The sequence below is a fragment of the Ceratotherium simum genome, chromosome 24 (assembly GCF_057802395.1).
Source record: "Ceratotherium simum simum isolate JZ-2026a chromosome 24, ASM5780239v1, whole genome shotgun sequence".
NCBI lineage: Eukaryota > Metazoa > Chordata > Mammalia > Perissodactyla > Rhinocerotidae > Ceratotherium > Ceratotherium simum.
This window is the reverse complement of record NC_141923.1, coordinates 46,525,346-46,647,398: the sequence shown is the minus strand read 5'-3', so window position 1 is coordinate 46,647,398 and position 122,053 is coordinate 46,525,346. Positions and strand designations below refer to the sequence as shown.

The 122,053-nt window shown below is 38.4% G+C and overlaps 3 protein-coding genes across 7 annotated transcripts in view; 2 read left to right on the top strand and 1 right to left on the bottom strand.

The window, feature by feature from the left end:
- Window positions 1-25,020: 25,020 nt before the first annotated feature.
- Window positions 25,021-89,412, bottom strand: WDHD1 (WD repeat and HMG-box DNA binding protein 1). Its single transcript, XM_004426175.3, has 25 exons — window positions 89,037-89,412; window positions 82,298-82,409; window positions 77,107-77,258; window positions 76,328-76,439; window positions 76,104-76,154; window positions 75,064-75,159; window positions 72,077-72,169; window positions 71,133-71,239; window positions 70,764-70,905; window positions 67,605-67,815; window positions 64,710-64,897; window positions 61,957-62,141; window positions 59,191-59,432; window positions 56,876-57,013; window positions 54,684-54,840; window positions 37,054-37,168; window positions 36,268-36,399; window positions 33,763-33,986; window positions 33,548-33,666; window positions 33,298-33,354; window positions 31,064-31,107; window positions 30,492-30,659; window positions 29,766-29,896; window positions 27,879-28,017; window positions 25,021-25,848 (listed from the first exon to the last, which is right to left on the bottom strand). The coding sequence occupies exons 1-25, from the start codon at window positions 89,111-89,113 to the stop codon at window positions 25,651-25,653; spliced, it is 3,390 nt and encodes a 1,129-aa protein (XP_004426232.1). The 5' UTR covers window positions 89,114-89,412; the 3' UTR covers window positions 25,021-25,650.
- Window positions 89,413-89,527: 115 nt separating this feature from the next.
- Window positions 89,528-108,729, top strand: SOCS4 (suppressor of cytokine signaling 4). Of its 2 annotated transcripts, XM_087448500.1 has the most exons (3): window positions 89,528-89,790; window positions 90,268-90,370; window positions 105,061-108,729. In XM_087448500.1, exon 3 carries the CDS (start codon window positions 105,153-105,155, stop codon window positions 106,476-106,478), a length of 1,326 nt encoding a protein of 441 aa, XP_087304626.1. In that variant the 5' UTR covers window positions 89,528-89,790; window positions 90,268-90,370; window positions 105,061-105,152; the 3' UTR covers window positions 106,479-108,729. The 2 variants fall into 2 exon arrangements, with proteins under 2 accessions (XP_087304626.1, XP_004426233.1); XM_004426176.3 differs by lacking the exon at window positions 90,268-90,370 and having other exon boundaries at window positions 89,529-89,790.
- Window positions 108,730-112,880: 4,151 nt separating this feature from the next.
- MAPK1IP1L (mitogen-activated protein kinase 1 interacting protein 1 like) overlaps window positions 112,881-122,053 on the top strand; it is a 14,100-nt gene continuing 4,927 nt past the window's right edge. The window contains exons 1-5 of one of the 4 annotated variants that reach the window (XM_087448498.1): window positions 112,898-113,008; window positions 114,258-114,285; window positions 114,809-114,958; window positions 120,218-120,239; window positions 120,942-121,649. In XM_087448498.1, coding sequence (XP_087304624.1) covers window positions 120,222-120,239; window positions 120,942-121,649 — 726 coding nt within the window. In that variant the 5' untranslated portion in view covers window positions 112,898-113,008; window positions 114,258-114,285; window positions 114,809-114,958; window positions 120,218-120,221. Of the gene's footprint in view, window positions 113,009-114,257; window positions 114,286-114,808; window positions 114,959-120,217; window positions 120,240-120,941; window positions 121,650-122,053 lie in introns of all 4 variants that reach the window. The other 3 variants (XM_087448497.1, XM_087448499.1, XM_004426177.3) reach the window with 3 other exon arrangements.

Sequence of the window (122,053 nt, the reverse complement as noted above, 5' to 3'; positions counted from 1 at the left end):
TATGTCAATTATATCTCAATTAAAACAAAGAAAGAAACAACCTGCAGTGTCACACTCTCTGAGTTCATGCCCTGGCTCCATCAGTTACCAGCTTGGTGACCATGAGCAGGTTTCCTAACTTCTCTAAGCCTCAGTTTCCTCATCTGTAAAATGAAGATTATAATAATAGGATCTTCCTCTAGGCTTGTTGTGAGGGTTTGAGATAATCTAGGTGGAGAGCTTAGCAACAGTACTAGACACATAACAACTGAGCAGTAAATGTTAGCCATTATTAATAGAAAAGATGTTTATAATACAAAAAGAATATTTTAATCATAGAATGATCCCTTGAAAAGATGAGTATTTAAGTGCTGATTTACTCAAGGGAGTTTAAGTACAGACCAGAGAAACTTAAAGTGTTCTCTCTTATCATTAACTGAAAATTAATCTGATGTTGAAATAAAATATTTCTGGAATTATAATGTAAGTCAATAAGGATATGTTTTGTTTCAAGTTTTTCAGTAATAGATTGTGTTAAGTGAGGTAAAACTGTATTGTAAATACTGTGAGTTTGGTGTTCTTTTGTTTTCCTGAGGAAGATTCGCCCTAAGCTAACATCTGTTGCCAATCTTCCTCATTTTTTTGTATGTGACCCACCGCCACGGCATGGCCACTGACAGACAAGTGGTGTAGGTCATCGCCTGGGAACCAAACCTGGGCTGCCAAAGCAGAGCACGCCGAACTTAACCACTAGGCCACCAGGGCTGTCCTGGTATTTCTTTTATATACTTTGTGCAACCTCTGATTGTGGAAGTACCTCTGATTGTGGAATTATACCTCAGATGATGCATTTTGCTAAATAACATTTCCTATTAAATGCCTATATGTTGAGTTCCCAACCAGGCTTTGTGAAATGGCACAATTCAACAAGAGAGGTTGTCAAACTCATGTATGATCAGAACACGGGGGTGGCGCTCTGTCATCTGAGACGAAGAGGATCTGAACACTGACCAACGAGAATCTGCAAAGAGCCCAATCTCCAACACAGCCATGTCTGGGGCAAGGCTGTCCCTCCCGGCTGCACATTTCATGGCTCATGCCTTCTCCCAGATCTCCCCCCTCAACTAGTGTGATAGTTATTTCTGGAGGATGCCTCGTTTATCCAGAGCCGAGGATTTGTTTTCTAGTCAGCAGATGCTTTCAAGTGGTAATTTAACTGTCAATGAAAAATAAATAAAAGGTGTTGCAAATTCTGAAAAAAATCTTAGCGATTCATGGCAGCTCTGTTGTTATTGAATGTGTCTCCCTCTCAGTTGCCTGGGGAATTGCATTTTAATGTCACACATCAAGCAGTTCTTTCCCGAATGTAACTGCAGTTTTTCTGATGCCATGGCTAAAGCTGTTCAAATGTTTGGCTTCTGGCAAATATTTCCCAACGTCGTTCATGACAGTGATGGATCCGAAGCAATTTTCATACATTTTTAAATCCCACTAATGTGTTAAATAACCAGGGAAGAATTCTATATAAATTGGAAATATCTTTATTACCAGAAGAGGTGTCTAGGAAGATACACGTGAATCTGTAATGATCTAATGTTTTCAATACCATGGTTGGTCCTTTGCAGGGTGACACATTAGAGGCCAGCCATGATCTCCCATCAGAGAGGGGCTGTATAGGGTGATGAAGCCCTATACTGGATGGATTGTTGGTTTCTGGCAGTCACTGCTGGATGCCTACCCAATATTCTTTCTCCCTTTCTTTTTTTACTGAAAGATCTCCTACTTAGTTCAGAGAGTCAGTGTGCCTAGACTGGCAAAAAATACACATCTGCCAAGATCCCTATGGCTACAATGGTCATGTGACATAGTTCCGTCCAATGAGTTATCAGTTGCAGGGTGGTACTTCTGGGAAAGGCCTTTAAAGGGGGGCAGAGCTGATAGGTGCCGTATTCCCTTCACATTCTTTCTCTTTCCCAGGAAGCAGAGGCCATACTAGAAGTGGCATAGCCATCCTGAGCCAGGAGACCACAGCATGTGCTCAGGATAACTGAGCAGAAAGATAAGAAGCTCTTGAGTCCCTGATGACATAGCAAAGCCTCCATCCCTGGACCACCTCTCTCCAGGCTTCCCAGTACTTGAGAAAAATGAAACACTGTATTGAGCCACCAGTGTTTGACTCCTTGTCATTAGCAGCCAAACAGAATTCCTATATATAAAATTTGGTACCTGTAAGTGGAATGCTGCAAGAAAAATGGGAAACGAAGTATTTGGCCAGAAGGATTTAAAGATCCACCTGTTGGAGCCTGCAAAGCTAGTGGCCCCCATTCGGGCCCAGTGTTGTTTGCTGTACCTCAGTCATCGCTATGATGGCAGAGCAGGGAGAGAGATGGAACCTGGTTGGTTGATAGTATTTTAGAGCAGCTCTGCCACCTCCAGACTTCTTATTGGGTAAGAAAAATGATCCTTATATTTTCTTTGCGTGTTACATTATAGAATGCATTCTATTTAAGGCACATAAGTGAGAGGAATACTTCCAAGCACCTTGCATGATGCCCAGCATATGGGAACTATTTAATAGGAATTTGTTGAATAACTAAACAGGAAAATCTTATCCTATCCTTGTCTCACTTCAGAATGTACATAGATAAGAACTTTGCTTTTGTTCATTTTACTGTTACTTATCTGCCCATTTATTAACTTTGCTACAGGAAAGTAAATAATTTACATATTGATAAAATAATTACTTTGGGGGGCCAGCTCAGTGGCGTAGTGGTTAAGTTCACGCGCTCCGCTTCGGCAGCCTGGGGTTCACAGGTCCGGATCCCAGGTGAGGACCTACACACCGCTTATCAAGCTATGCTGTGGCAGGCATCCCACATAAGATAGAGGAAGATGGGCACGGGTGTGAGCCCAGGGCCAATCTTCCTCAGCAAAAAGAGGAGGATTGGCAACAGATGTTAGCTCAGGGCTAGTCTTCCTCACCAAAAAATAAAAATAAAAAAATAATTACATTGGACTTTCTGATAGCTGGCCGTAGACAAAACCATAAGACAGTAATGGTAGCTAACATGTTTTAATGCCTTCCATGTGCCAGGCACTGTTCTAAGAACTTTATTAACTGATTGATTCCTCACCACAACCCTATAACACAGGGTTATTATTATGAGAGTTCTGTAGGTGGGAAACTATCATTATAATGGTTTTGTAGGTGCAGAGGCTGTGGATAAGCTAGGTCCAAGATCACACAATTAGAATTAGTGAGGGCAGAACCAGGATGAATGCAGGTGTTCTAGCTCTTAACTGCCACACTTCAATGTTGCTTTAGTATATTCGTCTCTGTTCTTCATCATCCTCCTCACCCCATCTTTGGGTTCTGTGATAGTTGCTGTTGGCTTATGAGTTTGCGTTTTCACAATATTTGCTTTGGCGTGCTGCACTTCTTCTTCTTCCCAGCTGTGAAAAGGTGGTTCCTGGCTTCAGGCCTCAGGGTCCCGTGGAGGCAGGCGCTCTATAGGAATGATTAATTTATATTTGATGCTTTTTAAAAAACAAAATTATAACTTTTTTATTATAACAGTGAGGCATAAACATTTGCTGATTACTGTATTGACTAGTGTGGCAGAGAATTCTAGATGTTTCTATATCCATTTTCCCCTTCGTCTTAAGTAATAGAATCCTAATATTAAGCTGGGCACATGGTCACCCTGAATAAAGACACTTTTCAGCCACCCTCACACTTAGATGAGGCCACTGAGCTCTGGTCAGTGGGATGTGAACAGAAGGGATGTATGCAACTTTCAGGTTGCGTCTCACTTCTGTGGCCGGGAATGGGAACACAGGGGCTGAATGGATCGCATGGACAAAGCACTCTCCTAGAGATGGTGGGAACTGGACTGATGGAGCCTGGAGCCTTAGTGATTTTATAGAGCAGAGCCGCCACGTCAGTCTGGTCTTATACTTGAGAGAGAAGTAAACACCTCTGTCGTTTAAGCCACTGGTATCTTGGACCTCTGTTATTGGCAGCAGAGCTTATATCCTAATCAATTCAACTGAGGTATACAATTTAGACTTCAGGGACAGACCTAAAGAAATGCAAACGTCGCTTGTATCATCACGTGAGTATCCTGCCTGATTTGCCTGACTCGCCAACCTCTAGCTGACATCAGTCACTGTTGTCTAACACTGGACTGAATAGGGGAAATCCCACGTTTGAATAAAAACGGCTCTGCATGTTTCCTGGAGTCAGACCACTCCCTGATGACTTCTAGTCTCAAAGCCTCCAGAGTCCTTCCTGCAGCCGTCAAGGACTCCATTTACCACTGGTAGAGAAATGATCTTGCCATTCCCTCTGAGTCTCTAGTTTTTTCTTGTTTGATTCAGTGTTCAAGTCTCCAGACTTGACAACCAGGGTTTAGTGTAGGGTGACAACCATTTCAGTCTGCCTGGGACCTCCCCAGTTTTAGCAGTGAAGGCCCAAGTCACAGAAAACCCCTCAGTCCTGAGCAAGCTGGGATGGCTGACCATGCTAGCTATATTTAAAACATGTCATCCTGTTCCTGTTCTCAGAGCTTTTGAGTTTCTATCTACAACTGCCTTTCCACTTTCCTTCTTACTTTCATTCTTAATTGACGTGTGCTGACTGCCCATTATGTGCCAAGTATAATGCTAGGTGTTGGAGAAGTACAAAGAATAATAGGATCAGACCTTCTCATCCACTCAAAGAGACAGATGTGCCATCTAAGTGCAATACTGTGTAATAAACACAATTAAAGAGGCAGGTGTGAATTATTTGGGAGTACAGAGGAGGAGGTAGTTGAAGTGCTGGAGGAGTTAGGAAAGGGCTTCCGAGGAAGGGACGTTCGATCTGCATCTTGAAGATGATTAGGTATTCACCAAGCAGAGAAGTTGCTAAGTAGTTGATTCTTACCCTTCCTTTTATACCCTTCTGATACCAGACCTCTTCATCTCAAGTTCGTGTGCCCAGTGCGCAGTGAGCCAATTACCGAGACATCGTGCTTGGAGATGGAGAAAGGTTTGTTCGAATTGGCCAAAACAAGAAGGCAGGAGGGTAGGTTCTCTCAAATCCGCCTTGAGAAGAGAGGAAAGCAGGGGGTTTTATAGAGCTAAGGGGCTTGGAAGGAGGAGTTCCAGAGAAAGAAAGGGGAAATCCGTGTTCCTTTCACTCCAGGTAAGCCCTTGGGCAGTCAGACTTCTGGGCGACAACAGCACCTGGCCGCTCGTTATCTGGTGATTGAACCTTCCTTAAAGGCATTCTCTTTCTTCTGTAAAACAAGCTCATAAATCCTTGTGACCCTTGAGTCACCCCTGAGGTTAAAGAAGAAAACAGCAAATTGACACGGTTGACTTCTTTTCATCTGTGTCTGTGTTGGGAACAAGGCTGAAGGGTAATCCTGTTCTCACTGAATATTTACAGTAACCCTCAGGTGCCCAGCTTCACTCCCTCTCAGTCTTTCCTTTATAATGGGGCTTATATCTGAACAGAGGTTTAGTACAAAACAAATCCAGGAAATGGATGCTAATTATTCAAGATTTCCTATATTTTTGTGAAATTTTTATGTGAATCTTTCTCCCACCCAGAAACATGTTGCAGTAGTTCTGGCTAAAGCAATGCAAACAGAATTTGTTAGATGGATGGGAAGACTAAAAAGGGACAGGCAGCTGGGGCAAGCCCTTTTGCCATTTCCTATTTCTTTTCCTGGAATTCAGAGGTGATGACTGGCACTCCTACAGCCATCTTGGACCATGAGGCAACTTTGAGATTGTGTGCATTAATGATGGCAGATCAGAAAGATAGGAGGAACCCGGCCCCTGATAACTATAGAGCAACCACAGGAGTCCTGGACTGTCTACCTCAGGACTTTTACAAGGGAGGAAACTAATCTTTTGTATATTTATACCATGGCTATTTAGGGGTTTGGGTTATATGAAGTTCAACCTAACCACAATGGATATAATTAACATGTCAAATTTTTAGTGATAATGCTACTGTATTAGCAGTCATACACCCACAACTACAATGATAGGTTGAGTAAGAATTCCCTAACATAGTACAAAATATACAGACATCATTGTAGATAATTGAAAATTAAATATCAGACAACCTTTGGCAATATTCCACTTCACCCCAACATGGGCTCCTGTCTCCTACCAGATGCTGAGTCCCTCAACAACTTCCTCTCTTCTCAAGGCGAGCTCTTCGTCCACCACCTCCACCGCCATGTTCCTGTCCATTCCTCATGTGAATCCGTTCATCTACCGCTCCAGGCCTCAGCCCAGCTCAGCCCTGATGATCATGTAATTTCTACTCCCAAAAGATAGTTTGCTTATCATAGTCAATATTCTCCCCCAAAAGAATTCGGTATTAATTCAAACTAACGTTTTCCCTCTACTACATATATTATCTCAAAATCCCGAAGCTTCCACAGCAAACTTTTAGCTATTTGTTGAAGTTCTATATCATTTACTATCCATGGAAAAGCTTGGTCCACAAAGGAAACTCCTGACCAAAAGTGTATGAATTGAGTTTATTCTGTTAAAAGATAAACTGAGGCATATTAAATTTTTAAGAGTTTATTTGAGCAAAACCCAATTGCAATGAGACAGCACGACAGGGGAAGTGGTTAGGAGTGCTCCACTGAAAGGAGCCAGGGGAAGACAGGAGGCGGAAGGTAAGCAGGCAAGTGATCTGAGTGGCTACAGTGTGAGCAGTTGCCGTATTTGGGAGAGACTGGTTGGCTGTCTATGTTGGTCGTGCTTAGGTTTTGATTTCTTAACCTGGAGGCATTTCAGGCTTAGGATTTGGTCTGCTTACTTAGGCTGCTAAGGCTTTAAAACCACTTGGTCTAAGGGCCTCCTGGTTTAATTAATTTAACGATCCAAAGCCCTAACAATTTCTCTACACTCCATCTGCATAATATAAATTGCTTTTCTAAATCTAAGGAATATGATAGTTAATACTAATGTCATATGTGTTTGTTTACACCTACCATGTCCCAGAAAAAACTCTGAGTCAATGTGCAGTCCTGCTCAGGTATCACACTTAACATATTCGTGAGGAAACCTAGAGACAAAAATGCTTGATTTTTAGGCTGGTAGGGAGGCATATTTGAGCAGGAAAGCCTCAGTGCCCCTCTGTTTCCAACGGAGAAGCAGCCCCAGCTTCAGCCTCTGGACGGAGCTGTCTGCAGTTTCCGCGCCTGCATGTGAGGCGGCTTCCCCGAGGCTGGAGAGGGGGGCGCATCCTAGCAGAAGCAGTAAGTCCTGGTCTCACAGCATCAGGTGCGCCAGTCTATTTGCAACGTTGTGGAGACTCTAAAAGGAACATGGTGTCAACTTTCCTCTCCAAGGAGCCTCATCCTCATTCTCTTAACTCCCTGGCTTTTCTCGACCTGTTGCTTTTCTTCTGACTTCTTCCACCTGCCAAAATCTGCTCTTCTCACTTTTATTATATACACAATATTAATTACTATTTAGACAAATGAAACATATTTCCAAACTGTGACTGTGTATGTGTGTGTGTGTATATATACATTCCTACTGAAATCTGCACAGAATTATATAAGCGTAGGAAGTTGTAAAATTTGTGAATGGATGGGCTTGGGAGACATAGTTTAATTGAAAGATCAGTCAGAGGGCCGGCTCCGTGGCTTAGCAGTTAAGTGCGCGCGCTCTGATGCTGGCGGCCCGGGTTCGGATCCCGGGAGCACCCCGAGGCACCACTTCTCCGTCCAACGCGAGGCCGAGTCCCACGTACAGCAACTAGAAGGATGTGAACCTATGACGTACAACTATCTACTGGGGCTTTGGGGGGAAAAAACTGAATAAATAAAATCTTTAAAAAAAAAAAAAAGAGGGCCGGCCCTGTGGCTTGGTGGTTAAGTGCGCGCGCTGCGATGCTGGCGGCCCGGGTTCGGATCCCGGGTGTGCATCGAGGCACCACTTCTCCGTTCATCCTGAGGCCGAGTCCCGCATACAGCAACTAGAAGGATGTACAGCTACGACATACAACTATCCACTGGGGCTTTGGGGGGAAAAAATAAAATAAATAAAATCTTTAAAAAAAAAAAAAAAAGAAAGATCAGTCAGACTTTCCAGAACGTTAACATGATAGGCGCATGTGTTTAAACAGTATATTCGAAGCGTCAATCATTCAAGTACCATCTACTTCTCATGAGTCTCCCTATTTCTGAGGCTATTTTAAAAGCTCCAGGCTCTACCTCATACAACCAAAAACTCTGAGGGGAGTATAAAAATGTTCTCAGCCTTTGTTATAATCACCAACCTTAAATAGATTCATACCATGAACGAGAACAGGCCCTTTTGTGACCAGGCTGGGGAATGGTATCCACCTGAATAAGAATCAGACACGAGTCAAGAAATGACCAGAAGGCAGAGAAACTGGATGCTCACCCCATGTCCCCTCACCACACTCCTTCAACCAAGGGAGAAGGCCCCACCTGAGCCCAGGCTAATCCTGTCTTCACAGGAAGTCTGTGAGCAGTGGCAGAGACTGAAAGGACAGGGGTCCTTTGTGAAGAGCCTCTGAAAGGCACCAGTTCTGATTTTGGCAATGGTGTGAAGAAAGAACACAGTCTGGCATTTAGACAGGCCTACGCGGAATCCAGTTTAGCCACTTTATTAGAAGCTATGTAACCTTGGGCAGGTCCCTAACCACTCTGTACTTCATTTTCATCTTCTGGAAATGAGACTAACGATATCCTCCTTGCAAAGTTGCTGAAATTATTTTTAAAAATATAACATATATAGAGGCCGGCCGGGTGGTGTAGCAGTGAAGTTCACACGCTCCACTTCAGCCACCCGGGGTTCGCAGGTTCGGATCCCGGGCATGGACTTACGCACCACTCATCAAGCCATGTTGTGGCGGCGTCCCACATGAAGTAGAGGAAGATGGGCACGGATGTTAGCCCAGGGCCAGTCTTCCTCAGCAAAAAAAGGAGAATTGGCATTGGATGTTAGCTCAGGGCTGATCTTCCTCACACACACAAAAATAAAAAATAACATATATTATCATATATGATTCCATTGATATACGTTCCACAAACAGGGAAAACTAATCTGAGATGTTAGAAATTAGGATATTGGCTATCTTTGAGGAGAGGAGAGGGTCTTGATTGGGAGAAGGCATGGTGCAGCCTCCTGGGGTGTGGGCACGACTCAGGAGGTGGTGAAACAGGTATTCACTTTGTAATAGTCCAGTGAGCTTTACATTGATGTTTCGGGCACATTTCTGTATATAAGTATTTTCGAATTTTGCTAAAGTTGAGAGAAATAACACACGTAAGGGCCTAGTACTGTGCCTGAAAGATTCTAGGTGCTCTAGGTGAATGAGCTATTTGTTGTCTATTGTAGATGTTAAAACCTGTTGAAAGACGTGTAATTGAGACGTCAGTAAGAATGAAGCCCAACCTGAAAAGCTCCAACAGTTTGTGCTTCTACAACATGTCATTCACAGCCCACGTGGGAATGTGAGACACACTGCTCTTGGCTCAGATCCATCACAGCAGTCACTATCTATGGCAGCTATAGCGTTAAGAAATCTCTTAAGGGCCGGCCCCGTGGCGTAGCAGTTAAGTGCGCACACTCCACTGCCGGCGGCCCGGGTTCGGATCCCGGGCGCACACCGACGCACCTCTTGTCAGGCCATGCTGAGGCAGCGTCCCACAAAAAGTGGAGGAAGATGGGCATGGATATTAGCTCAGGGCCAATCTTCCTCACAAAAAAAAAAGAAAGAAAGAAAGAAAGAAATGTATCTCTTAAATAACAAGACTTGAAAGTCAAAATTACTCCTTGATCCATGTGCTACAGAATGGATGTTGTGTCAGCAGGCATGAAAACAATACTAATCTCAGTGCACATCTCCATCAGAGATCACCCTTGGGTGACCAGATGCATTGTCAATGAGCAGTAATATTTTGAAAGGAATCTTTTTTCTGAGCGGTAGGTTTCAACAGCAGGCTTAAAATATTCAGTAAACCATGTTGTAAACAGATGTGCTGTCATCCAGCCTTTGTTTTTCCATTTATAGAGCAAAAGCAGAGTAGATTTAGCGTAACTCTTAAGGGTCCTAGGATTTTCGGAATGGTAAATGAACATTGGCTTCAACTTAAAGTCACCAGCTGTGTTAGCCCATAATAAGAGAGTCAGCCTGTCCTTTGAAGCTCTGAAGCCAGGCATTGACTTCTCTCTAGCTACGAAAGTCCTAGATGGCATCTTCTTTTAATAGAAGGCTGTTTCACCTACATTGAACATCTTTTGTTTAGTGTAGCACCTTCATTAATTACCCTCGCTAGATCTCCTGGGTAGCTTGCTGCAGCTTCCACATCAGCACTTGCTGCTTCACCTTGCACTTTTATGTTACAGAGACGGCTTCTTTCCTTAAACCTCATGAACCAACCTCTGCTAGCTTCAAACCTTTCTTCTGCAGCTTCCTCTCCTCTCTCAGCCGTCACAGAGTTGAAGAGAGCTAGGGCCTTGCTCTAGATTAGGCCTTGGCTTAAGGGAATGTTGTGGCTGGTTTGATCTTCTTTCCAGACCGCTAAAACTTTCTCCATATCAGCAATAAGCCTGTTGCACTTTCTTATCATTTGTGTGTTCACTGGAGTAGCACTTTTCATTTCCTTCAAGAAATTTTCCTTTGCACTCACAACTTGGCTAACTGTTTGGTGTAAGAGACTTAGCTTTCAGCCTATCTCAGCTTTCGATAAGCCTTCCTCACTAAGCTTAATCATTTCTAGCTGTTGATTTAAAGTGAGAGATGTGTGACTCTTCCTTTCACTTGAACACGTAGAGGCCATTGTAGGGTTATTAATTGGCCTAATTTCAATGTTGTTGTGTCTCAGGGACTAGGGAGGCCCTAGGTGAGGGACAGAGATACACACATTTATCAGTTAAGTTTGCTGTCTTATATGAGCGTGGTTTTTGGAGCCCCAAAACAATTACAATAGTAACATCCAAGATCACTGATCACAGATCACCACACAAATATAATAATATGGGGCCGGCCCTGTGGCATAGTGGTTAAGTGCGCGCACTCCGCTGCTGGTGGCCCCGGTTCGGATCCCGGGTGCGCACCAACTCACTGCTTGTCAGGCCATGCTGTGGCGGTGTCCCATGTAAAGTGGAGGAAGATGGGCACGGATGTTAGCCCAGGGCCAGTCTTCCTCAGCAAAAAGAGGAGGATTGGCAGATGTTAGCTCAGGGCTGATCTTCCTCACAAAAAACAAACAAACAACGACAACAAAAAATATAGTAATAAAGTTTGAAATATTGCAAGAATTACCAAAATGTGACACAGAGACATGAAGTGAGCAAATGCTGTTGGAAAAATGGCGCCAATAGACCTGCTTGACACAGGTTTGCCACAAACCTTCAATTTGTAAAAAACACAGAAGCTGTGAAGCACAATAAAGCAAAGTGCAATAGAGCGGGGTATGCCTGTGCATAGGCGGCTTGCATTTGTGGCTCACATGATACGTCTATCGGACAGCTCTGCGCCTAGACAAATGTTTCCCAAACCTGAAGCATCCCTGCAGCCCTTCAAGATTTTTGCCATTACTGGTGGTATTACTATTGTTCACTTAATATTGACTCACATTTTTACTTAAAGTTCTTTTATTTTATTTTTATAATTTTATTTATTTATTTATTCCCCCCCAAAGCCCCAGTAGATAGTTGTATGTCATAGCTGCACATCCTTCTAGTTGCTGTATGTGGGACGTGGCCTCAGCATGGCCGGAGAAGCGGTACGTCAGTGTGCGCCCGGGATGCGAACCCGGGCTGCCAGCAGCGGAGCGCACGCACTTAACTGCTAAGCCACGGGGCCGGCCCTAAAGTTCTTTTAAAAGAAAGCTATATATCATGGGCTTAATATATTAGCTCAAATTATTAACACACATTAAATATATAATTCTTAAAATAAAAAATGCTTGTCTCCGTGCGCCTCTGAAATCATGTCATGCTGCAGTATTACAGGCCCACCATGCACTGGGAAACCCTGCCCTGGAGGGTAGAAGAGGAATTTGGGGACAGTTTCCCTGGGCGGTAGAACCATTCCTGAGCAGTGCTATTTCTGGCCACCTCAAGACTGGCCGCCAAGAGCTGTGGCCCTGGAAATGGCAGTGAGGCAGAGTGTGATCTGAGCTGCAGAGGAGGAATGGAGCTGCCTGCCGTAGGGGACCCACCAGGCGTGGACAATGAGCATCTCAGTTGCAATGAGCTGGACTGAATAATAAAGACCTTTCTCTGTGTTCCATACTCCCCAGAAGCAGCCCCCTAACTGCCTGTTATGGTGTAGTTCTCCAAGAAAAGGGTACCCCACCTTGAGAAATAGGGGATAAAGTTAGGTTAAATTTGATGTAGAAAAATAATGTGACTCTTACCTCCAGGATTGTGGAATAAAATTCAGACCCCTTAAACACCTCTGCTGCATGGCACCACGATCCCCACATATGAGGATGAGGCTCAGATTGCCCAGGGGCCCCCCAAGGTTACAGAACTAGCATGTGATGCCCAGCTGGCTCCAGCTCTGGAGGCCTCGTTACTCTCATTCGCTCCCGTTTTACAATATCATGGACACAACAGAGATGTAGTCCTGTCCTCTACACACTTGAAATCTAATTGAGACCCAAAATGTTTCCCCCTGGTATACATTAGGAAAACATCAGAAAAAAATGTTCGCTGGGAAACATACATCCAATTCCCACAAACAGAATCTAAAGCCAAGTCCAACATCCTTCTAGGCCCACAAAGAAATTTCTTGTTGCTGTTTATTTTATTTTAATATTTTCCTCTGACCACAAGGAAATGATCTTCTGGCAGCTATGGTGAAAATAGTCCAGGCTGAAGTCTGACAGACCTGGATTCCAAATCCTAACTCTGCCCTTTACTGTGTGACATATGGGAAATACTCGACCTCTCTGGGCTGCAATTTCTTTACTTGCAAAAAGGGAAAAGTTGCTTTGAAAATTAGAAATAATGTATGCAAAGGACATTGTGAATGTACCATAAGTAATAATTATTATGATGATTATAGCAAATAATTGTTCCTTATTCTTCTTTTTCCTCCAAATCTTTCATCAGCTTTAAAACAAAATAAAACCATGTTTTTCATCTTTCTAAGGGAAAAAGAAAAGCCTAAATGGTGTTTGTGTGGCTGCACCTGTCTGTTCACTTAGTGTCACCATTTCCCGGGAATCAATACAATTATTTGCCCCTGGACATAGTTTCCCGGCAACACACGTCTTGAACCAATTCAGGTGAATTTCCTCTGTCATTTATGGTCACCTGGCTCCTGCATCAAGTGGCTCTTTGCAATCTTCCATAAATATTAGGATCATGCTTGCTCAAGGGAAATGGGAAAATGTTATGTTGATACTGTCTTTCTCTCGGGATTTTACAACACTGAGCAAAGAGCCGTCAGCTGAGGCCACCTCTGTCTCTCTGAAGGCAGTTGGGTGGGTACTTTGTGCCATGTAAACAGCAGAACAGATGTATTCCCAGGGTTTTCTGACCTGAAGGAAAGGGAGCAATCCCTCAGTGAATCCTCAACAACTACTGTTGATGATTAGGAGAGACCTAGGGGGCCGGCCCCGTGGCTTAGCGGTTAAGTGCGCGCGCTCCACTTCTGGCGGCCCGGGTTCGGTCCAGGGGGCGCACCGAGCACCGCTTCTCCGGCCATGCTGAGGCCACGTCCCACATACAGCAACTGGAGGGATGTGCAGCTATGACGTACAACTATCTACTGGGGCTTTGGGGGAAAAATAAATAAATAAATAAATTTAAATTAAAAAAAAAAAAAAGGAGAGACCTAGGAAATAATGTGATTTTCCTGAACAACGGTGTACCCTGACATTTTCTCTTTCTTTCCACCAAGAGCAGGCTGGCAGGTACCTTTAAGGCAAAACAACAGTCAAGTTATTGCCAAACCATTTAGCAAATAGCATATGAATGTTCCATGTTTTAACTGTAAATATTCTTCACTTTAAATTCCCTTTATCCTTCCACATCCGATTTTTTTAAAAAAATTATGTTGTTTGAATCCCTGCATGCAAATCATTTACTTTGATATTCATTAAGTAGATTTTTGTGATTGCTAAACAAGTATATCATATTTTTAAAAAGGATTTACAGGTTTTTATTTGAAAACAATTGTTTTTGATAAAATTAAAATCTCTCATAATCTCACCACAATGTTATCAATTTGCTGTATTTCTTTTTAACAGTTTTCCTATGTACAAATGGTTGTTTTTATTTTACATTGTTCTTCATTGGCAACCTGCTTTTTTCTTTTTACCATTGTATTATATGAATTTTTCCATGTTACAACAACATTTTCATAGGTACTTTTTAAAAAACGGCTTATTCCACAGTTAATCTGATAAAATCTCATTAACAATAGAGCCCTTCATCATTGCCAATCACCCAGGGCCAATCACTTTAACATGACCTTCTCCAGGGTCTCCAGTTTGTACCAGGGATAGATAAGTAAATTACTCTGCTTTTAAGGTACTTTTCCTAATTCTGTACTTGGATAAAAATCTAAAGTACAAGGATATTATAAGTGATGTGACCTTGCATAAGTTATTTAGCCTCTAAACTCAGCCTCTTTATCTGAAAAATGGGGATAATAGAACCCAGTTCAAGAAGATGTGAGATCAGTGCCTCTCACACGCTACGCAGTCGATAAATGCTGTCGATAAATGAAGCGTATGTTTGAAACAAGATTCAATTCCAGTCAAAGTAAACGGAAAAGGAAGTACCTACCGGGCTTTTCCTAACCGGTATCAAATTAGGTTATGATCTTGTCCAGTGTGTAGGGGCAGCCTAAAGAAATAGGTCATGTAAAATCAACAGCAAATGTTATCTCCCGACCCAGCAGGGCCAGCTTGCCTTTGTCGGGCACTGCCAGCTTTCTCTCTGGCAGAGTCAGACCACAACACAGTGATGCAGTGGCTGCACTGGTCAGCTCAGCGCCTCCAGGCACGCCTCGCTGGCCTGCTCTCTCAGTCGTCAAGCAAATCTTGAACCTCTACCCAGACTACACAAGATGCTTTCCTGCAAAGAGCGGGACATGTTATTTTTCTTTAGCCTTCACATGTCTAGATGTTATTCCAAACAAAATTATGCAATGGAGCCCACGTTTGGAATTTACTGTAAGCTATTTTTCGAAGATTCTGAAATGCCTTGTATGGAGAAGAGGAAGAAAAACTACTAGATTTTTCAGTGTTCTCTGTTTTTTAACATTTTCTTTTGAAATAATTTCAGATTTAAAGAAAATTTACCAAGTAGTACGAAGAATTCCCATATACCCTTCAATGAGATCCCCTAAACGTTAAGGCTTTACCACGCTGGCTTCCTCATTCTCTCGCACTGTTTTCAGTCACTCAGTACAGTACGTTTTCTTCACAACCACTTCCTTCAAGTGAAACGGGATGCCCTCTATGGTATGTACTTGTCTCCTGTAATCTACAACTGAGCATGTGTTTTAAAACACATTAATATATATACACACACACATTTCTAATTAATCAAAGTGATACACACAGTCAAAAAATCAAATAGAGAAGATGAGCTGATAATGGAGAGCAAGAGCCCCACCCCCAGCTCTGCTCCTCAGTGGCAATATCTCTCAACTGCCCTTTTTGCTTTGGCTTCTTCCAGTGGCAACCTATACGTCTCTAAATAATATGTTTCTACTGCTATTTCTTATGAATCATCTTGGGACATTTAGTTTTAACTTCCTACTATGAAAGATAAGAATTTAGCCCATTTACTCCCTCTGTCCCACAGTGATATCACTATTCTTAGTTCTTGCCCTGTCACTTCAGTATCTTCAGTCAACATACTTAAGTCTCAACTTTTGTTCCAGCCACCGTAGAAAGCGAGCTGGCCTCCCACTGTGTAAGCAGAGGATACTAGCATTCTAATTCCTTACCCCATTCCCTTCTTCTCAAGGCCGTCAATTTACAACATTTTCATTCTGTTCTATAACCACCATTCAGATGTCTACAATTTTTCTATGAGTTCATCTTACAAAATGGAAAACTAGTCAGAATTTACATTTCCATGATGATGTGACCACGGGTCACTGCAGAGAAGCAGCATGCTAGGAGCCCTTCTCCACAGGGCCAAGGTCATGACCACTTGTCACTTAGTGCAGAATGTTCCCCATGTCAAATCGAAATGGGAATTCTACCTCTTACCTCCACCAATCCCTTAACCAAATCTTCGTGTTTTTCCAAGTTCTCGATACTGCTTAATCATTGTCCTGCCATCCATGTTTTGTCTCTGTGGTTTAATCCTTCCTTCTCAGGCTTTGTGAGCATGCAGGAACCCCTGAAATGCCAGAATGTGCTGCTCTGGTTCTCCCTAGAAGATGTGCTCACTTTCCTTAGAGCAGCCTTCCATTTTAATTAGTTACCAAGAATGAAACAAACTCAGGAGATTTCAGATAAATTCTAGATTTCTGTCTTCTATTGAAAAATTACAAGATTGGGTAACTCTGGATTCGAATTCTACAGCAGTGCGCTGTGGTGCAACAATACTAGCTCTCTTCCCTTTACCTGTCTGGACCCTGTGGTAATGGGTTTTCAACCCTTGAAATACAGATCTGCGCTTAATCTCCTTGGCTCCTGCCCAGTCTGAAGTCTGTCTCAGGTTCCACAGGGCAGACCATGCCTCCCCTGGGTAATAGCACCTCCTCATGTGTTCTATCTTGCTACTTACTCAACACGTGGTCCACGGACCAGAACAGCCTCAGTGGCATCACCTGGAAGCTTGTTAGAGCTGTTGAACCTCATGTCCCACCCTAGACCTACTGAATCATAATCTGCAATTTAACCAGATTCCTTGGTGCTTTGTAGGCCAACTAAGAAAATAATTGTTCTAAACTGTAGTTTCCTGCCTTGCTTCACTGGGCATCCCCCCTCTTTTTTTTTTTTGGTCTTCCTAAACTCATTGAATTCTCTCATGCACGGGTGTCCCTCACCCCTTTCACTTCATCATCAATTTTGTGGATTTACTTACTTTTCATTTTTCATCTCTTTTCCATTACTTTTATTTCCATTATTTAATGGGATCTCTAGAGGTAAAAGAAAAAAATTTTGTGTGGTCACTAATTCAGCAAGCAATCTGATAGTTTTCAGACATGGGTCTTAAAACACTAGAGAAACAGAAAATTTTGCCATGCCTTGTCTTCGTTTTGTTTTCTTGTTTGTGTTTTACAGCTCTCCTCTCAAGAGCACAGAGGTGAGAGGGGATGACAGATGTGTATGACTTTGATGGAACAGTTCCTCATGAGGGAGTCTCCTTATGCCCTTTGGTTGATTACACCTGGAAAACTCAGAGAAGCTGCTGCTCTAAGACTGGAGGCCACCATTCTGCCAGAAATACCAGCATTTTTAGCAAATTGGAAATTACAATAAAGACAAAGGGAGTGGAACAGTTTAGCAGAGACGTGCGAAACCATGTTTTTTTGTTGTTCTGGGTGTATTTTTATTTTTAGCATCACAACTGCTACTGTACATTTGTCCTTGCCAGTCATCCAAGTATTTGTGGAAATTAACTGCAATGTTATGAATGTTTCACAGATGGATGAACCAAAGCTGATGAGAAAACAAACTGTTCTGATCTTCTCACCATTTTGGAAATCTGAGTTTTATCTGGCTGAAAATAAATATGTTTTCAATAAAAACTGTACCATGTAGATTTTTTTTTTTCTGCCAGAAACTGAATACCCAACTAAAAGTGGCTTAAACTGGTGGTTCTCAAAATCAGCTGCACATTGGAATCCCCTGGGAAACCTGGCTCCCACCTGGTGAGATCTGGCTTCATTGGTCTGGAGTGTGGCCTAGGCATTGAGAGGGATTCCCGTGTGCCGCCAAGGTTGAGAACCACTGGCTTAAACAATGCAGACATTTGCTGTTTCATATAACCAGAAGTCTGAAGGTGGCACTGCAGGCATGGCCCAGGGACTTGGTAATGTCATCAAGGACCCAGGCTCTTCCTAACTTTCTCCTTAGTCATTCTCGGGACGTTGTCAGTGTCTCCATTCTCAGGCATAGAGAGCTGCCGCAGCTTTGAGCATAACGTGTGTTTTTTGTGTGTGAGGAGATCAGCCCTGTGCTAACATCTGCCAATCCTCCTCCTCTTTTACTGAGGAAGACTGGCCGTGGGCTAACATCCGTGCCCATCTTCCTCCACTTTATATGGGACGCTGCCACAGCATGGCTTGCCAAGCAGTGCGTCTGTGCACGCACGGGATCCGCACTGGTGAACCCCGGGCCGCCACAGCGGAGCTCGCACACTTAACCGCTTGCGCCACCGGGTCGGCAAGCATAACGTGTTTAAACACAGCCAGGAAGATGAGGTCAAGACCACCTCCTCCTCTCACTTGTCTTTCTTTGTCAGCAAGGAAAACTTTCTTGGAATCCCTCCTGGAAATTTCTTCTTATTTTACTGGGTAGAACATGGCCACCCATAGACCAATTGCGGCAAAGAGAAATGGCTTAAATCAATTACCTTGTTGCTGTTAAAAAACAAAAGGAGGGGGGCCGGCCTTGTGGTACAGCGGTTAAGTTTCATGTGCTCCACTTCAGTGGCCCAGGTTTGTGGGTTTGGATCTGGGCTGGGACCTACACCACTTGTGAGCCACGCTGTGGTGGTAACCCACATACAAAGTAGAGCATGAGTGGCGCAGATGTTAGCTCAGGGCAAATCTTCCTCACCAAATAAAGAAAGACAAAATGAGGGCTCCATTAAACTAAATAAAAAGAGGGGAATGGGTGTTAAATGGGCAACCAACAATGTCTGTCTCTGTAACCTTGTTATCCAAAACAAATTAGCAATAACTCCTCATTCACCTGCAGTATGCCATCAGGCTCCATTGGATCAGTTTTTCATTTTCTTTTTTGGAGCAGTTCTATTTGTAAGAAGTATTATTTTGTGACTTTAGTTCTTTCTTAGAAGTCTTCCAAAGAACAAACAGAAAATTTACTTTAAAAAAAAAATTGAATAAAATTCATTCTATCTTGGTGATTACCATATGGGTCCATTGACACTTTTATAAATCTAAAATACGTCAAGAGATCTTACTGATTTTATTTTTCTTGCTTCAGGTTTTGCTATTTCATCATTTAAGGAATTCTTTTATCATACTCTTCAATTTTTCCCAGCTATATTTGAAAAAAGAATTAAATTACAAGAAAATGGAAAAATAATGTAATCAACTAAAAGGATGATGCAATGGTTAAAAAAATTTTTTAGGGCCGGCCCCGTGGCTTAGTGGTTAAGTGAGCGCGCTCCACTGCTGGCGACCTGGGTTCGGATCCTGGGCTCGCACCGACGCACTGCTTCTCCAGCCATGCTGAGGCCGCGTCCCACATGCAGCAACTAGAAGGATGTGCAGCTATGACACACAACTATCTACTGGGGCTTTGGGGGGAAAAATAAATAAATAAAATCTTTAAAAAAAAAAAAATTTTTTTATCCTTCAGTTTTCTTATTGCATCATTTTTCAAGAAGGTATAAAGGAAGACTGGAGGAACTATTATAGTTTGCTTTAAGATTTCATAGAACAAATTGAGAATTCATAATTTTTCATTTTCCAAGTGGCAAAGAGAACTGACAGAGGAAGTTGTTTCAAAATTATTAGATGAATCAGAAGATAAATGCAAAGAGACATATAGCAGCACTCTAGACTCTAAAAATGATGGTGGAATTGATCATATAAATGAAATCTGAAATTATGAGTTTTCAGATGGTGACACTGTAGATGAATTTTCTCAAACTCAGGAATCAATAAGTGACCTGTATATTTCTAAGGACAAAAAGGAAATGTGGTATTTTCATCCAGTTAGTCGTTCATTCAACAGGAGCATCTTATCACGCAATATTTTGTGACAAGAACCTGGACTATCTTGTTTTGCTAAAAGGATGTATGATGGTATTCTTTAATCTTTTTTTATTGTTTGTGCACCAATATTTATTTGAAACGAAGAGGTTTGCTAAGTTTAAATTCTTTTTAACATTTCTAATAAAGTTTTTTTCAAACTACCCCTTTATTCTTCTGTGAATTAACCATAAAATGACTTCAAAATGACTTCAATATTCAAAATGAATATTTTTCTTGGTATCTTGACAAAGATCACTCAGATTATCCAGCTGTGGGCTCACAATCCTTTATCAGTGTCAACAAGAGAGACATATTGATTACCTTGTTTAGGAGAGGCACTGTGCCAGGCTCTAAAGATACAGAAACACAGATACAGATATGTCTGCTCTTGAAGAGCTTATAAACCTGTTGGGAGTCAAGAATATAAATGTTTTCCCATTAGCTACAAATATACACATTAGGGTTTTTCATCGCCAGTTGTAGGACATCCTCAGCTATTTTCCCTCTACCTTCCCCTAATGTGAACATCTTACATAACTATAGTAGAGTACCAAAACCAAGAAATTGACATTGGAACAATCCATACAATTCCTTCAGATTTTACCAGTACAGACTTACTTGTGTGTATAACTTGATGCAATTTTATCACATGTAAAGCCTTGTAAAACCATCACCCTGATCAAGACGCTCACTTGTACCATCACCACAAGACTTGCTCTCGTCACCCCTGTACAGCCATACTCCTCCCCTCTCCATCTTTAACCCTGGCAACCACTAGTCTCTTCTCCATCTCCATAATTACATTATTTCATGAATGTTATATAAATGAAATCATGCAGTGGAATGGAATCAAAATATCCTTTTGAGATTGGCTTCTTTTCATTCAGCATAAGTTCCTTGAGGTTAATCCAAATTCTTGCATGTATCAATAGCTTGTTCCTTTTTATTGCTGAGTAGTATTCCATGGTATGAATGTGCCATAGTTTGTTTAACCATTTAGCCACTGAGGGATACTGGGTAGTTTCCAGTTTGGGGCTATTAATAAAGCTGCTGTGAACAGTCATGTACAAGTTCCTGTGTGAAAATAAGTTTTCATTTGTCTGGGATATGTGCCTAAGAGGGCAACTTGCTGGTCATATAGTAAGTCCATTTTAGTTTTGAAAGAAACTGCTCAACTATCTAGAGTGGCTGTACCATCTTACATTCCCACCAGCAATATATGAGTGATCCAGTTTCTCTGCATCCTCACTTGTCTTTGGTGTTGTCACTATTTTCTATTTTAGCTGTTCTGATAGGTGTATAGTGATATCTCATTGCAGTTTTTTTTTTTTTAAAGATTTTATTTATCACCCCCCCCAAAGCCCCAGTAGATAGTTGCAGGTCATAGCTGCACATCCTTCTAGTTGCTGTTTGTGGGATGCGGCCTCAGCATGGCTGGAGAAGCGGTGCGTCAGTGCGCGCCCAGGATCCGAACCCAGGCCGCCAGTAGCGGAGCGCGAGCACTCAACCGCTAAGCCACGGGGCCGGCCCTATCTCATTGTAGTTTTAATTTGCATTTCTCTAATGGCTAATGATATTGAACACCTTTTCAGGTGTTTATTTGCCATCTGTATATCCTCTTAGGGAAATGTCTGTTTATGTCTTTTGCTCATTTTCTAATTGGATTATATGCTTTGTTTTGTTTTTAATGCTAAGTTTAAGAGTTCTTTATATATTCTCGATATGCCCAACTACTATTTTTAATCAGCTGCTACAACATTTAATTTGAGGGACAAATGATGTCATGAAGTGTCTCTATCTCATTGAACCACATTAATACTCCTCCCTCTTTAGAAGAACCATCTGTATCAATTCCAATCCAGCTGTCCTGGAGAGGAACACTATGGGGAGGCCAGGTTCCAACCCCGGGCAAAACATATTATGTCATTCATCTGCTCCACACTATTCTTTAACAATTAAAGTGCCAGCTCCCCATCCTTCTTTCTCTAGGGTTTTTGTTATCAGAGCCACAAAAGCAGCTGAGATAATGGTGACGTGATAATTTTTCTCTGTTTTTAATTTTTCCCCCACTTTTCCACTTTCACTAGATGGGTTTCTTCTGCTCCTTCATTTCTCCGCTTCCCCACAACTTGAACATTCCCCATCTATGGCTATGGCACTCGCTTCCACATGCCTATGTAGCTCAGTTCCTTGAACTAACTGATTCTGCTTCTGTGCCCAAATTCCAAATTTCTGGGAGAGAGACTGGACCCCTGAATATTGGGGTCAGTTATGCACTTCTAGTGCAGCTATGGACTGGGGAAGTGATGGCAAGTGATATGTGACTATCCTTCTGGGGATGTGGCCTATAAAGTTCTCTGAGGAGATCTGGGCAGAAAATTACTAGCATCTTTATTACAAGGACCACAGGGAACAGGTCAGAGAGGTTGAGTTGTTCCCAGAGCCACAAAGCTCCAGTGGTACAGGTAGGATATAAACCCTAAGGCTATCAAGCCCCCAAGTTTGTACTGTATTGACTATGCCAGTCATCCCACCAACATGGTTTCTGCCCTCAAAAACCTGGGTCTCTGGTGAGATCAACAAGTATCCACAATTACAGTAGAGACACAAAAATTCCAACAGAGAAATATAGCAGGAGAAAACAGAAGACAGAGATCTAGTAAATGAAATACAATTTATGATTAAAAGAACAATAGCATTATTCCCTTTTTTTGTTTTTGAGGAGGACTAGCCCTGAGCTAACATCTGATGCCAATCCTCCTCTTTTTGCTGATACAGTTTCAGAGTAGGTAGAAGTTGGTATCAACCATAGGACCACTACCAGCAAAAGGCCACACTTTAAATTTCAGGTTTGAGTTGACTTTTCTTTTTTTATACCTCTATGGAGCACAAATTTGGATTGCACACCTATGTGGGAAAAAAACACATGCACAGAAAACAGCCTAATGACACACACAAAATATTAATAGTGGTTACCTCTGGGTATTCAAGTTAGGGTGATGTTCTTCCTCATTCTTTCCTGTATTAAAAGTGTGTACTTCTAATAGTTAAATGCAATGCAAGATTCTTGACTGATCCTAGATGAGGGGGGAAGGGTGAGGGAGAGTAGGCTAAATGGCACTTAGGGGAAATTTTAATATGAATACATGTTAGGCAATAAAATTCTTCTGTTAAATTTCTTTGGTATAATGATATTGTGGTTATGTAGAAGAATGTCTTTGTTCTTAGGGGACACATGTTGAAGTACTGATGGGTGAAGTGTCATGATGCATATTTCAAATAGTTCAGGAAATACCCTGTCTATAAAGCATACAAGGCAAAATGTCAACAGCAAGTCAATCTAGATAAAGGGTATCAATATGTTCACGGTATTATTTGAAATTTTCTGTAAGTTTGAAAATTTTCAAAATAAAAACCTGGGGAAAAATTATATACTTCTTATAATAAAACAATTGGAAAACCAAAAAAGGCCCATAAAATAACCAGTCACTGATCAAGATGCTTTCTATGTGGATGGGCCTCATCCTTTTGTCTAAAGGGATCTGTTCCATGTTAGTGACGGGGGCTCACCACAGGCTGCTGCACTGATAGGAAAGGCTATAGATGACCACAGTCCCTGGAGTTGGCAGGTATAACCCCGCACTCACTCACTAGCTCTCCGGAATAATTAGATGATGCCCTTTCGATGAGTGTAAAGCCATAAAATAATCTTTTTGAGAAGTTTTTGCTGTCGGAGAACAAAATTAGGCATACGACAACTTTCTAGAGAACATAAGCTCAGAATAGGCAATATTATTGATATCATGATGGTGGTTAATATGTTAATTTATTCCCAATTCCATTTTCCTACCATTAAGTCCCAATTTTCTGAAAAAAAGTTTTAAAAAAGAGATTTAATCTTATATAGCAAAGGAATAATGATAATCTTTCTTGGTTTCAAAGTTCTCATTTGTAAGTTAAATCAGGTCACTAAAAAACCTTCCCTCAACCAAATAAAAGCAGGGGATTAAAAAAGCCTTTTGCAAATCCTTGGTAGTATCAGATTCCTATGGATCTGAAATACAACACTCAAAGATTATATACTTAAGTATTATACACTATGTACAAAAAGCAAGTTGAGGAAATAAAAACAAAGTATATGTCTACAAACATGCATTCCAAGGTATAAATAAACATGTCAGGATCTTAAAATCAAAATTAATTCATACAGTACAAAGCAAGATAAAATAGCCAATAGCACAATGATAATAAGAGCTGACATTTATATAAAACATTACTATGTGCTAGGAACTAAGTGCTTTTATCTCATTTAATTCTCATATAACAACCCTAAGAAGTAGGTACTATTGTTATACTCATTTTACAGATGAGTGAACAAAGGCTAGAACTTCCCCAGGGTTATTCAGCTGGTAGGTACTGCAGCGGGTCTTCAAGCCAGGTAGTCCGGCTTTCAAATCTGCGCTCCTAACCACTGTGCTATAATGTCTCTCAATACCAACTACCAATTAAAAAATCAGAAATGTATTCCCTCCTAACCTTAATCATCATGAGATAAGGAGTATCCTTTGGCTCCTATACATCAAAATTTTCAACATATTCTGTTTCTTCCAACCTATAAAACCATCCTCAACTTCGAGCCATCTGATTTTATTTTACTACTATGTCCCCAGCCCCTGTACTTTTAAGTATTATATACTATATACAATAAGCAAGTTGAGGAAATAAAAACAAAATATATGTCTACAAACATGCATTCCAAGGTATCAGATACCTCATTAAGTGGCTGCATTTGTATTAAGCTCTGCTTAGAATAATAACCAAAATGCATGAAATGCTTAATTAAATCTTGTTTGTCCAAAATAAAGGAGTTAAACATTTTCCCTAACTCTTGACTACTCTCTTATCAAGGCTTCAGAGACTTGCTCAGAAAAGTACTGCCGATGCTGATAACCAGAGTATCTGACCAGGAGCACATTATGCCTTGGGCTGCAATACTGTTAAAATAATATCTTCAATTCTTCTCCTCTGTGTGCATAATGTGTAGCAGGATGAAGGCGGTGGTGGAAATTATGGTGATAAGTACTATAAAATAATACAATGTTAAGACCATATCAAGCCAAACATGGAAATGTTAAAGTTTCATTTATTTAAAAAAAAAAACAGGCCATAGACAATCGAAAGCCATATATGAAGACATTTCCAAAACACACAAAAGAAAAAGTCTCATCTACAAAATTATTTACATGTTCAGGGCCCATATTAAAAAACATGGTCCCCTAGGTCCAGTCTAGACATAGAGAGCAGCCTATGGTAGCACACTGGGGAAGAGGACCACTACGGTACTTCCCAGTACAGGACATAAACCAAACAAGGAAACTCCTAGAAGGTACTTCAATGCTCAGAGGTTTTAAGACCTTGGCTTTGATGACTTTGAAGGTAAGAAACAAAATCAAACTGACTTCCACTGGGACATGCTGGTGGCCTCAAGTCAGTGACCACAATCACAATGCTTCTGAATGGCCCTCCATTTGGGGGCAGAGCAATCTGCAGAGATGATAGTTTTTACACCTGCCCTGTTACTTACACCAATATAATTAATACATTATCTGATAAAGACAAACAGTTGTCTTTAAATTCTTTTAAAAATATATAATGAGTTTCCCAAAGATTAAAAAAAAACAGTCCAGATTTATCAAAGATGAGTAAAAACTCCATTGCTTTCCTAAGGTCACTTCCTTACTCTATTCCTGCTTAAATGCAAAGGCTGACAGTCTCTGATTCGTAGCAAGACCTAAAGGTCTTTGCTCTTTGGGCGACTTCAGACTCTCCTTGCTTTTCCTTTCTGGTTCAGTTCCATTACCCTCCTCAACCGCACACTTCCGCTTCTTTGCTCCGGCTCCATCACCTGCAGTTTCTCCTCTGCCCTTGGTAGCCCACGCCTTTGTAAAAACATTGGAGGAGAAACGATTTTTAGGCAATAATAAAAAATAGGAAAGAAATGACTTCTTTACTTTTCCAGGTGACATTCTAGCATACAAAGCAGCGTAACTAGCACTTCAAGTGTTAAGCTAACCATTAATGGTTCTCACTGTCAACAATCTCTTACTCTTAATTGCAGAGCATGTTAAAAAATTTACACTTTACTACATTTCAATCTAAACTCTGCTTGTATTTAACTATATTAAGTGCAAAATACTAAAACTGCAGGCACTTTTTTAAAAATAAAAGTCGTTGTTTTCTTTTTTTGGGTGAACAAGAGTGTCCCTGAGCTAACATCCATGCCCATCTTCCTCTATTTTGTATGTGGGATGCTACCACAGCATGGCTTGATGAGCGGTGCACAGGTCTGCGCCCAGGACCCGAACGTGTGAACCCCAGGCTGCCGAAGCAGAGCTTGCGAACTTAACCACTACGCCACCAGGTCGGCCCCTAAATAAAACTTTTTACTTTGACATTATTGTAGATCCACGTGCCGTTGTAGGAAATAACACAGAAAGATCCCGTGCACCCTTTTCCTAGTGTCTCCCAATGGTAGCACCTTGCAAAACAGAAGTGCAATATCACAACCAGGATATTGACATCGATACAATCTCCCTTTTTACTTCTACTCATTTGTGTGTGTGTGTGTGTGTGTGTGTGTGTGTGTGTGTGTATTTAATTCTACTGTAGGTTTGTGTATTTACCACCACATTCAAGATACAGAACAGTTCCATCACCACAAGGACGCTCACGTTGCCCACCCTCCCATACACATACTCCTCACCCAGGCCCCAACTGCTGGCAATCAGTACTCTGTTCTGCATCCCTATCACTCTATTATTTCAGGAACGTTACGTTCAGTACATATTCTTTTGGGATTGGCTTCTATTCACTATGCAGGAACCTAACAAAATTCACTCTTTTCAGCTGTCTCTTAAATTTCTTTTAATCTATAATAGTTCCTCCTCCTCCTGCTTTATTTCCCCACCCATTTATTTATTGTAGAAAAAGGATCTTTGAGCTGTAGAATTTCTCAAATTAACAGACTGGATTTAAGTAAATGTTTAAGGTTTACCTTAAAAATACTGATTACATTTTTAAGCACTCAAAAACACAATCATAACTTTTGCCAAGTCGCTTCCTCTTTTGCTGCATAAGGTCTTATTCACTCAGATGCCATTTTATCTAATTCTTTAGAATTTTTATCTTTCTATAAATACTCATAAAAAATGAGAAACACAAAGTTCCTGATGAGATTCTAAATGAAGCTATAGGTGGTAAGAGCAATTTCTAGCTTCCTCATTTTGCAACACCTTTATACATAAAACCCAGTTCATTAAAGTGAGTATCTGTCACTAGGTGCCCACGCTGCACACTGCCATCCCTGGGGAAATGAAGTATAAGACTTTAACTGATATACCACACACGTTCCTTCGCCTTGCAACAGAAAGCTGCTCCTAGCCTTCCTTCACGTGGCAGAAATTTACATGAGGAACAATAGGCACGAGCCACCTGTCCTAATTTTCACGTGAAAGGCTGGAACAGAACAACCAGCTTTTTTCCCCCAAAGCAATAGTCTCATTTAGTATTTAATGTATAAGTAAATAGCATTTTTAAAAATTCTGCTTACAAGGACCCTAAAGTAGTAGTCCAAAAACGTGAACTAATTTTATTTTTACTTATTAACTTTATTTGCTTTTGATTTATAAGTAATGCACTTTTTCTTGGAGTATTCCCCTAACTTACAAAATGCAGGAACTTATAAAGATGTAAACAGTATATCTGACAAAAAAAATTAATCATCAGCACTAAATAATAATTATTATATATCCATATGTTCAAAGCTGACATTTCAATTATTTAATTTTCTCTCCACCAAGAGTTTACTGAAATGTATTCAATTTTCAAAATCAGAAAAAGGCATTTTCTACAAGAATTTTTAGTACCTGGGAATTCACTAAGATCTCAATCTCAACATAATTATCCGTACCTTCCTTTCTTCAGTTGACAATGCTCTAAATCGAATCATTCCTTCTTTTATTATGTCTGCTTCATCCGAAAAGCCAGGATTGTCAGACAAAATATTACTTCTGTTTTCTTCCAGCCACATCAGGAACCCAGTCTTTGGCCTAAAACAGCAATTATGTGAAAAAATTTCATACTTAAGACGGTTTAAAGTGCTTTATGATTCTTTTGGTTAGTAATTAACCATTAGGTTTTGCATACCTACACAAAGTAAGAGAGACAATTAATTACACTTGTTAATAATCATATTACATATTGCTTAAAACTGCCTGGAGACTGCAGAAATAATGACCTGAAAAATCCTTTGTAAGGTCAATTCAAAGGGTTTACTGACATTTGTATTCTCCAAGTGCAGCAATTGTGAACTCTGCACTTTCAACTCTTTTGTGAATGGCGACAGGCTCAAGGTTTCCAATGTCACTTAGCCCCCTGGCCCATGAAAATTCTTCCACGTATCTTGTAGGCTCTTTCTCCGCTTCCCAAACCAGCTATTTGAAATCTCACAACTTCTCTCAAGCTCCTTACCCATCCCCTCACCCCTGCTCTCACAGCTGACCTGGGAGTGTGGGTCCTTTCTTGTATCATCATTACGTAAAGCATGGACACAGCACACTTGTCAATTTTATTAGATTTCACTTCTGACACAAATTGTCTTTAGGTCACAAGTAAAGGTTTAATGCAAACATTTTTAATGCAAACATATTTACTGAGCACTTTTTTTCTGTAGAGCAAGTGGATAGTAGAAAAAATTGAATCAAATAAAACTTTCACTTTTTAAATATCTAAATTAAAATCAGAACAAAACAGAAAAAATAAAAACCATACCTACACCCTCAAAATAAACTGGTTAACATGAGATACTGGTTAAACGAGATACATAATGCTAAAAATGACACGGTGACTTTTTCAATTTCACTAATGCATTTTAAATAAATCCAGCATAACAGAGATCAAGAAATTTGGTGACATATTACATTGGTGGACAAACAGGATATGGACAAACAGAAACTCTCATATCGCTGGAGGTGTACAAAATGAGACATCAATGCAGAAAAGTTTGGCAATATCTATTGGAATTACAAGTGCACATTAACTTGAACCATACAGGAATCATCTTATAGCTATATGTATATGTGAGAAATGACATTCATATAAAGTTATTCATTGCAGTCCTATTTGTAGCAAATAGGACTAGCAAGCTAGCAAAAGACCAGCAACCACTTTTTGTCCACCAGTAGAGAGTTAAATAAATTATGGTATATCCACTCAATGGATGTAAAAAGATTAAAGAAACTCTTTATATAGTAATATGAAACGATCTGCAAGAACTAAGTGAAAAAAAGCAAGGTACAGAACAATGTGTATACTCCCATTTCTGTAAAACTAAAGAAATAGACAAATATAAGTGTTTGTATATGAATAGAGTAATTCTGGAAGGCTAGTAAGAATCCTACTGCAGTGACTATTTGTGGGGAGGGGAACTGGGTGGACAGGAAAGATTTACTCTTCATCACATCGTTTTGTATCCTTTGACTGTGTGTCACCCATGTAACTCTATTATCTATTTAAAGACAAACAAAAAATGAACTATAAAATATAATGCTCCAATAAATCTATCTATAATTTAAAACACATACACAATTTATCAAAGCACACTTTAATAAGTAATATAAATAGACCTTAATCAATATTTGTGGCTTCCTCAAAGTTACAAGTGTTCAGAATGCCCACTAACAGTGCCAATGCATTACTTATAACAATAACTAACAGAATTGCAGACTGTACTGCTGCTCTGCGTGCCTTTTACTGGGACGCCGAACCTTGAGAACACTAAATGTCTCCATGTACTGACCTTGGGTTTTCAGTGTTCTGAGGACACATCGCTGGGGTTTCAGATGATGGATTTTTAGGATTTTCTTCTTTCACTTCCTCAGTCTTATCAGCTTGGGAAGTTCTTTTCTGGAAATAGGATGCTGCAGATGCCTATAAAAACAAACATAATGAATACCGCAATAAAATCTAGTATGATTCTATATGTTCAAGGAAGTTTTGAAAAATGAAAAATATTTATAGTTATTTAGAATTCTTATACCAACATGTGAAGTCCTAAGGTTCTCAGTTGAAAACAGACATGCATATACACACAAAACTCAAAAAAACTATACTTCAAATTCCACGTTTTCTAAATAAATAAAGTTACATGAAATGGAAAAGATAAACAATAGATCTATCTTACTGATGACAAACCTGGGATGAAAGCTGGGAGGCAAAATCAGAATACAGAACAAGGACAGACTAGAACCAGGTAGTATACTCGGTGTCATTAAACAGGGACACGCATCAGAACCATCTGGGAAATTAAAAAAAAACAGACAGATGCCTGAGTCCCTGGGGTCTGGGTATATATATTTTTTATAAGTGGTTCTGAAGCAAAACCAGAATTAGGCACCAATGCCCTCGCAGACAATCAGTTACCAACAACTGGAGCCTCCTGCCCCACACCTGGAAAGTGAACAAAACCAAAATAAGACAGACAGACCGCATGCTGCTTAGCGCAGATGTGGGCAGTGAACGGTACCTGCTTAGACTTTGCCTTTGGAACCAGAGGCTTTATAACTGGAGACTTTTCATTATTGGTAGCTCGATTAAGTACAGATTTCCTGGATGATTTGTTTATATTGTCTAAAATATGAGTTGAACGTGATGAATTCACTGAAATGGCTGGCTCTTTGGAATTGGCTGACACCTAAAGAGCAAACCTGCATTAGCATTTTACGTTGAAAGAAGGAAAAAAACCCCAATAGATTTATTTTTCCTTTAAATTTCTGTTAAGCTTGTATTGCAGTCTCATCTTTAGAACTGAATACATTTGGTACGATCCAAATTAAGATTGATGCACATGTTCTCAAACACACATCCCCAAGAAAAAAAGGGAATATCTTTCAAAACGATAGGTACTTAGAAGATAAGGAGAAAACACAACTCTTAGCCTAAGCGTGAACCAGTGCTGCTTTCGTCTTTGTTTTCACCAAGACCTGCTTCAGTCTTTAATGCCTCCAAGTCTGAGGAGGGTCATTCGGTGGTTTGGAAATATTTTCTCTGTACGGAAATGTATTTAAGTAATAGAAAATATCACTGAAAAGAGTTTACCTTAAAGGGGTTTACTCGTCCTTGGCTGTTAGAGGTAACTGCACCTTTCATAAGAAAGAAACCCTCACTTAGTGGTAAAGCGTGGAAGACTTCTGACTTTTATAATAATAGATGAAATATTTTATCTATATTATATGAAAATAAATGTACTTTGCAACTTTAAAACTATTAACAACTATATATGACCTCCTTCCTATTTCCAAGACAAAATAAAAGCTATTCAATGAACACTATCCCAACCTGCCACTATGAAATACACAAACCCAACATGTATAGATCTGTCCTTTCTCCTGTTACCATGGAGGAACGGTGTCTTCTTTTAGCTAAGGTTAATAATTCCTCTACTTGTGCTGTAGATCCCACCCCCTCCTGCTTTGTCAAGAAACTTGTCCTATCAATGGCTACACCATCTTTGACTTTTCCCTCTTTATTGGCTGCTCAAGTTTCCCACTTAAACAAACAAAAAAAACAAACCCTCTCTACCCCACATTCCCTCCAGTCACCATTTTCTCTCACCTCCCCTATAGCCAAATTTCTCAAAAGCTGTCTATACAGCTATTCCCATTTCCTCACTGCTCATACATTCCAACATCCAATATAATATGGCTTCTAGCCCTACTACCCTACAGAATCTGTTCTTGCTAAGGACTAAATAAACTCTGTGTGGCCAAACCTGGTGGATACTTTTCAGTCATCATCTTACTGTACCTCTCAACAGCATGCCACATAGCTGAGTGTTCCTTTCTTCTCGATGCTGTCTCCTTCCTCGACTTCTGGGATACCACATTGTCTGGCTTACCTCCTTCCTCTCTGGTCTCATTCTCTTTCAATGGCTCCTCCTCCTCTACCCAATGTTTAAATGTTGGGGATTCCCTAGGCCTAAGCTCATTGTTCTTCTCACTTTACATCCTCCCCTAATGTTCACTCACCCATGCCCATGGTTTAAATTGCTATACTTACGCCAACGATTTTCACTTTATATCTCTATCCCAGAGATACTACTTTCCTGAGCTCCTGACCCAAATATCCAATAGAAGTCCATCATCCTCCTATCCAAATCTGTATTTCTAGTGTTTTCTCAGTAAATGGCACTATCATTCACTCAAGTACTCAAGCCAGAAACTGAGTCATTTTCCACACCCTGAACTTGCACACTCTCCACATCATCTTCTGAAACACCTCTTCAATTCCTCCCATTCTTTCTACCATCACCACCACCCTAGTCCAATCCACTATTCACTCTCATTTGGACTGCCTCAGTAGTCTCCTTATATGCATTCCTCCTTTGCACAGTGTGCCATGCTATGCCCCCGCCTAAAAACCTACAACAGCTTCCCAGAGACCTTAGAATAAAGATCAAAATCCTTACTATGGCCCACATGGATCTGCCCACCACTCCAGAACTATTCAGTACCACTTTTTCTTTGCTCTCTGTGCTCTTCACACCACACTCATACTCTGCATACATGCTGTTCCTTAAGCCCACATACTTTTCCTCTGCTTCTGCCCCCCCCACCTTTGCCTAGCTGACTCTTATTCATCCTTCAGGTCTTTGTTTTAAACACTCCATGAGACCTCCTTGGGGTCCCAACCCATCCCCCTCACTGACTAGATTACAGCCACCTGTTATATGCTCTTTTAATATTCTGTACATGGTTTTCTGTTTTTGGGGGGGTTTTTTGTGAGGAAGATTAGCCCTGAGCTAACATCTGTTGCCAATCCTCCTCTTTTTGCTGAGGAAGATTGGCCCTGGGCTAACATCCATGCCCATCTTCCTCTACTTTATATGGGACGCCACCATAGCACAGCTTGATAAGTGGTGTGTCAGTCTGTGCCCAGGATCTGAACCCATGAACCCCTGGGCCGCTGAAGCGGATCATGCAAACTTAACTTCTATGCACTCGGCCCACCCCTCTGTATATGTTTTTAAAGGTAATGTTTTTAATCAAAGTAATATATGTACATAGTTTAAAAAGTCAACTGGTATTATAAGGTTTATGCAGGGATTAACCATGCATGTCTGCTTGACTTCTGTATTCCCCATCTAGTCAAATACCTGACACTCAATAGGCATTTAATAAATATTTGTTAAATGCCACAGTTTCACAAACAACATCTCTGATAAAAACAAAAAACCAAAAGCTCTAAAGGGTAAAGTGTATTGAGTAGATGTATCATTTTAAAGTCTACTTGCAAAATTTCCTTGATATTACAGAATCACAAACATTTCTTACCTGACTTAACAGCTGGAACATCAGAGGAATTTGCACTTTTGGAAAATGGGTTCTGTCCTATAGAATAATTAAGATAAAACAATATAAGGTAAGTGGGAATATAATGTCATCTTCTATAATCAACAATCAGATAGCAAAGATGTCTTGAAAAAGTATGGGTATTCAATTTTCCTCAGCCAAGTAAAATGGGGAAAAACACACAAATGACATTTCTCAACTTTAAATTGCCTTAAAGATTCATGCCTCTTACCATGCTTATGTATTTCTGGTTTTTCTTCTATATCATCAGCTTCTCCAGTGTCCTCTGCATCTTCTTCAACTTGATTTCTGAGCCTTGGCTGGCTCCACTCTGTAGCAGTATTACTATAACTAAAATGCAGTAATATTATTCAATAAAGAGCTAGGCAAAGATCAACTTAATATTCAAGATGATAAGAAAAACTCAAACAACTGAATATTTCTTACCCAGCATTCAGCTTTTTTCTGAAATCCTCTTCTTCCTCTTCTTCCTGTTCTACCTGGGTGGCTGCCAATTCTGCTGCCTTCTCTGCAGCCAGTTCACTAAGTCGTTGGGCCAATATTAATCTCCGAGAACGAGAAGCATATTTAATGGCTAAATTCACAGCATTTTGAGTCATTAGATCAGCAAGTTCCACACAACGAAATTCCCGCTCCAGTTTACAAGAAAGCTAACTCAAGAAGAAAGAAAAATGTATCAAACCACGTTAAGCAAAACTTTTTAAAAATAAAAGAATGATACAGTAGTAAATACAGTAAAACTGAGAAAACAGTTTTCTAGATATTGGATCTCATTGATTCTAAGATGCACATTTTTACACATTTTATCATCTCTGAAATTGGGGAGTGTCTTACAATTAATCATGGGTCAGAGTTTAATTGGCAGCATTTTTTTCTGTCTCAGTGGCTTAAATAAATAAATGGTGCATTTTACAATCAATAGCAGCATAGAGTCAATGAAATATGGCATATCATTTCAAGTCGTTAACTGCAAGGAGAGTAAAAGATTCATTTAAAATTCAAATGTGGTTCTCTTAAATTTGTTTTCCTGCCCTCGCCAAGTAGGGTAGCAAATTTAAAGAAGGAATAAATTGTAAATGATTTATTTGTTATTACTTTGCCCAGAATTGGCACACAAATGCTACTACGTGAATTTCAGTGGTGGCAAGTAGATTTATCCATTAATTTTTAAGAGTGATCGTCTATGATCTCCAACTACTAGAAACAGTTATACAACTTCCAAAAAAACAACTTCCTTTTTCTTGCTCTATTTTTTATACTTAACAATATAAAACAAATGGCATTCAGTTAACATCTCTTAGAAAACACTGTTTTTCTTCTAATATGAATTTTGATAACTCAAAGTGAGGCAACTCAAGTACAGTGTGAGGAAAATACATACTTCGCAGACTAAGGGTCTCATAATTCATAGGGTAGAAGGATTATTTTGTTACTTAGACATCCCATGTCTGATCCGTCAGCACAGAAGCTTTAGCTATTCACTTGCATGTCCTCAAGTTTTCTAGTATCACTTATCTAAGCAGTACTTCTCAATCAAGGTAGTACTGTGCCTCAGGGGGCATTTGGAGGTGAAAGGGAATACAGTCATGCACCACATAACAACGTTTCAGTCAATGAGGGACCGCATATACGATGGTGGTCCCATATGATTAGTACCATATAGCCTAGGTGTGTAGTAGGCTATACTATCTCGGTTTGTGTAAGTACACTCTACGATGTTCACAAAACATCAACATAACAACATCATGTTAACTGAAATCACCTAATGATGCATTTCTCAGAATGTATCCGTGACGTTAAGTGATGTATGACTGTAATGTGGTTCTCACAGTAACTAGGCTGAACTACAGTCATTTGCCAGGGGGCCAGAAACGCTAAAGAACTGACGAGGCCCCAAAGCTATTAGTGCCCTGCTGAGAAACACTGCTCCAGAGGAAAAGCTCCTCAAAGGCTAAATGCTAAATAAATTACACATATTTTTCCTTACATGTCTTGTAGGAAGTAGAAAGGTTAGTAGTTCCTAAATCACAAATGACACTTTACAAAAGGAACAAAACTTACTCTACATAAACTAATTAAATTTCTTTAATACTAAACTCAAGGCAGTGGTGCATAGAGAGGACAGTAGTGAATACCACCTTCTGGAGACTGGAGCTACAGTTAGCTATGTGGTCTTAGATATCACTTTTCCCTCAGAACCCTCTTCCTCAACTTGAAAACGAAAAGTCTGGACCATTTACTCTCTTAAGAAATACTGAGGTCTACTATGTATTAAACAGAGCCTGGATGGTCTCTGTCCTCAAGGGGCTTACAGTCTAGTGCAATATGAGCAGAGAAGAAATTATAGGATTTTCCTCTCCATAAACCAACCTGGAGTGAGGACACAAACATATAAACCGTATGTTTCAAAAAGTTCATTTATCTCCAAAGATAAAACTACTTAAATTCCAAGGCACCAAACCTAGTCACCGGCTATAGACAAACTTACCACACATAGTTGTCTAAGAGGATGACAAAAGGCAAGCCTACCTAAAAGCCTTATCAAAGTTAAGACTGCCCAGCCTCGGAGGTTTAAAAGCCCTCAAAGTTTATTTGTTGCACACGACCAGAGCAAGAGCTACAGCCATGGTTCTAAACTTTAGTGAGCATCAGAACCACCTGGAAGGTCTGTTAAAACTGTGTGGTGGGCAAAAGCAAAAAGTGAGGCGGCACCAGAACAGTTTATTTCCTCCTAGGATCTTAAATACAAGGCAATGTTCTAAATATTTTAACTGCAACATCAACTGAGAAACAGAACTTTCAGGGAGAAAAACACGACAGGATACAACTTAGGAAATCTAGGTTGGGGAACTCAGTGTTAATTCACATACCTTTAAGAAATTCAACCTACAGAAAAGCATTTAATTTTTTCAGTGTATTTATTTTACTTACCGCAAGCATTTTCATTAAAAGTTCCTGTTGTTCTTTTATTGCTTGATTTTTAGTACTCTCTTCATATTCATAACCATTTTTAGCTAAATAATCAAGGTGATTGTGAAACATAACTGAACGCCAAAATTGTTCCTACAGAAATGGAAAAATTGCTTAGAGTCAACTATCAGCTTAATACCAGCTAAGTGTTAAATGTTTACCTTAAGATATCAGTTTCTGAATATGCTATTTTCTGATAAACTCCGTTCTATAGCTTATTTTACAATTCAAATTCTAATGTGATACAATGGCTTGATTTCATCTTCTATCCTTAAAAAAAAGGGACAGAAATTTAGCATTTTAAACAGTTTCCTAGCTATTATAGTTAAAGCTTAGAGAACTTGGTAAACTAGTTTTTTAGAAGCCAATCTGCTCCTTGTTTAATAACTAGTTGCTACATTTCAAATGACTTTTGATGATGCAGGGCTAGGACTGGGGTGAGGCAAGCCAGGTGCCTACGGCACAAAACTGATGGGAGCAACTCTCTCAGGCACTTGCTCCACCCCAAGAGGGGGTGCCTTACCCTCGTGAGGCCTTGATGGTCATACCCGTTTACCTCACAGAAGGTCCCTGGAAGCAGCGATGGCACTCAGCTGCCCTGGTGATCATAAGCAGTCCTCCTACTGCTATTTATTTAATTATCAAGTAAGGAGTACTCAACACTGGTCATCAGGATAATTTTTCAATGCCTGTGTCACAGGCAGTGTACTATGAAATTCAGAGTGTCAAGGTAAGATTTCCACATACCTCCATTTGTCCTTTCTCTGTTGCAATCTGACAGTAAGGAAGCTTAAAGGACAATATAGCTACAGCAGGGCGTGGAAGGGTGGGAGGAAACCGAGAACCTTTACAAGGAATGCACCTGTCAGTAAAGAAAAAGTCGCACCATAAAAACTTCCTAAAATGTCATAAAACTGCTAAAATATAAATATTTTCCAAAAGTCAGTAACTTGGAATAATGATATTATTCCAATATTTGGCTTAATAAAATACAACAAATTCCTCTTTAAAAAAAGTGCTTTAGGGGCCGGCCCGGTGGTGCAAGCGGTTAAGTGCATGTGCTCCACTGCGGCGGCCAGGGGTTCGCCGATTCGGATCCTGGGCATGCACCGACGTACTGCTTGGCAAGCCATGCTGTGGCAGTGTCCCATATAAAGTGGAGGAAGATGGGCACAGATGTTAGCCCAGGGCCAGTCTTCCTCGGCTAAAAAAAGAGGAGGATTGGCAGATATTAGCACAGGGCTGATCTCCTCACAAAAAAAAAAAAAAAAAAAAAAGCTTTAGCCTTGATCAGGTATTAACACTATCCCTCCATGCATTTCAAGAATTTAAAAAATCCCTCCTTACATCAGCTTTATTAAATAGCAAAGGCTAAAAGTAAAATCAGCTCTCTTCTGTGTTTCTTTAGCAAACTGGCCACTTGTAAAAAATAGAAATTGTGCCATAAACACTTGTCATGGGATCCATGTTCTAAAACAGATCACCCTAAGATAAAATGCTAATGAAGCATATTCACTTTCATTCATCATTTGGGAATACTCAGTACTGTTGGTAGAAAGTGTCAAACAGACAAAAAAATGGTGGAATGTCCAATACAGAAAAGTGTTTATTATTAGATATTGGTGAGAGTGGAGCAAAAAATCCAGTATCATCAAAAAGGTTATAATGTATACCTTCTCTGCTAAATCAGAGGTTGCCTTATATGGTAATAGCTCAGAGGGAAAGGACTTTGTCTAACCTTTCTGACTAGGATATGTAAGGCATTCAAAGATGCCCATCAGGATGAGTACTACTGCAATTTATTAACTAAAAAGCATTCACTGATCACAGAATAATTTATATACACAGAATATTCTTAATTTATGTACTCCAAATTATTTACAAGAAAATCACTGGAAAACCATGACTGCACACTGTAAGTATCATGGGCATTTAATTTATAGTACAGCCTTCAGGGCTTTAAGTTCTTTTTTTTTTTTTTTTTTAAGATTTTATTTATTTTATTTTTCCCCCCAAAGCCCCAGTGGATAGTTGCATGTCGTAGCTGCACATCCTTCTAGTTGCTGCATGTGGGACTCGGCCCCAGGATGAACGGAGAAGTGGTGCCTCGATGCACACCCAGGATCCGAACCCGGGCCACCAGCATCGCAGCGCGCGCACTCAACCACCAAGCCACAGGGCCGGCCCAGGGCTTTAAGTTCTTGAAGGGAAATGTTAAGCAGAAATAAGGCCCTTGGGTTTAACATTTTTTTCCTAAATATCTTCTAGCATTATCAAATGCCCACTAGAGTAATCAAAAAAAAAGGGGGCAATACCCAGAAATCTTTTTCAAACTACATAGGCCCCCTTCCTAGTAAGATTTGAATACACCTTTCCTTCTTTTTGTGACTATACAATAAAAATACAAACATGTTTTTAGAGTTTCAATATTTCTGAACATACAATCTCATTCTTTCTTCCCCCTCCCCTTTTACGACTTCATATAAATCAGTGGTTTTCACCACACAATATGAGGTGGCAGTGTGAACTGGTGTCTGAAAAATCTCTTATGGCAATTCTGTCATGCACCTATTCACAAAAAACACTGGTTTACTAGTCACACAAAATGGACAAGACAGAACATGTGCATTCAGAAAGGATGAGTCCCATTACATACATATATGTACATTAACAAAATTAAGAACAACATTGGGAATAATCTTAATTGCCTTAACATTCTCTTTTCTATAAAGTGATTTACATTTTCTTGTTTAAAAACATCTTACAGCTCAAATACTTTTTGCAAATACATTCATTGTAAAGACTTGAATTAAAAAGATCTTTTCATGGGGCCGGCCCCGTGGCTTAGTGGTTAAGTGCACGCGTTCCACCGCTGGCGGCCCGGGTTCGGATCCCAGGCGCGCACTGATGCACCACTTCTCCGGCCATGCTGAGGCCGCGTCCCACATACAGCAACTAGAAGGATGTGCAGCTATGACATACAACTATCTACTGGGGCTTTAGGGGAAAAAAATAAATAAATAAAATTTAAAAAAAAAAAAAAGATCTTTTCTCTCTAAATATCCCTTTCATGGAAGAAGAAGAGGAAAAAACAAATTCATTTGACTGTTAATTTGGTGAGTTTTGCCTACAATGAATGAGTTTCCCGGAAACTATGTGGCTAAACCATTTGGAGGAGAAAATGTCAAAAAAATAAACCACAGTTTACTAATGAGACAAAATTACTTCAATTCCTCTTCAAATCACAAAATTTGTTCTTTATTATATTAAAGGAAGAGTTGAAAAATATCAAACTGGAGAAAACTGGGGCCAGTGTCCAGACTGGCCTTCCCCCCAGCAAGTTTTGCGCTGTCTTCTGGCTGGACAGGACCTCCCGTGTCCGAGGGGACTCTGATTTTACAAGCCAATTGTCAGGCTGCTGGCCTTATTTATCTTTGTGTAATGCAGCACGTACAGTCAGCACTATAACAAATACTGGTTAAACGAACACAACTCAAAAAAAAATCTTGTTTTCAAGTATGTTAAATAACTCAAGACAGAGCTTTTAAACACTAAAGAGATAAAAGAAGGAAGGCTGATGTTTCTAGAATGCAAATTAAACTAGCACACAAAATTAGTCAACTCTCAGTTATGTATTAACCAGTAGTGATCATATAAAAAGTCCTTTAAGGAAACCATAAAGACAGTTTTGCTAAACTGAAGTTCGTTTCAAATGGAGGTAGGAGTGGTACCTCTACAGCTCAGTACTTACTTATATTCATAATTAAAGGCAGGTGTTTTGTACAGACTCAAATTTTTTAAACATTATTTTTAGCAAAATGTACTCCTGAACAAAAAGAAAGCGTAAATATTGCTAAATCTGAGTTTAAAAAAAGCATTTAAAACGAAAAGAATAAAGAAACAGGTATCATTAATCATGAAATACATGGCTAAATGCCTTTAAGTAAATTGTTTTTTTCTTTTCTTTAAGAAAACTGCTGTTATTATTAAGAGCTGGCATTCAAGGAAGACTCACTAAGGGCCAGGCACTTTTCTAAGCACATGCTACATATTAACTCACTTCATCTTCACAGCAATTCTGTGAGAAGGGTACTAGTTTCATCCTGGTTTTAGAGACGAGGAAACAGGGGCACCGAGAGTCTAAGTGTCATGGCCAGGGCCACACAAGTGAGCATTTTAGTCAGGACACCACCACAGGCAGTGTGATTGCAGAGCTTGAGCTGTGGACCACTAGGCAACACTGCCTTCCCAGGGAGCAAGTGGTTCATCATCCTTACCACAGACACTAAGAGCAAACAGAGGCATTAGAGGTTTCAAGTCACCTATCAAGGGTGAAGTTCTTGAGAGCAAAGATAGGTAAGTCTCATTAAACACAGCAGCAGGCTACTGGCTACTAAAATTGGTCGTAGAATTTTCTTCTCTGACCTTTTATGTATCTCTATCTATAGGAAGAAAATTAATCATCTCTAAATGTGTCTAAATATAAGGAAAGCTGGTATGAAAAGTGCTGTAAGCCATACTGAGAAATGGTAGCTTCCAATCTTGCAAAAGTATTCTGATTCAAGTTTATTCTTCCAAAATAAAGCAAGGAAAAAATTAAAAACATTCTGATCAATTTATCATGGTATATACATTTTTATTAACAGATTTTTCAGCATATCTTCTCGGTGTTTCAAATGTCTGCTGGATGAGACTCTCCTCAGTAATTCAATTATTCTCCTAGAATAAGCTGGTTCTTAAGAGAGAAGTGTTTATTCTTTCAGTCCACTTATCAACTCAACTCCCATTGTTCCTATACTCCAATACGTACAGAAAATATTGTAACTTTTCTGCCACTAACTAGCTGTGTCATCTCAAATAAGTTACTTAACCTTATTGGACCTCAGTTTTCTCATCTGTAAAAATTGGGGAGAAGGACTGGGAGTGAAGGCAGAGAGCACAGGAACTGGGCCAGAAGAAACTGGTGGTTCCCATTCTTTTATCACTGTAGGGCTGCTAAGGCAAAGTGTCCATTCATTCACACAGGCACCATGAAGTGTCTGTAGAACAAATTTTAAAAGTTTCCACTTTAGTACTAGAGTTTTCACATGCATGTAGATGCTGTAATTTATAAATACAAATTTATGTTAAAATATAATTTTTAGGGGCCGGTCCCATGGCTTAGCGGTTAAGTGCACGTGCTCCGCTACTGGCAGCCCGGGTTCAGATCCCGGGCGTGCACCAACGCACCGCTTGTCTGGCCATGCTGGGGCGGCATCCCACATACAGCAACTAGAAGGATGTGCAACTATGACATACAACTATCTACTGGGGCTTTGGAGAGAAAAAGGGAAAAAAAGGAGGAGGATTGGCAATAGATGTTAGCTCAGGGCCAGTCTTCCTCAGCAAAAAGAGGAGGATTAGCATGGATGTTAGCTCAGGGCTGATCTTCCTCACAAAAAAATAAAAAATAAAATATAATTTTTAGGTCTATAGAAGCTTTCTGTTATTTTAGATTTTCTCTATCAACTGATACTAAATGTAGAAGCTACTATCATTTAGAGGTCATGAAATGTTTTGACATTTAAAAGGGCTCTTATACTTTAAAATGTCAAGAGCCACTGGCCTAGACAATTTCTAAAATCCTTCCAAGTCTAAGAGCTATAATTTAGAGTCCATTATTTCTTTATCCCATGTTGAATTTAACAGGTAAACGTTACTAGCTGTAATTATCATGTCCTTTAATGAGAGTTAAAACTCTTTGCAGACCTTAACTGAAAAGCAGATAAGAAAAGAAGGCTGGTTGTATAAATGACTAGGGGGTGTAAAAATTAAACTTGATAAAGTATTTATAATATTAAAATTAAATGAAAAAACAAAATTATTCATTGCAAATAAATAATTTCACATACCTCCTTAAGATAATGACATTCACTAGCAAAATGAATCATCTTACTTGAATAAACATTAGATGGAATAGTAAAAGATCCTTATAGGTTCAAAACTTAACCTCTTATTAAGATAAAACGTGAATTCTTTCATTCAAGTTACTAAATAACTTGATTCATGGAAATGGACATACAGCCTAAGAACTGTTAAAAACAGTTAACTAATATACTCCTGATACTAAACACGTCAATAATGGAATATTTGGAGATTTTGAAAACCCAAGACAGAGACATAATAACCAGCAATTCCTCTACAGTTCTCTACTAAGTTCAATTTTGTATTTTCTTAGAAGACTATGTCTTCTCTTCTCAAACATCCCACTGCCAACCAGTGCCTTAAAAATACCCTTGACCTTGCTTCATCAGACAGGAATTCCTGTCACCTTTCAACTACCAAATCTATCTGCATTTGTGTCTATCTTCTTCCCTCTCTCTATAACTGATAAAATCTCTTATCTTCCCGTTTTAGACAGGTGGTCTAAAATCTATCATCTTTTTTGAGAATTTCATTCCTTTGGTTGTCTTCTTTTCTTACATTGTCAATCTCACCCTCCTTACTGAATTTATTGCCAAAAGACTACAAAAATGCTCTACAATCACCCAAGGTAAATAATACCTTGTTTGACTTCTCATCTTCCTTTAGATACCTCCCTACATCTCTGCTCCTCTTCACAGCCAAACTTCTTGAAGAGTTATCTACATATTATACTTTCATTTCTTTACCTCCCATGTTCTCAGCCCACCACAATCTGGAATTTATTATATCACTAAAATCACTTTTATAAGGGTTACCAGTAACTTCCACGTAGCCAAGTTAAGAAGTCTTAAATCTGACTTCTAGCCTTATCTTATTCAGGTTATTGAATTGCCTCTTTCATTAAAAAAAACAATTTAACTTATTTAATTTCTGAACAAGTAATATATTTACATGCATAAAAAGTATAAAAAAGAATATAGAGGAAGTTTCCTATATTATCCACTGAGTTCCCTCTGCCAGGTGACTACTATTCTTAGTTTCCTTTTTACTCTTCCAGGAATTCTTTGGCATATATACAAGCAAATACAATTATGCAGTATTCTCATTCTCTCTCCCTTTTATACAAATGGTATTCATTTCACTTAACACATCTTGCAGATCTTTCCACATCATTACATTAAAACTTTTTAATAAGTTTTATTAAGATATAATTCAGGGAGTGACGTCAGCGTCATGGCGGAGTGAGCTTTCCCCTGAACTGTTACCCCATAAGATACAACAAAAGGAACAGTCACAGACCAACAACGGAATCCCAGACAGTGAAAAGCTAGATCGGAAAGATCCACACTGCCGCACATCTGAGAGTGGAATGTGCTCTGCCCCGGAGGAAGTGGGGAGAGGTAAGGAGAACTCCTCTCCCTCCCCATCAGATCAGCGATCCTGGTCCACGCGGCTCCCAGAGAGGGGGGAGGGGCGGCCCTCTGCGGGGAAACCGTAGCTCTTGGGCTCTCTCAGCCAGTGGGAAACTCCCACACGAAGGACTCAGAAGAGCCACAGGGCTACCATCAACATCTGAGCACCCCAGAGAGCTGATACAAGGGGCGAACAAGAGGTCCCCCACACCAGGGACCCAGAGGGCAAAAGAGAGAACGCCCCCTCCCTGCAAACCGGACCCTGCAGCTCAGCCAACCAGACCAGAGCAACCAATCCCGACAGACCAGATCAAACCAGCCGACCTGCAGATCGCAGCAGAGCGCAGGGGACTTAAGACTACACAGCCCTTTACCGCCACACAGTGGCAGCGGGTGGAAATTGCAACCAGAGATTTCCAGGATGAGGAAAAACAAAACCAACACAGGAAATAAAAAATTATTTAAAAAAGGGCCAGCCCCGTGGCTTAGCGGTTAAGGGCACCCGCTCCACTGCTGGCAGCCCAGGTTCAGATCCCAGGTTCCCACTGACACACCACTTCTCCGGCCATGCTGAGGCCGCGTCCCACATACAGCAACCAGAAGAATGTGCAACTATGACATACAACTATCTACTGGGGCTTTGGGGGGAAAAAAATAAATAAATAAATAAAATTATTAAAACCAACACAGGAACCACAATGCAAAGATATATGAAATCACCAGACCAGAAACAAAATGACAAGCACCCAGAAATCAACCCCGAAGACACAGAAATCCATAATCTAAATGACAGAGATTTCAAAATAGCTATCATAAAAACACTCAATGAAATACGAGACAACACAGACAAACAATTCAATGAGATTAGGAGTTTCTTCACAAAAGAGATTGAAATCATAAAGAAAAACCAATCAGTACTGATGGAGATGAAGAACACAATGGAGGAGATAAAGGAGAATCTGGAATCTTTAAAGAACACAGCTGACAATATGGAGGAAAGAATTAGCACTTTAGAGGATAGGAATACAGATATGCTCCAGATGGAAGAGGAGAGAGAACTAAGACTAAAAAGAAATGAAGAAAGTCTCCAAGAAATATGTGACTCTATTAGGAAATGTAACATAAGAATTATAGGTATTCCTGAGGGAGAAGAGAGGGAAAGAGGAACAGAGAGCCTATTCAAGGAAATAATAGCTGAGAATTTCCCAAATCTGGGGAAGGAGCAGGAAATACCAGTAAGCGAAGCCAACAGGTCACCTAAATATATTAACAGACAAAGGGCCTCTCCACGACACCTAGTGGTAAGGCTAGCCAGGGTCAACGACAAAGAAACAATATTAAGGGCAGCTAGACAAAAACAAAAAATAATGTACAAAGGAACTCCCATCAGGCTCTCAGCAGATTTCTCAACAGAAACTTTACAGGCTAGGAGAGACTGGAATGATATATTCAAAATACTGAAAGAAAAACTTTCAGCCAAGAATACTCTATCCAGCAAAAATATCCTTCAAATATGATGGAGAAATAGTAACTCTCCCAGATAAACAAAAGCTAAGGGAGTTCATGGCCACGAGACCCCCACTACAAGAAATACTCAAGAAGGCCCTCAGGCCTGAAAAAAAGAAGAGAAAGGGAATACAAAGCTTGGAGCAAGGAGAAAAATAGGTAGATAAACTCAGAAAAATAGTAGATCTTTACCGGAATAGGTTAGCAACCACTTCAATACTAAATTCAAAGATCAAAGGAAGAAACTCATCAAAAATAAATTTAACCTCATCACTGTAAACACACAGCCACAACACAAGATAGAATAAGGTATAACAAGAACGACTTAGAAGGGGAGGAGGAAAGTGATTGAATTGACTTAGTATAAGGAAATAGGAGGCCATCAGATAATGGAATATCTCATACACAAGATTTTTTACCCAAACCTCAAGGTAACCACTAAACAAATAATCAAAACAAAACCACATATGATAAACAAAGAGAAAACTAGAAGAGTCATAAGACAGAACAACCAAACTGAATTGGCAGTCCGAAACAAAGGGGACAAGAAACAAAGGAAATGCAAAAGAACCAGAAAATAAGTGACAAAACAGCAACATTAAGCCCTTATATATCAATGATTACCCTAAATGTAAATGGATTGAACTCTCCAATCAAAAGATACAGAGTGGCAGGATGGATTAAAAAGCAAGACCCAATAATATGCTGCCTCCAGGAAACACATCTCAGCACTAAAGACAAGCACAGACTCAGAGTGAAAGGATGGAAGACAATACTCCAAGCTAATGGCAAACAAAAGAAACCAGGTGTTGCCATACTCATATCAGACAAAGTAGACTTCAAGATAAAACAGGATAAGAAAGACAAAGGAGGGAAATATATAATGATAAAAGGGACACTACATCAAGAAGACATATCACTTATAAATATATATGCACCCAACGTAGGAGCACCAATGTACATAAAGCAACTATTAACAAACCTAAAAGAAGACATTAACAACCACACAATAATAGTAGGGGATCTTAATACCCCACTTACATCAATGGATAGATCATCCAGACAAAAAGTCAATAAAGAAATAGTAGACTTAAATGAAAAACTGGACGAGATGGACCTAGTAGACATATACAGAGCACTCCATCCAAACACAGCTGACTACACACTCTTCTCAAGTGCGCATGGAACATTCTCAAGGATAGACCATATGTTGGGAAACAAAGCAAGCCTCAATAAATTTAAGAAGATTGAAATCATAACAAGCATCTTTTCAGATCATAATGCTATGAAACTGGAAATGAACCATGAAAAAAAAACTGGGAAAGTGACAAAAATGTGGAGATAAAACAACATGCTACTGAACAACCAATGGATCATTGATGAAATTAGAGAAATCAAAAACTATCTGGAAACAAACGAAAATGATAACATGCCATATCAAACCATATGGGATGCAGCAAAAGCGGTCCTGAGAGGGAAACTCATAGCGATACAAGCCCACCTTAACAAACAAGAAAAAGCCTAAATAAGCAACCTTAAATCACACCTAACAGAACTAGAAAAAGAAGAACAAACAAAGCCCCAAGTCAGCAGAAGGAGAGAAATAATAAAAATCAGAGCAGAAATAAATGAAATTGAGACCAAAAAAACAGTAGAAAGGATTAATGAAACAGAGAGTTGGTTCTTCGAGAAGATAAACAAAATTGACAAACCCTTAGCCAGGCTTACTAAGAAAAAAAGAGAAAAGGCTCAAGTAAATAAAATTAGAAATGAAAGAGGAGAAATTACAATGGATACCAGGGAAATACAGAGGATTTTAAGAGAATACTATGAGAAATTATATGCCAACAAATTGGACAATCTAGAAGAAATGGATAAATTCTTAGACTCATACAACCTCCCAAAACTGAACCAAGAAGAAATGGAGAATCTGAATACACCAATCACAAGTAAACAGATTGAAATAGTAATCAAAAACCTCCCCCAAACTAAAAGTCCAGGACCAGATGGCTTCTCCAGTGAATTTTACCAAACATTCAAAGAAGATTTAATACCCATCCTTCTCAAACTATTCCAAAAAATAGAGGACGATGGAACACTTCCTAAATCATTCTACGAGGCCAACATCACCCTGATACCAAAGTCAGACAAAGACAATACAAAGAAAGAAAATTACAGGCCAATATCGCTGATGAACATAGATCAAAAATCCTCAACAAAATATTGGCAAACCAAATACAGCAATACATTGAAAAGATCATACACCATGATCAAGTGGGATTTATACCAGGGACACAGGGATGGTTCAACATGCGCAAATCAATCCACGTGATACATCACATCAACAAAACAAAGAATAAAAACCACATGGTCATCTCAATAGACTCAGAGAAGGCATTTGACAAGATACAACATCCATTTATGATAAAAACTCTCAACAAAATGGGAATAGAAGGAAAGTACCTCAACATAATAAAGGCTATTTATGACAAACCCACAGCCAACATCATACTCAATGGGGAAAGACTGAAAGCTATTCCTCTGAGAACAGGAACGAGGCAGGGCTGCCCACTCTCATCACTCCTGTTCAACATAGTACTGGAGGTTTTGGCCAGAGCAATTAGGCAAGAAAAAGGAATAAAAGGAATCCAAATAGGTAACGAAGAAGTGAAATTCGCACTGTTTGCAGATGACATGATTTTATATAGAGAGAACCCTAAAGAATCTGTTGGAAAACTATTAGAAATAATCAACAACTACAGCAAAGTTGCAGGGTACAAAATCAATCTACAAAAATCAGTTGCATTTCTGTATGCTAATAATGAACTAACAGAAAGAGAGCTCAAAAAGATAATACCATTTACAATTGCATCAAAAAGAATAAAATACCTAGGAATAAATCTTACCAAGGAGGTGAATGACCTATACAATGAGAACTACAAGACATTATTGAAAGAAATCAATGATGACATAAAGAAATGGAAAGATATCCCATGCACATGGATTGGAAGAATAAACATAGTTAAAATGTCTATATTACCTAAAGCAATCTACAGATTCAATGCAATCCCAATCAGAATCCCAATGACATTCTTCACAGAAATAGAAAAAAGAATACTAAAATTTATATGGGGCAACAACAGACCCCGAATAGCTAAAGCAATCCTAAGAAAAAAGAACAAAGCAGGAGGCATCACAATCCTTGACTTCAAAACATACTACAAAGCAATATTAATCAAAACAGCAAGGTACTGGTACAAAAACAGACACACAGATCAATGGAACAGAATTGAAAGCCCAGAAATAAAACCACACATATACGGACAGGTAATTTTCGACAAAGGTGCTAAGAACATACAATGGAGAAAGGAAAGTCTCTTCAATAAATGGTGTTGGGAAAACTGGACAGCCACATGCAAAAGAATGAAAGTGGACCATCTGCTATCGCCACTCACAAAAATTAACTCAAAATGGATCAAAGACCTGAAGGTGAGACCTGAAACTATAAAACTCATAGAAGAAAATATAGGCAACACACTATTTGACATTGGTCATAAAGGAATCTTTTCGGATGACATGCCTACCCAGACTAGGGAAACTAAAGAAAAAATAAACAAGTGGGACTTTATCAGATTAAAGAACTTCTACAAGACAAACAAAACCAGAATCAAGATGAACAGACAACCCACCAGCTGGGAGAGAATATTTGCAAAACATACATCTGACAAGGGGTTGATCTTCATAATATATAAAGAACTCACACAACTGAACAACAAAAAAACAAACAACCCAATCAAAAAATGGGCAGAGGAAATGAACAGACACTTCTCCAAAGAAGATATACAGATGGCCAATAGGCACATGAAAAGATGTTCAACATCACTAATCATCAGGGAAATGCAAATCAAAACAACACTAAGATATCACCTCACGCCCGTTAGAATGGCTATAATCACCAAGACAAAAAGCAACAAATGTTGGAGAGGATGTGGAGAAACAGGAACCCTCATACACAGCTGCTGGGAATGCAAACTGGTGCAGCCTCTGTGGAAAACAGTATGGAGATTCCTCAAAGAATTAAAAATAGAGATGCCCTATGACCCAGCCATCCCACTACGGGGAATGTATCCAATGAACCTGAAATCAACAATCCAAAGAGGCTTATGCACCCCTATGTTCATTGCAGCACTATTCACCATAGCCAAGAAGTGGAAGCAACCTAAGTGTCCCTCGACTGACGATTGGATTAAGAAAATGTGGTATATATATACAATGGAATACTACTCAGCCATAAAAAAAGACAAAATCATCCCATTTGCAACAACATGGATGGGCCTGGAGCGTATTATGTTACGTGAAATAAGCCAGAAAGAGAAAGACAAACACTGTATGATTTCACTCATATGTGGAATATAAACCAACACATGGACAGAGAAAACTGTATTGTGGTTACCAGGGGCAGTGGGGGTGGGGGGTGGGCACAAGGGGTGAAGGGAGTCATATATATGGTGATGGACAAACAAAAATGTACAACCCAAAATTTCACAATGTTAAAAACTAGTAAAACATCAAAAAAAAAAAAAATGATATAATTCATATACCAAAGTTCACCTAGAATGTACCACGGCCATATCACACCAGAGTATACAATGCAATTTTTAGTATAGTCAAAGATGTGATTGTATCACCACTATCTAAATCCGAAACATTTTCGGGGCCAGTCCCTGTGGCCTAGTGATTAAGTTCAGCGCGCTCTGCTTCAGCTGCCTGGGGTTCAGTTCCTGGGCACCGACCTACACCACTCATCTGTCAGTGGCCATGCTGTGGTGGGGGCTCACATACAAAAAGAGGAAGATTGGCAACAGATGTTAGCTCAGGGTGACTCTTCCTCAGCAAAACAAACAAAAAACAAAACATTTTCATCACCCCAAAGAGAAACCTCACACCCACTACTAGTCACTCCCTATTCTCCATAGCCCTCTCCCCTGCAAGCCCCTGGCAACCACTAATCTAGTTTCTGTCTCTATAGATTTGCCTATTCTGTACATTTCATATAAAGGAAATCATATAATACATAGCCATTTGTGTCTGGCTTCCTTCATTTAGCATGTTTTCAAGGTTCATCCATGTTGTAGCATGTATCAGTATTTCATTCCTTTTTATAACCCAATAATATTCCACTGTATGGATATACCACATTTTACTTTTATCCATTCATCAGTTAATGGACATTTGCATTGTTTCCACTTTTTAGCTATTAGGAATAAATCTACTATGAACAGTCAAGTACAAGTTTTTGTATGGATGTTTTCAATTCTCTTGGTTATATACCTAGGAGTGGAATAGCTGGGTCATACAGTAACTCTATGTTTAACCTTTTGAGGAAGTGCTAAACTATACCATTTTACATTTCCATGCAGTGAAGTCTAAAGGTTCTAATTTCTCTGCATCCTCACCAACACTTGTTATTGTCTGTTTTTGGATTATAGCTATCCTAGTGTGTGTGAAGCAGTATCTCTTTGGTTTTGATTTGCATTTCTCTAATGACTAATAATGCTGAATATCTTTTCATATGCTTTTTTTTTTTTTTTTTAAAGATTTTATTTATTTATTTTTCCCCCAAAGCCCCAGTACATAGTTGTCTGTCATAGCTGCACATCCTTCTAGTTGCTGTATGTGGGACGCGGCCTCAGTATGGCTGGAGGAGTGGTGCCTCGGTGCGCACCCGGGATCCGAACCCGGGCCGCCGGCAGCGGAGCGCACGCACTTAACCGCTAAGCCACGGGGCCGGCCCTCTTTTCATATGCTTATTGGCCATGCATATATCTTCTCTGGAGAAATGTCTATTCAAATCCTTTGCCTGTTTTTTAATTGAGTTGTCTTTTCTTGAGTTGTAAGAGTTTCTTTATATATTCTGGATACATGTCCCTTATCATATATATGATTTGCTTCACCCTTTTAAAAGAATTACACAGTATTCTAGTGTATAGATGTACAGAATTTATTTCTCTATTCTTCTACTAATGGAAATTTAAGTTTCCAATCTTTTTCTAATATTAACAATCCTACAATGCAGGATATCTTTTACATGTATCATTTCCCATATTTGCTAGCAGCAGTGCTTCCTAAACTTTAATATGCATATGAATCACCTGAAGATCTTGTTAAAGTGCAGGTTCTGATTCAGTAGGTCTGATCTGAGATTCAGCATTTCTAATAAACTCCCTGGTGATGCTGATGCTGCTGGTCCACGGATCATACTTTAAATAGCAAGTACTAGTATATCAGTAGGACAAAGCTTAAAAGTAGAATTATCGGGCCAGCCCGGTGGCGCAAGCGGTTAAGTGCACGTGGTCTGCTGCGGTGGCCCAGGGCTTGCCAGTTTGGATCCCCGGCGTGCACCGACGCACCACTTGTCAAGCCATGCTGTGGCTGCATCCCATATAAAGTGGAGGAAGATGGGCATGCATGTTAGCCCAGGGCCAGTCTTCCTCAGCAAAAAGAGGAGGATTGTGAGACGTTAGCTCAGGGCTGATCTTCCTCATACACAAAAAAAATAATTAATTTAAAAAATAAAATAAAATAAAAATAATAAAAAATAAAAGTAAAATTATTGGATCAAAGGGCATACGCATTTTTAACTCTGGTAGTTTTTGAAAAATTGCCTTCCATAGAGACTGTAACCAATTTATACTCTCATCAGCAATGTATGAATGTGATTATTTCCCCACAGCCTCACCAACTAAGAGTGTTATCAAATTTTCAGATTTTTCCCATTTGATAGGTAAAAAGAGAATTTTCTTTTTAGTTTTGATTTGTATTTACCTTATTTTGAGTGATATCAATCATCTTTTCATACATTTGAGAGCAGTTTTTATTTCCCTTTCTGACTACTGCCTCTTTCTTGAAACAGTCTTCAGTTCTAGCTTCTGTGATATGACGCTCTTCAGGTGATTTTCTCTTACTTGCTTAGCTAATCCTCTTTTTGTCTCATTCAAAAGCTCCTACTCCAAGACATGACCTCTAAATGTTGGAATTTCTTAGGTTTACGTTCTGAGACCTTTTTTCTTCTAAGTCATCTCATTTATTACTAGGACTTTAAATACCATCTATATTCTGGTGATTCCAAAATTTATATCTCTAGCCAAAATTCTTCCTCTAAATTCAAATTTTATATTCCAATACCTTCTTGATAGCTCTATTTGGATATTTTGCAGGCATTTCAAACTTTAGCACACCCAAGAGAGAATTCATTTTCATCTCCCTTATCTCTATAAATGGTTTGACTATCCATCTAGTTGCTTTAACTAGAAACATGGGTGTCATTATTGATTCTTCTCTCTCACTCTCAATCCCTGATCTAACAACAAATCCTACTGTTTCTATCTTGAATCTGCTTCTCTTCATTTCCACCCGCACAATAGCTCCAGCCATAGTTATAGCTCAGCTAGATGACTGCAAAATCTTCCTCAGTGTTTCTCAATGGAGGCACTGATAGCATTTGGGGAGGGACCATCCTGCACACTGCAAAATGTTTAACAACCCAGGCCTAGCTCTCTAAATGCCAGAGTAATCCCTAATCACCGTGACAGCTAAAAACAATACCCCACATTTCCAAACATCCCTTGAAGAGGGGATAAATCCCCTGGATGAAAACTGGTCTCCCTACTTTCAGTCTTACCCCTGCCAATCCATTTACTATACATATATCTCTTTTTATAGCATAAATCAGATTACATCATTCCCCTGGATAAATACCACCCCCCCTTTTTTTTGTGAGGAAGATCAGCCCTGAGGTAACATCCATGCCAATCCTCCTCTTTTTGCTGAGGAAGACTGGCCCTGTGTTAACATCTGTTGCCAATCCTCCTCCTTTGTTTTCCCTTTTTCTCCCCAAAGCCCCAGTAGATAGTTGTATGTCATAGTTGCACATCCTTCTAGTTGCTGTATGTGGGATGCCACCTCAGCACGGCCAGACAAGCAGTGCGTCGGTGTGTCCCTGGGATCCGAACCCGGGCCACCAGTAGTGGACCGCACGCACTTAACCGCCAAGTCACGGGGCCAGCCCCTCGATAAAACCCTTGAATGGCTTCCTGATGCACTTCGAATAAAATCCAGGCTCTCTATCCTCTATCTTATAATGCAGCCTGTGCTTAACTTTCTGATATCATCTTGGACTTATGCCCCCCACCATCCCTTGTTCCTTATACTCTAGCCATATTTAGATCCTTTCAATTGCTCAAATATACCAAGTGCTTTCTGACCTCAGGGCCTTTGTACATCCTGTTGTGGGAGATCAGAATTGGCCACCTCAAAATATGACTCTTTACCTTGATTATTTTTTCTGAAGGGAACTTTGACCTCCCCCAACCACTAACTGCCTAAAAGAATTTAACTCTGGGCATGGATAGACTGGGAGGGTCCTTGCCAAGCCCATTCCAAGTAGAAGTTGCAGTTATCCCTTGTAAGAGACACTTACATTTGTAGGGGAAATCTCCATTTGTAAAGATATCTCCCTCTCTGTACCGGGAAGATGCAGAAGGTGAGACTGCATAATAACCTTACTGTGCTTTTCTGGCAATCTCCCATAACTGACTCCCCCTACCCCCAACATCCTCCTTTGTCTTTACCTAAATCTATTTAAGAAGAGGGAACCTCCACCATTTTGTTGAGATACTCAGTTTCCCCAGGTCTCTCCCATGTATACATGTTATAAAGCTTTGTTTGATTTTCTCCTGCTATTTGGTCTCATGTTAATTTAATTTGTAGCCCAGCCAGAAAGGACCCAGAGAGGGTAGAGGATAGTCTTCCTCCCCTTCACTGTTTACTCTGCATGGATTGCTTTTCACTTCATTCTTCCATAGCAGACTCTTTGGCCCTCAGGTCTCATTTTAAATGCTACCTCCATAGGAGTTTTTTGTGATCACTCCACCTAGAACGTGCCCTTCTGTGATTCTTCATCATGGGCCTGCTCAGATTAATTACTGGCATTTATCCCAAGTAGTAATTAATATTTACTTGTTTCTGTTATCTGTCTCCCCAGACTGTAAGCTCTATGAAAGCAGAGACCTCTTTGTTCACTAAGTACCTACATAACGTCACTGACAATCTTTTAGATCGAGAAGATATCAGGTGTCAAAAAAAGAGGAAAATCTTCAACACAATACCGAACAGAGACTATATGAACTGAGAATTCTACACTTGCAGTCAACTACTAAATTTCTACTAGCCCTCTCCCCGACTACAATCATTAAGCTAAAAATCTCAAAAAGCAGCGGAATTACATACATTCAATTCTATTCATAGTTAAAAATAAAAGGCTGTAATAAAAGATGAAATGCCATGTTTAACCAGAACTCTCCTCCCTGTCTGGCTGAAATGATGCTACAGTCACACTAACAATTTCTGTTTTGTTCAATAAGTTCCAAGTCAAGAAATTGGTTGAAAACTTTCAAGTGAATATAAACTAATCCTAATTTAGTGAATATGGAAAGCAAGTAAATGAACTAAGGTGAAAGATAAAAAATACACTTTAAGCATTTTCTAATAGCCCACCTCAGTTGCTGGGGATTTTCATGGATACCAACCACCCAGTAGTGATCAGATTTTCCTTTGCAATGTTCTCTAGTGTTACATACTGGAGTCCATGTATTACCAAGCCCTCTGTTAAGCATTCGAACGATGCCTTCTGAATCCACATAACAGGGGGTACCTATACAGCAAGAAAAAAACAAGTCACTTGGAAACACAGTTACATATTTGTTAAATCCTATTTTAAAAATACATACCAATGATTCAACTTCCAACTCAAAAGCAAAAACCAAAACAAAAGGGCAAATAATTCAAGATTATTTCCCACAAAAAATCACTAACTACATACAGTTAAGACCTAACTGTAGAAAGGGGAAAAAATTGCATATGATATGTCTGAAATTTACCAAAATAAGAGAAAAAAACTGATAGTTTCAGTAAAAACTATGCCACCTGCTGCAATATAGCAATATTTTTAGAAGCCAATTTCAGTAAAAAAATTAAATTTGAATCCGAAGCCTCCCTGGTTAAGAGAGATTTGGAAAAACGCCCAGAACCTGATGCAAGGTGATGACGCAGAGAATTCTGTCTTCAGTACTCCTCTTCCTCCCTCTTTCTTTGCCTTGTCACTGTGCTGCTCCCCAACTCCCAGGTAAGCAATTCTTACCTAGGAAACAAGTAAGCATCCCTAGTTCCCACCTACTCTGCTCCCATCTTGGGAAGCATACAGCAAATTCCCTAATTACCCCTTTTCTTATCTGTGACTTCACAGCCCTCTCACTCTGCAAACAGCAGTTTCCTCAGAGTCTAAATCTGATTGGTAATTGGCAAAAATAAAGCTATACAAATGGAAGTTATCAATGGTCACATTATTAAAGCTTTAATGACTAATAATACCCCAATGGAAAACACACCCAGAAATGGCTGATGTTTTAAAGACAAACTGGAGTTTCCAACGATGTAATTGAAGGGCACAAATCTCCAATAACAGAAATATTTAAGCCAGCAGACAGGGTTAACAGGTGCCTTAAAATAAGATACTCCTCTGTATCCTTCAAATCATCTTTCAGAAGCCACTATTAAATCAATCTACAACAGGACTGTCCAACAGAAATGTCATGTAAGCCACAAATGTAATTTTTAATTTCCTAATGCTACATGAGAAAAGGGGGAATAAAGTGAAGTTAATTCTAATAATATATTTCATTAAATCTAATACATCCAAAAAATAACCATTTTAACAGGTAATCAATGAAAAGAATTATTAATGAGATTTTTTTTTTTTTTTTTTGGTGAGGGAGATTGCCCCTGAGCTAACATCTGTCGCCAATCTTCCTCTACTTTATATACGCCACCACAGGATGGCTTGATGAGTGGTATATAGGTCTGCGCCCAGGATCTGAACCAGCAAACCCTGGGCCGCCAAAGTGGAGCACGTGAACTTAACCGCTATGCCACCAGCCCGGCCCCTTAATGAGATTTTTTTTCATTCTTTTTTTCATACTAAGTCTTCAAAATCTGGAGAGTATTTTATACTTAAAGCACATCTCAATTCAGATTAGCCACATTTCACGTGCTCAACAGCCACATGTGGCTAGTGGCTACTGTAGTAGATAGTGTAGCAATAGAAAATTCCTGATTTTTATGTAGAATCTACTACAAAAGCCACAATTGTACCATTTGTATCTCCTCCTTACTATCTATAAAACTTTCAGAAAAATATATTTCCTTCTTTGTAAGTTTTCTAATGAGAATTCCCATGAACAAAAAAAGATCTAGTACATAAAACAATGGCTACCTTGCCTAATAATTCCAATTTCCAGTTTTGCCAACATAATAAAATAAAAAAATTTAAACATATTATATAGATAACTTATCTTCAAAGAAATTATCAGGATAAAACAGTGAAACCATTTTCTTCTTCTTCTTTTTTTTTTTTTGGGAGGAGATCAGCCCTATGCTAACATCGGCCAATCCTCCTCTTTTTTTTTTTTTTGCTGAGGAAGACTGGCCCTGGGCTAACATCCATGCCCATCTTCCTCCACTTTATATGGGATGCCGCCACAGCATGGCTGTGGGTGCACACCCAGGATCCGAACCGGCGAACCCCAGGCCACCACAGCGTAGCACCCACACTTAACCGCTTGTGCCACCAGGCCGGCCCCCATTTTCTTCTTAAAAAATGTCTTTAATATAAATAAATGAATTTATCTTGCCTTCAGCTGAAAATCCAACCCATACAAGGTAGGACTTCCTTGTAAGAGGAAGAGAATCACCATACAAAATTTGTTTTTTCTCTTTCCCCAGCTCTAGCAGTTGAACTCCAAGGCACTGATCCCCATCAAATCCTGTACCTAGTGAGAAAATGTAAATATAAATCAGGTATCAAAGATTATTTAGCTATAATGCAGTCTAAATTATTTCCTGTGAATTGAATTGATTTTGTGATTAATTCTTAGATTAACAAGCACTACTTTTTATGGATAACTCACTCAACTGAGGCACCATTCAGGTATTAGAAGCAGAATACTATGTTACATGGACTATTTATAGAAAGTGGTTATAAGTCCTAATTCGTTCACTTAAGAAATATTTATAGAGAGCTAACTATGTGCCAGGCACTGGGACTACAATGGTAAACAAGACAAAGTCATTGTTCTCTTGAAATTCATATGTAGGTAGGAGAAGACAAACAAATTAATAAAAAAAACAAAAAAGAAGAAAGAAAAAGAACAAAAAATGCTAAGTGTTAGCAGAGTTAAAATAATGTGATACAGAGCGCTAGACTGAGTGGTTACTTGAGATTGGATAGTCAGAGGTGGCCTCTTTGAGAAAGTGAAATTTAAGCTGAGACATGAATTGCAAGTTGGAGGCAATCATCCAAATGTTAGGGGAAGGAGCACTACAGCAGAGGGAGGGAACAACTAATGAAAAGAGCCTAAGGTGGGAACAAGCTTGCTGAGTTTGAAGAACACAAAGAAGCCAGTATGGCCAGAATGAGTAACAAGAGAAAAAGTGGCAAGAGATGAGGTTGAAGAGGCAGGCCAATGTCAGATCATGTAGGACCCTGCCAGCTGTGATAAGGAGTTTGATTTTTAATCTAAAAGCAATGGGAAGTCATCAGAGGAATTTGAGCAGAAGAGGAATGTGATCTGATTTATGTTTTTAAAAGATCACCCAGGCTGCTATGTGGAGAATGGGTTGTGGAAGGTAAGAATTGAAGTCGAAAGACTAGTTAGGAGGATACTGCAGTAGCCCAAGAGATAACATCTGGGTTGAACTGGGCTTTTAGTGGAGGAGATGAACAGCCAGATTTGGAATGTGTTATTCTATAGAACTGACATGATGACATGACCTTACTGACAGAGTTGATGTGGGAGGTAAGAGAAAGAGAAGAATCAAGGATAACTCTTACATTCCTGACTTGAGCAGCTGGATTGATAGTATGCCATTTACTGATACGGGGAAACTAAGAAGCAAGTTTGGAGGGAAAAAAAAAGTCAAAAGTTTTATTGTGACCAAGTTAAGTTTGAGATGTGTATCAAAACTCTACATAGAGATTTCAAGTGGACAACTGGATATGTAAGTCTGGAGACACAAGAAGAGAGCAGGGCTGGTGATATTAATTTAGAAGTCATGGACACATAGATGTATTTAAAGCCATGGGCCTTGATAAGATTTCCCAGGATAGTTTCTCAAGCTGCATGTTTTGACCTATGAGTCAAGAAATCAATTTAGATTTGCAACCAGCATTTAAAGAAAAACGAAAGCAAAGAGGAAATATTGTTCATGAGACTTCGTTTCAGTTACATTTGCTGAGATGTACAGGATAGCAATGTAGAATGAACTTCTTACTACGGCTAACCAGTCAAAAGACTGAAAGTTCCTGACCTAGAGAGAGCAGTAGAGAAGAGGGGCTGTGACTAAGTCCTGGAAGACTTCAGCTAAGAGGCTGGCAGAGGAGGAGGAGCCAGCAAAAGAGCTGAGGCAGTTATCAGAGAGGAAAAAATCAGGAACGTGATGTCACAGAAGCCAACAGAAGAAAGTATTTCCAGTGGAATCATAAAAAAATAAGCATAAAGAGATCATTGTAACCTTGACAAAACTAGTCTGAGCATAGTGGTGGAGACTGAAGAGAGAATATGAGGTGACGAAAAGAAGGCAGCAACTTTTCAAAAAGTCATATTCAAAGCTATTTTGGTCCTTCACACCAGGAGTTAGTTTATTTTTTGAGGCATTTAAACCCTGAAAATTCTTATAAGATACAGACATGGAAGTAATTAACCAAACTCTACCTTGAAATTCTTTCTCTAACACAGTTCTTCTATAAACAAAATGTTTTAATTTTCATCGCTACTAGTAAATACAACAAAATTCTGTATATTCAAAGATTACACTGATTCAAATGCTATGATAACTGCAAAAGGAGGTATATAATCCAAGACAAAAAAAGAGGGAGGAAAAAAAGCTCACATAATTTCCATTTTACTTCAGGTCATGGTAAAATTATACAAGACAAGAAAAAACCTACCTCTATGATAAACAATGAAAAGCTGTTCTCCATGTCCTGCCATTGACACCACAGGCCCAGGAAGACTGAAAACCTCTTTCTGAACACCTCCAATAGTGAACAATCGGAGGAGCAAGGCACTAGTGGCGGCAGCAGCCCATCCCTGACCAAGACATATGGCTTCAATATCCTCATTCTGGGGCATGTCTACGATCCACTCCTTGCTTGAATCCCAAGAACTGAAGTGCAGGCAGTGAAGTTTGCTGACAATCAAAACAAGACAGAAACAATCAAACTTTCGTATGTGATATTTTATATATGTAACTAATCATGACACCTAGTAACAAAACCAAATAGTTTATTTTTCTGTTATACACAAATAGTACAAGAAATGGCTTTAAGAAAGTAATTATAAAATATACTTAAAATGAATATATTAACACCACTAACAGTCACGTTATTGAAGAATATTTAAAGAGACAGGGAAATGCTCACAACACAACATTAAATGAAAAAAGCAGGCCAAATCTGCAGAGTACGTTCCTAGGTTGTAAATACATGTAAGCATCACAACCAAATTTAAAAAAAATTTTTTTTTTTTGGTGAGGAAGATCAGCCCTGAGCTAACATCCATGCCAATCCTCCTCTTTTTGCTGAGGAAGGCTGGCCCTCGGCTAACATCCGTGCCCATCTTCCTCTACTTTATATGGGACGCCGCCACAGCATGGCCTGACAAGCAGTGCATCGGTAGCTCCTAGGATCCAAACCCAGGCGGCCAGCAGTGGAGTGCATGTACTTAACCGCTACGCCACGGGGCTGGCCCCCACAACCAAATTTTTAAAAAGGAAGGAAGCATCAAAATGTTAGGAAACAGTTCTCTCATTGCCAAAAAAATTTAGTATGGAAGAAGAAAAAGAGAAAAAGAAAAAAAATCACACACAATCCCACCAGCGAGATTACCAACCGCTGCTTACAATTTATGTGTCCAGTCTTTTTTCTTTGCAAACATATACGCAAGTGTAAGTATTATTAAACTTAAGCTTCGAAACGCAGATACCATAGCATTCAGAATCAGAGACAGAACTGACTTTCTGAACAGTAATTTTAAATTCAATTTTAAAATGAAAAGGTAACATTGTATAAAGCTGTGAAATAATATATCTAGGAAGACAAAGAGCAAGACCAATTTTGAGATCAAAATTACACACGGAGGGGCTGGCCCCATGGCTTAGCCATTAAGTTCACGTGTTCTGCTTCAGCAGCACAGGTTCTCAGGTTTGGATCCCGGATGTGGACCTACACCATTCGTCAGCCGTGCTGTGGCAGTGACGCACATACAAAATAGAGGAAGACTGGCACAGATGTTAGCTCAGAGACAATCTCCCTCAAGCAAAAATAGAGGAAGATTGGCAACAGATGCTAGCTCTGAGCAAATCTTCCCTGGCAAAAAAAAAATTATACACAGAAATAAATGTTCTAATTATGTAAGATATTATGAGTTAGAGACACTGTGTCAACAGTGATTTATTTTAGCAAACTGATTTAATTCAATTATGAAGTATTGAGTTCATTTTACAATGTGTAAATTAGGAAACCAATTAAAATGTTAAAATGACCTAATACAGTGTTTCTTAGACTTTAATACATACTCAATCACCTGAGGATCTTGTTAAAATGCAGATTCTGATTCAAAAGGTCTGAGGTGGGGTCTGATTCTACATTTTCGACAAGCTCCAGGTCACCCATGCCCCTAGTTTGTGGACCACACTTTGAGCAAGGAACTAATATATCCAATCAGAAGGATTTGAATTTCAAATCACCTGGGAGTTAGTAAACTCTATAATCAAGTGTGTAAGCAATATGATCAGCTGAAGAAAAGAGATTAGAAGAGGGCAATCTGGCTGGAATAACAAAAAGCTGAGTAAAGTATTTTTTCTTCTTTAAAAAAAATACGGATTCTGCATCCACTGCTTTTCCATCATGATTATTCGTCTGTCTGTCTGTCTATCTACCTACCTATCAAAATATCTAAGAGGTACAAAACATATTAAGTGAAAAAAATCAAACCAATGAATAGTACTGATAACATTTTTTGGTGTGTTTTTCCTCTTTTTTTTTTAAAGAGAAGTTTCAAATCTAATGTATAGTGACAAAAAAAACCCACATCAGTAATTGTCCAAGGCTGGGATTGGATTAACGGCATAGGGATATGAGGGAACGTTTTTGAGTGATAAAAAATATTTTGGTTGTGATAGTGGTTACCTGAGTATATATACATTTGTCAAACTCATCAAACTATACACTTAAAATGGGCGCATTTTATTGTATATAAATTATACCTCAATAAGTAAATTTTAAAAAGGGGGGGTTCATACAAAAAGAAATCTAGAAGAAAACAGACCAAATTGTTAACAGTAGTTATATCTGAGAGTAGAATTCTGGGGGGAAATTTTACCTTTTAAACATCCTGTACTTAAGTTTGTTTGTTTACAATTAATATGTATTACTCTTATACCACCAATAAAAAACAATAACAACGTAAAAACAGTCCCATTTCTCTTGCATTATAAATCATGTCACATCATTTTGACATATAGTTAGAGAATGTAATGAGGGGACATAAGTTCTGAGGTATTATAGGTGGGCTGGTATTTGCACTAAGCTCTTCTTTCTGAAATTCCACACTACAAAAGATAAAATATTTTTATTAACTTTTTGTATTGAATTTCAACAATTATATCTAACAGTTCAATAGTGACAAATTCATCTTAATAATCTTGAATTTACCTTGCTAGTTCATCGGTGCTTTCACATGCCAACAAAATAGCTTCATGGGAAAGATCTGCTACTGTATAATTCAAAGTGTTTGATAAGTGTGTTGCATGGTGTATGGAAGTATCATGGAACTCCACATCTATGGCATTGTCTTGCTCATCATTATAGCAGCGAATAATTCCAATAGAGTTCCACACCTGCAAACATGTAAGGTTAAACACAAGTCTGAGAACAAATGAAGCACCTACAATCAGTAAGCTAAAGTAGTACCAATTGACAAATATTATATCTCAGTATGTATCAAGGTTTAAGTTATAGGAGCAACCACGGCTCTTCTACTTCTAAATAGTTTCAGGTAACAGTAGTAACACCAGAGCTACAATCACTCTTTTCTTCATGAGAAGATGGTATCTATATAATATATATATATATATTAGGAAATGAAATATTTCATTTAATATTTTTTAAAATTAAAAATCACATTACTGTCATTTAAAAAATACTTTACAATTGGCCTTTGAACAACCAAACCATTAAATTCCTCAAAGGAAACATTTCAAAAATTGAGATGTAAATAGCCCACCCTAGGGGTCTTGTCATTAAGATTCACTGCTCTGGGCCGGCCCCGTGGCTTAGCGGTTAAGTGTGCGCGCTCCGCTGCTGGCGGCCTGGGTTCAGATCCCGGGCGCGCACCGACGCACCGCTTCTCCGGCCATGCTGAGGCCACGTCCCACATACAGCAACTAGAAGGATGTGCAACTATGACATACAACTATCTACTGGGGCTTTGGGGGAAAAATAAATAAATAAAATTATAAAAAAAAAAAGATTCACTGCTCTCACCACTAAGGCCTAAGTTTGTTTCCTAATCAGGGAATCACACCACCTGTCTGAGGGCTGTCATACTGTGGCAGCTGCCTGTTGCTGTGATACTGAAAGCTACACCACCAGTATTTCAAATACCAACAGGGTCACCCAAGGTGGACAGGTTTCAGCAGACTTCCAGACTAAGACAGTCTAGGAAGAAGGATCGGGCCACGCACTTCTAAAAAATTAACCCTATGAAGAGCAGTGGAGCATTGTCTGATATAGTGCCAGGAGGTGAGAGGATGGCGCAAAAAGACCAGGCAGGGTTCCACTCTGCTGTCCACAGGGTTGCTAGGAGTCCAGAATCGACTCGACGGCACTAACAACAACAAATGGATATAAATGACAGCATATTTTTCTGTTCCACCTAACTGGTTTATATTATAGGAATAAACACATACATTTTAAGGGAAAATAAATTGATACCATTTTAGAGAACTTACCTTCGACTGATGTACACTATAGGCTCACACTAGGCCCTAGCATTGCCTTTTCTCTACTACAAATATAACTATAAATAAAATAGTTTACAATAATAGAAAAAATTAAGACATTACTTGATGATTACTGTCTGCAAAGTTTTATTAAAATAAAACATTGCCTTTAATATTTACATACAAATTTATGCCAGGCCTATATCTTTCAAAAAGGACAACAGGCAAAGTCCTCAGTGGAAAACCTCAAATAACCAACAAACAGAAATATCAAACTTTTTTAGCTCTCAAACTTAAGACAAAAAGCTAATATAGTCATTCATCCATTCAGGAAATATCTATTTAATGCCAACTGTGCCATATCTTGTTCTAAGTGCTATCAGTAAACAAAACAGAAAAATCTCTATCCTTGGGGAGCTAACATTCCAGTGAGGTGGGGTGGGGAAAAGGGGCAAATAGTTTTTTTTTTTTCATAGCATCTATCACCTTCTCATATACTATATTAGGAGCTGTGTTCTTTTTTTTTTTTTAATAAATATTTTTCACATTTATTAGTCATTTGTGAATTGTCCTTGCTCATTTTTTTTTTCTTTTGTGAGGAAGACTGGCCCTGAGCTAACATCTGTGCTCATCTTCCACCACTTTATATGGGACGCCGCCACAGCATGGCCTGACAAGTGGTGCGTCGGTGCACGCCTGGGATCCGAACCCGGGCCACCAGCAGCGGAGTGCATGCACTTAACCGCTAGGCCACGGGGGTGGCCCCAGGAGCTGTGTTCTAAAAAATACCTTCTAACTAATGTTTTGGAATCAGTATAATCTCCTATATAAAACTAATATAATACGAGAAATAAGGTTTGGAAGTATAGCCAAGAAAATTGAAAGACATACAGTCACATTTACTTATGTTTATTATATATCATTTTGCAAAGCAGAATTTTATTTAACACAATTTTCAATAATAAGGTTGAGGGCCGGCCCCGTGGCTTAGCGGTTAAGTGCTCGCCCTCCGCTACCAGCAGCCCGGGTTCGGATCCCAGGTGCGCACTGACGCACCGCTTCTCTGGCCATGCTGAGGCCGCGTCCCACATACAGCAACTAGAAGGATGTGCAACTATGACATACAATTATCTACCGGGGCTTTGGGGAAAAAAAAAAGGAGGAGGATTGGCAATAGATGTTAGCTCAGAGCCAGTCTTCCTCAGCAAAAAGAGGAGGATTAGCACAGATGTTAGCTCAGGGCTGATTTTCCTCACACACACACAAAAAATAATAATAATAAGGTTGAAATAAGACTGTGGGTTAACCATAAAATAAATCAACCACAAAATTATAATTAGCCAAAGTGCTACAGGCCAGTTAATTAAGGTTTTTAAAAATATTTTTTACCAAACAAAATTAACTACAATGAGATAAAAAGTGAGATAAAACTATTTAAAAGTTAAGTATAGACCCAAGGCTTACCATGAATCTGTGAGTGAGGTGCAAGGGTGTGGAACCTGACTGGAAAGGCTTTTGCCGGGGAGTTGGCGTAGGTCCATCATAAAATGGCCTCTGAGATGTTACAAGTGGTAGATTGTGAATGCCGCCTGCCTGATCATCTTCCTCCTCTTCTTTGAGAAGCCTAGAACCAGTTTTTAGGATTGTAACATCTAGAATACAAAGGATTATAATTAGAGAATTGTAAATACCAATGACCTGGAAAAAGAAAAGCATTATGAAATCTAATAACCTTTTCCACTCATATTTAATAATACTAACATGCTATTGGCCTCTTTCACTGTGTTAACATTTGCAGTGATGATGCCGAAACAACGGAGAGTAAAACTGTTGGTGCATTAGCATGAATCAAGGCAGGGGTACCAATCTGTTTTAGTAGTCAATACATTGCTGGCCACCATTGAATTGCACTGAAAATATTAATTTTATTAAATCTCGATCCTTGCATAAATTTTTTAAAAAAATGTTCTGTATGCTAAAATGGGAAGCATGCATAAATAAGTGGGATGGTTGTCTCAAAAAAACCATTTGTGCAATTGAGTTGTAAGCTGAACTAACGGATTTTTTCACAGAACACCATTTTTACTTGAAAGAATGCCAGACAAACTATGGTTATGCAGACTTGGGTATGTGGCAAACATTTTCTTGAATATGAATGAAGTGAGCCTGTCATTTAAGAAAAACAACTGACAGAATTTGTTGCCAATGATAAAACTTGAGCTTTCAAGTGAAAATCAGAATATTAGAAAACTTATATTTGCCACCATGAGCTTGACTGCTTCCTAATATCTAAAAACTTCTGATGAAATTGGTGATGATACTAACAAATACAATTTTGGATAATACATCAATGTTAGGAAGATCTGCAAACCTCAGTGAACCAGTATTTTCCAAATTACCAATGCATATTTTACAAAATCAAACATGGCAAAAAATCCATTCAAAGTTCAAGTTAGACCAATGGACTTTAATGTAATAGAGTTGAAAAGTTTTCAGATTCCACATTGCAAGTAATCTTCAAGAAGCTATTTGTTGAGTTTTGGTGCAGTATCAAAGAAGAATATCCACTTATTTGAACAGGCTATTAAAATACTTGTCCCGGGCCGGCCCCGTGGCTTAGCAGTTAAGTGCGCGTGCTCCGCTACTGGCGGCCCAGGTTCAGATCCTGGGCACGCACTGACGCACCGCTTCTCTGGCCATGCTGAGGCCACGTCCCACATACAGCAACTAGAAGGATGTGCAGCTATGACATACAACTATCTACTGGGGCTTTGGAGAAGAAAAAAAAGGAGGAGGATTAGCAATAGATGTTAGCTCAGAGCCGGTCTTCCTCAGCAAAAAGAGGAGGATTAGCATGGATGTTAGCTCAGGGCTGATCTCCCTCACCAAAAAAATAAATAAATAAAAATAAAATAAAATAAAATACTTCTCCCTTTTCAAACTACATATTTGTGTGAGGCTGAATTTTCTTCATATACTTCCAGCAAAAATAATATACAGCAGTAGACTGAATCCAGAAGCAGATGAGAGAATCTAGCTTTCTCCTATGGCAGACATTAAAGAGATTTGCAGAAAAGGTAAAATAATGCCACTAACTAAATTATTTTTGTTTTTCATAAAAAATGTTATTTATGTTTATATATAATGAGTTTATTAATGTTATTTTAAAGTGAATAAATATTTTTGAAATTTCTCAGTTTTAAATTCTAACATGATAACAATAGATATAACTCTATAAAAGAATGCTCTTTGGGATCCTCAAAAATGTTTAAGAGTATAATGAGCTCTTGAGACCAAAATATTTGAAGACTGCTGTTCTATAAACCCTATACGATTTATCACAGTACATTGACATTTTACTTGTGAATGTTAAAATATGTTACTTTAGCATTTAAGTTGTTGCAACAGGCACTTCATTTGAAGGTTTTTAATTACAATCTCAATTTCTTTAACAGATACAGTACTATTCAGGCTTTCTATTTCTTCTTGAGTCAGCTTCATAGTTTGTGTCTTTCAAAGAATTTGTCTATTTCATCTAAGTTGTTGAATTTATGGTCACAAAGTTGTTCATAATATTCTCCTATTACCCTTATGATATTAATAGCAGTGCTGTCTTACAGAAATATAATGTGAGTTACATATATAATTTAAAATTTTCTAGTAACCATATTTTAAAAAGTAAAAAGAAACGGGTAATTAATTTTAATAATATATTGCATTTAAAATATTATCATTTCAACATGTACTACTCAATGTAAAAAATGGCTAAGATATTTTACATTCTTTTTTTCATACTACCTTCAAAATCTGGTTGCATTTTACACTTACATCACACACCTTAATTTGAACTAGCTACATTTCCAGTGCTCAATAACCACAGGCAGCTAGTGGCTACCATATTGGTAGTGGAGGACTATAGGATCTATGGTGATGACCCCTCTTTCATTACTTGTATTAGTCATTTGTGTCTTTTCTTTCTTTCTTGATCAGTCAGGACAGAGATTTATCAATTTTATTATCAATTTTATTATCTTTTCAAAGAACAGCCTTTGGTTTCACTGACTTTTTAAATAGTGTTTTTTGATGTTAATTTCATTGAATTCTGCTCTTTATTATTTCCTTTCTTCTGCTTGCTTGGAGTTTAATTTCCTCTTCTTTTTCCAGTTTGCTAAACCACAAACTTAGATCATTGATTTGAAACCTTTATTAACCTAAGTATTTACTGTTATAAATTTCCCTCTATGTACTGCTTTAGCACATTCTACAAATTCAATAATGACTTTAAATAATAGTTTTAACAAAAAATTGAAAATATTAATCAACAGGATGGATCATCACACCCACAAAGTCAGTTCATACCAGCTGAGTTTTCATCATCTTCTAGGATGTGACTTCGCTGTCTAGGACGACCTGCAGCCAGCATGAGGTCATCATCATCCTCATCATCATTTATAATCCCTTTTGAAAAAGAGGGAGTCTCGACTGCATTGTCATTTAGAAAATCACCAGCATTACTTGTATCATCTCCATCAAAAAGATCATTGTAATCCTTTTCCACTCTGCTAGATGCCTTGAACAAATTAATACAAATTAGAAAGTATTAGTGAACTATTTGGATAAACTCAATCATTCAAAAGTCAATCTTTTAATATGCACCTAAAAACTCTACTAAGTAAGGAAATGCCCTGATAAGAATACTTAGCAAATGTATTTACAAGAATTGTATTTATATTTATATTAAGACCTAGTCCATACTTTAAATGCCTTATAGTGTACAGATGGGGCAGGAGTGTAGGACAGATAAAGAAATACTATATACCCAAATATAAGGCAAGATTTTACTTCTCAAAAAGTCATTCCCCAGAAAAGAAGTCCTCTCATTTACTTTTATTTTGAACAAGATACACTTAGATAAGATATACTTGCTTTAAATGATCTCAGTTAAAGCTAGTTTTTTTGATGCTTATAGAAGTAAACAGAATGAATAGAAAAACAAAGAAGGCAAAGAAATTCAACAGAGTTAATCACCGAATCCTAGGAATGTAAACATACCATTGCATGTATTGGATCTAGTGTAAAGTTTTTGCAATCACTTTAAAAAGTGAAACAGTAAGCAGATAACATTGTAGAGATTACAAGCTACTCCTAGGATGAATGAAAACTGTACAGATGTTTAGCCAATGGAAACTTATAGTATACATCTATATACAATTATATAAAGTAAATAAATATATAAAAGTATATACAACACACATATATAATTATATAAAATTATATTTAAAATCATATAAATATATAATTATATAAAGTAAAACATGGTATAAAATTCTAATAAGAACATCATTAATGGATTCAAAAGGGACTATATCACAAAACTTTTAGATGGAAGTACATACAATTGTGTTCTGAAAAACTGATGTTTAATAAAGTGAAGGAACAGAAAAAAATATCTCTAAATTCATATAAACATATGATTTGATACAAGTAATTAAATTAATAACTAAACGCTATAAGATATTTAACTATTTTATCTATAGTCCTAAAAGTTCAGGCACTCAGTTTGGTCAAAAAAATTTTTTTGGATTTTCTTATTGGAAAAATCAGGGTTTTGCCTCATATTTAGGAGAAAGCAGGCAATTCTGGATAGAAGGATTAAAAGTTTTATGAGAGGTGACCTTTGAACTAAAAATTATTTCTCCACTTATGTTTTGTTTTTAGCAATGTTACACGTGACTATAAATTAATCAAACAGTGTTACAAGTCTTATTACAAAAATGAAAACAGTCTCCTGCACAGCATCTGCTCTTTTAGTTATTTCTTTTGATACCTTCCTCCACAGTCATAAATAATATTCTAATGCTATTTTTTGATTTTTCAGTTTTAATCATTATCTATTTAATAGATCCTATTAACTTCCCTCTATTAGGGAAGATGAGGATTTGGTGCCATTTTTCAACCACCCCTAGCCCATGTATACACGCACACTATTCTCCTACCCCAATCTTCCCAATATAGATATATTCTCATATTGGTTGGATCAATATACAGTATTTAGATGATTATGACCCTGTAAATGCTATTTATGGCTGAATAAAAATAATACTAGCAACACTTAAAAACTGTGCTAAAGACTGTTTTAACTCTTTGCACATAATTCATTTAATCCTCACAATAAACCTAGGTGGTAGGTATTATTTCTATCCTCATTTTACAGATGTAATACATTATGATCACTTTTTCTTTATTTTACAACTTTTTGTTTTTCCTGGAGTTAAGAATCTTCTCTCTCTTGAGGTTTTTTTTTCTTGGATAGATTTCCCAAAGATAATTCTTCCAATTTTCTGCCTGAAAAGCATTAGACTGGCTGACAATCAATGCTCTGGAAGCCAAGTATGAAAAGAGACCTTGGAATTTCAACATTGAAACATATACTTTCATTTAATCCTTTTCAGGACAGTATTCCCCCTTCACCCAATGCCACTCAACTGTACTCAGTGTCCCGGGACCAAAGATCTCTATTTTACCTTTTCTAGAGAATAAATCTCCAGTTTTCTGCCAGAATGTATATGGGGATGAGGGAAGTGAGTACTAGCTGTGCTCACTGATGTTGAGACTGGAGGGATCTACTTGTTTATTAAACCAACCCTCCTGTTTTAAGCCTCACTTTTAGAAATACCTAGTGCTACCAAATTCTGAATCTTTCGGGTCTCAGTCAGGCAAAGTGAATCGCACCTCAGCTTTTCCATACTGAGGTCTTAGGATTCAACTTTTTGAGAACTAAAGTTAGTTCCAATCATCTTTCTATTTTCCAGCCTCCAAAATTTTGTTACGATCATCCCTTCAACTGTCTTCTTTAACCTTACGGGACTATGCATTTTTAAAAATTCCTTTAGTGTAGTTTTAGTGGGGGTTTCAGGTATGAGGTATCTGAGCAGAAAAAAATGCATGTAAAGAGTCTGCAATCTTTAACTGGAAGTCTAAACCAAGACTTGAAATATGAATGGGGATATCTGCCCGGGAGAGAAATCACGAACAAAAGCAAGGAGGGATAAGACACGGTGGCCTCTGTAAAGCAGTTCAGTAAGGCTGAATGGCTCAGCATAAGAGGTATGTGGGCAGCCCTAAGAGTTAAGGCTAATTCAGAGCAGAAGATTATAGGCTAAACTAAATTACAGTTATTAACTCTAATTTTTATCTATAAAACATTTATTTAACAAACAATCCCCAGAACAGCAGGATAGTAAAATAGCATTTCACAAAGGTAACCCTTGGAAAGCCAAGAAATATTAAGAGGCATTATATGGAGGTAAAAAACTTTCTTAGTAAAATATTGTACAGGTTGAAACATCAGATTGAACAAATTTAAACAGTTTTCTTTACTATTGATCATTACTGAGCATCTCATATAGTAACGTGACTTGTAACTTCCCAAGAAAGTAATATAGTTTGTGGTGTTTTCCAAATCCATATGACCACAGAAAGACTTTGAAGACAATGTCCTATCATATTGCTTATTACCTTACTGCTTGATGTCTTTCCATTGGGGTCACAAACATTCTCCAGGAGCCCGAGATTTCCTTCTGCATCAGTATAAGCTATTTGTCCACAAGTAGGATGCCACGCCAGGCCACAAATTGCATAACCCTTCTCATGTTTCACCCTAAATATTAAAAAGTAAGTTCTTAAAACATTCTAAAGAAAAATATAAACTATACATTTCTTTAGGTAAATTTATTAGAAAAGGTTAAATGACTTTTTATAAACTAAAAGCTATATGTTTGCATTTTGACAATCTAATAATTACAAATTTGAAATGTTTCACGATAAGAGAAACAAAAATACGATAGAAATAAGCAAAAAAGAGACAAAAGATATATTGAATCATACCTTTCCATGCAATCTTTGGTTTCCACATTCCAAACTATAATTAAACCATTAATACTCCCTGCAGCTAAATACTGCCCACAAGGAGACCAGGTTACTATATTGAGGGTCTATAAAGAAAAACAATTAATAAATAACAATTTTGTATAATTTGAAACTAAATACTCATACTACCAAATTCAAAGTTTTACAACCCCTATTCTACGTATTCTACGTAACTTCTCATTAGATCTGATATATAAATAGCAAGACAGTTTGCTCATTTTTTAACTTTATTTTTCAATAATATTTAGCTATCAATAGCGGCTATTACTTTATCATGAGAAAATTATACTGGCATAATTTTTACAGCAAAATCTAAAAAATGTTATTATCTGGGAAGGAGAGACAACACAAGGTATCCTCTTAGCAGCCACCATCAAGATGAAGAGAACTAGTAAGTGATGCGAACTTTAGTAAGCCATTGCTGACCTAATGGGTGTCTCTATTTCCCTAACTGCAAAACTAGTGTGTGTGAGAGGAAGAGAGAGAGAGGGAGCGAGCAAGTGAGAGAATGAATACAGACCAACAACCTTTCTTGCTCTACAATTCCAGAGTCTATGATCACAAGTTTCAGCGAAACTCATTTAACAATAAAGGCTAATTACTGATAACGTGAGAATAACTTATTCTAATACTACGCTAGGATTAAATTTGACTTCTTATAAATTCAAAGATTTTCTTATCAAATTTCACAACGCAGAAAGGTCAGATGGGACCTAGCAAAGACCTACCTACTGCAATTATTGGCTAAACAAAGAAAGGCTGAGGGGGCAGAAAGTGGATACATACACAACAGTCTGGAGTTGTTCTCCATTTCCAACAATATTTAACTGCAAGTGTATTTAAGCAAAGTCTGCATTAAATATTCCCTTTAGTCTAGTGAAAGTGTCACTTACAAAACCTACCTGACAGATGAAATTATCTGAAAGATCAAACTGATTACTCCAAGTTTCTCTTCTATATAGCTTAACAGATTTATCCACAGGAACTGCCAGCAACTATTAGGAAAGATAAATGATTTAAACCAAAGTTTACATTAAATTAAATCTGAAGAGAAAAAAAGCAGAAAATTCATTCAAATAAGCTTACAAAACATAAAAGCAAGTTTGTATTTTAACTGACAACTAACAAAGCTCAGAAATTTACTTAAAATCAGCAAAGAATGGGTAATGATCACCCTACTGCTGTACTGAAAAACAGCATTACTAGTAGTTACTAGTATTTTTAACACTACTTCTTAAGGAATTTAAGCCCTTTGAATCTAAATACTCATCTCATTTGCTGGAAGAAAAGAAATAGAGCCAGAATGCTTTTAATATCTTAAGAAAAGGAAATTTATCTTCCTATGTATTCTTCCTAAGAAACAGATTAGTAGAAAACATACAAATAGTATATCCTCTCCATGTTTATCAAAAAAAGGAAAAAGGTGTATTATTTATGAACAGTAAACTATGCTAATTTTATTAATTTTAAATTAATTAGATTAATGTTTTTTATAAAAAGAAAAAAATACATGCTGGATTCCCCAACTATTGCTTTAATGCATAATGTACACCCTTAAAAGTTCTCATGACACAAAAGGGCATATATTGAGAAAAAAGTCTCCCTCCCGTCCCTATATTCTATTTCTACTTCTTGAAGGCAAATATAAGCACAGACTATACAAGAATGCATAGGTACATATACACAAGCACACACACACACACAATTAATAAACAGTAACATTCTATCTATATCCACTCTTCTACAGCTTGATGTTTTTTACTTAACAATATATCTGAAGATCATTTCATGTGAGGGCATACAGATACACCTCATTCTAACAGTTGCAGACTATTCTACTTTCAGAAATAGCACAATTTATTTAACTAGTTCCCTATTAATGAACATTTAGGATGTTTCCAATCTTTTGTTACTATAAACAATGGGGCAACAATTTCATTATACATATCCTGTAGTGAATCTGTATGAATATGCTTACAGGATATATGCCTAGAAGTAGTACTGTTGATCTTTTATTCTGATAAAAATGGCCAAACACTCTTCCACATAGTATAGAATCAAACTTTTAATCTTTGACCATCTCATAAATGAAAAATAGACTTATCACTATACTTTCAATTTGTATTTTTTAGTACGAAAGGTTGCATATATTTTCCTATGTTAAAAGCCATCTGTACATATTTTTCTATACATTGTCTGCTCATGTCCTTGCCCATCTTTCTATTGGGGTCTTACTGATTTGTAAGAATTCTTTGTATATAAGAAAATTAGCTCTTTGTCATATTGTTTCAAACTTTTTTCCCAGTTATCATTTGTCCTGTTTCTGAAATATTTTTATCATACAAGAATACTTTTTACATTGTCAAGTTTATAATCTTTTCTGAAAAATTTCACACATACAGAGAAGTTCAAAGAATATTACAGCAAATACCTATATAAAGATTCTCCATGTGGCAGGAAGCCTCCAAGATGGTTCTCAACGATTCTCATCTCCTGGTATCCACACCCTTTGCCAATATATTTACTAAATCTCCTTTTCTCCATCTTTACCATACACTAAATTCCCATATATATACTGAATCTATTTCTCTGTTTATTCATGAGTCAGTAGCAATTTATAATTCCTACAGCATCACAGTATGTTATATTTGACTGGATTAGACTCCATCACTTTTCTTTTTCAAGACTTGTAGTTTTCCATATGGAAATTAGCTCTATTTGGTCTCCCCAAAAATCTTATTGATATTTTATATTTGAATGTTGTCAAAACTATAGATTAATTTAGGGAAGAACTGACATCTTTATTTATATTGAAAATTCCTCTCTAAGAATGGGATATATTTTTCTATTTAACAACATCTTCTTTTACTCCTCTTGATAGAATGGTAAAGTTTTCTTTATATAGATCTTTCACATTTCTTAGTAAGTTTACCCCTAGTTATTTTATCTTTTTTGATTTCACAGTAAGTGCATTATTTTCTCCCACCATATGTTCTAAATGGCTATTGTTTGCATATATAATTGTTATTGGTTCTGAATTTTTTTTTTGTTTTTTTTTTTAGAGTGTTCAGTGCTGCTTTGTCACTCAAAGCAGTTGTGGTAGAGGGAGAGCATTTCCAGTGAGCTACAGATTGGCAGGAAGAGCATGCTTATACATACAGACAAGAGGCACAGACCCTTGGTCAGGTCAGATGACCTTCTCCATTTGTTTTTGTTTTTGTTTTTTTCCCCCCCAAAGCCCCAGTAGACAGTTGTATGTCATAGTTGCATATCCTTCTCGTTGCTGTATGTGGGACGCGGCCTCAGCATGGCCAGAGAAGCGGTGTGTCTGTGTGCACCCGGGATCCGAACCTGGGCCGCCAGTAGCGGAGCGCATGCACTTAACCGCTAAGCCACGGGCCCGGCCCTGGTTCTGAATGTTAATTTTGCTTCCAGCTACCTTATTGAATTTTCTTATTATTAATAATAATTTCCCCCAGTTGATTTTCTTGGAATTTCCTTGTATACAAGCATTTCATTTGCAAATAACAAGCATTCTCCTTCCTCCTTTCAAACCTTTCACATCTTTTCTATTGTCTAACATCCAAAATGTTAAATACTAGTGGTAAGGGTGGACATAACAAAACTGTTTCCAGAGTTGTTCCATTAAATATAGATGTAAACAAGAATATAAAATTAATTCATTCATGCCAAACGTACTCTTTAAAAAGAATCTTTAAAAAGTTGAAATGTTTCTTAAAGCATTTCAATATCAATTAGTTGGCTTGGGGCTCTAAAATTTATAATCCAAATGAAATAGTTACAATTTAAAAGACTGTTCTTACCTTCAAAGTTAACAAGGACTGGAACAAATAATTAAAACAAAGGTTGAAAATTAAGAGTCACTTACCTTCCCACTTTTTGGCTGCCAAGCAAGTCTGCAGATTGATTTTGCATTTATCACATCATTGCATTTTTGTAGCAGTGGCCAACTAATAGCACATGTCTGATTTTAAAAAAATAAGAAAATTTATTTCCCTTTATGAAAATTCTTCCCAAAAATATGTAGGACTGAATACATCTAATAGGTGGTTTCTTCAAACTGATATGTAGCTCAAAAAAAAAAACAACTTAATTCACTTTAATCTAATTATGATAATATCTGATTTACCTAAATTACTCTAAGTCCTTCAGAAGTAAAAAGAGCACAAGTCTTAAATAATTAGACTATTTCCCATGTAGAATAAGCAAACAATATGCTCAGTGAATGAATGTACATACGCACATACAAAAAACAATATATTAAAACCTTAAAGTGTCTACGAAAATAAACTTCAGAAATCTATTAAAAAATGTTAAGGTGTGAAAGTCAATCCTTCTAAATAGTTCAAGAATGAGGGGAAGGAACTGTGGCTACTGAGGCATACCTGTGGGGAATATTTCTCTCATTAGCCACATCATCTCTAGAAATGCCAAGGCCTCTCTGATCACCTCAGAAAGAATTAATTGTTCCCTCTGCCAATCCAGAGACCACTTTCTTCATATCTCCTTTAAAACTTTTATCAGGCTAGGTTTGAATAAGTTGCTCATGCGAATTTCCCAATCAAGTGTGGCCCATGCCTTATTTTATTTTTGCATCCCCAACATCTGGGGCCCAACACATGGTAGTTAGTTTGTAAAATATATAATGACTGCATTTCACCTGTTGATTTATAAAACCTAAAAATGAAATATAAATCTATAACTTCCCCTGTGATAGAGTACAAAAGCAATTAGTCTTCAACATATTTACTTTTGCGTTAGATTATTATGGAATTTGATCACAAAACATGCATTTAACGCTACCCAAAAGAAACAAACTATAAAGAAAAAGAATTATTAATTTGGCCAAATAATACAATATGTAATGGAAATGGGCAGAAAGTTTTAAATTCAAATTGATGAGCTTACCTGATCTGAAATTTGCCACACTCTAACAGATCCATCACAACTAGCTGATGCCTACAGGAATAAAACAATAGATTTCTCTACAGTTACAGCCATAATACCGTATGGAAACTGGTTCAATTGATAAATCAGAGCCTTTTATCAACTGTGTGAAATTTTTTGCTAATTCTCTTACAATTTTAAACATATTCAAGAAAAATGCAAAGAGAGAGGGAAAAATTGATTACCAGAAAGATGTCCTTAGGATCAAAGGAAAGACTTAAAACAGGCGCATCATGTCCTCGAAATGTTTTCTGTTGGCTGCAATCCATCACATCCACAACTTTGACTAGAAAATCACTATGAACAGTAAGAGTAATGTACATGAATGAATAAATGCCAGTGCAAATGCCCCTCCTAAAAGCTATGACCCAAATATTTCAAATTCACTAGAATAAATGCCTTTTTTTATAGCAATTAGTGAAATTTGGCACCCAAATTAATGACCTTTTAGTTTTGCTCTATAAAAATGCTAAAAACACAAGCCAAGATTTCCCATTATGTTAAAATACAAATACCTCCTGAGTGGCTTCCTTAGTTACATCTTAAGATTCTATTATTTGCTAATGTAATTAGTCACAACCATTTTTAAAAGTACTATGTCTTTTACTCCACCTCAGCAACTCACCAATTACATTTTTTTCCTATGACAAAAACACTTCAAGAGAAACAGCAAAAATCCTGATTGTACAGGCAAGATTCTGCCTAAAATAATTTCTTAAATTTTGTATCAAACTATCATCTTTCTCCAATCTTTTTCAGCACTTACTGAATAGGCTGTTTGCAAAGCAATATATCTCAAATCACAAGGAAGCACAAGTTTGTCCTTTACTAGATAAGAGACTTGAATATAAAAATTAAGTGACAAAAAAAAAAAGGCAGAATCTTGAAAATGTTACCGTGAAACCAATGAATGAGGCCATTCTGTTCTAACATTATCTCCTCTTTTGATATCTAACAGCCTCACCTAGATCCAGCAGCGATTTTTGCACCATCTCCATTAAAGACCACATGGTTTGCATTCGTGGTGAAGCGTGTCAATATACCATCTGGAACTCCTTCAGGAAATGTGTGGACTTGAATAGTATTGTTAGATACTGCAGTGACCAATTTTCCACTCTAAAAGAAAAATAAACGTAAGAAACATTGGCAAAACAAATGCAAATCAATTGGGAGTCTCTCCACAGTTAAAAATCCTTAAAAAAAAAAAAAAACCTTATAAATATAGTTCATGCCAAGAGAGAAATTATCAATGTACAACTTTCCTGAAACATAGAACAGTAAGAAAAATTTATTTGCTATCTTTAGAAAACTTACTTCCCCCTCCATCAGCCAAACTTTTAGCCTCTGGTTTTTCTTTTACATCTGGTGAGAAAAATATTTAAATAGTATTTTTATGGATTCCCAAGTGTCACAAAAAAGGAGACTCAAGAGAGCTTTTCAGAGAAATTAGCTAGTCTCCGGGAAGAAACTGCACATCAGAAGGCAGGGCCACAAGGGCCACACTGTAGTTTCCACAATAAAATTATTATACGTCTTTTGGAGTAGGGTAAAGTGTAAAAGATCCTTTTTAAAAACACTAAATAAATAGAAAGTTTTAGGCTCTGAAAATGATCAGCAGATACCATTGCTATACAGAGCTTTTAGCTAAGAATCATAAAAGGTCAAAGATTTGCCCCAGCGCTTTAATTTTATTACTTTTCCAGGAGGGATTAAGTCCTAACAGACTAAATCAAAGTCTACCAACCTCATACAAGCTCTGATAAATCATATGGTCCATTTATTAATTTAGATTAAATGATAACTGCCAAGAAAAACAAACTACTCAAGTCTGTTAATGAATATACTCTACCCTATAGCAATAGGTCTCAGCCACAGGTCTCTTGCACATTTAGGACCCTCAGCCTATCTATAGCACCTGCTCCCCCTCTAGTGGAAAAAGCACTTGGTGATAACAATAACATGTTACCATATAGCAAAATTTGGGAGGATGTATACGTCTGTCCAAATAACAGTAAAGATGATTCATATTTGAACTGTAATATATACTTATCTTCAAGTTCGATTACTGGAAAACTGGTGAAAAATACTGTTTATGCCTACATTGTAACTACAGTAAGTAATTAACTAAACAATCCACAATAAACTAGATTTATAAAGTTGAAGCTAAGAATAATTTAAATGTGAAAACAAGAAGAGAATCAACAAAAAGCTATAACCAACTTAAAACAACACTGATGATGCTAAGCGTTCTTTGGCAAAACTGCACAAACACCAACTATTCATGTGGGTACATGTACAGGAATCTGGCAACAGGGCTGTGCTGTTCTTGCAGAGGTTTCTTAGTAGAATACTGACTAAGCATCCTAGGTTAGCGCTAATAAAGAATTTTGGTAATTCTTCAATAACACATTAACTAGCCCTCTATTCATGTGTAAATATTAAAGTATATAACTGTACTCACTCACCAGGGAGACCTGAATAAAGTACCTGCTTTGAAGTCATTTTCCAACAAATCTATGGAAAACCCAATCACTATCAGTACTTTGTCAACTAATAAAATTAAAAAAAAAAAAAAGAACCTGCCCAAAGGATCAGGGGTCTGGTCAGGATTTAGTCAGACCACTCTCCTCCCTGGTGGGTTGTGAGGAAGGGAACCCAGCACAGGATGATGGAGCTCCAGCCCATTGTACTCCTTACTGATTATGTCTTTTGATCCTCCTCTGAGCTTTGGTTTTCCCAAGAATAAAGTGGAGATCATTCCACATACCTCTGCATATTTTTGTTAAAAGGCCTTGACAATGTAAAATACTATGCAAGCATTAACTATGATTATCCACAAATATGTTGATTCATCCTAGTTTCACTATTTTGGAGGTTGATATTTTCTCCACTTTGTTCTCAAATAAAACATCTAACTGTACTTTCCTGTACCACTGAATCCAAAAATGGAAAGTATGTGTTTATAGGCAATTATGTTTTAAATGAAATACACTGTAAAACTGTCAACTTTGCACTGCTATTTGGTAATGTCATTTCATTGAAGTACCATGAACTCCATTCCTAAAGCCAAAAACATTTTAGCACTGACTATGGGACTAGTAGTAGGTTGAATAGTGGCCTCCAAAAGACATGTCTAAGGCCTAAGCCCAAGTACCTGTGAATGTGACTTTATTTGGAAATAGGGTCTTTGCAGATATAAGTTAAGGATTTAAATCCAATGACTGGTGTCCTTGTAAGAAAAAGGAGAGGGAGATTTGAGACACAAAAGACACAGAGAAGAAGATGATGCAAAGATAGAGGCAGAGACTGGAAACTGATGTTTCTCCAAGCCAAGGAACAACCAGGATTACTGGCAACCACCAGAAGCATTCTCCCTCAGAGCCTCTAGAAGGAGCCAACCCTGCCAACACCTTGATTTCAGACTTTTTGCCTTCTGAAGTGTAAGACAGTAATTTTGTGTTGCTCCAAGCCACCAAGTTGGTGATACTTTGTTACAGTAGCCCTAGGAAACTACTACAAGACCACTTTTACTTTTTACTTCTTTATAGACTTTTTCACATACAAAAGCAGTACATACTTATTGTAGAAGAAAAAATAACAATACAAAAGTGTCCGGAGCAGAGAGTGAGTTTCCCTACTCTTACAAAGTAATTTCCATTAACATTTTGGAGTTATGTCTTTTTAACGTTCTTTTATATACATGCAAATTGCAAATATATATGTATATATATCCTTTATTTTAACAAACATAAGACTACACTTTACAGACTGCTCTGCAATTCACTCTTTCATTTTTCAACTTATTGTAAATATTTTTTTGGATGAAGATATATAGCACTCCCCCATTTTTCAGTGGCTGCATAGTATTACATTACATGGCTCTACTAAAATTTATAAAATGAATTCTCTATTAAGGGACACCTCAATTGCTTCTAACTTTTGGTATTATTAACAATGTTTTTATTAATATCCTTGTCCACATAAACTTGAAAGTGTATAAGTACTTACTTAGAGTAAACAGCCAGAAATGACTGTGTGCATTCTAATGTTGATATGTCATATCAATTGACTCTAAAAAAAAGTTCCTCAGTTATACTTCTAGCAACTGTGTATGATAATACTGTGAAATAATAGAAAATATCAATTGGTCTCTGTCTCCAGTTCCAGGCACAGGGCTCCTGAGACCCTTGTCATTTCCTAAGTGAGAAGAGCACTAGGAGCATCTTTTGTTCTAATATTTGGTCTTTGACTCTGGTTCCTGACACAGAGCTCCCAAATTCCTTGGAATTTCCTGGGTGACAGCAGTATCTTTTGTTCTAATGAGGCACACTCTTCTTAGGCTCCTGGATAGCTTCAGGATGGGGGCTAGTCACCAGAAAGATCAAGCCATGGTTAAAGCTTGCAACATTCAGCCCCACACCCCCATCCTCCAGGAAGGGGAGAGGGGCTGGAAATGGAGTTAACAATCGATCATGCCCATGTGATGAAGCCTCCATAAAAATCCCAATAGTATGGGGTTTGAGGAGCTTCCAGGTTGAACACATTCATGTACCAGGAGGGTGGCACATCCCAGCTCCACAGAGACAGAAGCTCGTGCACTTAGGACCCTCCCAGATCTCATCATATGTATCTCTTCATCTGGTTGTTCATCTGTATCCATAAACTGGTAAACATAAGTGTTTCCTGAGTTCTGTGATCTGTTCTAGCAAATGACAGAATCCAAGGAAGGGGTCATGGGAACCTCCAATTTGTAGCCAAGTTGGGCAGAAGTTGTGGGTAACCTGGGGGCCTACTACTTGTGAGTGGTATCTGAAGTGGGAGATAGTCTCATAGGACTGAGCCATTAACCTGTAGGGTCTGTGCTAACTCTGGTTAGTGTCAGAATTGAACAGCATTGTAGGACACCCAGCTGGTGTTGTAGGGAATTGCTTGATGGAAAAAATCGGGAAAAAAATCAACACGGCTGGTGTCAGAAGTGTTGTGAGCATGGTAGTAGTTAGAGTAAAGGAAAAACATAGGAGGAGAGTGTTTTTCCTTTACAAATACTTATTTCTCCAAGCTCTCAATATTACTGGAATTAGCAACATTTTTCATCCTTGCCAATCTTATAGGAAAAAAAATCCAATTGTTTAATTTGCACTTCTTTGCTTATTAGCGATATTTAGCTTGTATTTAATGTATGTCGGTCATTTATATTTTTTCTTCTTGGAATGTAATTCCCATTATATATGACCATTTAAAAAAGAATGTGTCTAAAGACCATCTCATCTACCTTAATGAGTCTGAGTTTGAAAAAAGTATGAATTCTGCAGAAAGATTTTTTTCTCTCCAAATATAATGCACTCAACTTAAAATTTACCACAAACAGGGGCTGGCCCAGTGGCATAGTGGTTAAGTTTGCACTCTCTACTTCGGCGGCCTGGGTACACAGGTTCAGATCCCAGGCGCAGACCTACACTGCTCATCAAGCCACCCTGTGGAGGCGTTCCAGATACAAAGTAGAGGAAGATGGGCACAGATGTTAGCTCAGGGTCACTCTTCCTCAAGCAAAAAGAGGAAGACTGGCCACAGGTGTTAGTTCAGGGCCAATCTTCCTCACCAAAAAAAAAAAAAAAGAAGAATTAAACAAAATTTATCACAAATAAGAAGCTGAGTGGCTTTTAGACACTTAGTTTGCAAAGTCCTTCTGAAAACATGTCTTCATTCTCCAAGTAACCTACATCTCATTGCCATACTAACCTCACATAAAACATTAGAAACATGAAATATATATGTATCTTGAAAAAGTTAACAAAACATTTCTCTTTTCTAGAACGATTCCTCAAGTTATCTGAATTAGTAAGCTAAAAACCTGAAACGCCACTGAGTTTTCTTCAAAGGAAAAAAAAGGAACATTTAAACCTCCTTCTTTAAAGGAAAAGTACAATTTCTTACATATATTTTAATTAGCTCATCATTAATCACCTTTTATAAACCATTCAGATTTTGCCTGTAAAAATTTTGGGCAATTTATGGTATTATTATACATTTTATTTCATAAGAGAAACAAAAAGGTACATCTATATTCAAAACTTGTATAAAAATATTTTTCATCTAAGCATAACAATCACATAACAGTACCATTTCACATCAGCTGCTATAACTGTTTTTAATACCTTCAAAGCACATGAATATGCCTTTTCTCCAACATTAATGGACTTAGGATCATCATCATCCAAGTCTTCCCAAATCCTCACATCACCATCACTTCCACAAGTCACAATACAACTGTGAAAGAAACACATTAATTAAAAAGTCACCCAGTTTCAGCCTATTAATTTTTCTGGAATGCCACTTTATCTTTTTTCAATAAAATCAAGATATTAGCCAATGTTTTCTCATTTTACATACATAAACCTCAATAACAAGGACAGCTAATGTCCTATCCTGTAAAATAAAACATGAGTTTAATGTTCTCTACAGTTCCTCCCCGGCATAAAATTTTTTATTTATTTGTAATAACGTAAGAAAGATGAGTATGTAATCTCTGTAACAGCAGGGACCAGGTCTACCTTGCTCACCATTGTGTCTCTAGCCAAAGTAGTTTCTGACATATAGAAGCCTTGACAAATGTTTGTTGAATGAATAAATGGATGGATGCAAGAGCTCAATTATCCAAAGCTTATTATTTAGACGGCTATCTGCATCTCTCAAATCTTGTTTTAAACCTCTTCTCTTCTGGGTGCTTTTATTTTCATTCGGTATGTTTCCTATCTAGACACATACAAAAGCAAATAAAATACAAAAATAACATGGTAAACGACAAAGAGAAGCCATATAAAGAACTATGGATGTTCAGAAGAAAAAGACTAATTACCACTTGGAAAACCAGAAGAGTGGTATTTATGCCGGGAAGTCAAAGGACAAGGAGGACCGGATATGCTGAGATTAGTGAAGAGGGCAGTCCCAAACAGACGAAACCACATGAACCAAAATATGAAGTCAGTAAAGCATGAGAGAGTTTACCTGGAGCAGAGAGTCCACGAAATAGAGAAAGAAAATGTAGATTGAGGTCATCCTAAATACCTAAATCTCCTTAACACCAGAGTAAGGAGCTTGGACCCCCTTCTATAGAAAATAAATAGGAGGACCATAAGTCTCAGTTTGCCCAGGACATTCCTGATCCAGCTGGTTTGGCATTTGTCCTCGATTTCTCACTTTAAAACAAATTAGTATTAGTTGCATCAAAATTGGTAGGGCAGTTTTGACAGACCTCTTTGCACCGCCAGCTTCTGCCACCATCTTGTTTAGTAGTGTAATACGTGCAATGAATAGAGTTCTCACTTTTAACACATAGGTAAAGCTGGAAGACAACCAGTGATAACCCATCTTCCCCTTTCCAATCCTTTCTTGACGCAGCATAACTAACACCACCTTTCAAAGACAACAGGTGTTAACTGATAAACACCAAAGTGAAGTCAGACATGAGCCCCTAGGGAGAGCAATTTCTTTCCGTCTCCAGTGGTGATGGCAGAAGTATTTCATCTTGCTGTCGCTACTGACTCTTTGGTGTATTAGCCAGGTGCACTGAGGGAGATGTAGAAAGTTGCAGGTGCCAGTTGGTGGTGCCAGTGGGAAATTATAGTGAAACACAGTGGAATTAATGAGATATATATGCAAGAAATAGAGTTAAGCTGTCCCCTGAAGAGCTTTTAGAGTAGTCTGAACATTCTTCCTACAGTGTTTTTGTCCTTTACTGTAGGAATAAACTACATATTAATTTTATTATTGGCTATGCTTTTTAAAATTTGCAAAAAAATACACACCCTTTCAGTAGCAATGAGCTGGAAAAAAACACATCAAGTACACGTTTAATAAAAAACTACTAAATTCCTGCTTCTCAAGAAGTTTGATAATGAAAATGTAACTTGAACAAAATGAGGGCTGTAGTGATAACACCAATCCCAGGAAAGTCAGAAGACAGAACTCCTGAAGAAGCATCAGCATCTACTTCATAAGTTAGTGGTTATCTTGAGACTGCCTGAAGAGCATGCTTCTGCAGCTGCAGAAAGTGAGTCTGCATCTTGTCAAACCTGCCTTTTCAAAGAATTCAGTGCTGTCCAATATAACTTTCTGAGATGATGGAAATGATCTACACCTGGCTACCAAGCAATTAAAATGTGGCTAGTGTGACTGAGGAACTGAATTTTTAATTCAGTTAATTTTAATGAATTTACAGCTAAATAGCTACACATGGCTAGCGGCTAGTGTATTGGACAGTGCAGCATTAAAACAAATGACAGTTGTTCTAAATTAATTTTCTTTTTCATTCTAAATTTTCTAGTGCAAGTATGAAAAGTGAAGCGATAGCTGTTAATACGTTGTCTCCATTAGTAAAAGAACTTTTCAAACAGTTAAATGATACCGGTTTCATATCAATGTCATCAGAGGTTTTAAATAGAAAATCAGTCAGATTAATTCCAATAATGGTTTGGTGGATGATTTAATGGTTTAGTTTTCCCTTCAGTTCATGGAAACAAAGCAAAGCTTCTGGAAGATCATTCTGTGGAAAGTGAAACAGCTGACATTACTGGGAATTCTATCTAACTTCATTTGAAAAGTTCAATGCTAAAGATAAAATTCTTAATTTTTACAGTAATAATACACATTTTGGTAGAACACAGCACTGTAGTAAAAACAATGTTCTTACTAAATTAAGAAATCTATGAAACACAAACATACTTGGAATTAGAATTAGAATTCATATTGTGCCCAAATGAACTGTGATGAGTTCCAATAAGTACCAACCAAAACAGAAGCCACAGTTGTCAGATTTTAGGTAATTTTACTTATACTCAAAATAATTGAATAACCAAGTTTTTGTAATAAACTGATGTTAAATACACAAAAATACTTCAAAATCGCATGAGATGCTTTCTCTGCTGCTTATCATCAATTAGATTTTTTAAATATTTGAGCCTTTGAAGAGCGACTTTATAAAATCTAAGTGTCCTATAATGATGGTGTTATTATTACTGAAAACAAGTTCTCTAAATCTTAGTTGCATTTTGTTCAAAATCAGTTAGAAATCTATAATCAAAGCATTCAACTTAAGCCTTTGATGCTTTTAGTAAAATACAATTAATGAAAACAAAGCTTTTTACACACAGGAAGACATGGAAATTTATCCCTACAAAAGCAAAGAAGAATTGAACTGTACATTAAAAACTGAAACGGTGAAATGATTTAATTTTGAAATTCGGTAATTGCCCTTTGGAATATCTTGACTTGCAGGAAGAACCTTTTGATGGAATTCTTATTTTTAATTGTATCAATTTATGTTCTGTGCCAAAATGAAATGAAATTGAGTAGGCTTAAAATTTGTAAAACATTCAAAGGAATCATAAATAGAGACAACTTACTTGACGAATTTTGTCTTTAAAAATATTGACGACTAGGGCCGACCCCGTGGCTTAGCGGTTAAGTGCGCGCGCTCTGCTGCTGGCGGCCCGGGTTCGGATCCCGGGCGCCCACCGACACACCGCTTCTCCGGCCATGCCGAGGCCGAGTCCCATATACAGCAACTAGAAGGATGTGGAACTATGACATACAACTATCTACTGGGGCTTTGGGGGGGAAAATAAATAAATAAAGTTTAAAAAAAAATATTGAAGACTTTATTACTGAAAAAGGGTACTCTGAATGCAGGTAAAAAGACAGAACCTGTAAAAATAGTAAAAATGAAATATTTACCCATTTCAATCAAAACAAATTTTTAAAAATTGAGACGCTTCCATTTAGTAGAATTTGCTCTGAGCTTACCAGGTACATGAGAACCAAAACAGAGTATTTTCTTACTGAAAAATATTATGGTCTAAAGAAAAGAATTATCTGAAGGTCTCACTTCAAATTTATTAACAATAAAATGCAACTCTGAACAAGACTGCAGCCAATTTTATAGGAAAAATAAAGACTATATCAAAAAAAAATATTTTTTCAGAAAAATATCAGCAATACCAGGTTAGAGACAGGCTAAAAAACTGATTAAAGTACATGAATACCAAGAATGACTATTCTACTTATGTTAATGTTTAGGTTGTATGTTTAACATTTAGATAATCAATGTAAAGAAAGTTTTTTTAATGTTTTAATGTCACAAATATGTTTTTTAGGAAAAAGTGTTTTGAAATAGTTTTTGACTAGAAATGTTATAGATCTACCAAAACAGAATTTGCCAATCAATAAATTCAAAAAATTGTAATTTTAACTCCTTTGAAATCCTCTCCCATTCTCAAAGGTGTCCTGGTTTAGGTGATAAATTAAAAAATCCACTGTAAATTTCTGAGCATAAGGACTCATTCTATTCTGCCTTTATCCTCTTCATGATGTAACTACAAGAAGCCAATGATTACCAAGCCATTTCTCACCATCTGGATTCTCCATCCTCACAGAGCAATGTTCTTTTCCTAATCTGACCACCCCTCCCTAACCCTCCCACTGGGCCTCATGAGATTCATGGTCTGGCACCAGCAAAATCTGTACATCCTCAGCTTTTTTTCTGAACATTCATCTGGAGACTGCTTCCTTGTTAGCCCTCTTAAGTGGTGACTGATTTCATTTCTACATCCCTCTGGGGCCTGGAGGTGGGCCCTCCTTGCACTTCATTACCACTTCCATTTTATTGCCTCAACCAACTCTCTCTTAAAAAAAAAAAAGGATGAAACTGCTATTGGAACACCTACAGATTCCTAAAAAGAAATCCCCCACGTTTCCTAAGGATTTTTAGCACAAGACTCATTGTTATTCTCTACAACACTATTCTTTTATCATAATTCTTAGTATATTCAATATCGATGCAGATGAAACTTTCTGAAACTCTCTTTTCCTCTACCCCATCTCAGACTCCCATGGCCATAGCCTAGATTTTGTCTTTACCAATACTGCAGTTGCTTCATAATCTCAACTTCAATCATCCTTATCACTTACATTTTCATTTTATACTCTTTTTTTTTTGGTGAGGAAGAGTGGCCTTGAGCTAACATCGGTTGTCAATCTTCCTCTATTTTGTATACAGGACGCCACCACAGCATGGCTTGATGAGTGGTGTGTAGGTCCACGCCCAGGATGCAAACCCGTGAGGCAAAGTGTGAGAACTTAACCACTACGCCACTGGCCCTTCCTCCCTACGTGATTTCATCCAAGTTCACAGCATTAAATATCATCTCTATATTGACAACTCCCACATTTAGATTTCCAGCCAGGACCTCGAGCCTAAATTCCAGGAGGCATCAGCTAAAGATGTAGATTTCTACCTCTAGGTCACATTTCTTCTCTGAGCTTTAGACACATTTATCCAACCCAGTCTACAGCTCTAGTTGGATGTCTCAAAGAAATCCTACACTAACCATGTCCAAATGCAAACTCATAATCTCCACCCTCTCTTATATCTCTGAAATATGCTCCTCTCCAAGTGTTTCAGATATCTGTGAATGGCACCATCATTTCCCCAAATGTAACATCCAGAAACGCAGATGTTATCCCAGACACCTCCCTTTCTTTCATCCTTAATGTCTGATCCATCCTACTGATTTTACCTTTTAAAATACTTCCTGAATGTATCCTCTTTTCTCCACACCCCTGTCTACTCTAGTCCAAGCTTCTATCACAGTCAACCAGACTAATGCAGATACCTCCTAATAGTCTCTCTGCATCCACTCCCGCTGCTTTTCAATTCATCCTCCACGCATCTTCTCAAAAATGAGAGTCTGCTTACATCTCTGTTTCAAATATTTAATACCTTCCTGCTGCTTTTAGAATAAAAACAAGATTCCTTAATAAAGCCCAGAAGGCACTGGATAGGATGCCCATTGCCTACCTTCATAGATTTGTCTCTCGTCAATCTCTGCATCACGCTGCATTTTAGCATCACTAGCTTTCAATTTCAGTCTTTTGAGCATACCATGGTCCCTACTCCCACTGGAACTTTGCACATAGTGTTCCCTCTGCCTGCAATGCCACCACCCCACTCCACTGCCACCACCATCCATCTCTTTATACTTCTTAATGCCTACTCAATCTTCAGATCTCATCTCAAGAAACACTTCCTCAGAGATGCCTTCTCTGCCTCCTCAAACTAGATCCAATTCCCCTCATATATGCTTATCACTGCACATATCACTTCATATTTCTAAGTGTAATTCTAAATGTACATTTATTTTTGTGATTAATTTGTGCTCAATGTCTGTCAATCTAAAAAGACCTTAACGTCAACGAGGGAAATGATTGTGCTTTGTTTGCACTGCTGTACCTCTAGCTCCCAGCAGAGTAGACACACAAATATTTTTTCAATGAATGAATCAACGTAGGAATAATAGTGGAAGCCACACAATTGGACAGTACTGCATAGGAATGGGATTTAGAAAGTTAAAAGGGACCAGAGTAACCCTGGGAAAATATCACCATTTAGGAATCAAGCAGAGATAATAAGTTAGAAAAAAAGTCATCAGAAAGTTAAAAACAATAATGAAAAAGGAAATAGCATCACAAAAGCCAAAGGAGAATAAAATACCAAAAAGACAGAACAGCCGCTAAACATGACAAGCAGGCAGCTGGTGATCCGACAGAACAATAACGCAACACGCAGAGCGGCAGTGAACAAAGGGAAAACGTGGGGAAAGCTCACGAATTCCAACTCCTCTGGAAGTAAGATTTTAACTTTTTTAATATACTAAAACTACCAAGACGGTCTGAATCCAACAATAACTCTAAGGAAAATATACGTGCCATTTTATATTTCAGCCTTCTTTCTCTCTATCTGGATGCGTCATTTTAGGCTGACTGCTTACCTGATGTATCACAATAAATGTTCTAATATTAACACCTGAAACGTTCTTTCTGTTTCTCAAAGTATCTTACCTCCCAGAATCATCGAAACAGACATCTGTGTGGCCCTCTGTATGTCCATATCTCATCGGCTTCTGCGTGGCAGGCATCTTTTCCTTCACTGAAATGGTTTACAAAAGCCAGTATTATTTGAAAGGAGAGGAAAGCCGGGGCTGAAGCGGAAGAAGGAAGGTTCTCTTCTCCCGGGCGCGCTCTCGGCAGCCCCGTTCTACCCGAGTGGCACCAACAGGATACAGCCGAGGCTCTGTCAGACAAAAAGCCGGGGCGAGGACACGCTTCTCCTCGATGGGCGGCACGGACCCGGGCTCACCGAGGCGACCGAGCCTCCGCGACCGAGAAAAGGCGAGGAGCGAGCGCCCGCGCAGGACGGCTTCCCGCGCTCGGGCGTGTTGGCCACAGTGCGCCTGCGCCGGCCCACCCACGCCAGCGCAGGTCTCGACCGAGGTCGCGGGGCGGTGGCGTCAGCTGCGCGCCGGCTGCCAGAAAAAACGCCGGTGGCTGGGGGAGTGAGAAAGAAAGGGAGGGAGCCGGACACGGAAGTGGTGGCAGCGCCTGGGGAGCAGGTGGAGGCGGTGACCGGGACGTCTGAGACGAGATCCCAGCGCCGAGGGGAGCGGACATGCAGAAAGGCATCCGCCTTGTAGGACATACATGAGGTGCAGGAGCGGCTGGGCCTCCCTTCTCCGCCTCAGCGAGCGCCCAGAGTGATGGCGATGGTGATGGCGGCAGTGCCTCGGGCAGCCCCAGTGAAACTGCGCTTCGGGAGGTGAGCGGGGGAAGGGTGGTTGCTCCCTAGCCTTGCTCCTTCCTTCCAGGCTTTCTTCACGTGCCGGGTTATGGTTATATCCGGGTCCCTGGATGGTCCAGCCTTTCCTTGGGGCCCGGCTGGAGGAGACCTTTGGGCATCTTCTCTGGAGGAGAGGAAGGCGAGACCCTTCTCAAGCCTGTGATCTTGGCATCCTTCCCGCCCTCACCTTGTCATTTCTGTAGAGATAAAGGGGGGGAGAACAGTCTCAGTTCGCGGTCCCTGGAGATATGGCGTCTACATTTATGCTTATTCTTTGGGACTCTTTACATAGATCCCTTCAGAAGAAAGTATCCTGGATTTCTCTGTTCAGACCCCACCTAAAGTTCACTGAAGTGCTTCTTTAGATCTAAAAGAAGAGCTAGAACTAAGGTGATTGTTGAGTACTTCGGTCCTGCAATCTGTGCCAATAAGTTTATGCCTTGCTTGTGTCTTCAGGTTCTTCATGTTGGTAGACCGGTCTCTGATGAAAACCTTCACGATGATATTTTTTTTGTATGGCAGCCAACTTCTAGTCTCAATCAGACCTCGTTTGTGGCATGTGAGACATTTTTCTGTTGTATGGATTTCCCCCATTGTTTTTCAATCTAATTCCATTGGGAAAAGTTGCCAAGGCACAATGAAGCACAGTTAGACAAACCGTGGTATTGTTCTTACCGTGGTGGCATTGTGTGAGGGGTTGTTTTGAATACTAGGGCTCCAAATAGGCTTGCTGGACGCTGAGGTTTGGTATGTGAATGAAGAGGAAGAGTGATTGGCAGAAACAGAACTTGGGATTTGTGGAATAATAACCAACCTATTGTTGATTTCCCACAAGAGCAAAAGATACCTGAGACGATTCTTTCTGAGTGACTTAATCTTATTTGGAGATCATTCGTTTTTTAGGTACATTGATTTATAATTTTTTTAATTTTATTTATTTATTTTTCCCCCAAAGCCCCAGTAAATAGTTGTATGTCGTAATTGCACATCCTTCCAGTTGCTGCCTGTGGGACGCGGCCTCAGCATGGCCGGAGAAGCAGTGCGTCGGTGCACGCCCGGGATCCGAACCCCGGGCCGCCAGTAGCAGAGCGCGAGCACCCAACTGCTAAGCCACGGGGTGGCCGTATAATGTTTTTTTTTAATCAAAGTAAATATCGTTGGACAGACTATGGGGTTCAAGATGAACTCTGATAATACTTGCCCCTATATAGAATAAATCACGATGAGATTTCAATGTAGTACTCTCCAGAGCTCAGCATAAGAAGAATCTGCAAATTGGAACAAGAGCTATAAAATACCTTAACTATAGGGCCGGCCCCGTGGCTTGGTGGTTAAGTGAGTGCGCTCCACTGCTGGCGACCCGGGTTCGGATCCCGGGCTCGCGCCGACGCGCTGCCTCTCCTGCCATGCTGAGGCCGCGTCCCACATACAGCAACTAGAGGGATGTGCAGCTATGACACACAACTATCTACTGGGGCTTTGGGGGGAGAAATAAATAAATAAAATCTTTAAAATACCTTAACTATAATATCTATAGTACCATGTGACTTTAAAACTGTGAATGGTGTCCACTCTTCTGACCTTTCACTCTGCCTTAGCAGTCAAGCCATTTGATACATAGGTTAAAGAAAAATTTTCTTGGGCCGGCCCCGTGGCTTAGCGGTTAAGTGCGTGCGCTCTGCTGCTGGCGGCCTGGGTTCGGATCCCAGGCGCGCAGCAACACACCACTTCTCCGGCCATGCTGAGGCCGCATCCCACATACAGCAACTAGAGGGATGTGCAGCTATGACATGCAACTGTCTACTGGGGCTTTGGGGGAAAAATAAATAAAAAAATCATTAAAAAAAAAAAATTTTTTCTTTATAAAGTTCACATGTAAGGAAAGAGCTTGGGCCTTAGAGTTGAATAGCCTTAGGTTTTAATTTTGACTCTGACAGTTTCTCATTGTGTGACCTTGAATATACTTCTTTACTTTTTCTGATTTGTCAGATTCCTCATCTCTCAAATGTAGGTAATACCTACCTCCATTGAATTGTTAAAGGATATAGGAAATACTCATGGATGTAGAAAACTAATTATTATTGATGTCTCGTGTTATTTACTGGGTACTTTGGGTGAGCTTATAGTGGCTTCATTTAAAATGGAGTTGGTTTAAATCATCCAGTAAAATTTTTCAAATATTAAAAGATGTATTCTTACTTTTGCTAGTGTTATGTTTTCACAGTTCCATCCTGTTTCAATCAAATGCTTACAAATTTTAATGTCTTCAGTGAGTTCATGGTCTTGTTGAGGGAAACAGACGTTCAGACAATATGTACAAAATGATAGTGTGGTAATGAAATGTGTATAACTTAAATGTTAGCAAAATTGTCTGGTTATTTAAGATCACATAGCTTTTAAAAAAGAAACCAGTGTAGCTGTCTGTCACTGATGTGGCTGTCAAAATTTTGAAAATGGATTTATTTATCAATAATAGTGCATGTCTTGTAGGAGTGGCTAGCTGAATGAACTCACTGAAAATGATGCCAAGGTTGCAGATTCAATTGCAGTGAAGGTTAGTTAATTGTGCTCTGCTGTGACCACTCATAGCACGCTTAGGCTCACGAATATTGTTGGTCTCCAGGGCAATAGGGTGAGAGAACATGAGTATATTATCATTCTACTGATGGTGGTGAGTATTATCTATATAAATAATAATAATATCACAATCTTAGAGAGTCAGTTTATCTAAGAGGCATATCAATATTGCCTTTTGGAAGGAGTTTTAAAAATGCCTTTGCAATAAAATATGTACTTGATGTAAAAATCACTAATCCTGTGAAAGATAAGGCTGGAAGAGAGTGTAACAATAACTGAAGAGAAGAAAGTATGGAAAAAATAACATTGAAAGCAGTTTAGAAATCTGAAGATTTTTATATCTCTGAAACTTACCAGCCCATTTAATTTATTTTTAGGATAAATAATATGTGCACATGTATAAACTTCCTAAAGTATAAAAGGGACTACAGTAAAAGTCCTACTCCCAGCTACTTAGTTCCCCTGCCTTAAATTTTTTTTTTTTTTTGTGAGGAAGATCAGCCCTGAGCTAACATCCATGCTAATCCTCCTCTTTTTGCTGAGGAAGACCGGCTCTGAACTAACATCTATTGCCAATTCTCCTCCTTTTTTTTCCCCAAAGCCCCAGTAGATAGTTTTATGTCATAGTTGCACATCCTTCTAGTTGCTGTATGTGGGATGCGGCCTCAGCATGACCTGAGAAGCGGTGCGTTGTTGGTGCACGCCTGGGATCCGAACCCAGGCTGCCAGTAGCAGAGCGCGTGCACTCAACTGCTAAGCCATGGGGCCAGCCCTCCCCTGCCTTAAAGACAGCCAGTATTTGATTCTTGTGTTGTTACATTAACAGTGGATCCTTACCACAGCAAGACAGATATAATCATTGTTTTATCGTGAAAAAACTGAGACTCAGAAAGGTTGTGATTTGTCCAAGGTCACACTCCTACCAAATGTCAGAGCTAGAAATAGAACCCAGGTCTTTTACTTTCTAATCCAAAGTAGTCTTACTATGCTGCCTCTCTAAATCATAACTGTTGCCATAAAACTTAGAATTTAGTAAAGCATATCAGAACATAATAGTGATTTTAAGTCTAGTGTCACCTTATACTAGTTTGTAGGTAAAACTTGTTCCCAAGCTTAAGTGTAAGCATACATAAAGCAATGAAAAGAATAATCTATAGTCAGTTAAAAAAAAAATTTCTTTTGAGCCTGGCCCGGTGGTGCAGTGGTTAAGTGCATGTGTCCCGCTTTAGCGGCCTGGGCTTCGCAGGTTCGGATCCCAGGCGCGCACGGACACACCACCTGTTAAGCCATGCTGCGGCGGCGTCCCATATAAAGTAGAGGAAGATGGGCACAGATGTTAGCCCAGGGCCGATCTTCCTCAAGAAAAAAAGGGGAGAATTGGCATCGGATGTTAACTCAGGGCTAGTCCTCCTGACAAAAAAAAAAAAATTTCTTTTGCCCACTATTTCTGTTGAAATCTATTTATTTACTAAGTTAGCTTGCAAAAACGACACACTTTTTATAATTAAAAGTTTGGTTATTTACACCCATAATATTTTTAAAGAATTTAAAACTTTTTAAAAAGAGCATGTTTAATATCAGGAGTGTGTTATAATATTTCAGAAAGGCTGAAGCCTCCACAGCGTCAGAGTTTTGAGGTATATTTGCATGCAGATTTTCTTGCCTTATATGTAGCCTTTGTTTCCTTTCTTCCTTTTCTTAATTTTGCCACTTTCCTATCTCTCATTTTTAGAAACTACTTTCTTCTACATGAAAAGGCAGCTGTTATATATTTTCATTAAGCTCCATGTATGCTATTTTCATACATTTTAATCCTGGCAGTAAAAACATGAGTAGCTGGCATTATCCAGATTTTACAATGGGAAAACTGAAGCTAAATGAGATTTTAAAAATCAGGTGAGTAGTAAGTGACAGTCTGAATTTTAGCTTGTGTTTGACAGTTTAGCAGCTCATGTTATTTCATCTGCACCATGCTTCATTTTTAAATATGGTATAGTGAAAAACTGTAGATTGTTAAATTTTCATGGATCTTTAAAACTTTAAAATTTTCTCTTTTGGGCCAGCCCCGTGGCTTAGCGGTTAAGTGCGCGCGCTCCACTGCTGGCAGCCCGGGTTCGGATCCTGGGCGCGCACCGACGCACCACTTCTCTGGCCATGCTGAGGCCGCGTTCCACATACAGCAACTAGAAGGTTGTGCAGCTGTGACATACAACTATCTACTGGGGCTTTGGGGGGAAAAGATAAATAAATAAAATCTTTAAAAAAAAAATTTTTTCTCTTTCGACTAAATTGACCACAAGAAAATAGGCCAAAATGTCTAAATTGATTGCTTCTAGGTAACTGAATTATACATTTCTTTTCATTTTTTAAAACTTTTCTAAATATTCCATATATTTTATAATGAGCATACATTATTTTTATAATTAAAAAGTTGTTGGAAGGAAAAAATACATCTGTACAATCCAATTTATTCCCTAAAGAGTTTCAGTAATATGTCTTAAACATTCTGGTTTCTAAGATTCTGTTAAGCTCCTTCCACTTCTAGAAGTCCATGTACTACCAGCTCTTAGTTTTCTGTTCTCTCTTCACTCTAGATTAACCTTCTTCAGTGACAGGTTCCTAGACATTTCTCTTTATCTTTAGCTAGTGTGCTCAGGGAATGTACACTCATTTGAAGATAGCCCGAGTTAATGTTTCCCCAAAATTTGTTCCACAAAAACGATTTGTGGTAAATTAAATATAGGAAACTGTGGCTTAAGCAGGTCTCTTAACTAAAGGACCTCTTGGAACCTTTTGCTAAAAATGCATTGTAGTCTTTCAGAAGGGAAGCATTTCCCAAACTTGTATGACAAGGAAACCCTTATTTCTCTAAAATACATATTAACATCTTTTAGAACTAGTGTCTATAGGAATACAGATTGGGGAACACTGGCATAAGCAAAGGATAATTAGGAAAGTAAGTGGAGAAGGAGAGGGGGAGGGAAGGCGAGTATAGTGGTACTAATCAGTGGTTCCTTTTTATCCAGTTAAGTTCCATAAGCCCTAGCTTGGTAGCTTGAAAAAAGGTGATACTTTAAAATATTTACTGGAAAATGAACCTCTATTGCTTTTGTAATGAGAAGAAATATTTTTGCTTGAGAGATTTTTCTCACATGAACAAACTCTTTTTTGTATCTTTTCCTTAACATTCTGAGGAATTCATCTGGTGTCTACTATCCAATATATTCCATTTGTGGGGCCTAAATGTTTCCACAGAATCCAACTCAAATATCATACTATGATCAAATATCAAGGACTATGACCCACAGAATCCAATTCAAATATCACAGAGTACGATCAGAATACTTTCAAGGAGTTTTGGGCACATAATGGCAGGTAAACTTTGGAATCATGGATTCGGTAAGGAAATTCCCATGGCAGAATTACTACCAGAATAATAATTTATTCATGAATTCTTTATGTAGTATAGTAAATTATTCTTTATAGGATCAAATTGATTTTAATTTAGTATTTACATGAATTCTGGTCTTAGGGATACATCACCATTGTAGATATGGTAGTTGTTCAATGAATAATTAATATATACAGTAATTCTCTCTCTTTTTTTTTTTTTTCCGTGTGAGGAAGATCAGCCCTGAGCTAACATCCATGCTAATCCTCCTCTTTTTGCTGAGGAAGACCGGCTCTGAGCTAACATCTATTGCCAATCCTCCTCCTTTTTTTTCCCCAAAGCCCCAGTAGATAGTTTTATGTCATAGTTGCACATCCTTCTAGTTGCTGTATGTGGGACGCGGCCTCAGCATGGCCAGAGAAGCGGTGCATCGGTGCACGCCCGGGAACTGAACCCAGGCTGCCAGTAGTGGAGCTGGAGCACTTAACCGCTAAGCCATGGGGCCAGCCCACAGTAATTCTCTCTTATTCAGCCTCAGAGAGAATATAAATGAACTTTCCAGATAAATGAAATTTAACCCTTTAATTATTGGCTTTTTAACAGTTTTCTATAGAAATCTTGAATTAAAATTACCTTCCTGGCCTTATTCAGTAGAACTAACTAAATGTTATTTAAATCTTTTGTTAAAAAGTGTAGAATGGCCGTGTTGAGCATTCTGTTATCACTGTCACTGCAATTGGTGGTAGAACCTGGGACCAAATGGCTACTGAATCTGGGAACTTGTTTTCTTGAAAAAGGGTTTTATATAAACTTGCTTTTTAGACATTTGCCTCTGGCTCATTAAGAAATAATAATTAAAAAAAAAAAAGATGTCACCATGTACTCTCCCGGGCAATGTAACTTAGCTGCCTTCATAAAAAATTAATTATTGAGTCAAGAGCCAAAGCAACCTTCTCCCAAGTGATTCTTTCACCCTCTTTAAAGAAAAAAAAAAAAAAGCTTCTTTGCAGCTTCCAACAAAGGTCTTTGATTTGTCAGTACTTTCAAAGTATCATCTTTGATTTCTATACTACATAAAAGTGGTAGTAAAGCCACCTTATCATCATTTTATGTGTCTTCTACCTCATTTATACAAAGTTTGCATAAAATTCCAAGAATATATGAAACTAATAATGTTGTATGTCAGTTTTACCTCAATTAAAAAAAATGTATTAATGATATGCTATTCGAAAGGACTCATTCAGATTCAGGGTCCTACACTTTTTTTTACATTCAGATTTTACATGTATAAGCAAGACACCAAGGCACTTTTTTAAAACTTATCTTTAGTCTTTAAAAATACAATAAGGGGGTGCTGGCCTGGTGGCGTAGCAGTTAAGTTCGCGCACTCTGCTTTGGCAGCCCGGAGTTCGCAGGTTCGGATCCCGGGCTCGGACCAACACCACTTGTCAAGCCATGCTGTGGTGGCATCCCATATAAAGTAGAGGAAGATGGGCACGGATGTTAGCCCGGGGCCAATCTTCCTCAGCAAAAAGAGGAGGATTGGCAACAGATGTTAGCTCAGAGCTAATCTTCCTCAAAAAAAGTAATAATAAAAATACAATAAGGGGCTGGCCTGGTGGCATAGTGGTTAAGTTCACGTGCTCCACTTCGGCGGCCGGGGGTTCACGGGCTCAGATCCCGGGTGCAGACCTATGCACTGCTCATCAAGTCTTGCTGTGCCAGGTGTCCCATATATAAAATAGAGGAAGATGGGCAGGGATGTTAGCTTAGGGCCAGTCTTCCTCAGCAAAAAGAGGACGATTGGTAACAGATGTTATAGCTCAGGGCTAATCTTCCTCACAAAAAATAAATAAATAAATATAACAAAAATAATTTTCTTCTCACTAAAAATTAATAATGTGGGGCCAGCCCGGTGGCACAAGCGGTTAAGTGCACACGCTCCACTGCGGCAGCCCGGAGTTCGCCGGTTTGGATCCCGGGTGCGCAGCGACGCACTGCTTGTCAGGCCATGCTGTGGCAGGCGTCCCATATAAAGTGGAGGAAGATGGGCATGGATGTTAGCCCAGGGCCAGTCTTCCTCGGCAAAAAGAGGAGGATTGGCAGATGTTAGCTCAGGGCCGATCTGTGAGGAAGACCGGCCCTGGGCTAACATCTATTGCCAATCCTCCTCCTTTTTTTTTTCCACCCAAAGCCCCAGTAGATAGTTGTATGTCATAGTTGCACATCCTTCTAGTTGCTGTGTGTGGGATGTGGCCTCAGCATGGCCGGAGAAGCAGTGCGCTGGTGCGCGCCTGGGATCTGAACCCCGGGCCGCCAGTATCTGGGCCGCCAGTATCTGAGCGCACGCACTTACCCGCTAAGTCAGGGGGCCGGACCAATAATGTTATTTTTATTGAGAGCAATGTGATTGAATTTTTTATTTTTAAATTTTGGTTTAATGAAACTTCTGGGAGAGATTAAAAAATTCTTTTTCCATGTTTTTAAGTGTAAAGATGTGAGATTTATATATATGATGTATTTGTATCCTTTTTTATAACAAAATCATATAATAGTGAAGGAAATTCTGACTCTTTTTTCTAAAAAGATCTCTCCATAGCGTAAGTTTTTTTAAGCAAATACTTTCTCAGTAATTATTAAAATGTTACCTATACCATGAAGAGACTAGTTAAATGTTTTGTTTTGCCTTTCTTTCTTAATATATCTACTAAGTAGCTTCTGAGGGCCACTTGTTAGCCCAGTAAAGGTCATCAAATTTAGAACACTTGTCATTTTGTAAAAGAAAACTGCATAACTCATCTGAAAAGTTCAACAACTTTTTTAAGTACTTTGCCCTCAGATAACTAGCAAACCTTCTGTGTTATAAATTTTTCACGATCATGTCTATTTAAAAAGTATTGTAAAGATTCTTTATTTAAGATAATATAATCCACAAGTCGATTCCAGCAACATGTAAGCAGTTGTGGTACACTGAAAGTGAATAAAGAAATGGAGAAGGTTGCCATTAAGTCCTCAGCTTTTTGGAACTCCCCCTCTTCCCTCAGGAACAGCACACCATCGGACAAGTAAGCATCTGACAGTGAATGATTGGAACACTATCAACCATAAATTCAATAATAATAATTTTAAGTTTTTTAATTTTTAGACAAATATAAATAGAAGTTAAATTTTCTTTCTACTTCTAAGACCACAACATTAAGTGACATTCTGGCCTGTATATTGATACGCTATGTTTTGCCAAATCAGTTTTTTGCCATAACAGTTTCAAAAGTGAGACTTCTGAAGCATGAACTCAGTTTTCTAGCAAAAGAATAGCTATGTGAAATTTATATGAGGCTATAATTCTGAGATAGAAGAAGATAACCAGTCAGAAGAAGATTTTCTGTGCATTACCTCTTTAAGTACAGGTAAATGTATGGAAAATTCATCTAGGGTGATGATATTTTCCCCTGTATTTTATGGACACCTGCAGCATTAGCACATGTAAGAACAGTTAACCTAAAATTCAGAGATACTTGATTGACTGGTACCTATTATTTACACGTTGGTAAGCTTTGCCTAAGTAAACCTGTTATGTTAGCATGTAAACTTGTATACAGGATGGCTGGAAATTAGTTCTTCAGGGGAAGATGTCCAGTTGTTCTATAGCATCATAGTCTGTTGAGTTTCAGCTATATTTGGCATATTGATCCATTTTCACTTTGAAACATTAGTTATCCTCCTGAAAATTATATTTGCTTATAAACTTTGTAGTTAGCATTGGGCTAGAGACAGAGATATTCAGTGATTTCTTCATTATGAACTATTTGTATAAAAGTGGCTTAGGTGCTTTAATAAAACAACATATCTAATATCTGTTTCTTTTTTTAAAAAAATATATGTTAACATTTATTGAGTACTTAATACATTTAGGATCTGAGCTGAGTACTTTACCTGCATTATTTCATTTAATCCCCAACAGCCCAATGTAATAGATAACATCAAAACCTACATTTTAGAGATGAGGAAACTGAGGTTTCAAGGTCATACGGCTAGTACAAAATAAACTAGACTCAAACCATATTTCTAATGCCTGCTGTCACTGTGCTGTGGAACTGCATCCTTGTCATATACATGTATAAAGATACTGAAAATGGTTACTAGGTGGTAGGATTATGGATACTTTCTCTTCACAACTTTATGCCTACTTTGAATTTTCCACAGTATGAATTACTTTTATTTTTATTTATGTTCATCAAAATGATCTATGCACCTAGGTTAAAAATTAAATTAAGCTGAAAATCTTAGATAAGAAACACTGCAGTCCCCTCCTACCCATCCCCAAGGCATCTACTTTCAAATCTTTTAACTGTTTTCCTGATATTTTTAAATAACATGCTTATACTTCTCTTTCTTGGTTCATCGATTATTAGACATTTTCAGTTGAGTTCTTCTTATGATATATGAGGATTTTCCTCTCTTTCCATTCTGTTATTACAATTACATCACAATTTTGGTGTATATGTAAATATCGTTCACTGCGGAGCCAGTGAACGATATTTATTTCTATTTCTATTTCTATTTCTATTCTAAAATAGAATTTTAGAATTCTATTTTCTTTCTTGTGTGTGTGAATTTTTCTGTAATCAATAATTACTTAATTCTTTTTCCATTGCTTTCTTATCTTCTCAGTTGAATTTTCCAAAAGTCAATTCTATTTTTTTTCCTCAAGATGTTCCACCTTGGAGCCTTATGTCCTTGTGTGGTTATATGGACAAGTTGCTCTCTAGCAGCTCTGGATACCCTGTTGTCTGGAGACCTCCCTTCATCATCTCAAGAATTCACATTTCCTCTCTCCTATGTTAAATATCTTGTTTCCAGCATTGCGTCCTTTGTTTTGGGTTTACATCGTAATTTTAGAAGAGCACATCAATCAGTATGCGGTAAAATTGTTGATAACTTTGCACGTCTGAAAATTTCTTTATTTGATCTGCATATTTGATTGATGATTTGGCTGGTTATCTCTTCAAGGTTGGAAACTAGCCTCTAGCTTCCAATTTTACTGTTGAGAAACCAAGTGCCATTTTATTTACAGTCCTTTGATTGTGACTTTTTTCCCTCAGGAAGACTTTTATTTTTATTTTTTTTAGCTTGGGTACTTGTATTTATTTATTTATTTACTTACATTTTGTTTTATTATCTTATAGTATTATTTTATTCACTTAGCATGAGGTTTACCTTCTTCACAAATTTTTGAGCATACAATACAGTATTGTTGCCTATAAGGTAGGAAGGCTTTAGTATCTCCTCTTTATCTCTAGGGTTCTAAAATTTTAGAATATAACTTGGTGTGTATTTTTTTTTCCCCACATTGTGCTGGGAACTCGTTGGGCTCTTTCAATATGGAGGTTCATGTCCTTCAGTTCTGGGAAATTTTCTAATATAGTTTCTTTGATAATTGCCCCCCTCCATTTTGTTGTTATTTTCTGAGAAATATCTGTATTGATCCTCTAATTTTATTATCTTTTCTGTCTATTTAACCATTTTTTCCCTATTTCCTGTTATTTCCTCAACTCATCCTCCAACTTTCCTATTGAATGAATATTTTATTTCTGCAGTTGTATTTTTAATTTCCAAAACTTTCTTATTCTCTGTCCTCACCTCCTCTTACTCATTCATAGATGTAATATCTTCTCTTAACTTGGAAGAAATCAATTTTATTTTCTGCTCCTTTCATGATTACTTTTTTCTTCAAGTTCTTTATGTTTTAGTCTTTGTCATTTATGTTTGGAGGCTTTCCTCAAAAGTCTGATGACCTGTGAGTATTCATTCATATTCTAGAGCCAATGAAGCACATTGCTATAACGATACTGCCTGAAAACTGTATGTGAGTAGGCGGGGCTTGTGGCCTAGTGAGCTTCCTTGCATGCTTGGCTGGTGTTCCAGCTTTTTATTGGCGGATTCCCAGATATCGGCATCTATAGGCCTTTTCTCTTATGCCATTCTATTTCTCCAGCAAAGTATTTTCCAGTCTCCTGTTAGGAGGTATAAGTCTGGCTGCTAGAGTTCTGGGAGCTGGATGGAAGAAAGGAGGAGGGAAGTTTTATTCTGATTTTAGTCCCAAGCCTCCCCTCTACCCTCGCTATGTCTAGTGTCCAAAGTCCTGAACCTCTGTGGTTCAGTTTCTCCAGATAATAAATATGCCATCTCCTCTAAATGTGGGAGTGAGAACCGGAGAGATCTAACTGCTCTTATGTAAATTTTCAACCTGCCTCCCCATTTTCCACCCTGTTCTCCACCCATACTTTCTATAGCACCTTGTGCCTCTGGGTCCTGGACTTTGCCTCCTCTGTTGCCTTTCTTCTCATCCGTGTCACCTTTGTGCCTGATGTCACCCGCCTCTCCACTGCTGAGTCAGTTATTGCCCCTCCATTCATTGTCCTCATTTTGTGACTCAGGTTATGGCTATCTGCTAATTTCATTGAAGATGAGGTTTGTGTTTTTATTTCTCACTTTTCCTTGTTTTGGGCTGACTTCTGAGAGAAGGATGGAGCAAAAAGATTTTCACTCAGCCATTTTCAAACCTGATAGTTACTTCTTTTATTTTTTATTATTTATTATTTTTTTTGTGTGAGGAAGATCACCCTGCGCTAACATCTGTGCTAATCCTCCTCTTTTTGCTGAGGAAGACTGGCTCTGAGCTAACATCTATTGCCAATCCTCCTCCTTTTTTCCCCAAAGCCCCAGTAGATAGTGGTATGTCATAGCTGCACATCCTTCTAGTTGCTGTATGTGGGACGCAGCCTCAGCATGGCCGGAGAAGCAGTGCGTCCATGGGCGCCCAGGATCCGAACCCGGGCCGCGAGTAGCGGAGCACGTGCACTCAACCGCTAAGCCACAGGGCTGGTCCATTACTTCTTTTGTAAGTAGGAAAAAACCCAGAAAGGTTTTCATTTTGTGGGGAAATCAAGTTACAGTAATCATTAAGAAATTTAGTAATGGAAAGTAGCAGTTACAACTAAAGGAAGCATTAGAGCCTATAAAAGATTTTATAGGAAATTTGGTTGTTTTTGAAGGCAGAGAGAAACTGAAGCAGGCCCCGGTAAAGGTGGGAATGTCATCAAGAACAGAGGTAGAGAGCTTAGTAGCTCTGTTGTAGAAATGAAGGAAAAATGACACAAGTTAGAGGTAGCAAGGAGACAAGATGAGGGAGCTCACATCCAGTGGAGTAAAGTTGGTCATACGGCTTATAAACTATTTTGATATTTTTTTTAGTTAAGTAAAAGCACCAGGCACTTCAAACCTTAGATGATATATTTTTCACATTATCATGCTAAATTAAAAAGTTGAAATTATGTAGTATTAACAAAAAATATCTGCTTGGGGCTCCTTTATTATTTTTTTATCTTGAAAAATAGTGTAAACTCTTAGACAGAGTCTAATGAATGACTCTTCATTTTCTTCAGTCTACTTTGTTGCTTATGCTTGTTTATTTTTGTTCAGGGAAATTTAGTCAATGAACAACCAAAGCATACTGTTAAGTATAATTTTGGTGTACTAAATGATGATATTTCTTTTAAAATTATATTAAAAATATTTTTCCAGGGCCGGCTCCGTGGCTTAGCGGTTAAGTGCGCGCGCTCTGATGCTGGCGGCCCGGGTTCGGATCCCGGGAGCGCCCCGAGGCACCACTTCTCCGTCCAACGTGAGGCCGAGTCCCACGTACAGCAACTAGAAGGATGTGAACCTATGACATACAACTATCTACTGGGGCTTTGGGGGGAAAAAACTGAATAAATAAAATCTTTAAAAAAAAATATTTTTCCCTGTGGATTTTAAGTGATTATATACAAGTGAGCTCAATCAAAATAATAAGTATAATCACCAGATGCTATCCAGTGTTTGGAAATGGAGTACTTTAGGGCCGGCCCCTCGGCTTAGCGGTTAAGTGCGTGCGCTCCGCTGCTGGCGGTCCAGCTTTGGATCCCGGGCGCACACTGATGCACCGCTTCTCCGGCCATGCTGAGGCCGTGTCCCACATACAGCAACTAGAAAGATGTGCAGCTATGACATACAACTATCTGCTGGGGCTTTGGGGGACAAAAATAAATAAATAAAATTATTAAAAAAAAGAAAAAGAAAGAAATGGAGTACTTTATATGGCAAGTCTGTATCATTAGTTTACACTTTGAAGCACTTGCCAATCATATTTGCCACTGCAGATGCTTGTTTCAAACCCTGCTGGTTGAAAATGGATTCAAGTGGCTCTAAACATTTAGTTGACTGGTAGGATTGTTAATGTTCCTCTGACATAATCAGAAACTGAATTGTAATCAGAATGTTGAATGCAACTGATTTTCTCAGTCACAAAATTCAACTTTCATTTCCAAAATATTTGAGGTCATAGAACCCCTCCCCCTAATTCTGGGCTTAAATCTTATTCCACCTGAGAATAAAGTAAATTCCATCTACGACCAATCATTGCTATTAGTCTTAATAAAACTCAGTATTTTACGTAGTAAATTCTAGTATATCTAGCCAATTTCATAGGAAACGCATTGCCCTATAGAAATTTATCTGCTTGTTTTTCAAAATTATCAAGAAGAATACAAGGAAGTGTGTGTGTGTATGTGTATGTGTATTTGTATAAAATAACAAATTTTTATTCAATTCTATATTTTCTAAAAACTGCCTAGACTGTGAGTGAAGTTGACCAGTTATTGAAATGAGGAAGTGCTTGCGTGGCATTCCTACTGTTAAGTGGTAATTATTTATTTAATAAATTCTTAACAGCTTTTATAACTTAAAACTGTTCCTATTTTTAATCAATAGGAAAGAAAACAGGGAGAGGGCAGCGAAGAAACTATATAAAGTAGTAGTCCTCAACCACCAGCTCATAGATTTCTCACTGTCTCTTACAAAGAATTCACTGGTTTGCTGTGAAACAAAAATAAAGGGAGGAGAGATGGGCATAGGATATATTTCAAGACTAGAAATTATTCACATTTTGAGCATATATTTTAGCTGAGAGAGGAGACTTGGCTTTTTCTGATCCACATTGAAAATTAGCTATGGAAAAGAAACTCAGATTCTTGACTCCATCACACTATGAAATTATTAGTATATAGTAAAGTAAATTATTTAAGTGGGAACAAAATATGTTGGAACTCCCTCTCAACGTATCCACTACTCTATCTTTTTCATGTACTAATTATGCTTTTTCATCTTGTGTCTAATTGGGGCTTAATATATAAACTATACAATGTGAAAGACAAATAATTAATGATTTTTTTTTTCTTTAGATACATCCAGAAAGTGCCCAGAAGAAACTTCCTGCCAGAAAAACTGAAAAAGCAATATTCATAATACTGGAATTTGTGGATAATTTGTTAAAATGGCAGAAAGTAGTGAAAATAATAGTAAAAATGTAGATGTAAGGCCCAAAACTAGTCGGAGTAGAAGTGCTGACAGAAAGGACGGTTATGTGTGGAGTGGAAAGAAGTTATCTTGGTCAAAAAAGAGTGAAAGCTGTTCAGATGCTGAAACAGTGAATGCTATAGAGAAAACTGAAGTTCCTTTAAGGAGCCAAGAAAGAAAGCACAGCTGTTCATCTATCGAGTTGGATTTAGATCATTCCTGTGGGCATCGATTTTTAGGTCGATCTCTTAAACAGAAACTGCAAGATGCTGTGGGGCAGTGTTTTCCAATAAAGAATTGTAGTAGTCGGCACTCTTCAGGGCTTTCATCTAAAAGAAAAATTCATATCAGTGAACTCATGTTAGATAAGTGTCCTTTCCCACCTCGATCAGATTTAGCTTTTAGGTGGCATTTTATTAAACGACACACTGCCCCTATAAATCCCAAATCAGATGAATGGGTAAGCACAGACTTGTCTCAGAGTGAATTGAGGGATGGTCAGCTAAAACAAAGAAGAAACGTGGAAGAAGAGGTAAACTGTTTCCCACATACTATTGTTCAGCCCTGTGTCATAACCACCAACAATGCTTCATGTAGAGATGGTTCTATGACTGGCTCTGTGATGAACCTGGTTTCAAATAACAGTATAGAAGATAGTGATACGGATTCAGATGATGAAATTATAACACTTTGCACAAGTTCCAGGAAAAGAAACAAACCCAAATGGGAAATGGATGAAGAAATCCTGCAGTTGGAAACACCTCCTAAGTATCACACCCAGATTGATTATGTCCACTGTCTTGTACCGGACCTCCTTCAGATCAATAACAATCCATGTTACTGGGGAGTTATGGATAAATATGCAGCTGAAGCTCTACTAGAAGGAAAACCAGAGGGTACCTTTTTACTTCGAGACTCAGCACAGGAAGACTATTTATTCTCTGTTAGTTTTAGACGTTATAGTCGTTCTCTTCATGCTAGAATTGAACAGTGGAATCACAACTTTAGCTTTGATGCACATGATCCTTGTGTCTTCCATTCTCCTGACATTACTGGGCTCCTAGAACATTATAAGGACCCAAGTGCCTGTATGTTCTTTGAACCACTTTTATCCACTCCTTTAATTCGGACTTTCCCCTTTTCCCTGCAGCATATATGCAGAACAGTTATTTGTAACTGTACAACTTATGATGGCATTGATGCCCTTCCAATTCCTTCTTCTATGAAATTATATCTGAAGGAATATCACTATAAATCAAAAGTTAGAGTACTCAGGATTGATGCACCAGAACAACAATGCTAGGAATAGAGTAGGAACTTGGGAATGATTATATACATATTTTCATTTAATATTTTATTTTTCTTATTATGCCACTTTGAATTTTTCTACAAGGGCAGTTAAGAGTCCAAAATAAACCTCTGCCCTAAATTTTACTTCCAAATCAGTTTATTTTTCTTATGATACACTAATTGTTTAAGGTTACACATTAGGGGTTAATGGATATTTTTGACCAGGTGTTTGGTTTTTGTTTTTACCATGTAGATTGTATACTTAATTTTTTTTCTTTTCTTTTCTTAATTGTAATTTGCATATGATCCATGGACATTTGACATTTGGTAGGCATTGCAAACAGTCAAGTAATCTGTATTTCATACTTTCTTTAAAAATAATGTCCTTTTCTACATGTAAAATGCTTTAACCTATGCCATTGGTATTCCTATACATAAAATATAGTTTCCCCTTCTCAGAGTTGTTTTAAAATTTTTTGGTAAAGCTGAGTGTGTTGTAATTCACAATCCATACTAATGTAATTGACTTTTGTAATTTAATAATAGGGATGTTAAAGGTAACAAAATTGCTTAAAATCAAATTTGATGTGTTTTCATTTTAAATATTAACTATAAGCAGGATTACTAAATTCAGTTAATCTGGTCGGTAAGAATCAAATGAGAACATGACATTTTGGAGGTGAATTTATTCTTCCACAATGTGGCATGGTCATTTGTTATTCCTGGAATAGATCTTTCTCAACGTGGAAGAGTTACCATCTTGAGAACATAAATATTGTTCTTTTCTCACTGGAAGCTATAAAAATAATGATAACGCTATTAGTAACTAGTAGTTACTAAAGTACTAAAGCAATTGTGAGGTTTTTCTGTATTTACTTATGAATTGTTGCTTCTACTTAGCCCTTTTATAGAAACTCTGAGCCTGTTACTTTGGGGAGATGCTACAGTTTATAAACAACGACAAATTTCCATTGGTAACTAAAGAGTACCTAAGTAGTTTTTCATTATTTTAAATTAAGCTTGAATAAAGATTCAAGAAGTAAATATGGAGCTCAGTATTCAGGAAGCTTAATACTGTTTTTGATCTTCAGGTTTCAAATAATTATTCCTGTCTTCAGAATTAACATGTCTTTATTGTGGCTTCAAAAAAAGGAAAACATATTGAGAGCTACATGGCTTATGCCATACTGAAGAGTACTGGGCACCAGTGTAATATTTTAAATTTACTATCCCAAGAGCAGGGAAACATTTTTAGAAACATCAATATCCCAATATAATAAAGATACATGGAGTGATAGCCTATGCTACTGCTCTTTTTTAAAGAATCGATGAATAATAAATTTCCTAGACAGTTGTTTCTTCTGGTGAACTATCTACCCCTTTGTACAAATTGGCATTTTAAATATCGTAGGAATTGATTTCTTGATGATAGTTTAGCTCTAGTAGGAAGCTGCTTCTACCCAGATTGAAAGAAATTTGACTCAAATTTCCAAGTTAGAACAGATGTTTCTTAAGTATCATTGCTTTTATGTTGAAGTAACATTTCCCTTTCTGAAGTTCTGCTGTTAACATAAAGATGCCATTTTTTGTCTCAGTGATCTCAACATTGTCTTGGTTCCAGTGAGGGTTAGCTACTAATATGGCACCTCTCTTAGCAGTGATGAGGCTCAGGATATCATAACACCAATGTCAGGATAAATATCTCTTCTGAAGATGATATTTCCCTTTACAAAAGTAGAAAAGTCTCATACTACCTCATCTTTATTGTGGCGCTTTTGTAGATCACTGAGAAGCTGATCTTATTTACCAATATAACACTTCCTAAATATCCATCTTTGGTGAAAGAAAATTAATAGTATGGTGAGACTCTACCCATGATTATAGTTTTTTATCAGAATTTGATAATGAGACTTTCTGTTTCTGTGAAACAATTACTTTAAATATTTTTCTTTTAAAAATAACTTTTTATCAGTACAGAAAAACCTAAGGGATGACTAGCTAACAAATATTCTGTTAAAGGGTAATTTTATAAAGAAAAATGAAATATAATTATGTTATCTTTTATAATGGTAAAAATTAGTGTTTATATGAAAATCAAGATCTAAGTAGCTTTTCATATATTCAAACTGGTCACTTATGATATATTTTCTCTGGCTTTCTTATTTTTTCAACTTTAAGGTATTAATAGCTATTTACATTTTCAAAATACTGCCATATATATAGCCTTGAAGTGGATGATCTAATAAATGAGAACAGGGAAGAGACTCATTTACTCTGAAATGGTTTGTATTTTTCCTTTGGTATTTGCTACAGTGAAAAGAAATCTGGAAAGTGGAAATATCAAGTCTTGAGAATTATTTACCATGAAGGAAAAAGAAAAGAGTAATAATAAATTAATTTTTTAAAGCATTAAGGGATTGGAATTTAGAAAGGCTAACCCCTTTCTCAGTAAGAGCATCCATTTAGAAACTAACTCATTTAAAAAATGTAGTTATTGGAATATGTAAGTAAAATGAGTAAGTTTTGAGATGAACAATGTGGGAAGATAGAAATATATCTAAATAAAAATTTTGTAACTCTAAGTTGGATGCTGTGAGCATTTGAAAAGTGTAAATTCCAGAGTTGAGAAAGCATTCAACATGGTGGAAATGTGTAGAGCTTATTGGTGAGAGATGATGGGGCTAAAAGAAACAAGATAGAATATTAAAAATTAAGAATTTAGACATTACCTCAGGGAAAAGCCTTGACAGTGAAAGAGAACTACTTAATCGCTAATAGCTAGTCTGGACTACACACTTAACTGAGCTTTGGGAATCATCCTGCACTAATCAGGAAGTAAACTTGACTTTTCTATTTCTCTCTGAAGCTTTTCAGGCCATACCCCTCCCACCCTTTTTTTTAAGCTACAGCATCTTGATTTATAATTCCTGAAATATGCTGAATGGATTTTTTTAGGTTCCATGAGCATTTTTATATGAAGAATCATATGTGATCTTTCTATACCCATGCCATTCACTTAATTCATAGAGGGAATGGTTTAATTTAAAGGAAGACCTACTAGGAAGAAGATTAAAGGAAGCTTTTAGTCAGCCTGTGGCTAGATTTATTGATTTGGTGATCAGACCTGTGTTCTTTTCCTGAATTTCAGCTAATGGCAAACTGTGGTCAAAGAATTGCTTTCAGTTAAAGTTTTGACTTATTATAAATAATATAAAGAATCTCAGTAATTAGAAATCCTTTAAAAAGCAGAGCAAATATGGCAAATAGAACTCATATCATTATACAAATTCCATTTCTTTTTATAAGAAAAACACAAACCATTATCATTTATTCATGTGCCAAAGCCATTAAGAACATAAATCAAGTTATCAGCTTCCTGTCTCTCTGAAGTTTGGATCATATTATAGATCCACGTAATAGAGAGCTTCCTTCCTGTGAAACAAAAACCTTGAGACCTAACTTACAAATATACTCAGTTTTCATTAAAAATTTTTTGTCACTTTTAGTTATAATCAATCAGTCAAATAGGTCATATATAGATTTTGGTAGAGCAAATCTCACAGGAAAGTAGACTTAATTATGAGACATTCCTGGAGACAACACAAGGAAAACAGTGTTTAAATGTAAAAATAGCCTGTGTGTTAGATAATTTAATGTCCAAATGAATAAAAGATTTTAAGTCAAGCAGATTATTATTCCTACTTTGGAAAAAAAAATCTTTACAATTTTGGTTTAACATAATCAGTTTTACATTCATTTTTATTTCTAAAGAAGGAACACAAAGCACAGAAGTTTTTACTTTTCTTTTTTAATGGCCTACGAGAAAGGAGCAGAAATGAGCAACACTACAAGAGTCTGTCTGTACTATTCTAATACATTAAGATATTGGACACAAAATGGATGTAACTTTGAAACTGATTGGCTTCTAAGTAGAAATGTAAACTAATGGATATAACCCAATGGGAAGGGATTTAGGGCACATGAGTCCTATTTCAAATAAAGCCAGGGTCTATTTTTGATTTACTTTTTAATTTTGAATAGATTACTCAATCCTCAAGCTTTGCCTTCATTTCCTAGCATATAAAATGTAGGTAATAATACTTGTCACTTAACTTCCTGAAGGATAATTCTTCAGTTAAGAGGTGACCCTTGAAGCATACTTGAAAATAATTTCTGTACAGCTGTTAAGTACTAATGTGATGATAGGTTTTCAAAGCATCTCCTTAGTGGACCCTGCAGATTCACATTCACTCTTTTAGTTTGTAATAGGCTTTCTTGGCTTGATTTGACAATAGAGATAACAGTACAATTTGAATTTATGGTTTAGAGTCTGCAATTAGATGAACAGTTGCAATTTCCTCCTACCCTTAATAAGGTTTATGTAAAATTGATGTTTGCCTAACTTATTTTAAAAGTTAATTACATTTGCAGGAAGTAAAGATAATCGCTTTTGCTGTGGTTATAATCAAATCTAAGCTTTCAGACTTGACAGTGTAAAACTCAAGGAGGTTTACTTAAATTATGCTGACTTTGCTAGAATTGGATAAATTCTGTATAAAGCAAGTATGAATCTGATACATACTTGAATATACAGAGTTTAAGCAGTGACATCACAAAGCTGTTAGAGCTCTCAACAGTCAGGTTTGTATGATCCACCTCTTACCCACAAAGTAGACTTTTTCCATTTTTATTTCTAATCCTGAAGTTGCATGTTTCTTCTCGGATGTGAGTTCAAATAAATTGATCTGAATAAATTTTCATTTCTTCTTAATTAAAACTTCATATATAAAATCCAAAGACTTTGTATTTTGTTTTAAAAATGTATAGCCTTAACCTCACACGTTCAATTTAGAATCTGAGAAAGAAAAATTTAAAACTCTATATTCTTACATATTTTCTAATGTATAATACACTCCTTTCAGTTTTAGTGTGTCAGTTTGGTTCTTCCAGAGGCAGGTGCCAAGATGTAATTAAATGTGCAAGAGATTTATGGGGAGGGGGGACACCTATGAAGGATAAAGGGGAAGGGAGCAGGAGAAAGTTGGCAAGTCTTCATACCACATTGCATGGCTGACATCTGTGAAAGAAATGGAAGGATTGGGTAGGGTGGGCTTTAGGCTGCAGTGCAGTTCTGAAAAAGCTAGGTGGGGATTTAGTTCCCAAGCAAAGGTTACCTGTAGGAGCCCACCTGGGACAGGAAAGGCCTAGCTCTAGAACTCCCACCATGCTCAGTTATCGGCTGGGAGCATGGGAAAAGCTGGAGGCTGTATCACTGATACACCTGACTGGGACTAGGGTGAGGTGAGTGCGGCACTCAACTTGGGCACAAAATTTTTTTGACTGAAAAGCTCAGTAACGAAAAGTAATATTTTGGTACAACATTTAAAAATCAGAATGCAAAAAAAACTCTAATGAGCAAAATACCAAATTTTAAATAAAGTTAGCACTGTTGTACTAACCTGTCCTGTTGCCACAGGCTTCCTGTAGCTCCACAAGGCACCGCTGATTCAATGCCTCTTATGAGCGCAGGGTAGGTCGTTCACACTGGTGGCATCATTTTCCGTAGACCATCGCCCCTATCCAAAAATATGTCTTCCCCAGGCTTAGGTATTTGAAGTTCCTCTATTGCTCATTTTTCGGCATGAGAATTATGTGTGCTGTGGAGCATGCCCAGAGATTACTCTTCATTTAAGTTTATAGTAAAATGTCCACCCACTGATCCACTAACGGCTTGCACACAGAAGCAAAATGTTATAAGAATATTGCATACTTTTAATATATTTTTACATATAAAATATATGTACTATTATATGTATATATTTTTAACACCATACACGTAATTATGACATCTTCATTACTGGCTAGCAGGTTCCTTGACGGCTGGGCCCTGTGACAATCATCTTTCAGACCTAGCAAAGTAGGTGCTTAAAGGTCTATTCAAAAACGAAATGTGGGGAGAAGAGGCACTGATCAGGACAAGTCTGCAAAGACAGCTGTTCCTTTAGTTAATATCAATATGTTAAGCCATTTACAAACGTCTTCCCTTTCCCGTATTGTTTAGCTCTCCCCAATTTTGGCCCAAGGGACCGCGTCCCCCAGTTGGCCCGCATCCACACCCAGCCACCTTCGAGGCCTGCCTGTGAAAACCGCTGAGCTTAGGGAATCCAGAACCTGCCCCTGAGCCACTCCAGGAAACAAGTTAGCAACTTCCCCCAGGCTGCCTAGAGCGCCACCGCCTCAGAACTCCGGAGGACTGGGGAGCTTTCCCTCGCCCACCGGGAGTAAACATTCCCCCGGGCCGAGCGCGCGCAGCAGCCGCAGCGCCGCCAGGGGCCTGCGGGGGGCGCGCGCGGCCCGGCCCCGGGGGGCGGGGCGCGGGGAATGGGCGGGGGCGGCACGCCCGGCGTTTCCTGTTCCGGCGCCAGGAGGAGGCGCGCGCTGCTGGTGCGGCTGCCGTCAGTCAGGCTACGCCCCATTCTTCCGCGCCCGGTTCTTCGGCCTCTTCGCCGCCTAGAGACCTGCTGCGGGCTCGGATCTTGCCGGGTGAGGCTGCCTCGGCGCTGGCGGGGGTCGTGGAGGGGGTGAGGGAGCGTGCCCGAGCGGGAGGCGGGCGTGGTAACCGAGGTCCTTGAGCCGCCTCTGCGGCGCGGGGCCAAGCGCTTCTCCCCGGCGTCTTCTCCCGGGCCGCGGGCGGCCCCCCGACGGTCCCCCAGGGAGAAGGCGTCGGAGGCGGCGACGTCGCGCCCGGCGGGTCTCTCGGCGCCTGACGTCAGGCCTGGCTGGGGGCGGGGCGGGGAGCGGACCCGGCCCCTCCCCCACCCGCCCGGCGCCGCGACCCGCTCGGAGGCCGGTTCGCTCCGGCTGAGCCCGGTCTCCCTTTGTTGCGCTGGCCCCAAAGGGCTGAGGGCCTCGCGGCCCTTGGCCCCGGCCCTTTCCCTGTTTATTAATGTCTAATGGGAAGGGAGGGAGAGGCCTGAACAGATTCTTGGGGGAATCTTCGACGCTTGTTTAACATCATCCGCCATGTGACAACGTTTGCGTCTTTCCTTGCTCGAGTTACTAGCAGATACATTCGATGAATACCCGTGACGGAGCCTGGGCGAGTGCGGAGTTCTGTAATGTTCTCTGTTGTCGGGTTTAGGAGCGCGTATCATGCATGGTAGCTTATAAATAGCTGAACCGTTTTCCTCTTTGAAAACCAAGAGTAGTGCCTTTAATGGATGAAGATTCTGATGTTGAAGCATACTCAGCTGGCCGTAGGAAAACGTCTTGTTTAGCACTGCTGCTAAAGAAATACACACTCGTACAGCTGGTGGTTGTAAAGGCCGGTTTTGAAAACGAAGTCTCGCTTCGGGCGGAGGTGGCCTTCCGAACTCTTTCAGAAGTCTTTGTTCGGTGGTGTTCCTTGGGCAGGGAGAAGAGACGTTTTCTTGCTACTGGCGTCTCTGCACCGCCTATTCAAAACTAGTTGGTCTCGGAAACCTAAGTTGCGTATATTGGAGTGTTCTTTTCCTCTCTCCAGGAGGAGCGGAGACCTATCCCTTAACCGAAATTCTTGAGGCCTGTGTGTTTTGGAATTCGGAAATCTTTGGATTTTATCTTTCGATTGTAGAAAGGCAATAAGGTGCATGGATGAGAGGTGACACCCCCAGCAGAGTCAGGCCCCTAATCCAGTATTTAACATTTGTGCAGCCATAGGTGTGAATTAATGAAAACTATAAAGCGCTTCAGGTCAGGTTTTGCCACCAAGTAAGTTTTATACCAAACTTGGGAACGTTTCTTTCGTTTTCAGGTTTCTGAATTGACAACTGCCGATAAAGGTTTGTGGACCTATAACAGCGATTGTAAGAGCTAACATTTGTTGAGTTTTGCTGTGTCAGACAGTGACCAAGAGATTTGTTTATTATGTAAGTCTCAGCGTATCGTGAGGTGGATTCTATTCCTGTCCACTTACATCTCTGAGGTTTGGAGAGTTCACCTTACCCAGAGCCAGCCGGTGAAGAGCTGCAGTTTACAGCGTTCACTCTTAACCATCTGCAATATGCCCACATAAAAACGAAGACAAGAGAATATCTATGTTGCCCACCCATTATTTCCCAAGCACTGCTATTATAGGCACTTGATTTACGAGCTCCATTTAGTCTGTCATATCACTGGCTTGTTCTTTATAGTTGAAGAAACGGAGGTTCATTGAGGTGAACTGACTGATAGAGACGTTTAAACCTTAGTCTAAAGGCTCTCTGCTAAGACTTGCGTATCCCTCTCCTTTCTATATTCCAGCTAATCTGAACTGCTTAACTTCCTGCAGATTTTGCTTTTGCACAAACTGCTCTCCTTTTCTAGGACCCTCCCAACCATCCCGTGTTCCCAGCTCTTACCCCATTGTTCTCCCAGACTGCTAACCACTGCTCCGGATTCTTCCCCTGATACTCCCTGCCTTGATTCCTTTAGGAGCCTTTGAGGAACTGCCTTAGTGCCCTCTGCTTACCTCAGGTAATGTAGTTACTGTTTTTAAATGGTAGTTCTCTACCAGACTGTAAAGTCCTTAAGCATTTATTCCATGCAATACTGTTCATTACCCCAAAACCCAGCACAGTGCCTAGCACATATGTTCCAATAAGTATCTGAATAAGTGTAGGAAATATGGCTGACATAAGGTTGTTGAAAAAATGTGTTCTTTTAATTGTTTTTAAAAATTTTAAATGTTCAGAAGGTTTCAAATCCGCAATTTCTTGAGTTGCCCAGATAGAAGGTATCTGCTAAAAGAGCCAATACTAAAAACTATCATATATTCTAGTTCAAAATTTATATCTTCAGTACAATATATTATCATCCTCCCTCCCTACTAAACAGATCAGTGCAAAACTGATTTCCCCTAGTTTCTCTTAATAAACATCTTACGTGTCTATAGCACTCTATAGATTATTAAATACGTTGCTTTTAATTATCTGTGAAGTAGTCAGGAATTTTTATTTTATAATCGTTTTGCAGATGAAAAAATGGTCTCTGGTTAAGAAACTTGCCATTGTCAAAAGACTCAGTCAAAAGGATTGATGTCTGGGTTTCATACCATGTAGTCCCATGGTGTGCCATCACAATTTGCTGGCCCTTTGAAATATTCCTTGTGCAGTAGTCACTAGTAATTTATGAAGTTCATCTTTCTTAAACCTCCCTGTGATTGAATTATCATTTTTATTCCAAAGGCCATAGGCATTATCAAAATGTTGTTTTACTTTTCTAGTGTATGTCAAAAGAAATTTTGTGCTCTGTTTTAAAATTACTATTTTTACTGCTCAGAAAATACAATGATTATTTTTCAGATGATGTGTAGATCCTGCCATAAAGTGATACTGGAAAGTTTTAGAAGTAATATCTTTAGATTATTCCAAAAAGAAAAAACAAAAACCTTTCTTTTTTTTTTTTAAAGATTTTATTTATTTTATTTTTCCCCCCAAAGCCCCAGTGGATAGTTGTATGTCGTAGCTGCACATCCTTCTAGTTGCTGTATGCGGGACTCGGCCTCAGGATGAACGGAGAAGTGGTGCCTCGATGCGCACCCGGGATCCGAACCCGGGCCACCAGCATCGCAGCGCGCGCACTTAACCACCAAGCCACAGGGCCGGCCCAACCTTTCTTGATTATAAACCTTTTTGTGTGTGTTTGTGGCTAATTTTGGATTACACTGAGCTCATCTTAATAACTAGCATACTTCAGATGTTTTGGAATAGCCTTTTAGAAAATCGAGATATTTTTATATTCTGTAATTTTTATCATATTGAAACACTAATGTCCAAATCTATTTTTTACCTTTTTATGATGAAAGTATCCCCCTAAAGTAAATTGGAACGTTTTCAGTGAACATGAACACTGTTTATTCTAGGCATGAGGATTAGGTCACTTTGCTACGCAGTGCTGTAGAACAGGAAGTGACTATTTCTAATCCCTTTGGTCAGGGCTTCATTATTTTAATCATAATATTCTCGGGCCGGCCCCGTGGCTTAGCGGTTAAGTGCTTGCGCTCTGCTGCTGGCGGCCTGGGTTCGGATCCCTGGTGTGCACCGACACACCGCTTCTCTTGCCATGCTGAGGCCTCGTCCCACATACAGCAACTAGAAGGATGTGCAGCTATGACATAACAATTATCTATTGGGGCTTTGAGGGGAAAATAAATAAATAAAATCTTTAAAAATCTTTATAATCATAATATTCTAGTAATTCCTCTGTTTGCCAGAATTTGATTTGGAAAGCCAGAGTTGTAAATCGGTTTAATATTATTAACTTGTGGAATAATTTATATTTTAATGTTGTTCTATGACTAGTTAACTGTATATTATGTATATATGTTTTTCAAAAACTAAGAAAAGAATAATTCTGAAAACCTGAACAGCAAGACCATATGAAATTGAATGGGTTGATTTGTTAGGTTCTCTGCTCCATAATTAATGTGAACTTTGATACAGAACCATTTTCTGTTTCAGAAAGGCTCACCCTCTTTGAAAAGCATGTCTTATGTAGACTTTAAACTTGTGCACTGATAAGGTTTCTTCAGGTGTTAGTCCTAAGAATTGACTGTTTTGTGATGTGATGTTTTAATATAAAACAAACCTTAACATGGGAATGAATGGGTAATTGTATTTGCTGTATATTTAAATGTTTTTTGATATTCTGAATAAAAAACGAGGATATAGCAGTTGTGACTTAGTGGTCTTCATGTTCTTTTTCTCCATCCTTCCTCGTGATAACCAAATCATACTTAAAAATAAAACTCCAGGAATGCAAGGATGGCTCAATGTTAAGCAATCTGTTCATTTAATTAACTGTGTGAATGGATAAGGGAGAAAAACTAAGATCATCTCATTAGATGCCAAAGATCATCTGAGGAAATTCATTGTCTTCTCTTTTTTTTTTAATAATTTTATTTATTTATTTATTTTTCCACCAAAGCCCCAGTAGATAGTTGTATGTCATAGCTGCACATTCTTCTAGTTGCTATATGTGGGGCGCGGCCTCAGCATGGCCGGAGAAGCGGTGCGTCAGTGCGTGCCCGGGATCCGAACCCGGGCCGCCAGCAGCGGAGTGTGCGCACTTAACTGCTAAGCCACGGGGCTGGCCCTGACTTTTTTTTTTAACTAGCAAAATAAGAACAAATAAATCTAGCAACATAGACATGAATAGAAACTTCCTTAATGTAATTTTTTAAAATCTCAAATTAAAAATGAGAATCATAGGGCCAGCCCAGTGGCATAGTGGTAAGTTCACACAGTCCGCTTTGGTGGCCCAGGGTTTGCAGGTTCGGATCCCGGGCATGGACCTACGCACCACTCGTCAAGCCATGCTGTGGCGGCATCCCGTATATGAAATGGAGGAAGATGGGCCCAGATGTTAGCTCAGGGCTGATCTTCCTCAGCGAAAAGAGGAAGATTGGCAATGGATGTTAGCTCATGGCCAAGCTTCCTCACACATGCACTCATACACACACACACACACACACACACACACACACACGAGAGAGAGAGAATTGTACTTAAACATTAGATGCATTCCCGGGAGACTTGGGAACAAGACTGCTGTGCTCACTATCACTATTTAACATTTCATTGTTAAGTCCTAGTTGATGCAAAAGAGAAAAGAGATGTAAATATTGGGAAGAGAAGGTATTATTATTTTTTGCAAATACCAAAAAATACCTGGAAATCCCAAAGAATCAACTGATAAGCTTTTAGGAATAAAATAATTCAGTAATGTTGCTGCTTACAAAAGTAATACAGTGAAAGGAAAGAGCCAGTTTACAACCACAAGAAAAAGTTTGTTAGTTAGAAATCTATCTCACAAGAAATGTGTAGGAGACCTGATTTTTCAAAACTACTGAGTGATACTGAATGACGGCACTAGGAAGACATACCTTGTTCTTGAATGAGAAGATTTAACATTTTAAATCTATCAGATGGCCTCTAAATTTATCTGTAAATTTAATACAGTTCCAACCAGAACACCAACAGATTTTTTTTTTAATTTTTTTACAAAATCATCTGGAAAAGGTGTATGTGAGAGTGTTTGGGAAAATCTGAAAAAAGAAAAGTAGTAGTAGGGCAACTGATGTTAAAATATTAAAAATATAAAACCACCATAATTAAAATGGAATTTTATGGCACAGATAAGTAGAAAAGAATAGAGTCCACAATACCTGTGGGAAATGATGGAGGTTCTATAGCCTGGCTCTAATTAAGAGCCTCAGCTCTGGGCTCGGACTGTGCCTGGGTTTGAACCCCTTTTTTGTTTGTCACTAGGTCTGTAACCTTAAACAAGTTAACTTGCTAAGCTTCCTTTTCTCCAGCTGTAAATGGAGGGTGGTAATAGAAAGTTAAACCGTGAAAATACTATAAGAAAGCATAGGTGAGTTTTTTTTTTTAACCTTGGACTAGACAAGGCCTTTGTAAAACAAGCCATATGTGGTTCAGAAAGATTGATAAATTTGACTACACGAAATTAAAAACTTTTGTAGTGCCGAAAAATACCATTTAAAAATAAAAGGAACTTGGGATAAAATTTTTTGTCTCATATGTAACAGACAGAACAGAGCTAATTTGCGTACTATCTTACAAAGCATTAAAAAAAGTACTACTAAGTAGTACAGTGATCAATGACAAAAAGTTACATACTGTCTTCTTCTAGTTGTATGAAGTCAATAAGCAAAAACTAGAAAGTGATTGTTGGGGGGGGGTTGATTAAAAAGGAGCATGAATAAACCTTCTGGAGTGAGGTTAATGTTCTATATCTTGGGTAGTTAGGAGAGGCTTAGACAGTTAGAGCTTGTTGACCTGAATACTTCAAGGTCCATGCATTTTATTGAGTGTTAATTATACTTCAGTTTAAAAAATCGGTAAAAGTGGTCCAGGGACATGAGCAAATTCACAGAAAAAGAAGTACCAATGGGATATTAAATTAAAAAGATGGTCTACTTTCTACTTAAAGTTGTTTCAACAAAAGTTGAAACAAGGAAAGAAGTTAAAACAAGATGCTAGTTTTTAATCTATCATAATTGAAAATGATTTATAAATTCATAATAGCAAGTGATAGAAGAGGAACTAGAAGGAAAAGCAGACAGTGTAAATAGGCAAGGGACTTTAAAATTGGCATGAACTTTTGAGATGGATTTTAGATAACCTTCCCTGTTCACTGTAAATTTTGTTTCTAGTATTTTCCTGGTGATGGATTCACAAGTGAGCAAAGATATGTGTTCAGACATGTTTACTGTATCATTGTTTCAAACAACCCAAAATGCAAACAAACCTAACCTGCCACCAAAATGAGAGTGTAAGCTAAATTATGGATCACTTTTGTACGTAAAAAGGGATGAAGTTAATAGAGCTGTATGAACTATTATGGAAATTTTTTCTATATAAAGAAAAACACTCTATATGAATGATTAAGATTCCATTTAAGTAAAAGTAATGTATGCGTAGAAAGTTCCTAAAAGAATATATAAGAGGGGCCAGCCCCGTTGCGCAGTGGTTAGGTTTGCATGCCCCGCTTTGCTGGCCCAGTGTTTGCCGGTTTGGATCCTGGGCCTGGACCTACGCAGCAACGCTCATCAAGCCATGCTGAGGCCGTGTCCCACCTAGAGCAACTAGAAGGATGTACAACTATGACATACAGCTATCTGCTATGGCTTTGGGGACCAATCTTCCTCAAAAAAAGAATATATAAGAAATGGTAAACAATGGTTTTGAAATATTCCTTCTTTCTTTTTAGGAAAATGTCTGATGAATTTTCGGTAAGTTGATGCATTTATCCTTTGTAAGTTTTTTGGCTCTTAGGAGAACATAGTCCTAACTGTGGACCATAAGTCTTTTAATTTAAAAGAGGTGCTGCTTGTGATTCTTGGATTGAGGAGGGAGGGGGATGTGATTGTGATCGGTGATTTGCCTTAATTTACTTAGATAAAACATGGTTGAAAACACTTCTTTAGTATTTATTTCTTATGAATCCATAAGTAAAAAATTTAAAAAGTATTTCTTCTGTTGTTCTCTTTTAACCTGATATTAATAATAGCCACCGTTTATTGAAAATTATATACCAGGCACTGTGTTAAGTGTATCAAGTGAATTATCTCATTTAAGCCTCAAGTTAACCCTAAACTGTTTTTTGAAAATGAGAAAGCTAAAGCTTGGAGAGGGTATGTAACTTGTTTGAGGTAAAGCCAAGTATTCAGATCCACAATATGTTGATTAGTTGTATTGAGAAAACATGAGCTTCTCTGAGGAATGTGCATTGTAAAGTTGATAATTCGAAGTAACCCCTGAAGTTTTGTATTAAATGAATTGTTTTTAAACTGAAGAGCTCGGCTTTTGAAGATGTTACAGAGGTTTGTAATCCTTGACCCAGTAGCTTACTATCTTTTATGAGTTTATAATCACGTTTGGCATGACTTGTCCCTGAATAAGATTGGTAAAGACATGCTTGTTTTGTATTCCAGTTGGCAGATGCACTACCTGAACACTCCCCTGCCAAAAACTCTGCTGTGAGCAATACAAAACCTGGCCAACCTCCTCAAAGCTGGCCAGGTTCCAACCCTTGGAGTAACCCAAGTGCTCCACCTTCTGTGCCATCTGGACTCCCATCAAGTGCGACACCCTCCACTGTGCCTTTTGGACCAGCACCAACAGGAATGTATCCCTCTGTGCCTCCCACTGGACCACCTCCAGGACCCCCAGCACCATTTCCTCCATCTGGACCGTCATGCCCCCCACCTGGTGGTCCTTATCCAGCCCCAACTGTACCAGGCCCAGGCCCCACAGGGCCATATCCTACACCAAATATGCCCTTTCCAGAGCTTCCAAGACCATATGGTGCACCCACAGATCCAGCTGCCACTGGTCATTTAGGTCCATGGGGATCCATGTCTTCTGGACCTTGGGCACCAGGAATGGGAGGGCAGTATCCTACCCCTAATATGCCATATCCATCTCCAGGGCCATATCCCACTCCTCCTCTTCCCCAGGCACCAGGGGCAGCACCACCTGTTCCATGGGGCACTGTTCCACCGGGAGCCTGGGGACCACCAGCACCATATCCTGCCCCTGCAGGATCATATCCCACACCAGGACTCTATCCCACTCCCAATAATCCTTTTCAAGTGCCTTCAGGACCTTCTGGTGCTCCACCAATGCCTGGTGGCCCCCAGGTGAGTGTTTGTTATTTAACATGCACTAATAATCACATAAGCACACCTGAAAGATTATTTGTCTCCAGTCTTGGATGGAAGATTAGAAAGCTTTTAAAACTTTAAGAGAAGGCGTGTGTGTATATCAAGAGTAAATTTCACACTTCAGGTAAAGCATTTAAAAGGATGAAAACACAAGTATTCCCAGTACTAAAAATGGAAAGAAAAATTTCCCCCAAATCCCCAAAGACCTTGTAATGTAGCAGTGTCCTCAACAGCATCCTTGAGGTAAACTCAGAGATAACATTTAATTGGACTTAACTTTTTTTTTTAACATTTCTCAGTAATGTTTTTTAGCATCACACGAAAGCACAGTTCAATAAGAGCAATCCCTGCCTGTCTGGCTGGATATAGAGGTAGACTTT

What these genes read in the sequence shown, in the direction of transcription:
- SOCS4 (XM_087448500.1), top strand. Translation starts at nt 105,153, where the DNA reads ATGGCAGAAAGTAGTGAAAATAATAGTAAAAATGTAGATGTAAGGCCC.
- WDHD1 (XM_004426175.3), bottom strand. Translation starts at nt 89,113, where the DNA reads ATGCCTGCCACGCAGAAGCCGATGAGATATGGACATACAGAGGGCCAC. An exon ending in CATATTCATGTGCTTTGAAG is followed by an intron (nt 77,259 to 82,297) that starts GTATTAAAAACA and finishes TTTTTCTTTTAG; the next exon opens with AGTGGAAAATTGGTCACTGC. An exon ending in TTTCATTGTTTATCATAGAG is followed by an intron (nt 57,014 to 59,190) that starts GTAGGTTTTTTC and finishes TTTTCTCACTAG; the next exon opens with GTACAGGATTTGATGGGGAT.